General features: G+C 40.3%; 3 protein-coding genes and 1 long non-coding RNA gene across 9 annotated transcripts in view; 2 read left to right on the top strand and 2 right to left on the bottom strand.

The window, feature by feature from the left end:
• Nucleotides 1-43,968: 43,968 nt before the first annotated feature.
• Nucleotides 43,969-67,884, bottom strand: LOC123517434 (uncharacterized protein C8orf76 homolog). 5 transcript variants are annotated; one of them, XM_045277479.1, is made up of 3 exons: nt 67,619-67,884; nt 44,874-45,058; nt 43,969-44,426 (listed from the first exon to the last, which is right to left on the bottom strand). In XM_045277479.1, the coding sequence occupies exons 1-3, from the start codon at nt 67,648-67,650 to the stop codon at nt 44,017-44,019; spliced, it is 627 nt and encodes a 208-aa protein (XP_045133414.1). In that variant the 5' UTR covers nt 67,651-67,884; the 3' UTR covers nt 43,969-44,016. The 5 variants fall into 5 exon arrangements, with proteins under 5 accessions (XP_045133414.1, XP_045133410.1, XP_045133412.1 ...); XM_045277475.1 differs by having other exon boundaries at nt 43,969-45,058; nt 67,619-67,856; XM_045277477.1 differs by lacking the exon at nt 67,619-67,884 and adding an exon at nt 66,685-66,837 and having other exon boundaries at nt 43,969-45,058.
• On the top strand, nt 67,390-73,901 carry LOC123517435. The gene is made up of 3 exons (XR_006678466.1): nt 67,390-67,502; nt 67,881-68,074; nt 73,266-73,901. It is a non-coding gene; the product is annotated as an uncharacterized LOC123517435 (long non-coding RNA).
• Nucleotides 73,902-80,924: 7,023 nt separating this feature from the next.
• LOC123517399 lies at nt 80,925-109,338 on the top strand. Its single transcript, XM_045277411.1, has 9 exons — nt 80,925-80,973; nt 83,160-83,279; nt 84,754-84,873; nt 86,347-86,466; nt 89,835-89,954; nt 91,432-91,551; nt 105,703-105,823; nt 107,988-108,108; nt 108,934-109,338. Exons 1-8 carry the CDS (start codon nt 80,925-80,927, stop codon nt 107,998-108,000), a joined length of 783 nt encoding a protein of 260 aa, XP_045133346.1. The 3' UTR covers nt 108,001-108,108; nt 108,934-109,338.
• A 6,230-nt stretch (nt 109,339-115,568) lies between these two features.
• The window catches only part of LOC123517489 (transcription termination factor 2-like), a 239,429-nt gene continuing 210,818 nt past the window's right edge, over nt 115,569-144,179 (bottom strand). For both annotated transcript variants that reach the window (XM_045277595.1, XM_045277596.1), the window contains exons 21-23: nt 135,952-136,109; nt 123,514-123,678; nt 115,569-115,923 (exon numbers count right to left, since the gene is read on the bottom strand). In XM_045277595.1, coding sequence (XP_045133530.1) covers nt 123,528-123,678; nt 135,952-136,109 — 309 coding nt within the window. In that variant the 3' untranslated portion in view covers nt 115,569-115,923; nt 123,514-123,527. The remainder of the gene's footprint in view (nt 115,924-123,513; nt 123,679-135,951; nt 136,110-144,179) is intronic.

The raw sequence follows: 144,179 nt of genomic DNA, 5'->3' as shown, positions 1-144,179 counted from the left end.
GAGACCAGAGACCGTTGCAGTCAGATTGTCCACTTTGGCGACTAGTGCACTCACCACCGCCATTAGCTGCTGGGTAGCGTCGGTGCCAGACAGTTCCTGAGTGATGCCTGCCTGGGACACTGTGTTTAGAAGCACAGGGGGCACTGTAGCAGTGCGCTGCGGAAAAGGTGGTAACACAGCAGGTGTGGTTGAAGTGCCAGGGGTGGGGCAGGAAGGCTGGGACAGGTGAGGGGCAGTGGCCGTGAAGGAGGGCTTTGTCGCCCATGCGTTGGTCTGAGGAGGTGGAGCCTGGCGGAAAACAAGCCTGGGCCGACTCACCTCATCCGTGGCAGGCTCCCTTTGGGGCCGAGGCCTGACAGTGCAGAGGGTGGAGTGGGCGTTGTGGTCACCCCCACAATTGCAGCAGAGAGGAGGAATTTTGGTGCCCTCCTAGATCTTATCCAGGCACTGTGTTGACTTATGGGGCCCAGCATAATACCTGCAACGAGGGGCAGACTGGCAGCGCCACTCCTTGTGTCCCCAGCGACTGCAGTGGCGGCACAGGTCAGGTTCAGGTGTATACCGCTCCACACGCCGACGTCCAAGGCCCAGGAGATTCACCTCAGTGGGCACCTTGCCTGTCACCACTCCCAACAGTTGGGGCCTTGCCATCTGCCCCACCATTCTCCTCTTCAGCCCATGGAATCCAGCTGGTACCTCTATCAGGTTGACATTGATGTGGGTCGCCACTCCATGGATAATAACAGGGTGAGTGCCATCCATAACCTCCATAACCAGGCCCAGAAAGCCCTCACTCACCAGGGTGGCATAAAAGGAGGAGTCAGTACTGACCGTTATATAGGGCTGGTTCCGTCCCTCCTTGTACAGTGGCTGCTGGTCTGGATGTTGTTTCAGCAGGGCAGCAAAGCAGCTGAAAACCTCACTGGCTGTCTTCCCATGGCCAGCAGGGAAGAACAGACGACGCCTTTGTTTACGTTCCGAGGTGTCCGGGGCAGGTTCATCTCGACAGGGAATCTTGTCAGCAGCAGCATTTCCCTGGTGTTTTTCCTTGCCAGATGGTGCAGGACGAGGCTCCTCAACAATCTCCATGTCCTCTAGGGCTGCTACGCCTACCTCCACCTCAACAGTGCCTGCGACGAGCATAGTCCTTTGTGCTGGGCCCACGTGGGAAGTAGCAGGCTTTGTGGCGGGAGACACCACCAAACCCAGGCACGGACGCTTATTTTCTGTCTTCTTCTGGCTTATTTCTGGCTGGCAAAACGGGCCTAGACCTCCCTCAGAAGCCACTGAGTAGGCGTGTTCACTCCAAATCACTTCTGATTTTCTCTTGTAGGGGCTGCAACTCATGTAAACACGGAGTAATAATTTTGACGTCCTTCCGACTCAGCGGGGAGGACGCAACTGCTGTTGTATTCTCTGAGAGCTGCTCAGATGCGTATGTCGTGCATGGTGTCTGCACAGTGTGTGTGTGTGTGTGTGTGTGTGTGTGTGTGTGTGTGTGTGTGTGTGTGTGTGTGTATTTACCTAGTTGTATTTACCTAGTTGTAGTTTTACAGGGCCTGGGCTTTATGCTCGTGTGGTCCCGTCTCCATATCTACACTTATCCAATTTTTCTTTAAAACTATGTACACTCTTTGCTGATACCACTTCCTCACTCAAACTGTTCCAAGTCTCAACACATCTTTGCGGAAACTAAATTTTTAACATCTCTCAGACATCGTCCCTTCCTTAGTTTCTTACTATGCGATCTTGTGCTTCTAAAGTCATATTCTTCTCTCAGGATCAGTTTCTCATTATCCACTTCATCCATTCCGTTAATCAATTTATAAACTTGTATCAGATCCCTCTCTCTTCTCTGCTCCAAGGTTGGTAGATCCATTGCCTTTAGTCTCTCCTCATATGCCATCCCTTTAAATTCTGGAACCATTCTTGTAGCCATTTTTGTAGTCTCTCTAATTTTCTTATGTGTTTCTTTTATGGGAGTCCACACAACTCCTGCATATTCCAATCTAGGTCTTATTTTAGTACTTATCAATTTCTTCATCATTTCCTTGTCCATATAGTGAAATGCTACTCCAATATTCCTTAGCAAATTATACGTCTCTCTGAAAATTCTATCAATATGGCTAACCGGTTGATTATTTTCTTCCATTGTCACTCCCAAGTCCTTTTCCTTTTTTACTTTTTCTAGTTCTACTCCATCTCCCATCTTATAGATTCCCACTGGTCGTCTTTCACTTTTCCCATTTCCATGACATGGCTTTTGTCCACATTGAATTCCATCTCCCATTTTTTGCTCCATTTCCAGATCTTGTTTAAGTCTTCCTGTAGTATTTCACAATCCTCTTTTTGTTTAATGACTCTGCACAGTTTCGCATCGTCCGCAAACAGATTTATGTAGCTGTTCACTCCCTCTGGCATGTCATTTATATATACGAGAAAAAGTATTGGTGCCAATACTGACCCCTGTGGCACTCCGCTGTCTACTGTTCTCCACTTGGACTTCATATCTTTAACTATCGTCCTTATTTCTCTCCCCCTTAAGTAATTCTTCATCCATCTCAATGTGCTTCCTTTTAAGCCACCTCTCTCCTCTAACTTCCATAGTAATCTTTCATGTGGCACTTTATCAAAAGCCTTTTTTTAGATCTAAATAAATACAGTCAACCCATCCCTCTCTCTCTTGTACTTTATCAACTATTCTAGAGTAGAAACTCAATAAATTTGTCACACATGACCGACCTTTTCTAAAACCAAATTGGCTATTTGATAATATTTTGTTGTCTTCAAGAAACTCGATCCATTGCTTCTTTATTACTTTTTCACACATCTTGCATATTACACTAGTTAGTGATACCGGCCTGTAATTTAAAGGTTCTTCCTTCCTTCCGCTCTTATATATGGGAACCACCTCAGCTCTTTTCCACTCCACTGGCACTGTTCCATTTTCTATTGAGCATTTTATGATGTTGTATATTGGACTTGCTAGTTCTTCCCTACATTCTTTCAGTATTCTGCCTGAGACTTCATCCGGTCCCATTGCCTTTTCCTCATCCAATTCCGTCATCAACTTTTTATTTCAAGCTTGGTTACTTTAATCTCTTTCATATAGACAGTCTCTATTACCCTGTGGTCTTTCAAATTTGGATTCCTTAGTAAAGACCTCATGAAATTTACTATTTAACAGTTCTGCCATACTTTTGGGTCTTCCACCATTCCGTTTTCTCCTTTTAACCTTTCTATTGTTTCTTTTTGTCTTATTTTTCCATTTATGAATCTGTAGAACAATTTTGGTTGTTCCTTACATTTTCGACAATGTGTGTGTGTGTGTGTTTCCTTTTGTATTTACCTAATTGTAACATACGGGAAAAGAGCTATGCTCGTGTTGTCCCGTCTCCATATCTATTAATGTCCAGCTTTTTCTTAAAATCATGAATATTCCTTGCGTTGACCACTTCCACGTCTAAACTATTCCATGCTTCCACCCTTCTATGAGGGAAGCTATATTTTTCACATCTCTCCTATAAGTGGCCATTTTAGTTTTTTCCCATGCCCTCTCGACATTCTTTCATTCCACATACACAGATCTTCCCTATCCATTTTTCCATGCCAATCATCACTCTGTATATTGCTATCAGGTCTCCTCTCTTCTGTTTTCCAGGGTCGGAAGTTGCATTCTTTTCAGTCTGTCTTCATAAGTCAAATCTCTTAAGTCAGGCACCATTTTCGTTGCAGCCCTCTGTACTTTCTCTAGTTTCTTATGTGTTTCTTTAAGTTCGGAGCCCACTGTATTGTTGCATATTCAAGCCTCGGTCTTATCATTGCAGTAATTATTTTCTTCATCATTTCTTCATCTAAATATACGAACGCCACTCTTATGTTCCTCAATAAGTTCAATACTTCTCCAATTATTTTGTTTATATGTCTCTCTGGCGATAGGTCATTGGTAATTGTCACCCCAAGGTCTTTTTCTTCATGACTGGTTTTATGTCTTCATTTCCTATCTTGTACATACTCCTGATTCTTCTTTCACTCTTGCCAAACTCTATTTTCTTGCATTTTGTCGTGTTGAACTCCATTTGCCATTTACAGCTCCATTTCCATATTCTGTCCAAGTCTTCCTGGAGTAGTTCGCAATCTTTGTCACATCTCACTTTTCTTAACAATTTTGCATCGTCTGCAAATAGGCTCACATAACTGGACACCCCATCCACCATGTCATTTATGTAGACCGAACATTACTGGTGCCAACACTGATCCCTGTGGAACTCCACTCTCCACCAATCCCCATTCTGATGGTCTGTCCTTAATTATTGTTCTCATTTCTCTTCCTACCAAAAGTCTTCCATCCATTTTAGTAAACTGCCATGCACTCCTCCTACCATTTCAAGTTTCCAGATCAGTCTCCGGTGTGGTACCTTATCAAAGGCCTTTTTTAAATCCAGATATATTCCATCAGCCCAACCATCTCTTTCCTGTATTACATCTATCACCCTCGAATAGTAACATATCAGGTTTGTCGTGCATGAACGCCCTTTTCTAAAACCAAATTGACACTCACAAAGTATGTCATTTTTCTCCAAGAAGTCTGTCCATCTATTCTTCACCACCCTCTCACACATCTTAGCTACCACACTTGTAAGTGACACTGGTCTATAGTTCAATGGGTCTCTCTTGTTACCTGATTTATAGATTGGGACAATGTTAGCTCTTTTCCAGTCTTGGGGCACTACACCTTCCCTTAATGAGGCATCAATTACTTCACAAACTTTTTCTGCCAGTTGCTCCTGCATTCTCTTAAAATCCATCCTGATACCCCATCAGGTCCCACAGCTTTTCTCACTTCTAAACTCCCATCATGTTCTTGATCTCCTCCACAGTTACTTGAAACTCCTTCATAATCCCTTTCTGTTCCATTACCAGTGGTTTGTCAAAAGCAGTCTCCTTTGTGAATACCTTCCGAAAGCATCCATTCATAGCCTCTGCCATTTCCTGGGATCTTCACTGCATACTCCATTTACTTCTAAACTTTCAATACTTTCTCTATTTTTGATGTTGTTGTTCACATGTCTGTAAAAAGCCTTGGTTGGTCTTTACATTTATCAATTATATCCTTTTCTTGTTTCTTTCTTTCTTCTCTTCTAATCAACACATATTCATTTCTTGCTCTTTTGTAACTTTCCCACTGCTTAATCCGTCTTTTCCTTCTCCACCTCTTCCATGCATCCTCTTTTCTTGTTCTAGCCTTTTCACATCTATCGTTAAACCAGTCCTGCTTTCCAACTTCTCTATGTTGTCTTATTGGTACAAATTTTTCTCACCTTCTTTGTATATTTTATAAATTCCTTCCACTTTTCATTTGCTCCTTAGCACTCTTGAATTTCATCCAATTTGTCTCTTGAAAGAATTTCTTTAGGTTTCCAAAATCTGTCTTGGCATAATTCCATCTTCCCACTTTATATTCTTCATTTCTTCTAGATTTCTCTTCGTCTATCACCTTGAACTCCAAAACTGCATGATCACTCTTTGCTAAAGGGCACTCCACCCTCATCTCCTCAATGACCATTGGCTCTGTACTAAAGACCAAGTCCAGTCTTGACGATGCTCCCTCTCCTCCAAACCTAGTATCTTCTTTGACCCACTGAGTTAACACATTTTCCATTGCCAGTGTCAATAGTGTATTTCCCATGTTGTCTCTGATCCTTCCATTGACCAGTCCTCCCAACACACCTCTTTACAATTAAAATCTCCCATCATTATAGTTCGTTCACAGCCATCAACATTTCTTCCAGACATGTTCCTGTATCACTTATCATTTCTTCATATTCCTGTACTGACCATGCATTTGTCTTAGGTGGTACGTACACCACTATGTAGTGCCTCTTTTTCCTTCATTAGTTTCTGCTCTGATCTTTAGCACTTCTGCCTTTCCCATACCTTCTTTCACTTGATCCACCTTTATATCTTTTTAACCAGCAACATCACTCCTCCTCCCATCTTACCTACTCTATTTCTTTTCCAAACATTATATTTCCTTCTCCAACCATCATCAGGTCTTCTCCCTCTCTCAGTTTTGTTTCAGTAAGACCCACAATATCTGGGTTCTTGTCCTCAAGTAATCGTTGAGTTCTAAAATCCCGATATCACTCCATTTATGTTGGAATACATTACATTCGCTCATACGTAAGTTTCTTTAGTCCTTTCTTGCTGTACTTTTCTGGGTTATGAACCACTTCCTCAGTCTCATATCCAAGATTCTCCAGAAAACTCTTTCTTCTCCTCTTCTGTCCTCTCTTCATTTTTTTCAAAGCCTCCTTTCTCAACTCATTTAACATTTCTCTTTCCTTTTCACCGAGATCTCTTCTCAACCAAATCTTCCTTGTTGTTTCCTGCTGGGCTAGCCTCCATGACTTCTCCACCAATTCATCTACATCCTTTTGTGACTTAAGTTTGATTCTTATTGGCCTCATACCTTCTCTTGTGAACTTTCCAATTCTATGAAGTCCTCTATTTCTTGTACTAGGTCTTTTCCTCCTCCTGCACCACATTAATGATATTATTTATCACCTTTTTTATGTTTTTCTCTCTCTCCATTTTACTCGGTGTCTTATCCTCCTCCACACCAAATATCACCACACATCTCTTTTGTTTCCCTCACCAATGTCTCATTTGATTTAATAACCTTCACCACTTTCTCAGCAATCTTCTCTTCTATGATCTGTTGATCTATAATTTCAGTGTGTGTGTGTGTGTGTGTGCGCGCGTGTATTTATCTAGTTGTATTGTACAGGGTTCGAGCAGAGCTCATAGTGTCCTGTCTCCATATCTCCATTTATCTAGTTTTTCTTTATAGTTATGCTCACTATGTGCTGTAACAATTCCATTATCCAATGCATTCCACTTTTCCACCGTTCTGTGTGGAAAACTGTATTTTCCAATATCCTTCACACACTGTCTCATCCTGATCTTCTTTTCATATTCTCTTGTCCTTCCATCTTCTTTCGTCAACAGCACCAGGTCTTCTTTGTCTATCTTTTCAATATCATTTACTATCTTATACATTGTTATTTGGTCCCCACGTTCTCTTCTATATTGTAAGGTTGGCAGTCCCATTTCCTTCAGTCGTTCTTCATATGTGAGGTCCTTTAATTCCGGCACCATCTTTGTAGCAATCTTCTGTATCTTTTCCAATTTTCTTATATCTTTTTTAAAGCTCAGAGACCATACCACTGCTGCATATTCCAGCCTTGGGCGTATCATGCTTGTGATGATTCTTTTCATCATATCTTTAACCATGTAATGAAATGCCACTCTTATACTAGTCAACATCTTATATTATGATAGTCCAAATATCTTACTTATGTGTTTATCAGGGCTCAGGTTTTCTTGTATGATCAGTCCAAGATCTTTTTCCTCTTTATTCTTTATTATTTGCTCCTCTCCCATCAAATAGTTCCATACTGGTCTTCTCTTACTCTTTCCTAGTTCCATTATGTGGCATTTCTTGGCATTAAACTCCAATTTCCACTTTTTCCTCCATTCATAGATCTTGTTTAAATCTTCCTTCAACAGCAGACAGTCCTCTCTGGTTTTGATGACTCTTAACAACTTTGCATCATCAGCGAATAAATTTATATAACTGTTTATCCCAACGTGAATGTCGTTTACATAAACTTGAAACATAATGATGGCTAACACTGACCCTTGTGGCACTCCGCTAGTTACTTTATCCCAGGATGAGTATGTATCTCTAATCACAGTTCTCATTTCCCTATCCTTTAAATAATCTCTTCCATTCAAGGTTCCACATCCTCCTATGTACTCTAGTTTCCAAAGAAGTCTTCCATGCAGGACTTTATCAAAAGCCTTTTTAATGTTCAGGTATACTGTGTCTACCTATCCATGTGTATTTACCTATTTGTGTATTACAGGGCCCGAGCTAAGCTCTCTGTGACCTGTCTCCTTGTCCATTCCTATCATATCTCTCTTTCATCTGATTGTCACACACCGCATCAACGACATCACTGCTCAGTTTATTCCACTTATCAATGCTACGATGCGGGAAACTGTATTTTCTCACATCATATAGACAGATGTCCTTTACTAGCTTTTTTTTCCATCTCCTCGGAGATGATTACTTGTGGTCACCTTTATCAACTCTCTGTCCAGTATGTCAATCTTGTTCACCAATTTATACATAGTTATCATGTCTCCTCTTGTTCTTCTCTCTTCTAATGTGGTCAGCCCCAGCTTCCTCAGTCTTTCCTCATAGTCTAACTCCCTGAGTCCTGGTATCATCCTTGTTGCCAGCCTCTGTACCCTTTCTACCTTCTTCACATTTTTCTTCATATGCGGTGACCAGACACATGCTGCATATTCTAACTGGGGTCTTATTAAGGTACATAATATCTTCTTCATCATTCCTTCATCTAGGTAGTGGAATGCAAGGCCAATATTTTGAAGCATGTTGTATGTTTTCCAAAAATCTTGTTAATGTGTTTCTCCGGTGACAAAGTGTTTTGCACGTTACTCCTAAGTCTTTCTCCTCATTGGTCTCTTTAATTTTCTCATCACCCAGCCTGTAATCCCTGTTTGGTCTGTATCTACTTCTTCCCATTTTCATAACATGGGTCTTGTCTATATTAAATTCCATCTGCCACTCCTTACTCCACTCATATATTTTATCAAGATCTTCCTGTAACTTGTTACAATCTTCCACATTCTTTACTCTCCTCATAATTTTAGTATCGTCCGAACATGTTCATGTAACTGTCAATTCCTACTGGCATATCATTAACATAAATAAAAACATGATGGGACCCAGCACTGACCCTTGTGGAACTCCACTGGTTACCTTCTTCCACTTGGACTTCCTTCCTCTCACCACTGTTCTCATTTCTCTTCCCATTAAGTAATTTTCCATCCATTTTGCTAGTTTATCATTTACTCCTCCAATCATCTTTAGTTTCCACATCAGTCTATTGTGTGGTACTTTATCAAAGGCCTTTCTCAAGTCCAGGTAGATAGCATCCACCCATCCCTCTCTATGTTGTAGTATGTCAGTCACTCTTGAATAAAAACATAATAAATTGGATACGCGCACGATCTTCCTTTTCTGAAACCAAACTGCCTTTCACTCAGAATGTTTTCACTTTCTAGATACTCATTCCACATAGCTTTAATTACTTCTTCACATACCTTGCACAATATACTAGTCAACGATACTGGTCTATAATTTAGCGGTTCCATTCTACTACCATTCTTATATATAGACACAATGTCAGCTCTATTCCACTCTTTCAGGACTATTCCTGTTCTTATGGAGGTTTCCACAATATCAAATACGGGGTTCAACAATTGATCCTTACATTCTTTTAGCAACCTCCCAGATATGCCATCAGGCCCCATTGATTTACTAATATCCAGATTGCTTATAATTTTCCTTACATCTTCCTTAGTAACCATGATGTCCTGCATTTGCTTTATTTCCGTAGGCCTTCCTCCCATAAAATGCTCCTCCTTTGTAAACACTTTGCAAAAGCTGTCGTTCAAAATTTCAGCTATATCTCCAGCATCTTCATATACTTCTTCCCCGTTTTTTACCTTTTCTATTGCCTCCCTTTTATTTAGTTTTCCATTTATGAATTTGTAAAACATTTTGGGTCACTATCACAGTTTTCCACCACCCTCTGTTCATATTCCTTCTGTGCTGTTCTCCTTACTTCAACATATCTATTCCTTGCTGTTTTGTAGACTTCCCTTGATAATACATCACTGTTTTTCTTAAGTTTCTTCCATGCCTTTTCTTTGTTCTTTTTTGCTTCTTCACAATTTCTATTAAACCACTGTTTATTATTTAAAGTCCTCTTTCTGTGATATGGCACAAACTTTTTCACAGCAGAGTTATACAAATCCATAAATTTATCGTATTTCAATTGCATATCCCTTTCCTGGTATACCACGGACCAGTCAATTTCATTAAAGAACTCCCTTATATGGTTATAATTTGCCCTAGTATAATTTAATTTTTCCTCCCTGTGTTCCACAATCTTATTCGTGCTTAATTCCGTATCCAGCTCAAAGCTTAGGACATCATGATCGCTTTTCCCAAGGGACATTCATGTTCAATTTCCTCTTTTAGAGATTCCCTGGTAAATACCAAATCCAACCTTGCTGCAACATCTTGTCCCCTGCACCTTGTTGGTGATCTCACCCACTGTGTCATCAAGTTATTTGTTGCTACCTTTAACAATTCTTCTGCCCACTCACCACCATTCACCACTTCGTAGTCTTCCCACACTATTTCTTTGCAATTAAAGTCTCCAACTATCATCACTCTATCCTTTCTGATGAGTTCTTGCTTCATTCTGTCTAGAGTATTTCTCATCACCATTTGGTACTGTTCATATTCCCAAGCACTGGTTCTGGGTGGTATGTATACTGTTATAATATTAATGTCCCTCTTGCCATCTGTTATAAGCATACTTATCACTTCCTCATTTCTCTTACTATAGTTCACCTCCTTCACTATCAGATCTTCCTTAGTAAGAACCATTATACCACCACCTCCTTTATTTTTTCTATCATTTCTCCATACTTTGTAGTGTTTTACAACAAACCAGTCTAGCTTTATTTCGGGCCTTAGCTTTGTTTCCACTACACACATTATGTCCGGTTCGTTATTTCTTAGGTAATCCATACATTCTAGCCTCTTAGACAGAAATCCATCTATGTTCGTGTAAGTCACTTTTATTCCATTCCTAGTCTCATTCTTCCATGTAATGTCTATTCCGTCTGTTTTATCCACCACTTCTTTAGCCTCCCATTTCTCATCCTCCAAAAAAACTTGGTCTTTTCCTCCTCTGTTCTTTCGTCATTCCTCTCCTTCACTTCAGTTACAAGCTCCTTCATTTTCATTCTCTCATCCTGTGACATATTTCTTCTTATGTAAATTGTTTTGGTTTCCTCAGAGTCCTTAAGTTTCCAAGCCCTCCTCAACAAGGCCTCCGCTGCCACCTGAGACTTTAATTTAAATTTTAATGGTCTATTCTTGCCTTCCTCAAAAGCTCCCAATCTCACACTTTCTTCTACCTCAGCATATAGGTCCTCTTCTTCCACAGAGATCTTGTTCAGTAAAGACTTAATCCTGTCATTTTCCTTATCCCTCCTGTCCTGCCAGTTCCTGTTAGTTTCTTCCCTCAATCCTATTATGATCACACATTTTTTCTTTTCAGCAATATCTCTCACCACATACTCATTTTCCTTTAGTGCCTTTACCATTTCCCTCTGTGTAATCCCTTTATTTTCCTCTTCCTGCTTTTTTACTATCTCCCTAAACGACCTTTGTACCTCCTGATGTTCATGGTTCACTTCTTTCATCCTGGTATCAATTAGATTAAGGCATTCCTCCTTCCTCAAGTCCCCTTCGGATATTTTCATCTCCATTTCCATGAGTTTAGCCTTCATCTCTTCACATTGTTTCCTTAGTTGTTGGTTTTCTTTCTCCATCTCTACTTTTTCCTTCAATAGCTCTTTATTCGCTAACGTTAACAAATAGATCTCTTTTTTGAACGAATCATTCTCGGCTAGAACTCTATCCAGTTTTTCTTCTATGGACAAAATGTTTAGGAACTTACTTTCCAGTGCCTGGATTCTTGCATCCATATCTAATTTCTCCAGTCCTCTTGGTGTACTTATAAAACCTTCAAAGTCTCTGGTTTGTCTAGACGCCATTTTTATCGTCAGCTGATTACGGCCAAAACAATCACCGCCCACACTCTCCTCTCAGGGATCACTCTCCATATCCCTCACTTTCAACACTAAGCGACAGTAGGACATTAACAGGACACTAACTTAGAGTTACCGGACTCTTCAACACCATAGTATTTTCCTTCTTCCCGTCCGCACTCCGCGGCACCATAGGTTGTTTCATTTTCTGCTTCTTGAAGAGACAGCCAGTTCCCCTCAGCTCAGAGCTCATTATTTCCGATCTTGGATAGGCCTGAGACCAGGCACACACCACACACGAGATTTACATCCGTCCTACTCACTGCTGTCACACCCAAATATCTCCACCGGCTCGAACCTCGGTCCTCTGGCTTATGAAGCCAGTGTGTGTGTGTGTGTGTGTGTGTGTGTGTGTGTGTGTGTGTACCTAGTTGTAGTTTTACCTAGTTGTAGCCTGGGCTTTATGCTCGTGTGGTCCCGTCTCCATATCTACACTTATCCAATTTTTCTTTAAAACTATGTACACTCTTTGCTGACACCACTTCCTCACTCAAACTGTTCCAAGTCTCAACACATCTTTGCGGAAACTAAATTTTTAACATCTCTCAGACATCGTCCCTTCCTTAGTTTCTTACTATGCGATCTTGTGCTTCTAAAGTCATATTCTTCTCTCAGGATCAGTTTCTCATTATCCACTTCATCCATTCCGTTAATCAATTTATAAACTTGTATCAGATCCTCTCTCTCTTCTCTGCTCCAAGGTTGGTAGATCCATTGCCTTTAGTCTCTCCTCATATGCCATCCCTTTAAATTCTGGAACCATTCTTGTAGCCATTTTTGTAGTCTCTCTAATTTTCTTATGTGTTTCTTTTTTATGGGAGTCCACACAACTCCTGCATATTCCAATCTAGGTCTTATTTTAGTACTTATCAATTTCTTCATCATTTCCTTGTCCATATAGTGAAATGCTACTCCAATATTCCTTAGCAAATTATATGTCTCTCTGAAAATTCTATCAATATGGCTAACCGGTTGATTATTTTCTTCCATTGTCACTCCCAAGTCCTTTTCCTTTTTACTTTTCTAGTTCTACTCCATCTCCCATCTTATAGATTCCCACTGGTCGTCTTTCACTTTTCCCATTTCCATGACATGGCTTTTGTCCACATTGAATTCCATCTCCCATTTTTTGCTCCATTTCCAGATCTTGTTTAAGTCTTCCTGTAGTATTTCACAATCCTCTTTTGTTTAATGACTCTGCACAGTTTCGCATCGTCCATAAACAGATTTATGTAGCTGTTCACTCCTCTGGCATGTCATTTATATATACGAGAAAAAGTATTGGTGCCAATACTGACCCCTGTGGCACTCCGCTGTCTACTGTTCTCCACTTGGACTTCATATCTTTAACTATCGTCCTTATTTCTCTCCCCCTTAAGTAATTCTTCATCCATCTCAATGTGCTTCCTTTTAAGCCACCCTTCTCCTCTAACTTCCATAGTAATCTTTCATGTGGCACTTTATCAAAAGCCTTTTTTAGATCTAAATAAATACAGTCAACCCATCCTCTCTCTCTTGTACTTTATCAACTATTCTAGAGTAGAAACTCAATAAATTTGTCACACATGACCGACCTTTTCTAAAACCAAATTGGCTATTTGATAATATTTTGTTGTCTTCAAGAAACTCGATCCATTGCTTCTTTATTACTTTTCACACATCTTGCATATTACACTAGTTAGTGATACCGGTCTGTAATTTAAAGGTTCTTCCTTCCTTCCGCTCTTATATATGGGAACCACCTCAGCTCTTTTCCACTCCACTGGCACTGTTCCATTTTCTATTGAGCATTTTATGATGTTGTATATTGGACTTGCTAGTTCTTCCCTACATTCTTTCAGTATTCTGCCTGAGACTTCATCCGGTCCCATTGCCTTTTCCTCATCCAATTCCGTCATCAACTTTTTATTTCAAGCTTGGTTACTTTAATCTCTTTCATATAGACAGTCTCTCTATTACCCTGTGGTCTTTCAAATTTGGATTCCTTAGTAAAGACCTCATGAAATTTACTATTTAACAGTTCTGCCATACTTTTGGGTCTTCCACCATTCCGTTTTCTCCTTTTAACCTTTCTATTGTTTCTTTTTGTCTTATTTTTCCATTTATGAATCTGTAGAACAATTTTGGTTGTTCCTTACATTTTTCGACAATGTCCTTTTCATAGTTCTTTTCTTCTTCCTTTCTCACCTTAGCATATTCATTTCTTGCTGTTTTGAAGTTTTCCTTATTTTCTGGATTTCTGTTTCTTCTCCACCTTTTCCATGCTCCATCTCGTTTCTCCTTTGCCCTAGCACATCTTGCATTAAACCAATCTTTCTTTCCTTCTTCTTTAGGTCTATATTTCGGAACATATTCCTGACCCCAGTTTTGTATATTTCCAAAAATAAGTTATATTTCTCTTGAACCGTTAATGAGTTTTCCATCTCCTCCCAGTTTACGTTTTAAAATAGTTCTTGAGATTCTCAATATCAGCCTTTCTGTAATTTAATCGGTCTCCTTTGTATGATTCATCTCTATCTTCCTTTCCTTCTTCTATATCCATCTCTAATATTACATGGTCACTCTTTCCCAATGGGCACTTGTATCTTATATCATCGTTAATTGGTATATCCCTTGTAAAAACTAGGTCTAATCTTGCCGGCTCATCGTTTCCTCTGAATCTTGTGTTTTCCTTTACTCTTTGGACCATCAAATTATCTATCATTAGGTTCAGGAATCTATCTCCCCAGGCATCTTCCCCCATACCACTTTCATAATTTTCCCAGTCTACCTCCTTACAGTTGAAATCTCCTACCAATATCACTTTTCTCCTTTCCTTAATGATTCTTGTAAGACTCCTTATTGTGTCATCTATCATGTCTCTATATTCTTGGTTAGTCCATGAGTTTGTTTTGGTGGCACATATGTTCCAATGATTGTTAACTCCTTTTGTTAATATGCATCTTAACATACAGTATTTCTGATTTTCCTTCCCCAAACTCCACTTGATTTACCACTATCTCCTTCCTTAACATCATCATGACTCCTCCTCCTCCTTTACCCACTCTGTCTCTCCTCCATATATTATACCTTTTATCTATGTCTATTTTATTGCCTCATTTAACTTTGTTTCCACCAGGCATACAATATCTGGTTCTTCTTTCTTTATGTAATCTCTTAATTCTAATTTACTAGATAAAATCCCATCTATGTTTGTATACATCATTTTAATCTCTTGTTCTTATCATTTTAGTTAAACTTGCTCCATTCTTTTCTCTTCTTTCTCTTTTATATACCATTTCCTTATCCTGTCTCCTATAATTCTCCAAAAATGCCTTCTTCTCCTCCTCTGACCTTTCATTATTTTTTCTCTTGCTTCTGCCACCAGTTCATTGTGTCTCTTCCTTTCCTCCTCGTTTCTATTTTTCTTATATATATATATCTTTGCAACCTTCTGTTTCTCTGAGTTTCGTTTTTCTATATAGTACTTCTTCTGCTGCTGCTTGTGATTTTAGTAATATCTTAATTGGTCTCACTGTTCCTTCTTGATATGGTCCCATTCTATGGATTTCTTCTACTTCCTCTTCTAAGTTCTGTCTATCCTCGTCATTCAGATGTTTTAGTAGGTCTTTTACTGATTTCATTTCGTCTTTTCCTTCTTGGTCTATATTTAACATTTTTTCTTTCAGTCCAAAAATAATTACACTCTTCTTTTTCCGCAATTTCTCTTACTAAATTTTCTTTTTCTTGAGGACTCCTATCATTTTGCTTGTCATATTTTCATCTCTTTCTTTTAACTGTTCTTGAAATACTTCTTGAAATGATTCCTTGTCTTTCTTATCTTGGATTCTCCATGCTTGTACTTCTTTTTTAATCACGTCTTGTACTCTTTCTTCTTCTTTGTTAACTAGATCTTTTAGCTTTTCTTTTCTTTCTCGGCTTTACCGAGTCCTTCTTCCATCAATTTCTTATAGTTCGCTATTTGGACTTTTAATTCTTCATTTTCGGTTCTTAGCCTAGTTTCGTTTTCTTCCACTCTTTTTATCCTTTCTTTCAATTTCTGGAGCTCTTTATCCTGTTCTTCATTCTCTTTCATTCCCATACTCTCCTTTATCAATTTATCTAATTTACGTTCGATAGTCAAGACTCTATCAAATAGTGAAGTTTGCGCCGTATCAAAGCCTTCAAATTCTCTTTCTCCCTCACCAACATTGTCATCATCAGCTTTCATTCTTTCCCTTGTCACATACCTGCATTTAGATGGAATATCTTTCTCACTCATTATTATTTAACACTGTATTCATGAAAAAAAAAAATGAGTCCACACTTATTGCCCAGGCCACTGTAAACCCAAACAAAGGTAGTGAAGATCAGCTGATTCTCGGGAGCGACGGTATTGCGTCCTTCCTCTACCGCGTCTCGTTTGTGTGTGTGTGTGTGTGTGTGTGTGTGTATTTACCTAGTTGTACAGTATTTACCTAGTTGTAGTTTTACAGGGCCTGGGCTTTATGCTCGTCTCCATATCCACACTTATCCAATTTTTCTTTAAAACTATGCACACTCGTTGTTGACACCACTTCTTCACTCAAACTGTTCCACATCTCAATACATCTTTGTGGGAAACTATATTTTTTAACATCTCTCAGACATCTTCCCTTTCTCAACTTTTTACTATGCGATTTTGTGCTTCGAACGTCATTTTCTTCTCTCAGGATCAGTTTTTCATTATCCACTTGGTCCATTCCGTTGATCAATTTATAGACTTGTATCAGATCCCCTCTCTCCCTTCTCTGTTCCAGGATTGGTAGATCCATAGTCTTTAGTCTCTCCTCATATGTCATCCTTTCAAATTCTGGAACCATTCTTGTAGCCATTTTTGTAGTCTCTCCAACTTCCTTACGTGTTTCTTTTTATGAGGGGTCCACACTACTCCTGCATATTCCAATCTGGGTCTTATTTAATACTTATCAATTTCTTCATCATTTCTTTGTCCATGTAGTGAAATGCTACTCCAATATTCCTCAGCAAATTATGTCTCTCTGAAAATTCTATCAATATGGCTTACCAGTTGATTATTTTCTTTCATTGTCACTCCTAAGTCCTTTTCCTTTTTTACTTTCTCCACTTCTACTCCATCTCCCATTTTTTATAGATTCCCACAGGTCGTCTTTCACTCTTTCCCATTTCCATGACATGGCTTTTGTCCACATTGAATTCTATTTCCCACTTTTTACTCCATTCCCAGATCTTATTTAGGTCTTCTGCAGTATTTCACAATCCTCTTTTTAATCTATAACTCTGCACAGTTTTGTATCGTCCGCAAACAGAATTATGTAGCTGTTCACTCTTTCTGGCATGTCGTTTATATATATGAGGAAAAGTATTGGCGCTAATACTGACCCCTGCGGCACTCCACTTTCTACTGCTTTCCACTTGGACTTCATATCTTTAACTACCATCCTTATTTCTCTCCCCCTCAAATAATTTTCCATCCATCTCAATGTGTTTCCTTTTAAGCCACCCCTCTCCTCTAACTTCCACAGTAATCTTGCATGTGGCACTTTATCAAACACTTTTTTAAATCCAAATAAATACAGTCAACTCATCCCTCTCTCTCTTGTACTCTATCAACTATTCTAGAGTAGAAATTAAGTAAATTTGTTACACACGATCGTCTTTTTCTAAAACCAAATTGATTATTTGATATTAATTTGTTGTCTTCAAAGAACTCGATCCATTGTTTTTTTCATTATTCTTTCACACATCTTGCATATTACACAAGTTAGTGATACCGGTCTGTAATTTAAAGGTTCTTCCTTCCTTCCACTCTTATATATGGGAACTACCTCAGCTCTTTTCCATTCTACTGGTATGTACTGTTCCATTTTCTATTGAACATTTAGTTCTTCCCTACATTCTTTCAGTATTCTGCTTGAGACTTCATCCAGTCCCATTGCCTTCTCTTCATCCAATTCCTTCATTAACTCTTTTATTTCAAGCTTGGTTACTTTAACCTCTTTCATATTGACGGTCTCTCTATTACCCTGTGGCTTTTCATATTTAGATTCCTTAGTAAAGGCCTCCTGGAATTTATTATTTAAAAGTTCTGCCATACTTTTTGGGTCTCCCACCATTCTGTGTATTTCTTCTACTTCCTCTTCTCAGTTCTGCCTATCTTCGTCGTTTAGATTTTTTAGTAGGTCTTTGACTGATTTCATTTCTTTTTCTCTTATTGGTCTATATATTTTTTTTTTTTTTCTTTTAGCCCAAATACGATTACACTTTTTTTTTCTTCAATTTTCCTAACTAGATTTTCTTTTTTCTTGAGGACTCCTATCATTTTGTTTGTCATATTTTTATCTCTTTCTTTTAGTTGTTCTTGAATCACCTCCTGAAAATCATCCTCATCTTTCTTATCTTGGACTCTCCATGCTTGTACTTCTTTTTTCTGTTTTGTACTTCTTTTTTCTGTTCTGTACTCTTTTCTCTTCTTTGTTTACTAGATCTTTCAGCTTCTCTTTTTCTTTCTCGGCTCTACTGAGTCCTTCTTCCATCTGTTTCTTGTGTTGAGTTAGCTACTTCCTTTTTCAGTTCTTCGTTTTCTGCTCTTAGTCTAGCTTCATTTTCTTCCACTTTTTTTTATCCTTTCCTTCAGTTTTTGAAACTCTTTTCCCTGTTCTTAATTCTCTTTCATTCCCATACTTTCCTTTATCTAATTTACGTTCAATAGTCAACACTCTCAAAACCTTCGAATGCGCTCACTCCCTCTTATTCATCTTCTTTCATTTTTTCCCTAGTCTCATACCTGCATTTAGATGGAATCTCTTGCTTACTCATGATTCTCTAACACTGTACATATTCATGAAAATGATTGTACACTACTCGCCCAGGCCACTGCAGGTAGTAAAGATCAGCTGATTCTCGGAGCGACGTCTCGGAGCAATGGCACTGCGTCCTTCCTCGACCATGTCTCAGAGCTGTGTGTGTGTGTGTGTGTGTGTTTTATTCACCACGGTCATCTGTTGTTCACCCAGTCAGCCTTTCCCCTACGGAAAGAGCTCAGAGCTCGTAATGACCGATCTTCGGGTAGGACTGAGACCACATCACACACAACACACACTGGGAAAGCGAGACCACAACCCCTCGAGTTACATCCTGTACCTATTTACTGCTAGGTGAACAGGGGCTACACATTAAGAGGCTTGCTCATTTGCCTCGCTGCTTCTCAGGACTCGAACTGCCCTCTTGATTGTGAGTTGAGCATGCTAACCACTACACTAAGCGGTGTAGTGAACCACACTGACACTACTGCTGCTACTACTACTACTACTACTACTACTACTACTACTACTACTACTACTACTACTACTACCACTACTACTACCACCACGCTAATCCGGTCCAGGTGTGGAACTACCTGAGAACAGCTGGGCTAGGTGGGGCACGGCCCAGGGATTCCATGCACTACGCCGTTCCCCTTCTAAACCAGACCAGGTGCAGCGACCTGACTCCAGCTGGACGGTGTAAGGTCACGGGCGGATGTTCACCTGAGGACTCTCCAGTCGGCATTGAAACTCCGTGACATACACACTGCTCGACTCATCTCCGCTTGCTTGTGTGTACAATAATAAATAGCAGTAACAAACATCTCTGGTTTACCTCTCCATCCGTGTCTTGGCTAGTCAGAGAACACTACATTTGGTGACCCCGAAGTGTAGCCTTGACACGTGATGGAGCAGTGCAGTGCATTCAGTGACATATTGTGTGTGCTGCCCTTCACCTATGATGTTGAGGCCTGGTTCCTGCACCTTGAAGCTGTGTGGGCCAGTGCAGACCTCCCTGACCTCCAGCGATACCAGGCGGTTGTCCGGGCACTCCCCTCAGAAGTGGTCGCTCGTCTGTACAGTATCCTCTCCAACCTACCGGAGGCAGACAGGTATGGCGCCCTTAAGTCGGCCATCATGGGGGCCTTTGGGTGGTCCCGCGAAGTCTGTTTCGCCGCACTTGACTCAACTCAGTATGACGGCAGCTGCCCGTCGGCACTCCTGGTGAGGTTGTCCGCCCTGAACAGGGCGGTAGGGTTCCCGTGGTCGGAAGAGATAGTGCGCCACAAACTCTCCTCTCTTCTGCCCCAGCCTGTCCGTCTTCAGCTGGCAGCTGCCCCACAGGCCCTCTCCTTGGAGGAATTCTCGGCCCTTGTGAACAGAGTGCACGAGGCCCACGTGGTGTCGACCCCCCAGCAGACCCCTGCCCCGGCCTGCCTGTGCGCCGTCAGTGCTGGAGCCCTGACGGACCAGCCAACCACACCAGCAGAATTTCTCTCTCTCCACGTCCTCCAGCAACAGGCGGCGGTGACCGCGGGGGCTCGCCGTAACCCACCCCTGGCTGCAGTGCCCAGCTCCACTGAGACCCGCCTTGCTTCGGTGGAGGCTTCCCTGCAGCGCCTGGAAGCTCTACTCGTCTGCTCTCCTACCCAGACGGGCGCTGGGGTTTGTTTCTATCACAGGCGTTTTGGGGAGGAGGCACACAGCTGCCGACTGCCATGTGCTTGGCCTCGCCAGGGAAACGGGGCGGGCAGGGGCCACTAACCCCATTGCCCGCCCCGACCTCTCTTCCTCGTCTTTGCCCCGACCCGTTGCCCTGCTGTCCTGTCTCTGCCTTGTCTCCGCCAGCTGTACAGCCTGCACCGGGCCCCACGGAACCTGCAACGCCTCAGCCGCTGGCCCCGCAGTGTTCAATGGGCGGCCATGACGCGCCCACATCCCCTGGACGGCCCACTGTTGCCCACACGTCGTCCCCGCTGGCGAAGCAGCGGTCCCGGGATGGCCAGGCCCTGTCTCCTCCACCATCACGTCTGCAGCCTACTGGTGGCCGGGCTTCTGTGCCGCCCACCCATCTACAAGTCTCAGCTGGGCGCGCCCCTTTGCAGCCTTCGGTCGGCGCCAGGCACCCCTACTGGCCGCCCGCTCCTCTGCAGCCCGCGGAGGGCTTTGCCTCGGTCCTGCTGCCGGGGCCCCGTCAGCCCACTCAAATCTCTTCTGATTCCCCTGCGCTGTCACCTCCGCCGCAGCACCCAGTGTGGTTTCCCGCCAGCTAGTGCCCACTTCTCTGGGTGAGAGACATTTGCTCCGGGGCCCGTTTTCTGGTGGATTCCGGGGCAGAAGTGAGTGTGGTCCCGGCAGCGGACACTGACCGCCGCGCCCAACCCTGTACGGCGTACGACCTCCTGGCTGCCAACCGCACCCTGATCACGATGTATGGGATCCAGACGCGTCGCGTGGCCCTCCTGCTCAGCAGCCGTTTCCTGTGGGCCTTTGTGGTGGTGGACGTGAAGCAGGCAATCCTGGGGATGGATTTTCTCTCTGCTCACGACCTCCTGGTGGATTCACACCGCAGATGCCTCCTGCACCAGCCCTCGGTTACTATTATCCACGCGGAGCCCTGTGCAGCCGACGCCGTCCCTCACCACCCTCCGCCAAGCGACGCAGTTCGAGGCCCTCCTCCAGGAGTTTCCCCTCTTTACATCCCCACAGTCCGCCCCGCCTCGGGTCCAACACAGGGTACAGCACTCCATCATGACAACTGGTCCTCTGTGCTTCACTTGGCCCCGGCAGCTGCCCCCGGAACATCTTCACGCTGCGCGCAAGGAGTTTGACCTCATGCTGGAGGAAGGCATTGTGTGCCTGTCTGACAGCAACTGGGTGTCGCCACTTCACATGGTGCCCAAGGCCCAGGATGGAGAATGGCGGGCGTGCGGGGATTACAGGGCCCTTAACGCCATGACCCGCCCTGACAGATACCCCATCCCCGACGTGCTGGACTTCCACACCAAGCTCCATGGCAAGTCTATCTTCTTGAAGATCGACCTCCTGCAGGTGTTCCACCAGATTCCTGTGGCAGAGGACGATGTTCTGAAGACCGCGGTGATTACGCCCATTGGATTGTTCAAATACCCCTTTATGAACTTCGGTCTTCGCAACGCCGCCCAGACCTTCCAGCGGTTCATGGACATGGTCCTGAGAAGGTTGGACTTCATCGTCGTTTACATCGATGACATTCTCATCGCGTCCTCCTCGCCTCAGCAGCATGCAGTACACCTGCGGCAGGTGCTTAGTCGCCTTCAGGACCACGGCCTCAAACTCCACCCTCAGAAGTGCGTGTTGGGTGTCCCGTTCGTGGACTTTCTGGGCCACAAGGTGAGTGTGGAGGGTCTGGAGCCCCTCCCCCATAAGGTGGCAGCCATTGAGGATTTCCTGCACCCCATGACTGTCAGGAAACTCAGGGAATTCCTGGGGATGATTAACTACTACCACCGGTTCATCCCCCAGGCCGCCGCTCTTCTGGCTCCCCTCAATGACCTCCTGAAGGGCGTTAAGAAGAACTCACCTAAGCCCCTGGACTGGGGGCAAGAGGCATAGCGTGCTTTTCAAGCCATCAAGCGCCGGCTCATCTCCCTGACCTGCCTCACCTACCTAGTCCCCCACGGCCCAACGGTGCTCTCCACGGACGCGTCGGCGGAAGCTGTGGGCGCGGTGCTACAGCAGGAAGTAGCTGGAGAGCTCAGGCCAGTTGCCTTCTTTAGCAAGTGGTTGGAACCGGCTCAGCGCTCCTACAGCGCCTTTGATAGGGAGCTCTTGGCAGTGTACGAGGCCGTGCGTCACTTTCGCCACTTCCTGGAGGGCCGTGAGTTCCACGTGCTCACAGACCACAAACCGTTAACTCACGCCATGGCCCAGACAGGCGACAACTTCATCCCCCCGAGTGTATAGGCAGCTCGCCTTCATCTCTGAGTTCACCACGGACCTCAGGCACATTCGGGGGGAGGAAAACACAGTGGCTGATGCTCTCTCCCGTGGCGACGCTCCCTCCCGCACGGTCGCCGCCCTGTCTTGTCCTCCACCTTTGGACTACGAAGCAGTGGCGGCAGCGCAAGAGGACAACCCGGAGCTACAGGCACTGCTAGAAGGAGCCACATCACTGCAGCTCGTTCAGCAACAGCTCCCTGACTCTCCACGGCAACTCTGGTGCGACGTGCCATGCGGGCAGGCACGCCCATATGTGACGCGGCCGTTCCGCCAGCAGATCTTCCGCCACTACCACTCTCTCAACCATCCTGGCATCTTGGGGATGCACCGCATCATCAGCAGGCGGGCGGTCTGGCCAGGAATGAGGAAGGAAGTTAGAGAGTGGGTCCGTACCTGCCTTCCTTGCAGGCCGCCAAGACTCACCGCCACACCCGCACGCCACTGCAGACCATCCCCACACCCACGGAATGCTTCCACACAGTCCACATAGATCTGGTTGGCTCCCTTCCACCTTGCTGCAGCCACCGGTACCTCCTCACCTGTGTAGACCGGACCACATGCTGGGGTACCGCGATTCCGATGCCTGACAGCACAGCAGAGTGTACAGCCGCCCACTTCCTCTCGGGGTGGGTGTCAAACTTCGGGGCGCTGGTCACCATCATCACCGACCAGGGGGTGCAGTTCGAGTCTCACGCCTGGGATGAGCTCATGGGCTTCCTCGGCACGTTGCGGCAACGCACCACAGCCTATCATCCCCAGACCAACGGGATGGTGGAGCGCTTTCACCGGCGTCTCAAGGAGGCAATTCGCACCCTCCCCCATCCTGGTGGCTGGGTTGACGCTCTCCCGATCATCCTGCTGACCTGGAGGGCCACAGAGAAGGAGGACTTGCATCACACGCTGGCAGAGCTGGTCTACGAGGAGGACTTGAGGCTTCCTGGCCAATTCGTGGCACCTGGGCCACCCACGGGGCACGCTTTGGCCTTCCTTTCGGTGTTGTGGCAGGCTATGGCGAACCTCCGGCCCACTCCTCCTCGTCCACCCCCCTCCCGCCTGCCCACTTCCCGGTGGACATCCGTGACGCGGCAGCTGTCTTCTTGAGGACTGGCGCTACCACAGGGCCTCTCCAGCTGCTGTATATGGGCCCATATCATGTGCTGCACAGGGGCGAGAAATACATCACCCTCGAGATTAAGGGCCGTCCGTACATCCCTTCGTGGGACCGGGTGAAGGCGGCTCACCTGTCTCCTGCTCCGCCCATGGCGCCGCCCCTGCTCCCACAGCAGCACCTTCCTCCTATGGCGGAGCCCTTGCACCTTCCTCACCCCAGGGAGGTGGCACCGTGCTGCCTGCCGCCGCGGGGTGCCACCACGGGGATTCCCTCCTCGTCAGGGCCGGTGTCCTCACCTCGCCCCTGGCAGACCAGGAGCCGCCGGCAAGCCCCCAACCACCGCCACCCACTACGCCTGTCTCCCAGCCCCCATCTCTTCCTCCTGTCACTTTTCCCAGCGTCTTCACCCGCTTTGGTAGGTTAAGCCAACCCCCTAATTTTTTCCAGGCCTCTTAGAGGCTCCTTGCTACTCCCCTTATGCCTCGTTTTTTTCCTTCTTTGGGGGAGGGGGGGTACTGTAGTGAACCACACTGACACTACTGCTACTACTACTACTACTACTACTACTACTACTACTACTACTACTACTACTACTACTACTACTACTACTACTACTATTATTACTACTACTACTACTACTACTACTACTCTACTACCACCACGCTAATCCAGCCCAGGTGTGGAACTACCTGAGAACAGCTGGGCTGGGTGGGCACGCCCGGGATTCCACGCACTACGCCGATCCCCTTCTAAGCTGGGCCAGGTGCAGTGACCTGACTCCAGCTGGACGGTGTGAGGTCACGGGCCGGATGTAGCTGTTTACTCCATCTGGCATGTCGTTTATATATATGAGAAAATGTATTGGCGCCAATACTGACCCCTGTGGCACTCAGCTGTCTACTGCTCTCCATTTGGACTTCATATCTTTAACTACCGTCCTTATTTCTCTCCCCTTCAAGTGATTTTCCATCCAGCTCAATGTGTTTCCTTTTAAGCCAACCTTCTCTTCTAACTTCCACAGTAATCTTTCATGTGGCACTTTATCAAACGCCTTTTTTAAATCTTAATAAATACAGTCAACTAATCCTTCTCTCTCTTGTACTCTATCGACTATTCTATTGAGCCGGCGAGATTGGACCTAGTTTTTACAAGGGATATACAAATGAACGATGATATAAGATATAAGTACCCATTGGGAAAGAGTGACCATGTAATATTAGAAATGGATATAGAAGAGGGAAAGGAAGATAGAGACGAATCATACAAAGGAGACCGATTAAATTACAGAAAGGCTGATATTGAGAACCTCAAGAACTACTTCAGATACGTTAACTGGAAGGAGATGGAAAACTCAGAGACGGTGCAAGAGAAGTATAACTTAATTTTGGAAATACACAAAACAGGAGTCAGCGAATATGTCTCGAAATATAGACCTAAAGGAGAAGGAAAGAAAGATTGGTTTAATGCAAGGTGCACTAGGGCAAAGGAGAAAAGAGATAGAGCATGGAAAGGGTGGAGAAGAAATAGAAATCAAGAAAATAAAGAAAACTTCAAAACAGCCAGAAATGATTATGCTAAGGTGAGAAAGGAAGAAGAAAGGAACTATGAAAAGGACATTGTCGAAAAATGTAAGGAACAACCGAAATTGTTCTACAGATTCATAAATGGAAAAATAAGGCAAAAAGAAACAATAGAAAGGTTAAAAGGAGAGAACGGGATGATGGAAGACCCAAAAAGTATGGGAGAACTGTTAAATAGTAAATTTCAGGTCTTTACTAAGGAATCCAATTTCGGAAGACCACAGGGTAATAGAGACTGTCCATATGAAAGAGATTAAAGTAACCAAGCTTGAAATAAAAGAGTTGATGATGGAATTAGATGAAGAGAAGGCAATGGGACCGGATGAAGTCTCAGGCAGAATATTAAAAGAATGTAGAGAAGAACTAGCAAGTCCTATATACATCATAAAATGCTCAATAGAAAATGGAACAGTACCAGTAGAATGGAAAAGAGCTGAGGTGGTTCCCATATATAATAGCAGAAGAAAGGAAGAACCTTTAAATCACAGACTGGTATCACTAACTAGTGTAATATGCAAGATTCTCACTGGTTGTCTTTCACTCTTTCCCATTTCCATGACATGGCTTTTGTCCACATTGAATTCCATCTCTCACTTTTTACTCCATTCTCAGATCTTATTTAGGTCTTCTTGCAGTATTTCACAATCCTCTTTTTGCTTTATAACTCTGCACAGTTTCGCATCGTCCGCAAACAGATTTGTGTAGCTCTTCACTCCTTCTGGCCAGTCATTTATATAAATGATAAAAAGTATTGTCGCCAATACTGACCCCTGTGGCACTCCGCTTTCTACTGCTCTCCACTTGGACTTCATATCTTTGACTGCTGTCCTTATTTCTCTCCCCCTCAAATAATTTTCCATCCATCTCAATGTGTTTTTTTTTAAACCACCCTTCTCCTCTAGTTTCCACAGTAACCTTGCATGTGGCACTTTATCAAATGCCTTTTTTAAATTCAAGTAAATACAATCAACCCATCCCTCTCTCTCTTGTACCCTATCAACTATTCTAGAGTAGAAACTCAGTAAAATTGTTACACACGACCGACCTTTTCTAAAGCCAAATTGGCTATTTGATAGTAATTTGTTGTCTTCAAGGAACTCGATCCATTGTTTCTTTATTACTCTTTCACACATCTTACATATTACACTAGTTAGTGTTACTGATCTTTAATTTAGAGGTTCTTCCTCCCTTGCGCTCTTATATATGGGAACCACCTCAGCTCTTTTCCATTCCACTGGTACTGTTCCATTTTCTATTGAGCATTTTATGATGTTGTATATAGGACATGCTAGTTCTTCCCTACATTCTTTCAGTATTCTGCCTGAGACTTCATTCGGTCCCATTGCCTTTTCTTCATCCAATTCCTTCATTAATTCTTTTATTTCAAGCTTGGTTACTTTAATCTCTTCCATATAGATGGTCTCTCTATTACCCTGTAGTCTTTCAAATTTGGATTCCTTAGTAAAGACCTCCTGGAACTTATTATTTAACAGTTCTGCCATATTTTTGGGTCTTCCACCATCCCATTTTCTCCTTTTAACCTTTCTATTGTTTCTTTTTGTCTTATTTTTCCGTTTATGAATCTGTAGAACAATTTCGGTTGCTCCTTGCATTTTTCGATTGTCCTTTTCATAGATCCTCTCCTCTTCCTTCTTCACTTTAACATATTCATTTCTTGCTATTTATTTACTGCATTTCTATTTCTCCTCCACCTTTTCCATGCTCCATCCCTTTTCTCCTTTGCCCTGGCACACTTTGTGTTAAACCAATCTTTCATTCCTTCTTCCTTAGGTCTATATTTCAGGACATATTCCCTGAGTCCTGTTTTGTATATTTCCAAAAATAAGTTATATTTCTCTTGCACTCCTCAGAGTTTTCCATTTCCTCCCAGTTAGTGTATTTGAAATAGTTCTTGAGATTCTCAATATCAGCCTTTCTATAATTTAATCGATCCCCTTTGTATGATTCATCTCTATCTTTTTTTCCCTCTTCTATATCCATTTCTAATATTACATGATCACTCTTTCCCAATGGGCACTTATATCTTATATCATCATTCATTTGTAGCTATACCCCCTGTAAAAACCAGATCTAATCTTGCCGGCTCATCTTTTCCTCTGAATCTTGTGTTTTCCTTTACTCTGGTCCATCATGTTATCTATCATTAGGTTCAGGAATCTTCCTCCCCAGGCTTCTTCCCCCATACCACTTTCATAATTTTCCCAGTCCACTTCTTTACAGTTGAAATCTCCTAGTAATATCACTTTTCTCCTTTCTTTAATGATTCTCGTTAGACTCCTTATTGTGTCATCTGTCATGTCTTTATATTCTTGATTGGTCCATGAATTTGTTTTTGGTGGCACACATGTTACAATGATTGTTAGCTCTTTTTTTTATTAATATGCATCTTAATATACAGTACTTCTGCTTTTCCTTCCCACATTCTACTTGGTTTACCACCATCTTCTTCCTTGACATTATCATGACTCCTCCTTCTCCTTTATCCACTCTGTCTCTCCTCCATACATTATACCTATTATCCAAGTTTATTTTGATTACCTCATTTAGTTTTGTTTCAGCCAGGCATACAATATCTGGTTCTTCTTTCTTTATGTAATGTACAGCCAGAGAGAGAGAGAGAGAGAGAGAGAGAGAGAGAGAGAGAGAGAGAGAGAGAGAGAGAGAGAGAGAGAGAGAGAGATACATATGAACACAATCCTTTCCATTGTAATAATAATAATGATAATATTAATAATGATAATGGTGATGATAATAATAATAGTAATAATAATAATAATTATAATAATAATAATAATAATAATAATAATAATAATAATAATAACAATAATGACAATAATGTTGACAATAATAACAAAGGAAATACCATTGTAAAGTGTGACTTGTGAGTATTATTTTCCAAGTCCTATTCGACAGTAAAGTCGAAATTAACATTGTTGGCAGACAGGTAAAATTTAGCATCAACATCTTCCTTCCTTCCTCCTTCTCTTCCATTTTCTTATCTCCTCCTTCCTTATTTCCTTCTGTTCTTTTTTCTTCTCCCCATTCTTTTACTTTCCATCAGTACTTTCCTCCCACTTCTCCTCTTCCTTATTTCAGAATATTGTACTGCATAAGTAATGTATTAAGTGTTGTGATACATAGAGAGTGACAGCTAACCTAACCTAATCTGAGTAATCTAATCTAACCCTAACCCAATCTAACCTAACCCAGAGTGAGTGTGTGAGCATCCACTACCACGAGGTGCCATGAGTAGTAGCTTGTGTGGTGGTGACTGTGGTGATGTAGTGTGTGGTGCCTCTTTGAGTGGTGGTCAGTGTAGCGTGGTGTGGTGGTGCTCAGTGACTGTGTATGTGGCCATCCTTCCTTAACAGACTAACCATTCCCTAAAACAAAACTTTAAGATGCATTTTTTTCCTTAAAAAAATTATTCTACTAATCATATATTCACTGAGGTACAATTGATAATGTTTTCGTGTATTCATAAATATTTTATGTTATTGCTAATCTTCAAAAATCCTAAACAAAACATGGTAGGGGAAGGTGGGGTAAGACCAAGGAATATACAGAGAGGAAGTTTTGGTGTGGGTTAAAGTTTGGAGGACAGTGATGGTGCTGCCATCTGTTGAAATTGAGTACTTTCATAGAAAACGTTGTTAGGAGTAACTTAAAATTTCTCCCATGCTTCCTCCCCCACCCACTATTTTTCCCTGCATTCTCTCATGGTTATGAACTTATAAGGCAAATAAAACATGTTTATATATATATATATATATATATATATATATATATATATATATATATATATATATATATGCGCGTTTCCTGCTCGCCTCCACCTGGGCTACACCATACTCCTTACTTGCATCGCATACATCGACTGTCTTGTGACCACTTCTGCCCTTGGTGTAGGACTACCCCTGAGGCCATGGAACATTTCCTTCTTCAATGCCCACACCTCCTCTCTCAACATACTGCATTACGCTCCCGGCTCTCCGCCCTGGCCATCACAACACTTGACCTGCCCACCCTCTTGGCAGCCTCAGGCGTCCACCCTTCCTGGCAACCTGCTGTCCTTCGCCTTACTTGTGCCTTTTTTAGGAAGACCGGGCAGCTACCATGCCTGTGATACCCACACAGGACTACCCCAGGGCTCGTAAGGATTCAAAAGAGGCCACGAAAATCTATGGATCCTTATGAGCCCTGGGATAGTCCTGTGTGGGTATCACAGGCGTGGTAGCTGGCCGGTCTTCCTCAAGAAGGCACAAGGCGAAGGACAGCAGATTGCCAGGAGAGGTGGACGCCTGAAGCCGCCAGGAGGGTGGGCAGGTTGAGTGTTGTGATGACCAGGGCGGAGAGCCGGGAGCGTTATGCAGTATGTTGAGAGAGGAGGCGTGGGCATTGAAGCAGGAAATGTTCCATGGCCACAGGGGTAGTCCTACACCAAGGGCAGAAGGTGTCACAAGACAGACGTAGGCGATGCAAGTGAACACTGAGCGTGGTGTGGCCCAGGCGGAGGCGGGCAATGGTTGATGTGCCTTGTGCTCCTTCCCGTGACTGACTGACTGTTTGAATCTTGTAACGGCACTCATCCTTCCCCACTGATGGACCCCCCCCATCCCTAAACCCCTTACTACCTGCGACCCGCGCGCCATCTGTTAGAAGCGAGGTTCCCTAATCAATTCCTCCAGCCCGCCCATTGAACCCGTATATCCTCCCTAGAATCCTTGGGTAAGACAGACCACTTAACAAAGCATTGAGTCTAGGGACCACATTTATATGATTTTTGGTAGTTTGTGGGTTTGTGGTGGTGCTTTGGGATGTTACCTTTGAAGTCCTCACCCAGATCATGGTTTTTAAAAGAAAACAATGAAGCACAAGAATTTTCAAAATAATAATTTTACTGGGCCCAAAATAAAATGATGGGGTAAGACGGAGTCAATCTTACCCCGCAAACTAAATATGAAGAAACAAATCCTAATTGGCATAAAGCACAAATGAAAAACTCTTCCTCGTCATCATTGTATCCTTTCACATTGCCCATTAGCCAAATTTATTGGTACAAATCAAACCAACAAACCAACAAAAACAAAATAAAAAACTCTCCCTCAGCATCATCTATCCCTGCACAACTTAATGACATAAATTCCACACAAAAACCTCTGCCTCAGCATCATCACCATTTATCCATGCATATTGCTCATGAGCCCAGCTTTTGCAATTAGCACAACAAACCCACCCTTCCCTTCTGATAGGGTCCATCTTACCCCATTAGTAAATATTCAAATGTTGAAATGTTTACCAAAATATCTATGTTTACTATAGCAATTTATGGCATCTATATATCATGTATACACTCATGGGCATGTATAACATAAATACTAAATCATTATAATAACTATTTCAATATAAAACAAGCAGTGCCTTACCTTGTGCATATAACATCAGCACTGCATAAAATGACATTTTTTTCCCTGTGAAGCGCAAGGGAAACTTATCGTTCCTACTTGCAGTGATGACATCATTGTTGGGCGACGTGAAGGACATCTATGAGTCAAATTTTGAAACTCGCCCTTTATGCTTGGATTTAGAAGGGGGGGTTCCGTCTTACCCCATGGGTCCATCTTACCCCACCCTCCCCTGTTCAAGTTAACTGACAATGTTGCAAACACTAGAAATAATAATATTAATCTAATTTGTCCAGTTTTGAACTACGTACACTACTCAAAAACATCATCATTAGTTCAGGGCCTAAACTCTTCATTAGTTTGCATCTTGACAAAAAAAAGAAAAAAAAAGAAAAACTAATACTTTTGAAATATTAAAGAAGGATATTAAAGCCTATTTGATTTCACAACAGAATGCATATTATTATATTTGTGTAACTTTCCATTTTGTTCTACAATCATATGTCTTTGCTTTCTATCTTTTTTCTTATATATTTTTATTTTGTTTGTATTGTTGTTAAGATGCTAAGTGGTTCTTTCCCCTGAGGGCCAAGGGAACAGTATAATAACTTCTTCATTTTATTCAGTATGTACAGCTCAGTCTATATTATGGGTATGGTAGGTGGCCTGGTGAGAACTGACTCCCCGCCACTGCAAAACTAGGTTCACATGTGCCAATTTGCGACGGAAATTTTACGTATTTAGAATTTCCTACTCAAAATCGGCGTCTAGCAACAGGAGACAGCAGTTGCAAAACAAGATTTGTCGTAAATTGACACGTGTGAACCCGCCTTAGCAAGACCAACATGTTGGTCTTGTTTTGTGACTGCTTTCTCCAATTGCTAAGCACTAATTTTGAGTTGGAAACTCTACGTACGTAAAATTTCCGTTGCAAATTGGCACATGTGAACCTGCCTTTACCCAATATATTTTCATAATAGACATTGGATTGATTATGGATTACAAACATTGAAAAAATATTATAAAACAATGTCACAGCAGTAAGTAAAAACATATTAGTTTTGAATCAGCCAATCAAATGAAGGCCCGAATAAGCCTGGATAAAGGTCCGAATAAGCCAGTAAATGGTCTGAATCAGCCTTTTCTGAATCAGTCTGTTACCCTTGTTGCACCTAATATTTTCTACCTACGTTATTTTCTGTCCTTTGTAATTTCTTTACTTTTTCATATCCATAGTAAAATCTATTATGTTGGTACTGTATAGGATGGATGGCAGAGCCTACTTTTCCAGTGTTTTTTCCTGTAGGCTCCTGGAACGTCCTGAGCCATTCAGAGGATCACCGACTGCCTCATCTATCGGATGAGCTCAGTAGGTTGAGGGTGGATATGGTGGGACTCTCTGAGACGAGGAGACCTGGCAGTGGCAAGACCAGTCGCAAGGGTTTTACTTACTATTGGTCCGGCATGAGCAATGGTCACCATGTCAAGGGGGTAGTCATAGGCATCTCCAGCAGACTGCAGCTGTCTATTGTAGAGGTTACTCCAGTTGATGAGCGTATAATGTGACTAAGGCTGAAGCACAGTCTAGGCTTCATGTCTGTTGTTGCAGAATACACTCCTACCAAGGTGTGTGAAACTTAAGAGAAGGAAACGTTCTATGCTAAACTCAACTCTGTACTGGACCAGTGTCCCTGTTGTGATGCACTTATTGTCTTGGGTGACTTTAATGCTGTCAATGGCACTGAGAGAGCCGGCTATGAGTTATTTGTTGGTCCCCATGGCTCTGGTACCAGCAACGACAACAGCTCTTTCCTTCTGAATCTTGAAAGATCCAGAAGGTTGAGAATTGCATGTTCTTGGTATCTGAGACCAGCGCTGCACCGCTGGATTTTGTATAGCAATGCCGGAGGGACAGGAAATCGACCATATCCTTGTTAGTACTCGTTGAAGGATCCTTCAGAACTGCAGGGTGTTTTGGAGTGCCGAGTTCTTTGCGACTGATCACAGGCTTGTTGATGCTACACTGAAGTTGCATTTCAAATCCAGAAAGTCTCCAAGATGTGACCACATTGTGTTTTTATCTTGAGAAACTAAAGTACTTGACATGTGCCCAGGAGTATGCAGTGACAGTCTCCAATCAGTTTGGAGTGCTCTACACCATCAAGGACCTGGTAGGGCTATGGGATACCTTCAAATGTGAGACTCTTGAGGCTGCCAAGGAATGCGTTGGGGAGCGCCCAAAAGTCACAGAGTGGCTTCGCCTCGGTAGAGACGCTGGACAGCATTGAGGAGAGTCGCACTGCCAGATTTGCTGGGAACCGCGACCAGTACAGGGCTCTGTCACATAGGACTAGAGCTATCCTGAGGAGAGACAAGGAGAGGTATGTCAAGGGTCTCGCTGAGGATGTAGATTGTCATTTAAATGCTAATGACCTCCGACCTGCCTATCAAGCCCTTAAGAAACTCCGCTCCATGTCTACATCTCAGGCGGGCGCTACCTGAACAGCAGATGGGCAGATGGCTCGTTGGGCTGAGTACTTTGAGCGGCTGTTTACAGTGGATCCTCCAAGCCGACAGCTCCAAACTGCAGGGTTACAGATGCTGGATGCTGATCCAGCCATTGACAAAACTGCACCCTCCATTGATGATGTCAAAGAGGCTGTAACAAAGTTGAGGAGTGGATAGGCAGCTGGCATCTGCAACATCAGTGCAGAGCTGCTCAAAGTAGGAGGTGAGGCCATGATGCGTGGGTTGCATGCTGTCTTGACTGCAGTGTGGCATTCAGGTACCATTCCCCCTGATTGGAAAAAGGGATTGATCATCCTTATCTAGAAGGGGAAAGGGGACTATCAGGACTGCAACAACTACCGCGGTATAACACTGCTCAGCATACCAGGCAAGGTGCTTGCCCATTTGTTGTTGATGAGTATCCGCAGTCACCTGCTGAAACACCAGAGACCTGAACATTCTGGGTTCATGTCCGGTAAGTCAACAACTGACCGGATCATAGCGTTTCACATACTGGTAGAGTACCAACGTAAGTTTCGACAGGGGATACTTGCAACCTATGCCAATCTCAAGAAGATGTTTGATTCAGCGTATCGAGACACTCTGGGATCTTCTGCGTCTCCATGGGATTCCCGCAAGGATTATTAGTCTATTAACTGGCCTCTACTCCGAGACTGTGAGTGCTGTGAAGTATGAAGGGGGCGTGTCCAGCTTCTTGCCTGTGAATACGGGAGTGAGGCAGGGATGCATGCTTGCTCCATCACTTTTCAACATTTGCATGGACTGGGTACTAGGCAGAGTTGTAGACCAAAGTCATTGTGGAGCATCTTTCAGTTATACTGAGATTACAGATCTTGTTTTTGCCAATGATGCAATAATCTTTGCTGAGTCACTGAAGGTTCTGGTAATAGCTCTAGAGGCACTGCACGAGGAGACAAAGCCCCTGGGACTCCAGGTTACCTGGCCAAAGACCAAGGTTCAGGTGTATGGAGGCTTACTGGATGAAACAGTACAGTCTATCCATGCGTGCGGTGAGGATGTTGAGATCTCAGAAAGTTTCACATACCTTGGTAGTGTAGGCAGGTTGGTCTAGCCCATGGCGTTATGGACTCACTCAACACGAGTATTTGGCGTTGTCGGTACCTGTGCAGACAGACAAAGATTCGGATCTTCAAGTCACTGGTGATCCCTGTCTTACTCTATGGTTGTGAGACATGGACAATGAACACCGATCTGAAGAGGCGAATTGATATCTTTGATACTAGATGCCTTTGCAAGATCATGGGGTATCACTGGCATGACTTTGTGTCAAATCAACGATTGCTCCGTGAGACTGATTCAAGGTCGATTACCAGCATAGTCCGTCAATGCCAACTGCAACTACATGGGCATGTGACACGCTACCTGGAAGCTGATCCTCCATATCGGGTTGCCTCTGAAAGGGATAACCCAGCATGGAGGAGGCCATGGGGACGTCCACAGAACTCATGGCTGTGGCAAGTCGATACCTCCTGCTGGGAGCTACTTGGCATGGGAAGGGAGACTGCATAGAGATTCACGAGGCATGACTGCCTGGAGTGGTGCCATAGGGTAGGCGAGGCGACGTGCCCCTCATGATTGACTGATTGAATCTAAAACAACAGTTCACAATGACTGAATACGTTAAATTGGTCATTCTTACAACTTTTTCCATCATGTTCTGTGTATGTACTTTAAAGAGGTTTTTGGTGTCATTTATTGTCATTCCTAAATATTTTGCTTTCTTCTACCTGTATCTCTGCTATTTCCTGTGGTTTGTCTTTCATATGAAAGATGATAATATTACTCTTTTGTTTGTTAATTTCTAAGCCACATTCTCTCCTTGTCTCCACTACTCGTCCAACCACTATCTCTGCATCTTCTATACTACTTGCTAAAAACATTCCATCATTTGTAAAAATTAAAGATGTTATATTTAAAATGTCATCTTTGAAGCCCAAATTTAAGTTTTATAATTTCTGTATTATTTTAAAACTTATTAATTCGAAAAGTGTTGGGGAGCCAGTACATCCTAGTCTGTCAGTTGTTACTGATATTGTTATATTTTTTGTTTCATCAAGCTTTACTCTAGTTTTGTTTCATGAATAAAGTTTAGTTATTGGGTCTAGTACGGTGGGAATCTCACATTATGTAAGATAAATTTTCCCTGCCTGCTGCATGGGTAAACAAAAGGACGCTGGCACTAGACTGTTCTCACTTAGGCATCACCACACTGAGGTGCTATCACTCTGGCCCTTGAATAAAGGTGGTCAAATCAGCCGTACATCTGGTATCTCCTGCAATCTCAACATGGCACACTACAGTACCTACCTGATAAAGACACAAGACCATGGCAATAGCTCTCTCAGCTTCACAGAAGTAAAGCAAGAGGAACTTGCAACCAGTGCCTCAGTCGGCAGCCATGTGCTATTGTGCTTCCAGTATGGCCAACCTCACCACAGCAGGTGCACCCAACCCTTGGGTTCATGGTGCTCTCCTCACAACATGACAACCTTTCAGCCACATGGGTCCAAAATATAGCTTTGGGGACAGCCACCCAAAGCACACTCTGCAGATCCCTGGATAGCACTGCAGCCCAGCCATCTGTAACGCCTCCCTCTGGCCAAGGAACCGCTGCCACTGACATGGCCCCAATAGCAATCGAGGCATGGGCTGTGAGTGTGGAGGAATATGGGCTTATCTGCTGCTGGCTCCTGTCATTCATTGCATTGTATGTCAGATTCCTGTACAGTGGGGATCTACAACAACGCATCTAAATGTGCCTCAACAAACAAGCCTTCACGCAGTTCTCTACTTCCACTACTTTGGACACGGTAAAGAGTGCAATGCTTGATCCCCAGTACAAGGTTAGGGCAAGGTCTGACTTTTTCTCTTAAGGCCACATCACACGATGCGACACAGCGTGCGTGTTTGTCCCCGGCTGTCCCTGCAACACACAAGAACACGGTGCATGGGTTAAAAGTCACGTGCCATGACCCTTCCCGGCAGTGTTGGGTTCATGCAGCGAGTGTCAGAAGGTGACGCGACATCAACACCTCATCATGACAGTGACAGTGCTTTCTACCTACCCTACCTAGTAACACTAAATTTTTCTGTTTTCATACTACTCTTATCTGCAATGCATCAGATTATTATAAACTACTGTTGTACCGGAAAGAGAAAAAAAAAAAGATAAAAAAATATAAATAGTGTACATTGTCATCTTAATGTAGTCATCCTTTAGTACATGGTAGATAGCTTGACAGGTCTCTAGTATTATGACGCTGAGGGATGTTCTTGATATTCTGGTGTGGTAGTGTAGCCTGTTGAATGAACAGCCTGTAGCTAGAAGCAGAAGTGTTGCTTCAAGTCTGGCTCCTGCTGAAACACTTTCCCGCATTGTTGTGTCCTGTCTTTCTATTAGGGGCCTTATTTTTTTTTTCAGTAAAGTGTGAAAAAACAGTCACAGGCAGCCTCGAATAATTTTTTAAAGCTCCATCGCCTTCTATTGCTAGTGCTCTGAATATCTGCTGATAGCTGCCTAAAGTTTGTTTTCAAAGATGCCATTGTCTCGCCCATATTATTCTATTCTTCTTTTTCTTCTTGATAGCACAAGCCAGCACAATAGCCCAAAGAGCAGTTGTGCGTGGGCGTGGCATTGTCTCAGGTGAGTGGTGAGCGGATGTCAGGTGTCACCCATCCCACACTGGCCGGCTGTGGCGCGTATCGGGACAATGAGTCGTCATGTAACCGCATGATGGGGCAAAGGCGCGCGAATTTGAATTACCCGCCAAGACCCGCCCAGACACCATGCGACAAAAGACGCATCGTGTGACGTGGCCTTTACCTGCAGATGCCCAGAGACAGTGTGGAAGTGTATGTGTCGAGATGCCATGCCTTGGCAGCCGAGTGTTGTTTCCAATACCCAGACTGTGATAAGCCTCTCATTGAGTACATGCTGAACAGGAAAGTGGTGATGGGGTTAAGTGACTGCCGCATGAAGGGGGAAGTGCTACAGTGTTTCCCCCATTTGGACTCAATGGGCAACATTGTGGGCCAGTGCAAGGTCATAGAGGCAGTGGAGAAAACAGCTATGTGTGGCTTAGAGGGCCCTGTGGTAGCACTGGTGGGCATAGAAATAGTCCCCTCTACCCTGTCAAGAGTCCCACCGAGGTGGTGGCAGGAGCCACCTACTGACACTGCAACACACCCAGTCACATGAGCAAGAACTTCAAGCAGGGAGGACACTTCTGGTTCCTCAGCCATTCCCTCAAACCAGGCAGCTAGCAACCCACCTCCAGCCAATTGTTGGGGGGGGGGGGGGAAGCAGCAGCAAACCGCTCAGTAAGCATAGCCTGCCTTCACCCCCCCAGTCACAGTTTGCTGTTTCAGACATTAGCAGACACTGATTCTCATGTTTGCATCATGGCAACTCAGCACTCAACCAGGTCCATCAACCATGTCGTGGGAGGAGGCATGAAGCTTCTAGAGAGCCTAACATGTGAAATAATGGAGGGCACACCCACCATCTCCAAGCTTATGTACATAGTGGAGGGGGTGCAATGCGTGTACCTGTCACTCAAGACTTGCAAGGCATTGGAGTTAGTTCCCCTGGGCTTCCTGTGCCTGACAGCACGAGTAAGCTCTCTGGTAGTCAGCAACATCCCTGAAAGCACCCCTACCCGCCCAGCACTGCCGCCCTACAAGTTAGTGATGGAAAACGTAGAGCCCCTTGAGAAATGGTTCCTGGAGCAGTTTTGGTTAGCCATGAAGCACACACCACTAATCGAGATGAAAGGGCCCCCTCACCACATCCACCTATGGCCCAGAGTGCACCCCTATGCCATGCATGTCCCTGCCACCATCCCCTTCCACTTCTATGACTAGGTACAGCACTAACTTAACAATGATGTCACCAAGGGCATTATCAAGGAGATGCCTACCAGGGAACCAACAGAATGGTGTGTGCGCATGATTGTGGTGCCCAAGAACAGTTTACTTCCAGAAATCTGCTTGTGCAAAACTCACCACTCCAGGCCCTCCCCCTTCAACCCCATCACCAGCATCCCCAAGCATACTTACATGACAGTGGCAGACACCTTCTTTGGCTACCATCAGATCCCACTTGATGAGAGCCGCAAGTTGACAATGTTCACTACACCATGAGTGTGCTTTCGGTATTGCATGACACCCATGGGACAATGCACAGCATAGGACACCTTCACGAAGTAGTTCAACAATATCATTGCTGACATCCCCAGGAAGTTAAAGTATGCTAATGACATGCTTCTGCATGATGATAGTCAAGCAAGCCTTCTAGCACACATATGACCTACTGTAGAGGTGCTTGGACAATGGAGTAATTATTAGACCTGACAAGTTTAGCTTCTGCAGAAGGAGTATTACATTCACCAGCTACCTCCTGGGCTGGGAGGCATATCAACCCAACAACTTTGTTAGGAGCATCACTGAGTCCTCCATGCCCACCAGTCCATCCCTGATGGGCATTTGCTCGTGGTTTGGCTTGGTTAATCAAGTGGACCCTTTTTGGCAGTCACCCCCCTTATAGAAAGAACCCTTTAGGCAGCTCCTACAAAAGCCCACCAGGAAGACTGTTTATTGGGACAGCATACTCAACAGGATCTTCCAGTCGGCTAAGAAAACCATCAGGAAACTAGTGGTAGAAAAGCTCAGATACTACACCTCGCGCCCAACCGCCGCATTCACGCACTACAGTCAGCAGGGAATTGGTTTCATTGTCATGCAGCAATACTGCCAATGTGTGTCCTGCAAGGCCCCCATGTGCTACCCTAACAAATGGAAACTACTGTATTTGATAGCTCATAAGACACACCTTTTTCTTAAAAAAAAAAAAAAAAAGGAGCCTACGTCCAATGAGGCCAAGCTTCAGCATTGAGACAATGATTGATGGTAACAAAGGCTTTAAAATCAAACCCCAGACATCTTCACACATGTAAACAATCTGATGATTGGTACTGCACCACAAAACAGCTCTTTCTTTCAAGATAACAATATAGGTTATACTTACCAGTAATTCACATAGAATGACACCAGTCATAAAGAAATTGCCTTAGTGACCATGCACCACACATTGCATATACCAAAACAAAACAAGTGGTTGATGATCTTGATATTGACACGGGCAAGCTTAACTGCATTCTTTACATTGTGATGATGTTCCTCCTTGAGATAAGACACACTTTCATATAATCAAAATTACATCTATATTTTAACATTCTTACTTGCATACCAGTAAAAAAAGTTCATGATAATTTTTTTTTTCTTTAAGATAGTAGCTTACTACATAAAAAAAAAAAAAAAAAAAATTTCCATAAATGAGTGTCATGGGTTATGCTGGCTTGTGGTGATGGTCTGCATAAAGGCCGTTTCACACCGGAGACGACACACAAGACACACGAGGCACAAAGCTGCATGGCTTAAAATCACCTCAGTGTATTTTCAATAGGAGTGTTCACACTGGATGTGAAACTTTGGGACAGATTCCAGCCACACTGCACGCACCAATTCCAAGATAGCTGGGCAGGCAATTTTTCTGGCCATAGCATCAATGGGTCATGCCCCTTGGGACTCCCACCTTTGTGGTTTCATCTCCAGACGCATACCTTTTTTTCATCACACTGACCTGATTCCTGACTCTCCCTCACTCACTCACTGTCCTTCACCATGAACTGATGGATGTCCTATAGTTGGTGCTTTCCTTCTTAATATCTTGTTCATTGAATAATAGAACTTTGGAGAACTGAGCTGAAGTCAGTTTGAAATACTGTCCAGATTTCCCCCATCCATTTCTAGCTCTTAAACGAGATGATGATATCCACCACATTAGCTGTTTCATATTTGCTTGATAGTATACCCAATTCCTTTTCCTCTTATTATTCAAGTCTAAAGATAACATTAATAACTCCTCTTCCTCCACGTCAAGAACTTTCAAGTCAACCAGCCTCCACCACAGTGAATGTCTCGCCTAACATTGCACTCAGTGTGAACATACCCACGGCAACCAAAGTCAGCCCGACTCGTGCATCGTGTACCTCGTCTCAGGTGCAAAACGGCCTTTATATTCATGTAATAGGTTATGCAATTTTTAAAATAAAATACGTTTTAGAAAAAGGTTGGTATATCTGCTTTCAAAAATCTTTTGGCCTTGAAAATGTACTAAAATACTACATTAGAATTACGTGTAGAATGACAGTAAAAAGAAAATATTATGATTATTACATCTGTAGTTTCTCATAGTCACTGCTAACACCATATGCCAGCCTTCATGTTTACGTCTCACAATAGGATTAGTACATAGGCTACTAGCAAATATTAGTTTTTAAATGCTGCTGCCACCCAGACAACTGACAGGACAACAGATGGATATGTTGTCTGTTTCTCACTGTTGCTCTGCCTCTATCATCTAGTCAAAGCAAGTATTCCCTGCCGTTGATTCCACTACAGTTCCCAGACTGTCCCAGCATCCACTTATGAGGTTTTGAATGTGGGGTCGTTTGCCAGGGATTAGGGGTGTTTGCCCGCTGATCGTGTCAGAGCGAAGCACCGGTGGCTGTGCAATTTATGGCCCACTCCCAGTCACACAGCTTCCTATCCCATCGTTTGTTGATGAGGTAGCAAGACCCTTCAGTTGCCTGCCAGTTGTTAGTTGGGCAGGGGATGCCTCACAGCCCTGCAGGGCGAGGGCATGCTTAGGTACTAGAGGAGCTGTCTGGCCATGCCGTCCATTTCCAGGGAGCCTCCCTGTGTTACATTGCCTCAGAGCAGTCCCTTGCCAGACTTGACGCCTACCTCTGCCCGACCATTCGACTGGACATAGTGAACAAAGGAGATGCACAGTCTGATGCACCAGTCACTAAAGAATTTTCTGGCCTTGTGGCTGGTGAGGTTGGTGCCTCCATTGTAGAACAGGTCCTTTGGGATCTTGAATGTCAAGCACACATGCCAGAAGAACGTTAGGAGGCGGGAGGTGGTGGCACCACCAGGCAGGTGGTCCACCTTGAGCCAGCCCATCAGCCTATTGATGTACACTATGTAGGTGTTCCCCTCAAGGTGGAACAGGTCCAAAGCAACTTGTTGGAATGGGAATAGGGATGCAAGCATGGGCAGGAATGGCTCTGCTGGTTGGGAGGGGAGGGGCAATTGTCTCGCACACCTGGCAATGATGACACTTCTGCTCAACTTCTGCGTCTATGCTGGACTAGTACACGGACTTCCTGGCTCTGCAGAGCATGGAGTCTCTACCCTGGTGTCCAGCGAAAAGGTTACTGAGTACAGTGTGGTGAAGGGAGGATAGTATAACAAGGCATGGGAAGTGTTTGTCACTTGTGTACTTGTGTAGGGCCCCCTGGCAAGACGCTGCATCCTGAAGTACAGCTGGAGGAAGGCTGGCTTGAGTCCTTCCATTCAGTCCAACCATTGTTAGCAATGCATTCATGCAGCAGGCAGTACTCCTCATCCTTGAACACTTCTTTTTCCAACTCATGTAGCTCCACCACACATCCATTGTCATCTGTTGTTTCTGCTGCTGCGTCCACCATAGCAGCACAAACTGTTTCATCGTCAGTTTCATCAGACTCTTCTGGAGGAAGGGTAGTGGGAGAAGGGATCTGTGGCACAATTAGTTTTGTCCTTTATGTACCTAATGGTTAAGTTGTACATTAGCATCCTCTCCTTCAGGTTGAGGATGTGGGGCTTGTTAATGTCCTTCAACTCCTTGTCCCTGAAGATCCTCGAGAGGGTTTTTTTGTCCATGATGAAGATCACATTCTTGCAGCCCAGGAGGAACAGCAGACTTTCTTGAGACACCACGCAATGGCAAGGGCTTCTCCCTCTAGGGTGCTGTAATTTCTCTCTGCAGCAGTGAGGTGCTGACTGCCACAAAGAACTACTGTATTTCACGGCTTATAAGACACATGGGCTAATAAGACGCATCCAGTTTTGGTAGACATTGAAAAAAAAAAAAAAAAAAAAAAAAAAAGGATAAATGAGTGAATTTAAGCTCTGAATATGAAGTGAAGGATTTCACTTGACATTTGAAGACTCTCACATGCATTTAGATTATTATTAGATCACAATATTTTGCTTTAAAAACTAATATTTGCTAGTAGCTTATGTACTAATCCTATTATGAGATGTAAACATGAAGGATGGCATATGGTGTCAGCAGTGACTATGAGACACTACAGAGGTAATCATAATTTTTCTTTTTTATCATCATTCTATACGTAATTCTAATGTAGTATATGCAGCAGTGGTGTAGTCATCATACAGGCAGAAGGACATCAGGAAACTAGAAAGAATTCAAAGAACCGCTACAAAGATGGTGTCAGAAATAAAGGATCTTTCCTATGAAGAAAGACTGAAGGAAAAAGATAAATATACAAGACCTGGTATCACTGATAGAGGATGGAGATAGACGAACAAGAGAACACTGCAAGAAGATCACAAAAAGTCAGGGACATTAAAAAGTTTTATTTTCAACATAGGTTGGTGGACATGAACAGATTGAGTGAAGAGATTGTAGCTGTAGAAAGTGTGCACAAATTTAAGGTGGCATCACATTTTTTTCTGAGAATTTAGGATTTTTCTCTCTCTCTAAAATATAAATATATATGGTGTTGGCAACACTCTCTTAAAGTTTGTGGTGAATTTTTTTTTTCTAAATTGGTTTTTATTAGTAAAATAAATAAAAATATTGTGACCATTGGCAACCTGGTTACACAAATAATGCTTCCTTATCTGTCATTAAACTACAATCCATGTCTTTTTTTGATAATGGAACTGAATCATTATATTTCTGGTAGCATTTAGCAGCCTAACTCAGTGGCTTTGAGTGTCAGAATGTTGGTCATCTGCTCTCCAGTGGTCCGTGGACCTCACTGGGGAGAGAGTGGGTGTGATGCTTATTAGCAATATACTACATTCTCCAAGATTATAAGTCTGATGTGTGTTTAAATGATGGCCTTGGGACATTTAAACTTTTAAAGTCCTCTCCTGATTTTTTTTTTTTATTCAGAAGGCTATACCTTTGCTAGTTTTTAACCAAACTGAGTGATCTTTGCTTTGATCTGAAGAAGAATTTTGTCTCAATTTTTTTCTTGAACGATAAAATAAACATTTAGTTTCAAATATTTTTTGCATTTTTTTTTCTCACTAAATCACTGGGTTGTCAGAGAACTTGTAAGAAATATTTATGCTGATTTGAAGAGCACAAAGGGAAAATATTATTCAATAAATTGTTCTACAATAGTTACTCCTTTTTAAAACACAGAGAACAAAGCATTTAAAGAAAGTTACTTAATAGAGTAGGGAAACAAAAGTATTGTATAAAATTTGCATAAATATTTGTTGTTCTCAAAGCAATTTGCATAATTTACTTGCGCATAACAAGAAAGATATTTCATTAGATAATGGATTTATCAATATGCTAACCAAAGCAGTAGATCACATTCTTATGTTCCACACAAGTAAATTTTGAGACGCAACCGTGACACACCCTTAAGGAAAAATTGGATAAAAGTAGATGTGGAGATGGGTCACTATGACCCACAGTCAAACCCATAATATACAACTAGGTAAATACATGTAAATATATATTCATAACAAAGAGTTTAACACAACAGAAATATGGCCCAATCTCATACTTATCATAACAAGTAGATTCAAGACACTGAATTCCATAACCTTTTTGTTGATTAAAGAAAAAACCTGTATAAATTTATGTTCTCATTATATTTAGAAATTGAAACAAACAATACAACTTATAGTATCCACCCGAACCACTTTTCTTCAAAGCTTTCTTGAGAAACACTTACTTCCTGTTCTTCATCATCAGTTCTACTCTTTGTATTTTCCTGAACTGAAGCTGACTCTGATGAGCAGAGGTTTATTTCCACTTTATCATTCTGATGCACATTTTTTCTCAGTTCTTTCAATGAACAATCATCCAACAACAACTCTAAGTCACCCAATAACTTTTCTTTAAGTGTTCTGGTCTGTGTCACAGCAAAGCCTACAGCAGTACCTTCTGTCTTGACTAAGATATAAAATGCCCTTTGAAGACATGCAGCTACAATCATAATATCTCTTCTGGTATTTTTCTTTTCTTCAACTTCATAAAACTCAGGCACTTCAGTCTTACAAAAATTGTGTGAGTATTCAGGTACATTTTCTGAAAGTTGAGGTGGCTTTGATAGTGCGAGTGAATCAATACTATGGGTGGTCTTTTTTGATTCAGGAAGGTGAGCAGAAATCAACACTTTAACATTAGGAAGAATGATATTTTTCAAAGAAGCATAAGTTAAAGCAAGTTTCATCCATAAGTGACTGTTATCAGGATGAAGTGATACTACATTATGGGCTGCTGTCAGTGCATTGTCATATTTGCCTACTGCAAGGTACACATCCAGAAGTAGAGAATAACTCACAGTAAATTGATCAGGAGTCCTAGATGTTGAATGTAACCTTTCTGCATGCACTATTGCCTTGTCTGGACTGCCTGCCTTTATATGGCACCTAGCCAAGTTCTCTTGACATTCCCTTTTAATGGTAGTACTGCTCTCGGGCAAAATCTTTAGTATGTCTTCATATTTAGCTATAGCAGCATGATATGACTTGCCTAAGAAGAGATATTCTGCTGAAAACTTCTGAACACCCAGTTCATCTTCCTGGGAGACTAGCTGGCCAGGTTCCACCTGCATGAACCATCCTGCTTCACACATCCGAGCTTGGTAATCCTTGGCCACAATGTCCCGGGCTGGCTTCTCCTCAAAGAGGTCATCATCAAAGTCAGCAAATTCCATCCTAGAATTTATAGAAATTAATCTGGATGTAGTTTAAAACTAGATAATCAATAACTCTTTAAAGTACTCTATCTAAAATATGAAATTGAAATGTAATGGAATGATCAACTCTCCAGAAACTATGAAGTTTGTCCAGAAAGTATCCAAATATTTGATATTCAAAATAATTCCTTAGGCTTTTATATGCTTATGTTAACATCCCATTTATACTGGCCCATCTGTATATAATTAATCATTCATGAATTAACAGTCATGAGTGTTTTCCCAATGAATAAATGCACTTAGCTGCTTACTTTCAAGTTCAGCTTTTAATTGTGCAATATTCAATGCTTACATCTTAATTGTTTCCATTTCTTCATTTTAATGAGTTCACTTGCAGACTCACTACCATTTCCACTCCTCTTACTTTACTCACTATTATGAGCAGAGCAAGATTGTGTTCACATGTGTAGGTATTGCACTTTAGAAGCCAACCCCAGCCCAGCCCAGCCCAGTCTGACCCAACTATGTATTATTACTATCATCATTATTATTATTTTATTTATTTTCTTTTATGTAAGAGTTGAAAACTAACCAAGGGCAACAAAAATAATAAAACAAAAAGACCCACTAAGATGCTAGTTCCCAAAAAGGGTCAAGAAAGTTAGCCCAAAGAATGGTCTCAAAAGACTTTGATATTTTCTGTGAATGAAGGAGCTTTTGGCAAGCTGGAGAACAGACATGACATGATTTTGGGCAGAAAAATAAAGTGCATGAGATTCAGGTGATGAAAGGTTCAAGTACCCCCTTTGTGTGCTACCTCCCTATCATGCAAAGCATGAGAATAGGCTGTCTTAAACCAAGGTCTGGAAAGTTAAGGTTGATAGAGTGATGAATGTGTGCTTCTATCCTTCTTTAGGCAACTTCATCTCAAGCTTTCTCTCCAACCATTCTATTGCTGTTGTAGAAGAAAGCCGCTGTTCTTATCTATTAAGTGGTGTTCCTCAGGATTCTGTCCTGTCATCCACTCTCTTCCTATTATTCATCAATGATCTTCTAAACAAAACTTCTTGCCATATCCATTCCTATGCTGATGATTCCACTCTACACTTTTTCATGTCTTTTCCGAGACAACCAACCATTCAGGAAGTATGTAAATAGATCACAAAGGGATGCCACAGAAAGCCTACCTTCAGATCTTTCTAAAATTTCTGATTGATGCAGAGAAAAGTTAGCAGAGAAAAGTTAGTAGTGTTCAATACCTCAAAAACTCAATTTCACCATTTGTCAATTTGATACAACCTTCCAGACAATTATCTCCTCTTCTTCAATGACTCAACTGTTTCCCTCTTCTACACTGAATGTCTTGGTTTGTTCTTTACTTATAATCTAAACTGGAAACTTTGACATTTCATCTCTGGCTGAAAAGTTTTATGAAGTTTGACGTTTTGAGTCATCTCTGCCAATTTATCACACCTCCCCAACTACTAACTCTCTGCAGAGGCCTTATTTGCCCATATATGGAGTATTTTTCATGTATTTGGAGGAGTTCCACTCATACTGCTCTCTTGAATAGAGTGGAATCAAAAACTTTTTGTCTTATCAACTCCTCTCCTCTGACTGACCGTCTTCAGCCTCTTAATCACCGTCATAATGTTGGATCTCTTGCTATCTTCTACCACTATTTGGATGTTAACTGCTCTCCTGATCTTACTAACAGCATGCCTTCCCTCCACCTGCAACCTTGCTGTACAAGACTCTTCTTTCTATTAACCCCTATTCTGTCCACCTCCTTAATACAAGAGTACCAGTACTCTGGAAATTTTTACTTGTTCTGTATTTCCATAAACCTATGACTTGAACTCATTTAAGTGAAAGATCTCAAGACATTTATCCCATTCTTTCGGTTACCTATCTGGACTCTGTTTGGGGACTAGCATCTCAGTGGATAATTTTGTTCTGGTGGGACAGATAAAATTGTTTAAATGACCTTCCTCTCTTGGGCCATGACTTCCAACACATCATTGTGTTCTGGTACAGTGTTATAATGCAGTGAGATCATGCCTGATACAATCAATTCACACTAAAATACTTTATAAAGTAAGTGACTTTTATTTGCACAGGTGATGAAGTAGGACAGGTGTGAAAAACCTATACACAGGATAAAATGTAACCTTAATGTGACAGATTCTGAGTAGTGAGGTAAGGCACCTTGCTCCTCCCTTTGTGAGAGACCTATGACCTTGGCACCTGAAATATGTGTTCACTGCAGTTTTTTTATATTTTTTTTTATTTATACCATGTGGACTTTTCACGGAAATTTATGGGCTAAAATGGATACTTTTTGGAGTACCTCTCAAAGCCCACCTGCTAGGAAACCGTTGCCCCAAGTGAGGAAGCCCAACCAACACTCGGACCGTGGACAGGATTTGAACCCTTGCGCTTGGAGACCCCTCAGACCCCAAAGCACACATGGTTCCACTGTACCACAATCACTAATAATGGAAAATACTTTGTTATATCATAATATCTTAACCATCTATGTGAATGTCTACTCACAGACAATAATCTGGACATTATTTTGGTATGACACCTACACTTTATTGGGTGCTGAAACAGTATTGAAAAGGTTTTCACATCATTATCATGAAAAATTAATTATTAAATTACAGTAACCCCTGCATGAGTCAGACCAATTGAGAGGAAGGCCAATCTGAATTATACATAAAATCTGAGTTACCCAAAGAATTTTTTTTCACAATTTGCACACCTGTTGCCACTTAGGGAGGCGGTGGTGTAGTGAATAAGGTGGAGATTGTGGGATCAGGCAGACGTCCACACGTAGGTTCGAATTCCACCACATACTGCTTTCAAGCTATACCATTTATCGAGTGGTTTAAAGTTACCTACACGTCACCATGACACCCAGGTTCTAGGTGGTTAGACCAAAGATGCACTTGGGTGGTGATGTGGGCCCTAATATGGGTACTACTACAAGCTTAACAGCACTTTCCACATATACTTTTCAAGTATGCCTACAGGTGCTATATGCCATTAAATGATATGGTCTGTGTAATGTATCATGTAAATAGGTACTACATACAGTGGTGACTCGTGGTAACAGACACTTTGGGGGTGAGGGATTGTCCGTAACCACGAATTGTCCATTACTGAGAGCGGTTTGTCGGTGAGACCCTTAAACACCCTCTTTTCCTTTTTTATAGTTTATTTTCTTTTAATAACGCAAAAAAAATATTTTGATAATTCAATGTCTTGTTCTACACTCAATGTTGAAATAAAAGAATTCATTATTGTTTAAGATGATGAACAGATGAATTAAAGATATAGTGGAGACTCAATACTTGAACTTAATTAATTTGAAATGGCTGTTTGAGTATTAAAAAGTTCAACCATTGATACCTATAAATCAGGTAATTTGTTCTAATCTTACCAAAACCTCAAGTTCATAAAAATTCCAATATATTTTTTTATTTTCATAATTTTGATTTACACATACCATAAATGATGGTGATGGATAACTTAGAAGAGGAGTGGAGAAGGGAGGGAGAAGGAGGGAGGTTGTCAGAGGACGAGTAAAAACGTCTTTGTAAGTTTTCCCCTCGTGTGATTCCTTTGAATCCACTAATGGAATGCTGTGGCTCACTAATGCTTGCACTCTCACCAGATTCCTTATTTTCACCAGTAATAAGCCTTCCTAAGTTTCTAAATGAAAAATTACCAACAGAATGCAGAAGAATGTTGTTTTTCTCAATACTGTGGCAGGACTAAGGATGCACACCTGCATCGGTATACCGGTACTACTGGTATTACCAGTAATAAGGTATCAGAAGGGTACAGTGGCGGCTGTGAGAAGGGAGATGATACAGCTTTTTATACGACCAAATGTCTGGCCGTTTGATTACCAGATATTTTCACCACTAATAGGCCTTTGGTGTTAATGTAAGTTTATAAATGAAAAACTACAGATAGAATGCAGGAGAATATTATCCTGATGACCGCGGCAGCATAAGTCACAACTGACAGAAGGGGAATGGGGACACCAGGGAGCCTTTGTTTACAATCAGGACGTTCGACTATAAGGTATTTTTTCGAGTATTAAATAGAACTTTTGCATTCGAATATTGAAAAGTTCAAGTATTTAGACATTCAAGTATTGAGTCTCCACTGTATAGCTTCCCGTTTGTTCAAATGGCCAATTCCCATTGTGGTCTAGTGGCACCTTTAACAAGCATTTAATGACTGCCTGAAGGACATTGCTAAGGTGACAAAGGAGGGGAGGAAGACAAGGGATTGTTAGAGTCAGAGTAGACTACCTCCGCACTATTACCAACTCTACATAGATTAAGGGCTTGCTTTCTTTCTCTAATGCTGCTCCACCTCCTTACTCTGTCTCTCTCTCTCTCTCAACATGGAAGTTTCATTATCCTCGCTTGCTCAACAATATTTTCAAACAGAATGTATATCAAGCAATCAGAGCTGGAGCAATCAGAGTGAATTTTCATTAAGCAAATCAATTGTAACAAGTTTGACCCCTTACTGGAACTTCCATTGAGAGTAAACAAAGTGAGAGTGCATCATAGTACAGTAAAAGGTTTAATGAAAGTAAAAATTATGAAGTTAAACATTTAAGCAGTTTAATTTAAGACAAAGTCATTATAATGTACACTAATGTATGTATGTATGTAACTTTATGTTGATGATCTTAAATTTATGAAGGAGGAGAGTGGAGATGGAAAGATACTAGCCAGCAACCTGTGAAATATAAACAAAGGGCACATCATTGTACTGCATACAAAACTTATGTACCACATTTCCACAAGGCTTTCCATTTTATCCATTGCAGAGTCATGAGTGGTTCTTTTAGCTTGCAAGGAAGATACAGTCTCACCAGCCTTCTTAATAGAGTCTGCTGACTTGAAAATAGTAGACAGTACATGGAGTCAAGCCATGGTGGCGAGCAATGCTATTAGATTTCTCGCCTCTCGTGTCTGTGAATAATATCCATCTTCACTTCGAGAGTAAGAGACTTCCTGGTCTTCTTAGCAACGCTAGGCGACATTACAGGGTGTTTTGGTGGCATGTTGAGTGAGGGAAGATGAGCTGCAGCTGACACTGTTATTGTTTTGAACTAGGGGGAGTGAGTGGTGTGCATTTTGTCCACAAGAGGTGTTGGTGTATTCAAAAGCCTGTCGGCTTGCGTGATACAGCGGGGTTTTCAAAATTGGAAAAAATTACCTGGATAAAATTTTGTTAAAGTGAGTTTGGTGTTCGTTATATGAGCAGATGGTAGTAAAAGAAAATGTTCGTTGTAGCGATATTTTGTTGTGTGAACGTTCGCTAAGCGGGAGTTGTCTGTACTTTACATTTTCTTTATATGACTATTTTCATGTACAGCAATACTCCATTTAACGAACAGGATAGGGGGTGTCACAGCTGCTCGTAGAGCGAAAATTCGTTAAGCGGATGTAATTTTCCCATAGGAAATAATGGAAATAGGGGGGATGCGTTCTGGGCTGGTCCCCAACATACCCCATGGGTTAAAAAAAAAATATATATATATATATATTTCTATTAGCTTTTTACAAACCTTGCCCCCAAGAAAGGATTGTTTTGTAGTGCATAAAGTGAAATCTTACATGGAATACCAAAAAATAAAGGAGAGATGAGATTGCCCACAGATGAGACAAAGACTCATGGCGACTCGGCCGCTTCTTCTTCTTCTTGTGACCCTTTTAGCTTGGTGTGTTGTCTTTCACCACGATATTAAATTTATGTTTCCACTTCTCTATTGCCTGCTATAATGGAAATCATATCTTAGTATTCATATACGCTCATGCCATGAGGATAACCTGGACTCCGTGGCACTGAGTGATAGTGAATTACTAATGAAATACCACGGTATTTCATTAGTAATTCACTATCACTCAGTGCCACGGAGTTGAGGTTATCCTCATGGCATGAGCGTATATGAATACTAAGAAATACCATTTTTAGACATAAAATGTATTTTTTCACTTACCTGCTTCTTATATACATACCCACCCATCCTCCCCACTACATGCCAATGCTTCAAGAAAGAATGACGTGGCTGGCTGAGGGAGACGGTGTTGCCGTAAGTTACCAGGGGTTACCAGGATGGAATACGACGAAAGTTTTGAATGTGGAATAGACGGCTGAGTAATAGGGAGCATTGTAAATGCTAATATATAAGAAGCAGGTAAGTGAAAAAATACATTTTATGTCTAAAAATGGTATTTGTTTCACATACAACCTGCTTCTTATATATTAGCAGATTTCCACATTATAGGAGGTGGGTCATGCCATAAGGGTGGAATACGCCGATGGGTGAAAGGGTCCACAAAAAGACACTCTGGTCTCACCTATGAGGGTGAGAGAGAAGAGACCATGACCAGGCAGTGGTTGGACTTCTGGTCTCCTTTCTAAGTCTTGGAAGAGTCCATTAGTGAGGTAGTGGTCCCACCAAATCCCCAGCAGTGATTACCGGGCCAAGGGCAGAGACATCTCCTTCCTGCCGTTGGATGTCACGGAGATAGTAGTCCACAAAGACTGAGTGGGTCTTCCAACAGGCTGCTTCCAAGATAGATGCCACAGAACTGTTCTTCCAGAGAAGCATGGATGTGGCAATTCCTCTTATATCGTGTGCCCGTACCTTGAACAAGGGGCTGAGTTCCTCGGGAAAAGACTCATGAGCCGTCTTGATTGTATCCCGTAGGAAGAAAGAGATAGCTGCTTTAGACATTCGCCTCGCAGGGTCTCACAAAGACACGAAGAGACTCCGAGGCCGGGAAGCGGAAGCTGTTGCAGCAAGGTAGCGTTGTACAGCTCGCACTGGACATAGGAGACGTTCCTCATCCTCTCTTCCCACCACTGAAGAGAGACTTCGAAGAGGGAACTCTCTAGGAACGGGATTTAGAGGGGTTTCTGTCTTAGCTATGAATTCAGGAAGATATGACAGGATAAGATCCTCTCCTCTTGAGGCTATGACCTGAGAAAGGGCATGAAGCTCTCCAACCCTCTTAGCCGTAGCCAGGGCCACCAAAAAGAGGGTCTTCTTAGTCAGATCCCGTAATGAGGCTTGGTGAAGTGGCTCAAATGGAGGACATGTCAGAGCCTTAAGGACCACGTCTACATTCCATGAAGGAGCCCTACAAGGTGGGCGTTGGACTTGCCTTGAACAAGTCTTTATGACCTCGCGGAGAACTGGGTCGGTAGAAAGATCAAAGCCTTTAAGGGCAAACACCCCATTGAGCATGGCCTTGTAGCCTTTAATGGCAGTGACTGACATTCTGCAATCCTGTCTAAGAAAGACCAAAAAATCTGCAATCTTCTGGCTGGTGGGATTAGAGACTGTGTGACCTTCTCTCTTGCACCACTCTCGAAACCTTTTCCACTTGTATTGGTAATTCATAATAGTGGAAGGTCTTTTAGATTTTGCCAGGAATTCCGTAACTCGGGAGGAATAGCCTCTGTGACGAAGGATTCGCTTGACAGTTTCCACGCGTTAGCTGTAGCATGGGGAGAGCTTGATGGAATTTGCGAACATGAGGCTGGCGAAGTAGATCTCTGCGCTGCGGAGGCGCCTGGGAGTGTCTACTGAGGCCTGTATGAGGTCTGGGAACCATTCCTCTGTGGCCAAAACGGAGCAATCAGAATAAGGTTTGTTTGACGTGCCATTCTCAGCTTGTTGAGCACCTTCCTGATCAACGGGAAAGGTGGGAAGGCATAAAGATCTTGATGATCCCAATTGTACAGAAAGGCGTCTGTGGCTACTGCCATTGGATCCCGAAACGGGAGATGAAGTTTGGTAGCCTGAAGTTGAGCCTCGTTGCAAACAGGTCCACCGTGGGATAATTCCAAAGCCTCCACAGGAGATTGCAAACCTCCTGGTGGAGAGTCCACTCTGTGGAGATGATCTGATCCTGTCTGCTGAGGCAATCCGCTAAGACGTTTGCCGAGCCCTTCACGAATTGGGTGAGGATCCGGACGGCATGATCCTCCGCCCACTGTAGGATTGCTTGAGCCTCGGCATTGAGGCTTCCTGAATGAGTCCCGCCTTCTTTTGCCAGATACGACAGGGCCGTGGCATTGTCGGAGAACACTGCCACCGTCTGTCCTCGGACATGTTCCTTGAAGTGCAGAAGGCCGAGACGTATAGCTTTGAGTTCTAGAAGGTTGATGTGTAAGGAGAGCTCTTGAGTGGCCCACACCGCTCACTGAATCGTGTAGAATCGACGCTCCCCAGCCGACGGTGGAAGCATCTGTGTACAGACAAACATCCGGGGAAGCTAACTGAAGGGACTGTCCCAACCAAAGATTGTGGTCCAGTGTCCACCACTGAAGATCGTCCAGGATTTCAAATCCCAAGGAACTGGAAGGTTGTCTCCGTCGGACTGGCGATCCCAGAATTGGGAAAGGCGAAATTGAAGGCTGCGCATCCTCCGTCTTGCCCCAGGAATTAGATGCAGCAGAGAGGACATGTGGCCTAGGAGGGCTAACCAAGCCTTTGCTGGAGGGACTGAACACTTAGAAAAGTCTTGATTTGATGTTGTAGATTCTCTAGGCGTTTCTGTGTCGGGAAAACCTTCAAAAGAGGAGAGCGAATCTCCATCCCCAAATAAATCCTTGTCTGGGAGGGTGAAAGCGATGACTTTTCCCAGTTTACCTGGATTCCCAGTGATGCACACAGACGGAGGAGGTAACTGGTTGCCTCGAGTGCCGTCTGTTCGAGTGAGCTAACAGCAGCCAGTCGTCTAAGTAACGGAGGAGGCGAACTCCTGTTGATGTGAAGCCGCTGAAACTGGACCCATCATCCTGGTAAAAACTTGAGGGGCCGTGGAGAGGCCAAAGCAAAGAACCCTGAACTGGAAGTGACGCCCTCTCCATATAAAGCGGAGAAACTTTCGGCTGTCTGGATGGACTGGGATCTGAAAATAAGCATCCCGGAGATCGATGGCAGTCATCCAGTCGTGTCTGTGGATGGCGGACATAACCGTCCTCACTGTTTCCATCCTGAAGGGAGTGGTAGTCACATAACGATTCAGCGTGGATAAATCGAGGATTGGGCGAAAGCCTCCTGTATTCTTGGGCACCACAAATAGGTGACTGTAAAACCTGGTTTTGCAGACGTCTCCTCTATTGCTCCCTTTGTCAAGAGACGTTGGACCTCGGATTCTAGTGCCTTGCCCTTCTCGGAACCTGGAGTGTAAGAACGAAACTCCAAAGGTGCCGAGGTGACTGGGGAAGAGATGTGAAGGGATCTTGTAACCTTCGAAGGATGGAGAGAACCCATGCCTCTGCACCAATTGCCATCCAACTGTCTAGATTCTTGGCCAGACAACCTCCTACTGGAACTTGGGAAGGCGGCCAATCTACTTCGAAAAACTTTCCCATTTTCTTAGGACGAGAAGCAGAAGGAAGACTAGAGGAAGACCTCTGATGTTTCGGCGCTCTTGAACGAGAGGCCGGGTCTATGCGCCATGTGGAAAGCGAAATCCGGTGAGAAGTATCACCAGTGGGCGCCGGGCGGGAACCACAATCCACTAGTGGTGTGCCAGTAGCTGGCCTTGGCTTAACCAGTGCCCGAGCTGCAGTTTGCTGGAAAGAAATGGAAGCAGCCTTATCTGCCACCCGAAGAGCTTCCTTAACCTTGTCCTCATCGAAGAGGAAGGCCGAGTCAATAGCTGACTTCCTGAGATCAACCTTGGTAGCAGTCTTAAAAACAGGGGAAGGTGAGAGAGAATCGCCTCCTGTCTCATGGCCTTGACATTAGTTAGAGTGAAAGCCGAATCTTGAGCTGTATCCACCATGGCAAACTGAATGGTGCGGAACAGTTGGTCAGCTAAGAGCTTCTCCTCCTGATCTGGTTGTAAAGAGGAAACCAGTCTGTAAAAGGCGCCAATAGCCCAAAACAGAAAATTCTGTGCCTCACGTTGGCGTGCTAAGATACCTTCCAGGCGAGACATATCTGCATGCTGTACCACCACCTGTGGTCTTTACCCTTAGTGGTGAGGGCGAGGCTAAGTCTGTGTTGAGTTTGGCTGCTTTCCCAGCAAACTCGTGTCCACTGACCCCATAGATCCTCCTGTACCGGCCGGAAGGGTAGCGAGCAAGTGATGGCCGGGAGCCTTCATTAGCACAACGAAGAGCTTTGGTGGCGGCCTGTAGAGAAAAGTCCATTGGCTGTGCCCTAGTGAAGCGGATGCGTTTATCCTCCACCATCCTGACTTCCCTGGGGCACTGGGCGATGAGATCCTTCCGCATATCCAAGAGCCTCCGGAAAACACTGGGCAATATATTCCATCATGGATTGAAAGATCGGAGGGGAAACAGGCTCTCTGTTAACCCTTGTGTCAGCTTCCTCCTCAGAAGAATCTAGGCCGCGATCTTCAAAGTATCCAGAAGAGGGAACTCCTGGCAACCCTGGATCTCCTGATGGACCTCGGGTTCTAGTATGCAGAGAAGATACTGGATCCTGAAGTGATCCTAGAACAGATCCTGTTGCCTCAGGGTGAGGGGCAACAGGGTGAAACTGTTCATGGTGGAAAGAGGCATAGGAGGTGGCATCTGTACCTGGCGCTCCTGTGTGCCTTGTGGACCGAGAAGGGGCGGGAAGCATGGCATGGATCACACCCTTCTCAAGCTGTGTGGGCTTGACCGAGTCCTCAGTCAAAGCGCCCTGGTGTTGCACAGCTGGACCCTCACCCAGGGTCTGTGGGCGGAGGCGTTGTACTGGACACACACGCCTGTTCCTGCCCTGACCCCGTCCTGAAGGAGATCCTACATGTGAAGGATCCAAATCTCCCCCACCTCAGGACGGGATCGCTTGATCCTCCATGGATGATCCTTAGGGGTCCTAGAGCGTTTCCCCCATGGATCCAGCGGAGGGACAGCCTGATCTAATCCTAACTCATCCTCGGGCCTCTCCTGCTCCCGGTTACCCCCGCCGGCACGTCAGCTAGGAGTGACTTCACACTCTGCCTTGCGCTGAGGCCGGGAGGGGGGTTGGTAGCGGACTGCACCGCACCTTGAACCGAGAGCGAGGGGGCAGCTGTAAGAGAGGCGGTATTAGGAGCTAACCTGCCCTCTACTTCCTTAGACACCATAGCTGAAACCATATCAGGGAAGGAAACATATTTACTGCCTTCCTGAAACCCGAGGAAAGCAGCCAACTCCTTGAAAAAACTTGACTTATCCCAAGGAGACACTTTGGATCCCGGAATCTGAGAAATCGAATCCTCAGGCCCCACTGATCCAGGTACCGAATCCCTGTCTGATCCTGAAGCCGTGGGAGACAGGACCGCGCCACGAGAATCAGAACATTTGGCAAAAGCTCCTGACACTGGCCTGAAGGGTTAGAGACTTTCTTCCTAGCTTTATAGTCTCACCTCTTCTGTAAAGTCTGTTGGTACTTACGGGAACTGAGCATCCGCCTGGGACTCCACTCAGCACACTCCCGACATCTGTTGTTTACATCACAGAAACCCTCACGGCAGACAATATATACAGAGTGTGGATTGTTGTGGGCACTCCCAAGCACTCTCCTGCATCCAGATGAAGCACAGACTCTCCTGACAACATGTGAGGCCGAGGAAAAAGGTGAAGAGCCCAGCGGTGAGCCGGTGGCATGGCGGGTTGAGTCCTGGCCGCCGCCAACACTGCAGTCACCGCCACGAACAAACTTGTCGTCGCCTTAAGAAGGAGAAGGCGACGACAAGCCCTCCTGAACTTCCTGATGGCCAGCCATAATGCAAACAGGTCCTCGTAGAGGAAACAGCTGGGCAAAAAGTGTTCCAGAGCACTGTAACTGAGTCCGCACGCAAGTGCGTCTCAAGAAAGAATGACGTGGCTGGCTGAGGGAGACGGTGTTGCCGTAAGTTACCAGGGGTTACCAGGGTGGAATAAGACGAAAGCTTTGAATGTGGAATAGACGGCTGGGTAATAGGGAGCATTGTAAATGCTAATATATAAGAAGCAGTTTGTATGTGAAACAAATGATATCCATTATAGCAGGCAATAGAGGAGTGGAAACATAAATTTAATATCGTGGTGATAGACAACACGCAAGCTAAAAGGGTCACAAGAAGAAGAAGCAGCAGCCTAGTCGCTGTGAGTCTCTGCCTCATCTGTGGCCGATCTCATCTCTGCTTTATTTTTTAGTATTCCATGTAAGATTTCACTTTATGCATTACAAAACAATCCTTTCTTGGGGGCAAGGTTTGTAAAAAGCTGATAGAAATGTCGTTTTGTGAACATAAATGCATATATAAGACAGTAACACCACCTCTAGAGGTGGTGTTCCCAGCAACCTCAGAGCAAAATGATAACAACCTCGTTCGTCACTGTCCCTCCAAGCGTTCATGGATGCCATTTCGTGGCAGGAGGTTGCTCTGATGTTAAAGAATCTTGGATCCAGCTCCAGGAACGCTAGAGACATAGGAGGGGAGCCAGCCAATCACAGCGAAGCTGCCGAGTTCGGTCCCTCACCTGGCAAATTCAAACCCAGAAAATTCGCTAAAACAGATGTGGTTGTACGTTATGCGGACTTTTTGGTCTAACTTTATATAGTACGTTAAACTGGAAATTCATTAGACGAACGTTCGTTAAGCGGAGTATTACTGTATTTTCATGTCTGTAGTGGTGACTTTCAATGTGCTGGAACACATCTATTAATACAATGATATAATGGGTTCGGTATATGGTAATTTCGATTTGCGGTAAGGTTTTCAGGAACGCATATGTACAGGCAACCCCCACTTAACGAATGTTCACACGGTGAAATTTCGCTACAATGAACGTTTCCTTTTACTACCATCTGCTTGTATAATGAACCCCAAACTCGCTTTAACAAAATTTTATCCAGGTAATTTTCTTCTAAGTTTGAAAGCCCTGGTGTATCACCCATGCCGACAGGCTTTTGAATACACCAGCACCTCTCGTGGACAAAACGCGCACCACTCACTCCCCTACCCTTCCCCACTCTTAGTTCAAAAAGAAAAACAGGGTCCAGCACCAGCTCGTCATCTCATGCTCAACATGCTACCAAAATGCCCTGCAACCAGTCCTGCAATGTCGCTTAGTGTTGCTAAGAAGAAAAGGAAGTCTCTTACTCTCGAAGTGAAGCTAGATATTATTCACAGACACGAGAGGTGAGAAAACTAATGTATTGCTCGCGACCATCTTGACTCCATCTACTGTCTCTACTATTTTCAAGTCAGCAGACTCTATTAATTAAGAAGGCTGGTGAGGCCGTATCTTCCTTGCAAGCTAAACAAACCACCTGAATTCGTGACTCTGCAATGGATAAAATGGAAAGCCTTTTGGAAATGTCGTACATAAGTTTTGTATGCGGTACAATGATGCGCCCTTTATTTACATTCCACAGGTTGCCAGCTAGCGTCTTTCTTGCTCCATTCTCCCTCCCTTAATAAATGTAAAATCATCAACATTATAAAGTTACTTACATACATACATTAGTGTACATTATAATGACTTAGTCTTAAATTAAACTGCTTAACCCCTTCGCGCTGGATGTTAAAAAAGCCCGCCTGTATGATATACGGGTGGTAGTGCCACCAGCGGGAAACTCATGCAAGCTTGTCATACTTGTCGTCTTTGTGTATTATGCTGCTATTTTTTAGTAACTATATCGCCTTCGAAGAGGAAAGTGGACGCTTCTCTCTTAGAAAAAGAGAGAGAGAGAGAGAGAGAGAGAGAGAGAGAGAGAGAGAGAGAGAGACATTTGCTAATATTTTAGACACAAGTGGGACGCATGTAGCTTATCTTTCGAGAGGAAGAGGGGAGGAGGAAGGAAAGGGAAACAAAGGGAGAGAGAGAGAGAGAGAGAGAGAGAGAGAGAGAGAGAGAGAGAGAGAGAGAGAGATTAGAAAATTTGTTGTGTTGTGTGTGTGTGTGTGTGTGTGTGTGTGTGTGTGTGTGTGTGTGTGTGTGTGTGTGTGTGTGTGTGTGTGTGTGTGTGTTTTCATGAATGTTACAAGGCGGGACGCATGTAACTTATCTTTCAAGAGGGAGAGGGGAGGAGGAAGGGAGATGGGAGGGAGGAAAGGAGATGGGGAGGGAGAGAGAGAGAGAGAGAGAGAGAGAGAGAGAGAGAGAGAGAGAGAGAGAGAGAGAGAGAGAGAGAGAGAGAGAGAGAGAGAGAGAGAGAGAGAGAGAGAACAGTCTATGCCATTGGATAATTTTAGACACAAGATTGGTGGAGGAGCACTAGGATTTCAAGGACAGCATACGGTGTGTGTAGTTGGTATCCAACACACTATACGGGACAACTGAACTGAAGAAAGCTCGGAAAAGAAATATGACGTCTACGTAGGCGTCACCGTATATGCTACTGGGGCTTCATGATGCCCACATAGGCATCACCGTATTGAAGGGGTTAAATGTTTAACTTCATAATTTTTACTTTCATCAAACCTTTTACTGTACTGTGAGGCACTCTCGCTTTGTTTACTCTCAATGGAAGTTCAAGTCAGGGGTCAAACTTGTTATAATTGATTCGCTTAACGAACATTCGCACAACAAACGTTTTTTTTAAGAACGTAACCTGTTCGTTAAGTGGGGATTGCCTGTACCGTATAACAAGGACTTACTGTATTCTGTTTTCCTTGAAGTAATGAGAGATACGGCAACGTAGCACAGATTTATCAGCCTCACTCTGTGGGTCTGTATAATTTATTCACTATAGCTTAGTAATGCCCTACCATGGTTGGCACACTACACACTAAGGGCATTTTACGGCAGTTTTATGTTCTATCCACACAATTCCTTATCTGTTGAGACTAGACATGTTTATCCTCAACAATATGATTAGGACTATACAAGGTGTAGTATTCATGAAAGAACCAGAGCCTTGTCCATCTATTAAATATCATAGCCCAATGGGGAAAAATGATCATGTGGTTTTGGAAGATGAATCAGAGGATTGAGAAATATCACAAACAAGAAAGATTAAATCATGCCAAGACAAATTTTGAAGGAATAAGTACTTAGGTAGCATTAATTAGAAAGAAACCATGCAGGACAAAAAAGTACTAGAGAAGTATAAATTATTCCTAAATAAGTAAAATGAGGAGGTAAAGAGGTGTGTTCCCGTATATTAAGTTAAAGGGAGCAAATACACGTGGTATAATGCTATGTGTACAAAACCTAAGAGCAAAGATGTAGCTTGGAAGAAATCAAGGAAGCAGCAAAATGAAGAAAATAGGAAGCAATATAAAGGGATATGAAATGAAAATATTAGAATAAGAGGAAAAAAGGAGAGCAAATTTGAAAGGGATATAATAAAGAAATGTGAAAAGGAACCCAAGCTTTTTTACAAGTAGCTATATAAATAGAAAGATAACAAACAGAGAGACCATCACTAATTTACTTAAGAGAAATAGGATATATGAAACTGGAAAAAATTAGTGAAATCATGACTAAGCTTCAGATCTGTATTTGATTAATATAGAAAGAGATTTCATAGAACCAAGCAACAAAGTGACGCAAGAAGGGTTAAGAGACATTATGGTGCATAAACAGAAAATTAGCAAATTATTAGAAAAGGTGGATGTTAGAAAAGCAATGGGGCCAAATGGAGAGTCAAGATGGACACTGAGAGAATGTAGAGGACAGCTGGTGGAACCAGTTTGGGATGTGATCAACAGCTCTTTGATGGAAGGGCAAGTACTGAGGGAATGGAAAAGAGTAAATATAGTCCCTATTTACAAAGGAGGAAAAAGGCAATCCCTCAATTATAGACCAGTGTCACTGACTAGTGTTGTGGGAAAGATCTGTGAAACTAATTAAAGAAAAATGGTTAGAATATCTGGTGGGAAATGAAAAAATAAATACCTCCTAATTTGGTTTTAGAAAAGGAAGATCATGCATAACAAATTTAATAAGCTTTTATACAAAAATGATAAATGAAGTACAAGGCAGAGATGGATAGGTTGACACTGTGTATTTAGATATTAAAGTGGCTTTTGACAGTACTGGCCACATAGAAGACTATGGAAAATAGAACACATTGGAAGAATACAGGGAAGTATCTTAAACTGGATGACAGACTACTTAACAGAAAGGGCCATGAGGACAATGATAAGAGACACCCCAGCAAGTTGGAGCACAGGTAGTGGTGTACTACAGGGTTCAATGCTGACACCCATTATGCTCCAAGTATACATCAATTATATACAAAAGCGCATGAGTTGCTACATATAAATTTCCTTACAGACAACGCAAAACTTTTGGGAGTAACAAGGAACAACGATAACTGTATGGAATTGCATAAAGATATTGATAAGATCTGGGAATGGAGCCAAAAGTGAAAATTAGAATTTAATACCAGGAAACTGTTCCAGAACTAAAACGTCTCAATTATGAAGAAAGACTCAGGAAGCTGAAGCTACCAACACTAGCTTACAGAAGGGCATGCGGGGATATGATTGAAACTTTCAAGATTCTTACCAGAAAATATGATGAAATATGTTGCAAAGGATTACTGAAATGTAATGAAGTTAGAACAAGTAGAAGAAATTCACTGAAGTTTTTCAAGCCAAGATCCAGATTAAATGTAAGGGAATATCCATGTAGGGTAGTAAATTCTTGGAATCTTTTGCCTGAATGAGTAGTTTCAGTAACTTCAGTAAAGAAATTTGAGGCAAAATTAGATAAATTCTGGGTGAATCAAAATTTATATTATGACTTTAAAGCACATGAGATCCACCACACACTACCAAAATACAGAAATAAAGAATAGGAGCTACAGGCGTAAGCCTCTTCCAGGAGGTCAACTGTAAAAAATTATAAGAAAATGCCATGTGATGGAAATGGATAAAAGTAATGGAATGCCTACATAAGAATAAAATGGGAGTAGACGTTAACTATAATAAAAAGGAGGGAAAAGAAAGACTTGGGAGAGATTATACAAGACACCCTGACTCCAGAAACACACTTAAATGGGTTATTTGCTTCAACATACAAGACACTAACAAATATCAGGGTGGCATTCAATTATATGGATAAGAGTACGATGAAAAAGATCATAACCACTATGATAGGACCTAGACTAGAATATGCAGCAGTGGTGTGATCATCATACAGGCTGAAAGACATTAGGAAACTAAAAAGAATCCAAAGGACTGCTACAAAGATGGTGCCCAAAATAAAAGATCTTCCTTAAGAAGAAAGACTGAAGGAAATGGAACTACCAATTTTGAAGGATAGACGGGAGAGAGGAGATTTAAAAACTATGTATAAGTTAGTAAAACATATGGAAAAGATAGATAGACAAGACTTGGTATCACTGATAAAGGATGGAGATAGATGAACAAGAGGGCACATGCTGACCTTCATGAAGGCATTTATCATGTATCACCAGCTGTCCTGAAGGTGATTCCCAAGATTTGCCATACCAGTAAAGCATCTTAACATCATGATATTCTAAATCATTTTGCATAATTTGAAAGAAATTACTAGGTTTTTTATCTCGTACTAATTCAAAATCACATAATCTAAACACGCATAAATCAAGAAGTCTCTGTGTGTGTATATATATATATATATATATATATATATATATATATATATATATATATATATATATATATATATATTTTTTTTTTTTTTTTTTTTTTTTTTTTTTACGTAGGGAAGAGGGCCAGCCAAGGGCAAAAATAGAAAGTTAGAAAAAGCCCACTTGAGTGCTGGCTCTCCAAAGAGTACAAAAGTGCCAAAACCGTCAGCCAGAATTAGGGGAGCAAATGCCTCGATACCTCCCTCTTAAAAGAAGACAAGTTGTAGGAATTTGGAAATACAGATGCAGGGAGGAGTTCCAGAGTTTACCAGTGAAAGGGATGAATGATTGAGCGTACTGGTTAACTCTTGCATTAGAGAGTTGGACAGAATAGGGATGAGAGGAAGAAGAAAGCCTTGTGCAGCGTGGCCGCAGGAGGAGGGAGGCATGCAGTTAGCAAGATCAGTAGAACAGTTACCATGAAAATAGCGATAAAATATAGAAAGGGATGCAACATTTCGGCGGTGAGAAAGAGACTGAAGACAGTTAGTCAGAGGAGGGAGTTGATGAGACGAAGAGCTTTCGATTCCACCCTATCAAGCAAAGCTGTGTGACTGGAACCCCCAAACATGCGAAGAGTACTCCATACAGGGACGGATAAGGCCCTTATACAGAGTAAGCAGTTGGAGGGCGAGAAAAACTGGCGGAGACGCCTCAGAACACCTAACTTCATAGAAGCTGTTTTAGCAAGAGATGAGATGTGAAGTTTCCAGTTAAGATTATGAGCAAAGGACAGACCGAGGATATTCATTGTGGAAGAGGAAGACAGTTGAGTGTCATTGAAGAAGAGGGGATAGTTGTCTGGAAGGTTGTGTCGAGTTGATAGATGGAGGAATTGAGTTTTTGAGGCATTGAAAACTACTAGATTTTCTCTGCACCAATCGGAAATTTTAGAAAGATCGGAAGTCAGGCGTTCCGTGGCGTCCCCGCGTGATCTGTTAATTTCCTGAAGGGTTGGACGTCTCTGAAAGAACGTGGAAAGATGTAGGATGGTATCATCAGCGTAGGAGTGGATAGGGCAAGAAGTTTGGTTAAGAAGGTCATTAATGAATAATAGAAAGAGAGTGGGTGACAGGACAGAACCCTGAGGAACACCACTATTAATAGGTTTAGGAGAAGAACAGTAGCCGTCTACCACAGCAGCAATAGAGCGGTCGGAAAGGAAACTTGAGATAAAGTTGCAGAGAGAAGGATAGAAGCCGTAAGAGGGCAGTTTTGAAATCAAAGCTTTATGCCAGACTCTATCAAAAGCTTTTGATATGTCTAACGCAACAGCAAAAGTTTCACCGAAATCTCTAAAAGAGGATGACCAAGACTCAGTAAGGAAAGCCAGAAGATCACCAGTAGAGCGACCTTGACGGAAGCCATATTGACGATCAGACAAAAGATTGTGAAGTGACAAATGTTTGAGAATCTTCCTATTCAGGATAGATTCAAAAACTTTAGACAAGCAAGAGATTAAAGCTATAGGACGGTAGTTTGAGGTGTTAGAACGGTCACCCTTTTTAGGAACAGGCTGAATGTAGGCGAACTTCCAGCAGGAAGGAAAGGTAGAAGTCGATAGACAAAGTTGGAAGAGTTTGGCCAGGCAAGGTGCAAGCACAGAAGCACAGTTTTTGAGAACAATAGGAGGGTTTAGGCCAGCAAGGGCATGGAAAACATCATTATGAAGAATTTTGATTGTAGACATGAAATAGTCAGAGGGAGGAGGAGAGGGAGGGACAAGCCCAGAATCATCCAAGGTGGAGTTGTGAGCAAAGGTTTGAGAAAAGAGTTCAGCTTTAGAGACAGAAGAGATGGCAGTGGTGCAATCAGGATGAAATAAAGAAGGGAAAGATGAAGAAGAAGTTATTTGAGATGTTTTTGGCTAGATGCCAGAAGTCACGAGGAGAGTTTGAGTTTGAAAGATTTTGACATTTCCTATTTATGAAAGAGTGTTTGGCAAGTTGAAGAACAGACTTGGCATGATTCCGGGCAGAGATATAAAGTGCATGAGATTCAGGAGATGGAAAGCTCAAGTATCTTTTGTGGGCAACCTCTCTATCATGTATAGCACGAGAACAGGATGAGTTAAACCAAGGTTTAGAAGGTTTAGGTTGAGAAAAAGAATGAGGAATGTACGCCTCCATGCCAGATACTAACACCTCTGTTATATATATATATATATATATATATATATATATATATATATATATATATATATATATATATATACACAATGGAACCTCTAACAGTATCCAATTTAGATCAATAATCATACTTACTTTAGGTGATTTTCACATGCGATCCCTTCAAGAACATATCCTTTGTATAAAGCGAGAAATTGCTATACTTTTTAAATAACAATTAACTTTTATTTCAGCATTGAGTGTTTAAAAAAAAAACTGGTTTAAATATTTATTTATTTTTATTTATTTATTTATTTTTTTTGCATTATTAAAAGAGAATGTTACCCAAAAGGAGAAAGGGGGGATAGAGGGGTGTTAAGGATCTCACAGACAAACCGCTCTCAGTAACAGACACCACCTCATCCCCCATGTGTTCATTATCGTGAGGCACCACTGTACTTTTGAAAATCAACACAATGTGCCAGGAACAGAGTTAGGTTAGTGTAGGGTAGGATAGATTAGGTTTGAGTAAGTTTGGTTTGGTTTTGTAGGTGGGGAAAACCAAACTAGCACAAAGTTTGCATTTCTTTAAAAAGACTGGTAATTATTTATGACACGTCAGTGTATCCCCCCAACCCCTCACTTAATATTCTGAAATCTTCTAAAATAACCTATCCTAGCCAGGGGGTGCACCTCCCCAGACCTCCAGTAGGACATTAACCTAACCAAACATACTTAACCTAACCTAACGAAACACCTAAAAAATAACACAGCTGGACTTAGAAAATTTTTAATTTCTGCCACACTCCCAAGTGCTATTACAGACATATATACTATTCGCTTGCCACATAATCTCTCGATAAATCTTACCAATAACACAGGTCTCTTGAAGTATTTTCAAATACCCCCTTCTCCCTCAGCAAGCTTGGGGGGTACATAAGGAATTTGGGGTTTTGGGCAGGATGGAGACAAATTTAGCAAAATTTGCCCCGTAAAAAAGTCTATTGATCCCCTAAGCTTAAACTATCTGGGGACTGTGTCCCCCAGATCTTCCTACAGTCTTTATCTTAACCTAAATGTCTTTTAGCATGGGGGCTGCACCCATCCCCAGACTACCTGGGGGCACAGCCATCCAGCTCCCCAACCTACAGTCTTTACCCTAACCTAACCTAAACGTCTTCTAGTAGCTTTGTTAGAAGGTGCTATTGGTAAGAATTAGGCAGCTGTATTATAAAGATCTACCAGTAAATGTCTATAATACAGCCTCATCAGATACAAGCACGTAACTCACATATCATGTGAAAACGGTCGTTGGTCTTGCTGGATAGGTTATTAAAGAAGAATTCGGAACATTAAGTGGTGCGTGGTGGGAGGGGATAAAAGGAAAGCGGTCGTATTAGCCTATAAGAAATTACCATTGATCAAGTCTTAGGATATAAACAACCACGTTTGGGTGTATAGAAGATAAATGACATATTCAAACTTTCCTTTGATGCATTTTTTTTTTTTTTTTTTTGATAGTAAGGGTTTGTCTCCAGTAATGCCGTAAATTTTTATCCAAATCACAATTAGCGGTTTCAGCTCTCCGAAAATGTATACAGACTTTAGAGTTGAATGATCTCCCCTACAAAGAACAAATAACTGGAGCAGTTCACTGTTCAAGTGATAAGGTTGTCAGTGTAACAAAGTATTCTGGCAAGAGCTTGAACACAGACAAAAATTACGTGTCACAAATCACCCCTAACACATCCACCAAGCTGTTGAGATTTCCTGGGAGACACCAACTCATATTGCTCCGTCAGTAATTATAAAAGGTACAGTGAGGAAAGGAAGGCTAGTTAGTTTTGGCGCGTTATCTAATTGTCAACAACGAATAGTTTTCCCTGGGCCAATGCAGTGGCCTTTCTGACGCTTTGACAGACTTACCTATAAAAACATTTGAATATCGCTAGCAATCCACAACTGTAGGACTACGAAGTTCTGCCTCAAATAAGCGAATGATCCCCTTTTTTTTCGGCGCCCTTTAGCCGCTAGACTGTACACGGCGGCGTACACCGCTAATACTACTCTCGGCGTTGTTCTTGGAAAAAGAGACGAAATGCAAATTGGGATTTGAGTTTGAGTTCAAGTGGTGCTCGGTTTATTTGGTTCTCGGGTTTAAGTCAGCAATACTAGGTTTACTCAGTTTAAATCTTCTTTTAATCTATTTCGCTTTGTATCGCTTGTAGGCTATCACGTCTTATATGCTCTATCACCTTATGGATATATTATATTCTACTTTTTGTTTTGTGTGCTCTGTTATTCTGTCTATGCTAACATTAACTATTAGTAGTATATTTCATAACTGAAAAGATTGTGAATGGTAAGACAACCTATCACGAGTTGTCTCTCTCCATCCACATGTTAACTGTTAAAGTTAAACCCTCAACCCAACCTTTTCTAGTTAGCAAGCATTTCTCTTATCTACCCTATCATATGCCTTCTCTATGTCTAGAAAACCTAAGTATAATATATAACCATCCTTTTTTCTCTCAATCACTTAATTCACTTCCGATTCTTTGAGTGTCTGGAGCATCATGTCTAAAGAGGTTGTCTTTGATCATGTCTCAAGATCAAGAGACGTCCCTTGGGGAGGGATGGGGGGGGGGCAAACAGGAACGTGCCGCCGCCGCCACAAACTACATGCCGTCCTGCGGTGTTCTTTCTGTTCCAGCAGTCGCGAGGGCTTGATGTGCGCAAAAGTGGTGAGTAGTTTTTGTATTGAGTAGATCTTATGTTTAGGAAATATGTTAATGTGTCTAATATCTAACGGTGTATCCCATGAAGCTGTTATGTTATAGAGAGGGATGATTGTACTCACTCGTTTGTGATACCGATCCGGGGCGATCCCATACACCCTCACATGCTCGAGTCTAAATATAGTAGAGATGTGGAGCATATGCTTTTGCACATGGCATTGATCCTCATCTTCCTGACGTCGCCCGTTGGGTTTTATGTTGAATGTGTTCAGTGAGCACAGAGCTGGGTGCAAGACTCTAGCTAGCTAGCCAGCGTACTGACCAGACAGACGTCGGTTCCGAGCAGCTCCGTGCCGACTAGCAATAACATTCCCTCACCCACAGAACTCAAACATCACCACCACCAGAGCAGACAGTAACAACTACAGACAAGCTGGATGACGCTGTGGAGGTGATGCCTATGGTAAAAACAGCGGTCCAGCCGGGCTCCAACCCCGTATGCGCCGGCTCCACCTCCTCAGGTGACCACATGGACGACTCCACCACGGTCATCAAGCGTACCAGAACACCATCACCTGGTAAGACACACAAATCTGTCAAATCCACAAAGCCTGCTATGGATTGTGCAACCCGCTCCTACGCTTGTGTGACCACCGCTACCCCTCCTTTAGACTTTTACCTACTATATATTTTTTGGGTTTGTAATTACGTGTGTAACTGTTTTTTAGCACCTGTGTGTTCTGTTTCATACCATGGCGCCAGCAGGCGATAGAAGATAACAGACCTCTAAGGGTTCTAAGGTAAGCGGTGCTGGTAACACTTATCCATGTGGTACTTATAACAAGTCAGTGGTGGGAGTTGATAGTTCCGTGGCTTGTGATGTTTGTGACCGTTGGTTCCATGCAACGGAATCCTGCACTGGCCTGACTAATGTCCTTATTGGAGAAATTATCAAGGTTAGTGGAAGCAGGATAAGGTATTTTTGTCAAACTTTCAAAGGTAAAAAAATTCCTCCTGCATCTCGTATTGAAAATACCGGAGAAGTACAAGCCCTTAGTGATACAGTAAATAGGTTACTTGGCACAGTTGCTGACTTGAGCAGTCAGATAACTGCTATTGTAATGGAGCTTAAGGAAGTCAGGGATTACCTTACTACTAGCCGAGGAGCCTCTTCCTCACCTCTTGATCCTGCCCAGGTGCATGAAATGGTGTGTGTTGAAACAAGAGAATTACATGAAAGAGAAAAGATGAAGGATAGCATCATTATTCGTGGTATGTCTCTTGACACAGTCCAAGCTGAATTTAACAACAATGTCAAATTTCTTTGTCCGAACTTGGAGTCGATCATTTTGTCTGATATTGTTCCTATTAAACATAATTTAATCTGCGCTAAAATTTTCAATCATCAACATAGGCTCGAGTTGTTATCCCAGAGTAAGAAACTGGCTGGATCCCGTTTTTCCTCTATCTTTATATCTCGAGACCTGACGTTAAAGCAGAGATCTCAACTTAGGGCCAAGAGAATTGGTGGAGGAGTTGGTGATGGTGTGCCTGTGGTCACTAGTGATCCTGGAGCTGCCCAGCCTAATCCTGGGGTTACGGACAGTGTTCCTGTTGGTACTACTGGGAATCCTGGTGCGTCTCAGGGGGCTGTGGCCTCAGGTAGCTGGGCTGTTACTAACAGTCTTCCAGTGGATGGCGGTTCTCCTTCCGCTACCTCTTCTTTCGCTGCTAGCGATGCTACTCCCGGTTTGTCTTTGCCCCCTTCTGTCGATTACACACCGGGGGGGTCAGTCTGACAAAGAGTTGCGAACTACCAGTCGGGAAACTGAAATCCAGTAGTAAGAGGTCTTTTCGTTCTAAATTTTCATTTGTAGTCACTGTCTTCCACTTTTATGTTAGTGAATCTAAATTGTTTGGTGAATAAGGTTAATTGTGTTTGATTTGGGAAGTAGTTTAAGAATTGGTTTGTTTTGTTTGTGTGAAACTTGGTTGAATTCAGATATTTCTAATGCAGTAGTTAGTTTACCTGGATACAAATTTTTTAGGAATGATTCTCCATCTAATGAGAATACATGGTGTTGGGTTATATGTTAGGGAAGACATTAAGGTTGGTCGGTCCTTCTGTGAGCATCCTAATACGGTTGGGGTATTTTTTCCAGATTTTGGGGTAACAGTTTTAGTTGTATATAGGCCTCCAAGTTATTCAAGGTATCTGTCGATTGAGTATGGTAACACTGTTAAGCAGTGTGTTATAGATTATGAAAAGTCATTGGTATCTAGTGATAATTCTAATGGCAAACGCTTTCATTCTTATCTCCGTAGTAAGAAGGTGCAGAGGCCAATCTGTGGGACCATTCTTATCTCCGTAGTTTGAAGGTGCAGAGGCCAACTGCCATTGCGTGAAGATGGGTGGGTTGTAGAACCAGTTGATATGGCAAACCATTTTGTTACCGCATTCTCTGCTGTTTTTAGTGATTCTATCTTGCCAAACCCATTTCCTTTACAACAATATGATAATAAATTCGTTTTCACAGCTGATAGTTTTAACTTTTTAGATATTCAAAATTCTCTTTCTAAGCTTCCATGAACAACTAGTTCAGGTTCTGATGGTATTCCTTCCATATTTCTAAAGAAATGCGCCCTTACGCTTAGCTATCCGCTCCTACTCTTGTTCCAGAAATCACTCATCTATGTCTGTTCCTTCCCGCTGGAAGGATGCTAACGTAATGCCCTTGTTCAAAGGTGTTCACTCAGAACCTTTGAATTATAGGCCTATAAGTTTGACCTCTGCGTGCTGCAAAACTTTTGAAAGAATAGTTGTGTCCCAACTTACTGTGTACTTGGAGGAAAATGACTTGCTTTCTCAGTACCAATTTGGTTTCTGTTCTGGGCGTTCAGTGTCTGATCAACTATTATACACTTATGATTATATAACCCGAGCTTATGATGATGGTTTGTTGGTTGATGCAATATTTTTTTTACTTCCGGAAGGCGTTTGATGTAGTGAACCATACATTATTACTCAGAAAGCTGTCATGTATTGGTGTTGAAGGGCACTTGCTGGGTTGGTTGAGGGACTACTTATTTAATAGAAAGATGAAGGTGGTTGTTCATGGTAGTCAAAGTCAACAAAGGAATGTCTGCAGTGGTGTTCCCCAAGGGTCAGTGATTGGGCCTCTGCTTTTTCTTGTTTATATTAATCATGTGGTTTCTCAATTAAGTTGTAAGTTTTGTCTTTTGCCGATGACTTAAAGTTATACTTAGCTACTGCTCGCTCCAAGTCGGATTACCTGTTATCGCATATGCATCTGCAGAATGACATAAATGTTCTTCACCAAACAAGTGTATCATGGGGTGTTAATGAATTTTTGTCGAAATTTTCTTGATGCCCCAGTTCCTCTACCATATTTTATTGTTGATCAACCTATCAAGAATGTTGACAATTATAAAGATCTTGGAGTTAGAGTAGATATCACTCTCAAGTTTCATCTACATGTTAGGGAGATTACAGGGAAGGCTGGAGGCATTTGTTTCAGTATTCTGAAAGGTACACAGTGTAGATCCCCAGATTTCATGAAGACAGTTTTTATCTCTAACATTCGTCCTATCTTGGATTTTGCTTCTGTGGCTTGGTTTACTGGCTACTCTGATGATATTAAGTTACTGGAAAATGTTCAGAGACGGACCAAGAGAATCACTGGGTTTCATGATTTGTCCTATAATAAATTCCTTACTCAACTCAGTTTATTCCATCAAAGACAGATTGATTAGATCAGACCTGATTATGGTATTTAAAATTCTAAAGGGTTATTGCCCCCATCTAGAACACCTGTTTGTTGTAAATATAGTAAGGAATACTGGGGGTCATTCTCTTAAACAGTTTGTTCCGCGTTACAATACGGACATCTGAGGACATTTCTTTTCTGTGAGAGTAATTGATATTTGGAATTGTTTACCAGAGTATGCAGTGTCTGCCGAATCTGTTGCTGCATTTAAATACATTCTCCACACTGCCTTAGGCCAGATTTTGTTTGATGATTAGTAATCGATCATTTTTCCCTCTATTTCTGGGATCACTAATAGTTGGTTGTGTCGTTGCCTGGGTGTGTCCTTTCGGCGTTGCTTGCTAGTCACCAGCCAAGTAGATAATACTACTGCCACATTTCTAGAGTTTTGATGGTAGATGTACATGCCATTTTAGTGATGCCACATTAGCCAACCAAACTGAAGTCTGCATCAAGAACATCTCCGGAAGTCGTGGTTGGAGGCATCACTTGATTCTAGATGGGGGAAACCCCATCTAGGTAAGATGACTCAGATAACCATCCTAGACGGCAGCCCCACTCAGATTGTTGATGTTTTACGCCTCCCAGACCATGACAAGGACGGACAGACAGTTCTGAACCTGGCCATTCGCCTGAAATTCTGTGGGCTCCTCCCTGAAAGGGTGGCCCTAGGAAACATGGTCTACCATGTTGGGCCCCAAACCCTCCCAGTCCTGCACTGCAACCATTTGGTCTTGTGCATTTTCATTATTAATTTTATTGACGATATTTTGGCGATCAAAAATATTTTAAAAATTATTAAAATTGTAAAACAGACACAAAATATTAGCAAAAGAAACTCATTTTGTTGTGTATGTTTCTCTTTAATTAAATCTGACATCCTTTGATATTAATTCATTAGACATTAGTGGACGAATTCAGAAAAATGAGCTTTCACCTAATCATTTCAATTTAATAGAAAAAAGTTTAGTTTATTCTAAATTTCTAGTGTATTATTATGATCTTGAATAATTAATATGCAACAAATTATACACAATGCACATGATTACAAAACAGAATCGTTACTTTCTTAGTTATGGAAGTTTTACATCCTTAGGTTAACACTAGTAACTCAAAAATTAAACTTGCATTAGAATTAATATACATATATAATTCGAGCTTCCACCTATTCCAGTATGATATCTTGGAAAAGGCTAGCACTAGCACTGTTAATTATAACTCAAATAAGAATATGCTGTTATTTACAATAATGTAAAATGCCTATAAAAAAATATATATATATATATATATATATATATATATATATATATATATATATATATATATATATATATATATATATATATATATATATATATATATATATATATATATATATATATATATATATATATATATATATATATATATATATATATATATATATATATATATATATATATATGTACCAAATCATTTTGCTGGATTCTCAATATCTGAAGTTTGACTTTCTTAGATTATAGTTAAAAAACAAGCTTTTCACCTGTGTGAACTTTGTGTGGGTGGAGGAGCAGCGTCTGACTGAGAGACAGTGAGAATGCGTGGTGACTCATGAAAGACCGTGTGACAGGATGCCGGAGTTCAGCCTATACGCGTTTCATACATGTCCAATTTAGAGGTTGTAGCTTATTACCACAGAAATCAGTACTCTATGACATACGGTAATCACCACGGAAACTTAATACGCCATATTATATTAATTTGGTATCATCAATATCTTATATGGAATATATCACTAAGTAGTAAATTCCTTTTAGGTATCGGAAGTATTAGCATAAAATAAGCCGATACCGATATCACTGATTCCGATACTGATGCATCGGTACATCTCTACTTGCCACCCACATTCACACAACACTTGGCTCTCCAGATCCTATACCCCCACCTGTGCTACCTGTGCTTACACTCCAGCCATGAAATTAGCACCGCTATAACTTCCCAGGAACTCACCTCAACCTTACTTTCACTGTCTGCTGCTAAGAAGGCCACGGGACCAGATGATGTGCCAAACGAGTTTCTTTGATGCCTCCCAGATGCTCTGCTGCAGCTCCTTCTGGATGTCCTCAACAACAGCTGGTTGTTGGGGACGTTCCCTTCAGCGTGGCGTCTTGCCACCACTATTCCTATTCCTAAGCCTGGCAAGGACCCGACAGCGGCCTCCTCTTATAGACCTATTAGCCTCCTGTCTAACATTAGCAAGGTTTTCGAGCATGTCATTCAAAATAGACTAACCTGGTGGTTGGAACCAATTGTATACATATAATTGTAAAAAATGGTGAAAGAATGTCACCACCTTTTTGACATTACAGGTGACTTGGGATTTCTTCAGAACCATGTTTTTGTAATAGTAAAAAAATAAGGTGCTGGAGTTATACTGGACCATAATCTTTTCACTCTATTTTATATTTATGATTTTTTCTTATGGCTTGCTATTATGGACTCGGACCTCAAAATTGTCCTTAATTCATGTAATGTCTGTCTCATTTAATATGAAGAATTTGATTTATTACCAAAAAGAAAGGTAAGATAAATTTATACAGAGATACCAGCAGCTCATTTTCCAGATGAAACTATTTTTCTGGTCTCTCTCTCTCTCTCTCTCTCTCTCTCTCTCTCTCTCTCTCTCTCTCTCTCTCTCTCTCTCTCTCTCTCTCTCTCTCTCATTACACAAACTGTAGAAACATTTTAAATAAGATAGATTTGCTTAGAGGAGCAGCTTGTGTTGAAACTTTTGATATAATTGCATTAACAGAAACTTTGTTAGACATGCTGAGGAAAGTATTTGATCCGGAGGTTAAAATTGATGGTTATACACTTTTTCATAAGGACAGGGAAAACAGAAGAGGGGGAGGAGTGGCTTTGTACGTTAAAGACACATTGCAGTGTTGCATAAACAGGAAAAATAAGACAGATCACAAAGCAGAGTCTCTATAGGTAGATATTAATGATAGGTCACAATCAGTAGTAATGTGTTTAGTGTGCAGGCCACCTAATGTTTCCAACCAAATTAACTATAGGAGGAAATTAATATAAAGCAGCCAGGTACAGTAAGGTATTTATGGTAGGGGATGGTGGGCAACAGGGAATCAGGAATTTCAAATTTTAGAACCCACATGAGGAAATAATATTCTAGATTTGATTCTGACAAATAGGGAAGGGATGGTTTGCAGGTGGATGTTTGTGGCCAGCTAGGTAACAGTGACCATAATGAAATGTGATATTTATGGAAATGGCACTAAGCTTCTAGAAACAAGAGCACTGGGTACCTGACTTCAGAAAGGCTAATTTTGAAGGCTTAAAAGGGTATTTACAGGGAGCCCACTGGCAAGGGAAGGTCAGGTAAGGTCCAGTATGCAGATGAGAGAAGGAAGGCAGGGTCAAAAAGGTGGGGTGAGGTGTGAAGTGCAAGAAGGAGAGAATGCGAGGGGTGAGGTTGGTGGGACCAGGGCAGGTGAAAGTTGGTGAGATGTATACTTACTTTCTTGAGAAATTACATAGAGGTCAAATAGCTAACATTCCATGTAAAACAATAAAATCACAAAGGAACAACCCTTAAGTGGATGACAGATAGATTAAAACAATGCATAGGACAGAAGAGGAATATACATGAGACTAAAGGGAGAAGATGAGGTTTTAAGGCTACTATACAATGAATTAGTAAAGACAGTTAAAAAGGTTAATTAAGAAAGCTAAAATTGAATATGAGTTGAGGGTAGCCAGCAAAGCAAAGACGGATCCCAAGGAATTTTTCAAGTTAAATAAGACGAAGAGCAGAGAAGAAATAGGTCCTTTAAAGACAGCTAATGGGGAGATGGTTAGTTCTAGGGAAGAGATTAGTAAAAGAATGAATGAATATTTTTTAACTGTCTCCATCCAAGAGAACACACAGGAAATCCCAGATAGCAAACAGATTTTTAGGGCAGAGGACAGCGAGAAGCTGACAGCTATCAATATAACTAAGAAGATGGTAGAACAGGAGATAGATAAACTAAAGAAATTCAAGTCAACAGGACCCAACATAACTTAAAGAGTGCAAGGAGGTTGTCAGTGAGTCATGAGCAGTGCATTTTAGGATGTCATTGGAATCAGATGAGGTATCAATAATGTGGAGAGAAGCTAATATAGTACTAATATTTAAGAAGGGAGATAAAAACCCTAGTGTCTAATTACATGCCTTTCAGCTTAACTTAAGTTATAGGTAAATTAATGGGGTCAAGAATAGCGAAAAACATTTGGGAATCCCTAGACAAACACGGCTTGATAAATTACTCACAACATGGTTTTATGAAGGGAAAGTTGCACCTTGGTAACTTGTTGAATTTTTATTGTAGGATTTTTGAGACAGGAGATAATGGTAATGATTATGACATCCTGTACAGTAAGCCCCCACACTTCATGAATCTCAGCTTGGCAAAATTAACTTTTGGCGGTAGGGTGGCCACGGACCACTGTGTGCACGCTTGGCGATTTGAATTCAAACTTGGCGGCCACATGGCAAACCACGCAGCTCTCCAGTGATGTCAGACCTCTCTCTAAACTTATCAGAACACCATTTTGTTTGTGCTACCCTCTGTTCTGCTAGTGTGGGAACGAATTCCGGAGATTTATGGCCAGCATGGCTTCTACCAGCGCAACATTTGGTACCGGTGCGTGTAACGAAAATGGTGGTGGTGGCAAGGACAAAAGTGAGCAAGGGAAACGGTTGGAAAAACGGGAGTTACAGCCTTTATATCATGTCTATTTATTGTTTATTGGTCTGTTTTGTACATGTTTTCTAATATGTGAAGGCAAAATATTTTATTTCAGCTTGAAAGATGGTATTTTAGGGGTCAAAACAAGGAGTTTGGCAATGACCAAAGACTGATTGAGGTATTTTTAGGCAATTTATATGGTATAAAGAACTAGTGCTTGGCGAAATTCGCATTTGGTTGTAATTTTGCCAGACATTAATTTGCCAAGGGGGGGCGCTTTCTGTACTTAGATTTCAGTAAAGCCTTTGACAAGGTATCACACCAGAGGCTCTTGAGAAAGGTTAGAGCACACGGGATAAAGGATAAGATATTAGGCTGGATTAAAGCGTGGTTAGGCGATAGGCGACAGAGGGTAGTAGTTAATGGTTCTAATTCTGAATGGGGTCAAGCAAGTAGTGGGGTTCCACAGGGTGTAGTTTTAGGGCCATTATTTTTTATATACATTAATGCCTTGGATAGTGGAATTCATAGTGATATTAGTATATTTGCAGACGACACGAAGATAGGTAGATTAATTAGGTCAGATTTGGATGCTGTTACCTTGCTGGCAGATTTGGATAAGATGAATGAATGGATAGATTAAATGGTAAATGCAGTTCAATATTAACAAATGCAGGGTATTGAGCATAGGTAGAGATAATCCATGAAATAGGTACACAATAAATAACAAGGCACTAGGATGTTCCAAGTATGAAAAAGGTTTAGGAGTCATAGTCAGCTCTGATCTCATTCAAAGGAAGGAAAGCATAGAGGCTAGAAATAAGGTGAATAGGATACTAGGTTTGATTTTTAGGAAAGTTAAAAGCAGTAGTCACGTTTTATGTAATACTAAAATTATACTTGGCGCTAGTCAAACCATATCTTGATTATGTGGTACAATTCTGGTTGCCACATTATGGAAAGGATATAGCTCTGTTGGAGTTAATGAAAAGGAGGATGACTAAAAAGATACAAGGGATGAAGGATATTCCCTATGAAGAGAGATTGAAGAAACAATTTGCATTCCTTAGAGAGATGTAGGTTAAGGGGACACCTGATAGAAGTATTTCAGTAGTATAAAGGTTTTAACAAAGGGGACATGAGCAAAGTTCTTAGGATCAGTAGAAGGGACAAGGCCAGAAATAATGTATTTGAGCTTGAAAAATTCAAGTTTAGGAAAGAAATGGGAAGAAATTAGTTTCCAAACAGAATGGTTGATGAGTGGAATAGACTCAGTGGTTTTGTAGTTATTGCTGAGTCAATAGGGAGCTTTAAAAGAAAGTTAGGTAAATTTATGGACAGTTATGATACATGGTATTAGGTAGCTTTAATCATATAGGGACTGCCATGTGTAGGCCTGGGAGCCTCTTGCAGCATCCCTCTTTTCTTATGTTCTCTCTCTCTCTCTCTCTCTCTCTCTCTCTCTCTCTCTCTCTCTCTCTCTCTCTCTCTCAATAAAAATATAGATAAATGAATGAATGGCAAACTTATATTGGTCTCAAAATGTTGAAAATTCAATATTGCAGTGAAAATGACAATAAGAAGTAAAACAATTTTGTGTTTATTTATAGCACGACCAGATGACGAAGTTGTAGCAGCAAGGTTTATGTGTCCTACAAATGAAGTGGTGCCTGCACTCTGCCCCAAATTTCTCCATAGAGACTCCTGGTTGATGCTTTGTCAACTATGCAAGTGAGTGTCATATATTACTGAGTTACTTATGCCAATTATACCTAGAAATAAAACATCATAAAGGTAATAGAAATTAAACATGAGGGGAGGGAGGGGTGGGGGACTGTGCTTTCTTCATTCTCCCTCCCTCCCTGTCTTACTTCCTTCATGTTGTGTTTTCCTCCCATCTCTCCTTTGTCTTAAGGTATTAGCCTCTTAGGGCCAAAACTGGGCAAGAGGTAAGGACATGCTTTTTCCTCATTCTCTAATCAGATTTGGAAGAACAAACAAAAGCCTGAATAATCGCTGAATGTGACTCGGCTTGTCCAGTCAGTTTCATACCATGGCTACATGTTATGTATTAACACCTTTTATACCCCAACCTATGTCGTCACTTCCCTGCAGCCATAACAATATTATATATTGTTTTTCCTTTAAATTCAAAACATTTATTTTAGGGGCGGATTTTTTCATCAGGAGATTGAAATGGAATAAATCCCAATTCTTAAAGGTTTAATTATATGGGGTTAATTTTTTATGCATTTTTTCCTTAGAACATAACCCTTTCTATGTCCAAAAACTCTGTAGCAATAGATAAAGAACGTGAAAGGTTGCTAAATTCTAAGAAAAAGTTACACAGCCTTGCTGTTATTGCGATGAATTCAGCATTCTTTGTACCTCTAGCATTCTTACGCAACTAACCATTCTTATTTAATGCCTCTTGTCTGGTTAGATTACGATAAGTTGTTTAGTTAGGTTAGATAAAGTTAGGTTTAGGTGGATTGGCATACTAGTGTCAAAATCAAAAAGTATACTGCTGTCATAACAACAATAGCAGTGCAGTCTGCTTCTTAATATGAACTAGTCTTTTGTTTTGCTTCAAAAAGTTTCTGGAAGTTGTTATAAGTAAATCTACTGGTTATTGTCATAGAGTTCTTAGTTCTTTATCTAGACATCCTCCTCCCTTCCACAAAAGCTGTCTGTTCATCAGCTCCCTCATCATCACAACAACATCACTGAAACACTTCCTTGCCAGTCACTGCTTACTATCTACAGTAATGAACTAATATCATGTTTCCCTCTACTTTTCATGCAAACTTTCAGTTTATAAGCAAAAAGAAAAAAAAAATACAGTAAACCCGTTTCCTTTTGGGGCTATTTTCCAAAGGCAGATTTCTCTTTACAATGATGATTGAGCACCTCAGGTATGACAGCTGGAACACCATTGCTTAGTTTGCGGGTTAATATAAGCGATAGATTGGCATTTTAGCAGTATTGTCAGTACAATGCAGATTTTTGTACAGCCCTTTGGTGGTGCCTTTTTGACGTAGCCCTGCAATGAATCGGGGATTTACTGTATTATGAATTATCTTATGTAAAAGAATGAGAAATTATTGTATTAGTGAAAATGGCTTTATTTATTTTTATATTGAGCCAAAGAGGAGATATAAAAAAGGAATAGTCAACACTAAAGTAAATATTGATTATAAAATGTTTGAAATTTGATTATTCCAATAATAAGGAAATACTAATAAGAATTTTATATTTATTTGTAGCACGACTGGATGAAGAAGTTGTAGCAATGAGGTTTATGTGTCCTACAAATGAAGTGGTGCCTGCCATCTGCCCCAAATTTCTCCATTGAGACTCCCGGTTGATGCTTCATCAACTATGCATGTGAGTGTCATAATTACTGAGCTACTTATGCCAATTATCCCCAGAGATGAAACATCATAAAGGTAATAGAAATTAAACATGAGGGGAGGGAGGGGTGGGGGACTATGCTTTCCTCGTTCTCCCTCCCTTCATGGCATACTTTCTTCATGTTGTGTTTTCCTCTCATCTCTCCAGGTATTAGCCTCTTAGGTCCAAATCTGGGCAAGAGGTGAGGACATGTTCTTTCCTCATTCTCTAATCAGATTTGGAAGAACAAACAAAAGCCTGAATAATCGCTGACTGTGACTTGACTTGTCCACTCAGTTTCATACCTTGGCTACATGTTATGTGTTACGTTTTACATGCCAACCTATGTCATCACTTCCCTGCAGCTATAACAATATTATATATTGTTTTTCACTTAAATCCAAAACGTTAATTTTGGGGATAGATTTCTTCATCAAGAGATTGAAATGGAGTAAATCTCAGTTCTTAAAGATTTAGTTTTATGGGGCTTCATTTTTTATGCATATTTTCATTAGAACATATTATTTCTATGTCCAAAAAGTCTTTGTAGCAATTGACAAAGAAGATGAAAGGTTGTTAAATACCAAGAAAACTGTGACAGCCTTGCTGTTCTTGTGATGAATTCAGCGTTCTTTGTGCCTGTAGCATTCTTACTTATTGCCTCTTGTCTGATTAGATTAGGATAAGTTGTTTAGGTTAGATTATGTTAGGTTTAGGTGGATTGGCATGCTAGTGTCAAAATCAAAGCGCATACTGCTGTCACAATGAGAACAGCAGTGCAGTGTGCTTCTTAATGTGAACTGATCTTTTGTTTTGGTTCAAAAAGTTTCTGGAAGTTGATGTTATAAGTAAATTACTGGTTATTGCCATGGCATAGAGTGCTTAGTTCTTTATCTAGACATCCTCCTCCCTTCCACAAAAGCTGTCTGTTCATCAGCTCCATCATCATCACAACAACATCTACCACCTCACCACCTTGCCAGTCACCACTTACTATCTACAGTAATGAACTAATATCACATTTTCCTCTACTTTTCATGCAAACTTTCAGTTTATAAGAAAACAAAAAAATACAGTAAATTCCTGTTTCCTTTTTGGGCTATGTTCCAACGGCAGTTTTCTCTTTACAATGATGATTGAGCACTTCAGGTATAACAGCTGGAACACCATTGCTTATTTTGCGGATTAATATATGCAATAGATTGGCATTTTTTTGCTGCATTGTCAGAGAAAGCAGATTTATGTACAGTAAGCCCCTGCACTTGACGAATCTCAGCTTGGTGAAATTCAGTTTTGGCGTTAGGGTGGCCACGGGCCACTGAGTGGACACTTGGCGATTTGAATTCAAACTTGGCTGTCCCCTGGCAGCTGCACAGCGAATCTTGCATCTCTCCGGTGATGTTAGACCTCTCTCTAAACCTATCAGAATGCACTGTGAGAGTCCCCTTCAGCCATTTTGTTTGTACTATCCTCTGTTCTGCTAGCATGGGAAGAAATTCTGGCAATTTACTGCCAACATGACCTCTGCCAACACAACAGGTGGTACTGGTGTGGCTAAGGACAATGGTGGTGGCAGCAAGGACGAAAGTGGACGAGGGAAACGGGTGGAAAAACAGGAGTTAAAACCTTTATATCATGGTTTATTAGCTTTATTAATTGTTTGTCTGTTTTGCACAAGTGGTCTGATATGTGAAGGCAAAAGCTTTTATTTCAGCTCGAAAGATGGTATTTTAGGGGTCAAAATATGGACTTTGGCAATGATCAAGGACTGATTGAGGTATTTTTAGGCAATTTATATGTTATAAAGAACATGTACATGGCGAAATATGCATTTGGTGGTAGTTTCGCCAGACTAATTAATTCACCAAGTGGGCGTTTACTGCACAGTACTTTGGCGGTGCCTTTGGAACGTAGCCCCACAATGAATCAGGGGTTTACTGTATTATGAATTATCTTATGTAAAATTACTGTATTGGTGAAAAGGCTTTATTTTATTTTTATTTTGAGCCAAAGATAAAATATAGATAAGGAATACTCGACACTAGAAATTTATTGGTTATAAAATGTTAGAAATTTGATTATTCCAATAATAATGGAAAATTTAATCAGAATTTTTTATTTTTAGTAGCACGACCCGATGACAAAGTTGTAGCAGCGAGGTTTATGTATCCTAGAAATAAAGTGGTGCCTGCCATCTTCCCCAAATTTTTCTATAGAGACTCCTGGTTGATGCTTCATCAACTATGCAGGTGAGTGTCATATATTACTGAGTTACTTATGCCAATTATACTCAGAGATAAAACATCATAAAGGTAATAGAAATTAAACATGAGGAGAGGGAGGGGTGGGGGACCATGCATTCCTTGTTCTCCCTCCCTCCCTGTCTTACTTCCTTCACGTTGTGTTTTCCTCCCATCTCTCCATTGTCTTTAGGTATTAGCCTCTTAGGGCCAAATCTGGGCAAGAGGTGAGGACATGTTCTTTCCTCATTCTCTAATCAGATTTGGAAGAACAAACAAAAGCCTGAATAATCGCTGACTGTGACTTGACTTGTCCACTCAGTTTCATACCATGGCTACATGTTATCCTGTATTAACACCTTTTACACCCCAACCTATGTCGTCACTTCCCTGCAGCCATAACAATATTATATATTTTCGCTTAAATCCAAAACATTAATTTTAGGGGCAGATTTCTTCATCAAGAGATTGAAATGGAGTAAATCCTAGTTGTTAAAGGTTTTGTTTTATGGGGTTCCTTTATTATTCATTTTCTTCATCAGAACATAACTATTTCCATGTCCAAAAAGTCTTTGTAACAATTGACAAAAGGTGAAAAGTTGTTAAATACCAAGAAAACTGTGACAGCCTTGCTATTCCTGCGATGAATTCAGCGTTCTTTGTGCCTGTAGCATTCTTACTTATTGTCTCTTGTCTGGTTAGATTAGGATAAGTTGTTTAGTTAGGTTAGGTTAAATTAGATTTAGCTGGATTGCCATGCTAGTGTTAAAATCAAAGAGCATACTGCTGTCACAATGAGAACAGCAGTGCAGTGTGCTTCTTAATATGAACTAATCTTTTGTTTTGGTTCAAAAAGTTTCTGGAAGTTGATGTTATAAGTAAATTACTGGTTATTGCCATGGCATAGAGTGCTTAGTTCTTTATCTAGACATCTTCCTTCCACAAAAGCTGTCTGTTCATCAGCTCCTCATCATAACAATATCTACCACCTCACTGAAACACTCCCTTGCCAGTCACCACTTACTATCTACAGTAATGAACTAATATCACATTTTCTTCTACTTTTCCATGCAATCTTTCAGTTTATAAGAAAACAAAAAAATACAGTAAAATTCCATTTCATTTTGAGGCTATGTTCCAAAGGCAATGATGATTGAGTACCTCAGGTATAACAGCTGCAACACCATTGCTTAGTTTGCGGGTTAATGTAATTGGCATTTTAGCAGTATTGTCAGTACAATGCAGATTTTTGTACATCACTTCGGTGGTGCCTTTGGAATGTAGCCCCGCAATGAATCGGGGATGTACTGTATGTATTATGAATTAACTTATGTAATAGAATGAGAAAATACGTTATTTGTCATAATGGCTTTATTTGTTTTCATATTGATCCAAAGATAAGATATAAAAAAGGGGTATTTGACACTAAAGAAAATATTGATTAGAAAATTTGAAATTTGATTATTCCAATAATAAGGGAAATACTAATAAGAATTTTGTATTTATTTGTAGCACTACCTGATGACGAAGTTGTAGCAACAAGATTTGTGTGTCCTACAAATGAAGTGGTGCCTGCCATCTGCCCCAAATTTCTCCATAGAGACTCCCAGTTGATACTTGTCAACTATGCATGTGAGTGTCTTATGTTACTGAGCTACTTACGCCAATTATACCCAGAGATAAAACATCATAAAGGTAATAGAATGGGACTGTGCTTTCCTTGTTCTCCTCTCTCCATGTCTTACTTCCTTCATGTTGTGTTTTCCTCCCATCTCTCCATTGTCATAAGGTATTAGCCTCATAGGGCCAAATCTGGGCAAGAGGTGAGGACATGTTCTTTCCTCATTCTCTAATCAGATTTGGAAGAACAAACAAAAGCCTGAATAATCGCTGACTGTGACTTGACTTGTCCAGTCAGTTTCATACCATGGCTACATGTTATCCTGTATTAACACCTTTTACACCCCAACCTATGTCGTCACTTCCCTGCAGCCATAACAATATTATATATTTTCGCTTAAATCCAAAACATTAATTTTAGGGGCAGATTTCTTCATCAAGAGATTGAAATGGAGTAAATCCTAGTTGTTAAAGGTTTTGTTTTATGGGGGTTCATTTATTATTCATTTTCTTCATCAGAACATAACTATTTCCATGTCCAAAAGTCTTTGTAACAATTGACAAAAGGTGAAAAGTTGTTAAATAACAAGAAAACTGTGACAGCCTTGCTATTCCTGCGATGAATTCAGTGTTCTTTGTGCCTGTAGCATTCTTACTTATTGCCTCTTGTTTGGTTAGATTAGGATAAGTTGTTTAGTTAGGTTAGGTTAAGTTAGATTTAGCTGGATTGCCATGCTAGTGTTAAAATCAAGAGCATACTGCTGTCACAATGAGAACAGCAGTGCAGTGTGCTTCTTAATATGAACTAATCTTTTGTTTTGGTTCAAAAAGTTTCTGGAAGTTGATGTTATGAGTAAATTACTGGTTATTGCCATGGCATAGAGTGCTTAGTTCTTTATCTAGACATCTTCCTTCCACAAAAGCTGTCTGTTCATCAGCTCCCTCATCATAACAATATCTACCACCTCACTGAAACACTCCCTTGCCAGTCACCACTTACTATCTACAGTAATGAACTAATATCACATTTTCTTCTACTTTTCCATGCAATCTTTCAGTTTATAAGAAAACAAAAAAATACAGTAAAATTCCATTTCATTTTGAGGCTATGTTCCAAAGGCAATGATGATTGAGCACCTCAGGTATAACAGCTGCAACACCATTGCTTAGTTTGCGGGTTAATGTAATTGGCATTTTAGCAGTATTGTCAGTACAATGCAGATTTTTGTACAGCACTTCGGTGGTGCCTTTGGAATGTAGCCCCGCAATGAATCGGGGATGTACTGTATGTATTATGAATTAACTTATGTAATAGAATGAGAAAATCGTTATTTGTGAAAATGGCTTTATTTGTTTTCATATTGATCCAAAGATAAGATATAAAAAAGGGGTATTTGACACTAAAGAAAATATTGATTAGAAAATTTGAAATTTGATTATTCCAATAATAAGGAAATACTAATAAGAATTTTGTATTTATTTGTAGCACTACCTGATGACGAAGTTGTAGCAACAAGATTTGTGTGTCCTACAAATGAAGTGGTGCCTGCCATCTGCCCCAAATTTCTCCATAGAGACTCCCAGTTGATACTTATCAACTATGCATGTGAGTGTCTTATGTTACTGAGCTACTTACGCCAATTATACCCAGAGATAAAACATCATAAAGGTAATAGAATGGGACTGTGCTTTCCTTGTTCTCCCTCTCTCCATGTCTTACTTCCTTCATGTTGTGTTTTCCTCCCATCTCTCCATTGTCATAAGGTATTAGCCTCATAGGGCCAAATCTGGGCAAGAGGTGAGGACATGTTCTTTCCTCATTCTCTAATCAGATTTGGAAGAACAAACAAAAGCCTGAATAATCGCTGACTGTGACTTGACTTGTCCAGTCAGTTTCATACCATGGCTACATGTTATCCTGTATTAACACCTTTTACACCCCAACCTATGTCGTCACTTCCCTGCAGCCATAACAATATTATATATTTTCGCTTAAATCCAAAACATTAATTTTAGGGGCAGATTTCTTCATCAAGAGATTGAAATGGAGTAAATCCTAGTTGTTAAAGGTTTTGTTTTATGGGGGTTCATTTATTATTCATTTTCTTCATCAGAACATAACTATTTCCATGTCCAAAAGTCTTTGTAACAATTGACAAAAGGTGAAAAGTTGTTAAATAACAAGAAAACTGTGACAGCCTTGCTATTCCTGCGATGAATTCAGTGTTCTTTGTGCCTGTAGCATTCTTACTTATTGCCTCTTGTTTGGTTAGATTAGGATAAGTTGTTTAGTTAGGTTAGGTTAAGTTAGATTTAGCTGGATTGCCATGCTAGTGTTAAAATCAAAGAGCATACTGCTGTCACAATGAGAACAGCAGTGCAGTGTGCTTCTTAATATGAACTAATCTTTTGTTTTGGTTCAAAAAGTTTCTGGAAGTTGATGTTATAAGTAAATTACTGGTTATTGCCATGGCATAGAGTGCTTAGTTCTTTATCTAGACATCTTCCTTCCACAAAAGCTGTCTGTTCATCAGCTCCTCATCATAACAATATCTACCACCTCACTGAAACACTCCTTGCCAGTCACCACTTACTATCTACAGTAATGAACTAATATCACATTTTCTTCTACTTTTCCATGCAATCTTTCAGTTTATAAGAAAACAAAAATACAGTAAAATTCCATTTCATTTTGAGGCTATGTTCCAAAGGCAATGATGATTGAGCACCTCAGGTATAACAGCTGCAACACCATTGCTTAGTTTGCGGTTAATGTAATTGGCATTTTAGCAGTATTGTCAGTACAATGCAGATTTTTGTACAGCACTTCGGTGGTGCCTTTGGAATGTAGCCCCGCAATGAATCGGGGATGTGCTGTATGTATTATGAATTAACTTATGTAATAGAATGAGAAAATACGTTATTTGTGAAAATGTCTTTATTTGTTTTCATATTGATCCAAAGATAAGATATAAAAAAGGGGTATTTGACACTAAAGAAAATATTGATTAGAAAATTTGAAATTTGATTATTCCAATAATAAGGGAAATACTAATAAGAATTTTGTATTTATTTGTAGCACTACCTGATGACGAAGTTGTAGCAACAAGATTTGTGTGTCCTACAAATGAAGTGGTGCCTGCCATCTGCCCCAAATTTCTCCATAGAGACTCCCAGTTGATACTTATCAACTATGCATGTGAGTGTCTTATGTTACTGAGCTACTTACGCCAATTATACCCAGAGATAAAACATCATAAAGGTAATAGAATGGGACTGTGCTTTCCTTGTTCTCCCTCTCTCCATGTCTTACTTCCTTCATGTTGTGTTTTCCTCCCATCTCTCCATTGTCATAAGGTATTAGCAGGGTTGCCAGGTCCGCGGTTTTCCCGCCCAATTGGGCTATTTTTCATTGGAATTGGCGGGAAGAAAATGGTATTCGCGGGTTGGCGGTTTCTTGGGCTGTTTTTATTGTAGTACGCGGTATTTTGGGCTTTTTATATTGGAAAAATTATTTTATATCGTTTTTTCACAAGCTCAGGCACAGCGCCACGCCAGGTGTGTTGTCAGGTGACGATACCTGACGCGCCTGGCCATCTGCCTGGGTGTGACCTCTTTCCCCCTCTCCCCAGGGGGATTATCAGTATTTATCATGAGGGCACGACCTCGTTAACACCGTCGCATGACCTATCCCCGTGACCTGGACACTGATGAAGCCAGCAGTCTCTCTTCAACCACCACACAGTCACAACCAGCACCTTGGCTATCAGAAACAGTTTACTCTCTGTCGTGCAGTGAAAATGGGCAAGTGGGCTAAGTACAGCAAGAAATACAAGAAAGAATGGGAAAAAGAAGATGGTCTCAGAGAATGGATTTCTGGTGTGCCTGGTGATGACTCTGTTGCAGCGTGCAAGTTCTGCAAAACAACAGTTAGAGCCCATCACAGTGACCTTGTCAGTCATAGCTCAACTGAAAAGCACAGAAAAAATGCAGCCCCATTTTCAAACATGAGAACATTATTTCAATCCGGCATTAGAAAAACAAATGCCAATAACAGCATGAAAATTTGTGAACTGATATTAGCAGCTCACATTGCTTGCCATTCAAGCATTAACACTATTGATCACCTGGCTGAAGTTGTGGGAAAAATTTCAAATAAGGAAATCTCACTACATAGAACGAAGTGCACAGCACTTATAAACAAAGTACTGGGACCCTCTATGCTGAAGGAACTATGCAGTGATATCGGTGATAATGATTACTCATTGATAATTGATGAAAGCACAGACATCACCACAAAAAAGAAACTGTGTGTTGTTGTTCGCTATCCCAGCTACTCAAAGAAGAGAATTATCACTTCGTTCTTGGGTTTGGTGGAATTGGAAAGGGGCACAGCTGAGGTGGTCACAACATCTTTACTTGACTTCATAGAAAATCATGCCAAACTGAACGTCAAAAAAATGCAATGGTTTGGCAACTGATGGATGCAACACTATGTGCGGGACACACAACTCTGTTATGTCAAGATTTCGTGCATTAAACCCACACGTGACACACATCAAATGCATATGTCATTCATTGCATTTATGTACGTCATATGCAATGCGAAAGTTGCCCTCTCACCTTGAATTCATGGTGTCACAGACATATAGATATTTTTCACACAGCACGCTTCGTCAACAAAAGTATGCAGAACTCTATTCTACAATCAACGTGGGAGAACAACCACTGAAGTTGCTGAAGTTGTCAGGGACGCGATGGCTGGCTATTGCACCATGTATAACAAGGATTCTGGAGCAGTATGATGAGCTGAAACTCCATTTTGAGGTAAGTTAATTATCGTTCATGTAACCCACTTGAATTACTTGTATATACGCATTTGCCCATCCCCTTAACCTCTGATTGTTTAGTGTGTGTGTGTGTGGACATCTATACCAATGTTGATGAGCATGAGTATGTTGAGGTGCCTGATGTATAAATGTACTGAAAATAAACATATAGCATGTATGTTAATATACTCTAGCATGTAAAGTATAATTAGGTAGGCATTAATGTTAATAAAGGTACATAATTTGTCAAATATTTTTTTTCCTGTTATGATATAGCTATACGTCTCAGTCGTCTTGAGCATCATACTACTGATAATTCTAATTTTGGGCTGCTTTTGGGCTGTTTTTTGTGACCGAGGTCGTGGGTTTTGGGATGGAATGGCGCGGGATATCAGTCCACGACCTGGCAACTCTGGGTATTAGCCTCATAGGGCCAAATCTGGGCAAGAGGTGAGGACATGTTCTTTCCTCATTCTCTAATCAGATTTGGAAGAACAAACAAAAGCCTGAATAATCGCTGACTGTGACTTGACTTGTCCAGTCAGTTTCATACCATGGCTACATGTTATCCTGTATTAACACCTTTTACACCCCAACCTATGTCGTCACTTCCCTGCAGCCATAACAATATTATATATTTTCGCTTAAATCCAAAACATTAATTTTAGGGGCAGATTTCTTCATCAAGAGATTGAAATGGAGTAAATCCTAGTTGTTAAAGGTTTTGTTTTATGGGGGTTCATTTATTATTCATTTTCTTCATCAGAACATAACTATTTCCATGTCCAAAAAGTCTTTGTAACAATTGACAAAAGGTGAAAAGTTGTTAAATAACAAGAAAACTGTGACAGCCTTGCTATTCCTGCGATGAATTCAGCGTTCTTTGTGCCTGTAGCATTCTTACTTATTGCCTCTTGTTTGGTTAGATTAGGATAAGTTGTTTAGTTAGGTTAGGTTAAGTTAGATTTAGCTGGATTGCCATGCTAGTGTTAAAATCAAAGAGCATACTGCTGTCACAATGAGAACAGCAGTGCAGTGTGCTTCTTAATATGAACTAATCTTTTGTTTTGGTTCAAAAAGTTTCTGGAAGTTGATGTTATAAGTAAATTACTGGTTATTGCCATGGCATAGAGTGCTTAGTTCTTTATCTAGACATCTTCCTTCCACAAAAGCTGTCTGTTCATCAGCTCCCTCATCATAACAATATCTACCACCTCACTGAAACACTCCCTTGCCAGTCACCACTTACTATCTACAGTAATGAACTAATATCACATTTTCTTCTACTTTTCCATGCAATCTTTCAGTTTATAAGAAAACAAAAAAAATACAGTAAAATTCCATTTCATTTTGAGGCTATGTTCCAAAGGCAATGATGATTGAGCACCTCAGGTATAACAGCTGCAACACCATTGCTTAGTTTGCGGGTTAATGTAATTGGCATTTTAGCAGTATTGTCAGTACAATGCAGATTTTTGTACAGCACTTCGGTGGTGCCTTTGGAATGTAGCCCCGCAATGAATCGGGGATGTACTGTATGTATTATGAATTAACTTATGTAATAGAATGAGAAAATACGTTATTTGTGAAAATGGCTTTATTTGTTTTCATATTGATCCAAAGATAAGATATAAAAAAGGGGTATTTGACACTAAAGAAAATATTGATTAGAAAATTTGAAATTTGATTATTCCAATAATAAGGGAAATACTAATAAGAATTTTGTATTTATTTGTAGCACTACCTGATGACGAAGTTGTAGCAACAAGATTTGTGTGTCCTACAAATGAAGTGGTGCCTGCCATCTGCCCCAAATTTCTCCATAGAGACTCCCAGTTGATACTTATCAACTATGCATGTGAGTGTCTTATATTACTGAGCTACTTACGCCAATTATACCCAGAGATAAAACATCATAAAGGTAATAGAATGGGACTGTGCTTTCCTTGTTCTCCCTCTCTCCATGTCTTACTTCCTTCATGTTGTGTTTTCCTCCCATCTCTCCATTGTCATAAGGTATTAGCCTCATAGGGCCAAATCTGGGCAAGAGGTGAGGACATGTTCTTTCCTCATTCTCTAATCAGATTTGGAAGAACAAACAAAAGCCTGAATAATCGCTGACTGTGACTTGACTTGTCCAGTCAGTTTCATACCATGGCTACATGTTATCCTGTATTAACACCTTTTACACCCCAACCTATGTCGTCACTTCCCCTGCAGCCATAACAATATTATATATTTTCGCTTAAATCCAAAACATTAATTTTAGGGGCAGATTTCTTCATCAAGAGATTGAAATGGAGTAAATCCTAGTTGTTAAAGGTTTTGTTTTATGGGGGTTCATTTATTATTCATTTTCTTCATCAGAACATAACTATTTCCATGTCCAAAAAGTCTTTGTAACAATTGACAAAAGGTGAAAAGTTGTTAAATAACAAGAAAACTGTGACAGCCTTGCTATTCCTGCGATGAATTCAGCGTTCTTTGTGCCTGTAGCATTCTTACTTATTGCCTCTTGTTTGGTTAGATTAGGATAAGTTGTTTAGTTAGGTTAGGTTAAGTTAGATTTAGCTGGATTGCCATGCTAGTGTTAAAATCAAAGAGCATACTGCTGTCACAATGAGAACAGCAGTGCAGTGTGCTTCTTAATATGAACTAATCTTTTGTTTTGGTTCAAAAAGTTTCTGGAAGTTGATGTTATAAGTAAATTACTGGTTATTGCCATGGCATAGAGTGCTTAGTTCTTTATCTAGACATCTTCCTTCCACAAAAGCTGTCTGTTCATCAGCTCCCTCATCATAACAATATCTACCACCTCACTGAAACACTCCCTTGCCAGTCACCACTTACTATCTACAGTAATGAACTAATATCACATTTTCTTCTACTTTTCCATGCAATCTTTCAGTTTATAAGAAAACAAAAAAATACAGTAAAATTCCATTTCATTTTGAGGCTATGTTCCAAAGGCAATGATGATTGAGCACCTCAGGTATAACAGCTGCAACACCATTGCTTAGTTTGCGGTTAATGTAATTGGCATTTTAGCAGTATTGTCAGTACAATGCAGATTTTGTACAGCACTTCGGTGGTGCCTTTGGAATGTAGCCCCGCAATGAATCGGGGATGTACTGTATGTATTATGAATTAACTTATGTAATAGAATGAGAAAATACGTTATTTGTGAAAATGGCTTTATTTGTTTTCATATTGATCCAAAGATAAGATATAAAAAAGGGGTATTTGACACTAAAGAAAATATTGATTAGAAAATTTGAAATTTGATTATTCCAATAATAAGGAAATACTAATAAGAATTTTGTATTTATTTGTAGCACTACCTGATGACGAAGTTGTAGCAACAAGATTTGTGTGTCCTACAAATGAAGTGGTGCCTGCCATCTGCCCCAAATTTCTCCATAGAGACTCCCAGTTGATACTTATCAACTATGCATGTGAGTGTCTTATGTTACTGAGCTACTTACGCCAATTATACCCAGAGATAAAACATCATAAAGGTAATAGAATGGGACTGTGCTTTCCTTGTTCTCCTCTCTCCATGTCTTACTTCCTTCATGTTGTGTTTTCTCCCATCTCTCCATTGTCATAAGGTATTAGCCTCATAGGGCCAAATCTGGGCAAGAGGTGAGGACCTGTTCTTTCCTCATTCTCTAATCAGATTTGGAAGAACAAACAAAAGCCTGAATAATCGCTGACTGTGACTTGACTTGTCCAGTCAGTTTCATACCATGGCTACATGTTATCCTGTATTAACACCTTTTACACCCCAACCTATGTCGTCACTTCCCTGCAGCCATAACAATATTATATATTTTCGCTTAAATCCAAAACATTAATTTTAGGGCAGATTTCTTCATCAAGAGATTGAAATGGAGTAAATCCTAGTTGTTAAAGGTTTTGTTTTATGGGGGTTCATTTATTATTCATTTTCTTCATCAGAACATAACTATTTCCATGTCCAAAAAGTCTTTGTAACAATTGACAAAAGGTGAAAAGTTGTTAAATAACAAGAAAACTGTGACAGCCTTGCTATTCCTGCGATGAATTCAGCGTTCTTTGTGCCTGTAGCATTCTTACTTATTGCCTCTTGTCTGGTTAGATTAGGATAAGTTGTTTAGTTAGGTTAGGTTAAGTTAGATTTAGCTGGATTGCCATGCTACTGTTAAAATCAATAACATAACAATATTATATATTTTCGCTTAAATCCAAAACATTAATTTTAGGGGCAGATTTCTTCATCAAGAGATTGAAATGGAGTAAATCCTAGTTGTTAAAGGTTTTGTTTTATGGGGTTCCTTTATTATTCATTTTCTTCATCAGAACATAACTATGCTGTCCTTGATATCCTATTGCTCCTCCCACCAGACTTGTTCCCACCAACCACAAAAAATGAGCTACAGTATAATTTCTCGACGTTTTTCTTCCTCTACACAATCATCTGCTTTCTCTATTTCTTTTCCCTTTGCCCCTTTCTTTATTTCCCTTTTTTTTGTGTGTGTTGACGCAATTTATGTTATGCATAACAGGTATATTTTGGCTCGTGTATGCTGCTTTGCAAATATGGAATACATGTAATGAGGGCTTTCAGCTCATGAATCTCCTTATCCATTGCTGTAAAACAATCAGAAAGAGAGAGAGAAACCGTGATATGTTGACTGAAAATTATGAACATAAGATACAGAGGCGAGAAGGAGATACATGCCGGCTCAGGTTTTCCGCATGCTACGTTTTTTTATCAATAGTTTTTTTTACCCTTGAAGGCTGCATTTATCCTCATGGATATTATATCAGTAGCCTCATTATTAGTTGTAGTAACCTAACAAATAAAAAAAACAAGCAAAACAAGTTATAATTAGATTCTGGACAACGAATAAAGTGTGTATATAGAAAATTTCAAGTTGCCTTCTCTTCACCAGTCAGTAACTAAAAACTTTGAGAGTCAACATTCTATGATAAATGCATTGATAACACCAGAATTTACGAGCATTCTCACGGCACTAACAGATTTTCAATCAGATAATTAGCTCCTGACGTATTAAAGAAAACACTAAAACTTCTCCCAAAACTCATTCAAAGCTCCTGCGCACAGCCGAGCACCCCATATATCAGCCAGGTGGGCTTTTTGAACATCCGGCACGTATGGGTTAAATCCAAAGCATTAATTTTAGGGGCAGATCTCTTCATCAAGAGATGGAAATGCAGTAAATCCCAATTCTTAAAAAGTTTAGGTTTATGGGATTCATTTTTTATGTATTTTTCATTAGAACCTAAGTATTTCTACGTCCGAAATCACTTTCTAGCAATAGACAAAGAAGGTGAAAGGTTGATAAATACCAAGAAAAACTGTCAGAGCCTTGCTTTTCTTGTGATGAATTTGACATTCTTTGTATCTAGCATTCTTACTTATTGCCTCTAGTCTGGTTAACTAACCATTCTTACATACTGCTGCCTCTAGTCTGGTTAATTAACTAATAAGTTGTTTAGGTTTAGGTGGGTTGGCATGCTAGTGTCAAAATCAAAATGCATACTGCTGTCACAATGAGAACAGCAGTGCAGTCTGCTTCTTAATATGAACTAATATCTTTTTCTTTTTTCATGCAAACTTTCTTCAAAAGTTTCTGGAAGAAATTTTTTATTTATTTTTACGAAGAGGGCCAGCCAAGGGCAAAAGTTAGTAAAAAGCCCACTTGAGCTGGCTCAAAAGTACAAAAGTGCCAAAACCGTCAGCCAGAATTAGGGGAGCAAATGCTTGATACCTCCCTCTTAAAAGAAGACAAGTTGTAGGAATTCGGAAATACAGATGCAGGGAGGGAGTTCCAGAGTTTACCAGTGAAAGGGATGAATGATTGAGCATACTGGTTAACTCTTGCATTAGAGAGTTGGACAGAATAGGGATGAGAGGAAGAAGAAAGCCTTGTGCAGCGTGGCCGCAGGAGGATGGGAGGCATGCAGTTAGCAAGATCAGTAGAACAGTTACTGTGAAAATAGCGATAAAATATAGAAAGGGATGCAACATTCCGGCGGTGAGAAAGAGACTGAAGACAGTTAGTCAAAGGAGGGGAGTTGATGAGACGAAGAGCTTTCGATTCCATCCTATCAAGCAAAGCTGTGTGACTGGAACCCCCCTAAACATGCGAAGAGTACTCCATACAGGGACGGATAAGGCCCTTATACAGAGTAAGCAGTTGGAGGGGCGAGAAAAACTGGCGGAGACGCCTCAGAACACCTAATTTCATAGAAGCTGTTTTAGCAAGAGATGAGATATGAAGTTTCCAGTTAAGATTATGAGCAAAGGACAGACCGAGGATATTCATTGTGGAAGAGGAGACAGTTGAGTGTCATTGAAGAAGAGGGGATAGTTGTCTGGAAGGTTGTGTCGAGTTGATAGATGGAGGAATTGAGTTTTTGAGGCATTGAAAACTACTAGATTTTCTCTGCCCCAATCGGAAATTTTAGAAAGATCGGAAGTCAGGCGTTCCGTGGCGTCCCCGCATGATCTGTTAATTTCCTGAAGGGTTGGACGTCTCTGAAAGAACGTGGAAAGATGTAGGGTGGTATCATCAGCGTAGGAGTGGATAGGGCAAGAAGTTTGGTTAAGGTCATTAATGAATAATAGAAAGAGAGTGGGTGACAGGACAGAACTCTGAGGAACACCACTATTAATAGGTTTAGGAGAAGAACAGTAGCCATCTACCACAACAGCAATAGAGCGGTCGGAAAGGAAACATGAGATAAAGTTGCAGAGAGAAGGATAGAAACCGTAAGAGGGCAGTTTTGAAATCAAAGCTTTATGCCAGACTCTATCAAAAGCTTTTGATATGTCTAACGCAACAGCAAAAGTTTCACCGAAATCTCTAAAAGAGGATGACCAAGACTCAGTAAGGAAAGCCAGAAGATCACCAGTAGAGCGACCTTGATGGAAGCCATACTGGCGATCAGACAGAAGATTGTGAAGTGACAGATGTTTGAGAATCTTCCTATTCAGGATAGATTCAAAATCTTTAGACAAGCAGGAGATTAATGCTATAGGACGGTAGTTTGAGGGGTTAGAACGGTCACCTTTTTAGGAACAGGCTGAATGTAGGCGAACTTCCAGCAGGAAGGAAAGATAGAAGTCGATAGATAAAGTTGGAAGAGTTTGGCCAGGCAAGGTGCAAGCACAGAAGCACAGTTTTTGAGAACAATAGGAGGGACCCCATTAGGTCCATAAGCCTTCCGAGGGTTTAGGCCAGCAAGGGCATGGAAAACATCATTACGAAGAATTTTGATTGTAGACATGAAATAGTCAGAGGGAGGAGGTGAGGAAGGGACAACCCCAGAATCGTCCAAGGTGGAGTTGTGAGCAAAGGTTTGAGAAAAGAGTTCAGCTTTAGAGACAGAAGAGATGGCAGTGGTGCCATCAGGATGAAATAAAGGAGGAAAGATGAAGAAGTGAAGTTATTTGAGATGTTTTTGGCTAGATGCCAGAAGTCACGAGGAGAGTTTGAGTTTGAAAGATTTTGACATTTCCTATTTATGAAAGAGTGTTTGGCAAGTTGAAGAATAGACTTGGCATGATTCTGGGCAGAGATATAAAGTGCATGAGATTCAGGAGATGGAAGGCTCAAGTACCTTTTGTGGGCAACCTCTCTATCATGTATAGCACGAGAACTGGCTGAGTTAAACTAAGGTTTAGAAGGTTTAGGTTGAGAAAAAGAATGAGGAATGTACGCCTCCATGCCAGATACTAACACCTCTGTTATGCGTTAAGCACAAAGAGATGGGTCTCTGGCACGGAAGCAATAATCATTCCAGGGAAAATCAGCATAATACCTCCTCAGGTCCCCCCAACTGGCAGAGGCAAAACGCCAGAGGCACCTTTGCTTTGGGGGATTCTGTGGAGGGATTGGAAAAATAGGACAAGATACAGAAATGAGATTGTGATCGGAGGAGCCCAACAGAGATGAAAGGGTGACAGCATAAGCAGAAGGGTTAAAGGTGAGGAAGAGATCAAGAATGTTGGGTGTGTCTCCAAGACGGTCAGGAATACGAAGAGGGTGTTGCACCAGTTGCTCTAGGTCATGGAGGATAGCAAAGTTGAAGGCTAGTTCACCAGGGTGGTCAGTGAAGGGAGAGGAAAGCCAAAGCTGGTGGTGAACATTGAAATCTCCAAGAATGGAAATCTCAGCAAAAGGGTAGAGGGACAGAATGTGCTCCAGTTTAGAAGTTAAGTAGTCGAAGCAATTACTATAGTCAGAAGAGTTAGGGGAGAGATAAAGAGCACAGATGAATTTAGTTTGAGAGTGACTGTTAAGTCGTAGCCAGATGGTGAAAAATTCGGAAGACTCAAGAGCGTGGGCACTAGAGCAAGTTAAGTCGTTGCGTACATAGATGCAACATCCAGCTTTGGAATGAAAATGAGAATAGAGAAAGTAGGAGGGAACAGAGAAGGGGCTACTGTCAGTTGCCTCAGATAGCTGTGTTTCGGTGAGGAAAAGAAGATGAGGTTTAGTAGAGGAGAGGTGGTGTTCCACAGATTGAAAATTAGATCCAAGACTGCGAATGTTGCAGAAGTTAATGTAGAAAAAGTTGAGGGAGGTGTCAAGGCATTTGTGGTCTTCAACAGGAGAGGTGTCTGACCTGGGGGCATTTTTGGTCCCCTCACCAGAGTAAACCCCTGTTTCCTTTTCGGGCTATGTTCCAAAGGCAGTTTTCTCTTTACATTGATGATTGAGCACCTCAGGTATGACAGCTGGAACACCATTGCTTAGTTTGCGGGTTAATATAAGCGATAGATTGGCATTTTAGCAGTATTGTCAGTACAATGCAGATTTTTGTACAGCACTTTGGTGGTGCCTTTTTGACGTAGCCCTGCAATGAATCGGGGATTTACTGTATTATGAATTATCTTATATAAAAGAACGAGAAATTATTGTATTAGTGAAAATGTCTTTATTTATTTTTATATTGAGCCAAAGAGGAGATATAAAAAAGGAATAGTCAACACTAAAGAAAATATTGATTATAAAATGTTTGAAATTTGATTATTCCAATAATAAGGGAAATACTAATAAGAATTTTGTGTTTATTTGTAGCATGACTCGATGAAGAAGTTGTAGCAACGAGGTTTATGTGTCCTACAAATGAAGTGGTGCCTGCCATCTGCCCCAAATTTCTCCATAGAGACTCCTGGTTGATGCTTCATCAACTATGCATGTGAGTGTCATATATTACTGAGCTACTTACGCCAATTATACCCAGAGATGAAACATCATAAAGGTAATAGAAATTAAACATGAGGGGAGGGAGGGATGGGGGACTGTACTTTGCTCGTTCTCCCTCCCTCCCAGTCTTTCTTTCTTCATGTTGTGTTTTCCTCCCATCTCTCCATTGTCTTAAGGTATTTGCCTCTTGGGGCCAAATCTGGGCAAGAGGTGAGGAGATCTTCTTTCCTCATTCTCTAATCAGATTTGGAAGAACAAACAAAAGCCTGAATAATCGCTGACTGTGACTTCACTTGTCCAGTCAGTTTCATACCATGGCTACATGTTATCATGTATTAATACCTTTTACATGCCAACCTATGTTGTCACTTCCCTGCAGCCATAACAATATTATATATTGTTTTTAACTTAAATCCAAAAACGTTAATTTTGGGGTGATTTTTCATCAGGAGATTGAAATGGAGTAAATCTCAGTTCTTAAAGGTTTAGTTTTATGGGGCTTCATTTTTTATGCATATTTTCATTAGAACATAATTATTTCTATGTCCAAAAAGTCTTTGTAGCAATTGACAAAGAAGGTGAAAGGTTGTTAAATACCAAGAAAACTGTGACAGCCTTGCTGTTCGTGCGATGAATTCAGCGTTCTTTGTGCCTGTAGCATTCTTACTTATTGCCTCTTGTCTGGTTAGATTAGGATAAGTTGTTTAGTTAGGTTGGGTTAAGTTAGGTTTAGGTGGATTGGCATGCTAGTGTCAAAATCAAAGCGCATACTGCTGTCACAATGAAAACAGCAGTGCAGTGTGCTTCTTAATGTGAACTAATCTTTTGTTTTGCTTCAAAAAGTTTCTGGAAGTTGATGTTATAAGTAAATTACTGGTTATTGCTATGGCATAGAGTGCTTAGTTCTTTATCTAGACATCTTCCTTCCACAAAAGCTGTCTGTTCATCAGCTCCCTCATCATCACAACAACATCTACCACCTCACTGAAACTTTCCCTTACCAGTCACCACTTACTATCTACAGTAATGAACTAATATCACATTTTCCTCTACTTTTTATACAAACTTTCAGTTTATAAAATTAAAAAATACAGTAAACTCCTGTTTCCCTTTGAGGCTATGTTCCAACAGCAGTTTTCTCTTTACAATGATGATTGAGCACCTCAGGTATGACAGCTGGAACACCATTGCTTAGTTTGCAGGTTAATATATGCGATAGATTGGCGTTTAGGCGGTATTGTCGCTACATAGCAGATTTATGTACAGTAAGCCTTGGCTTACTGTACATACTTGGCGAATCTTAGCTTGGTGAAACTTAGTTTTGGCGGTAGGGTGGCCACGGACCACTGAGTGGACACTTGGCGATTTGAATTCAAACTTGGCAGTCCCCTGGCGGCCATACAGCAAATCTTGCAACTCTCCAGTGATGTCAGACCTCCCTCTAAACCTATCAGAATGCACAGCGAGTCCCCTTCAGCCATTTTGTTTGTACTACCCTCTGTTTTGCTTGCGTGGGAACGAATTCTGGCGATTTACCGCCAACATGGCCTCTACCAACTGGCGTGGGTAAGGACAATGGTGGTGGCAGCAAGGATGAAAGTGGGTGAGTGAAACGGGTGGAAAAACAGGAGTTACAACCTTTATATCATGTTTTATTAGCTTTATTTATTGTTTATTGGTCTGTTTTGTAGATGTGTTCTAATATGTGTAAGCAAAAGATTATATTTCATCTCGAAAGATGGTTTTTTAGGGGTCAAAAGAGGGAGTTTGGCAATAACCAAAGACTGATTGAGGCATTTTTTAGGCAATTTATATGGTATAAAGAACTTGTACATGGCAAAATTCGCATTTGGTGGTAATTTCGCCAGACTAATTAATTCGCCAAGTGGTTACAGTACAGTACAGGTAGTCCTCGATTTATAAGAATTTACTTTATACGAATTCAGAGTTATAGTGTCCAAAATTAGGGGTTATTCGTCATATTGTACGAGTTCCTGACAATTATGTGGTTTTAAGAAAGTTAAAATTCGCGCAGCGATTTAGTTCAGAATTGCATGCCAAGCAGCCTCATTGTTTACCTACACATGGTTGTGGCAACATCTCCCTCTCTCGTGCCCAGTGTTTACCATGGCTCCGTGACTTTTGCATCTTAAACAGGCGGTGATATGCCTAAGAGAGCAAGGAAGACATACACTGGAGTGAGTCCTCACAGCTGCCAGCTTGTCTGAGCGTATGGACTTGTTGGCATAGTCAATGAAAATTCTCAAAGAAAATTACCCAAATATTGAAAGAACACCGCCGTCATCAGAGGGGTCATGGAAAAAATGACGTGCTATGAGGTTCTTCTTAAAGAAAAACAACAAAAGAAAAAACAGCAATCGATAACAAGCTTCTTCAGACTGCACACACCAAGTCAAGTAACAGAATCGAAGACAGACGACGACAATGGTGACACATCAGAGGAGGAAGTAGCAAAATAGAGGAAGAAGGTACTAATGAAGTGATTTTGTGTTTAAACATTTCCCTTTTTCATAGTACAGTAAAAGTCCTTAAATCCAGAAAATTTGAAAGGCTGAGTTAAATATGTAAAAAGTAAGAAATAATAGTAATAAATATATAATAGTAATAGCCGAAATCGAACATGTCATCACCGACATTGAGTTTAACACAAACTCGAGAGAGTAATATTTGGAGGTATTATAAGTGGTGTTTTATGTTTCTGTAGGTGATGTGCGTGTGTGTGTGTGTGTGTGTTGCGGAGTCCTGTTATTTGCTTGGGTAGTCCAGCTGGTGTACGCTCGACACCGGTGACGTGATTGGCTGGCGTATGATGTTGGAAGCCTTCCTTTCTTTTTGTTTCCCTTTATCAGACATCAGTAAATGTTTTATGTTATGAAATGTGTTTTGTATTATACTTAAAGTTATTTTATAAAGTGTGACATAAGTATTGTGGACTGTATACATATTATGTGGGGTACAGTACAGTACAATCATTCAAACTTCTCAGTATATGTGGATGGTGGAATAGCCTATTTAAAATAGTGAAATCACCTACACAAATACAAGTTGACAAGTAGGAAAAGAGCAATCATCACATATGGGCCACCATAATGGCTGGAAAGGCCCATGCCACTCCCCCCATAGTCTGGCAAATCTTCAAGAAAAAAAAAAAAGCCTAGGTAAATCATGTGTGGTGTGATGAGGAAGTACACAGTGGACTGGTGGTAGTAGCAATCCCTGTAAGATGTTATGACAGTACTACAAAGAGATATAGCAAGTTGGGGTTAGTTTAGTGGGGTTTACATAGTACCCTCAAGATTTTAATCTTACTTTCAGCCTTACTATCTTACAATCTGGAAAATCCTAGAATCCGTCATGCCTTAACCCCCATGACTTCCGGATTTCAGGACTTTTACTGTAATTTTTATGTCTTTGTAAGTTTATTAATAAAAGCATTAATAAGCATAATAGAAATGTGTTTAATGTAAAATGTATACGTACAGTGAAAGATTATTTTATTTTGAACACATCCTTCAAAGTCTGGTGCTGGGGGTGGTAGTGGTGTGAGAACGTCCCTGAAGCCTCGCCCTCCAGGGCGAGGTTGTTCAACCAAGGGATGAAGTGGATGGGAGTCACGCTCATGAGGATTGCATGGCTGCTTGATGGAAGGGGGCTGGAAATACTGTACAAAGCTCAGATCTGCTCTTTTATACTAAAAAGTCTAGGGAGTTTAATATTCATTCCTTACTTAATGCGATTTTTACTGTATACAGTACCTTCTGGAATGCATCTACCATATAAATCAAGGACTACCTATACTTCGGCGATACTTTGGAACATAGCCCCGCAATGAATCGGGAGTTTACCGTATTATGAATTATCTTGTGTAAAAGAATGAGAAATTACTATATTAGTGAAAAGGCTTTATTTCATTTTTATATTGAGCCAAAAATAAAATATAAATAAGGAATACTCGATACTAGAAAGATATTGGTTATAAAATGTTAGAAATTTGATTATTCCAATAATTATGGAAATACTAATGAGAACTTTTTTTCCAGCACGACCCTATGACAAAGTTGTAGCAGCAAGGTTTATGTGTCCTATAAATGGAGTGATGCCTGTCATCTGCCCCAAATTTCTCTAAAGAGACTCCTGGTTGATGCTTCATCAACTATGCATGTGAGTGTCATATATTACTGAGGTACTTATGCCAATTATACCCAGAGATAAAACATCATAAAGGTAATATAAATTAAACATGAGGGGAGGGAGGGGTGGGGGACTGCTTTCCTCGTTCTCCCTCCCTCCCTGTCTTACTTCCTTCATGTTGTGTTTTCCTCCCATCTCTCCATTGTCTTAAGGTATTAGCCTCTTAGGGCCAAAACTGGGCAAGAGGTGAGGACATGTTCTTTCCTTATTCTCTAATCAGATTTGGAAGAACAAACTAAAGCCTGAATAATCGCTGACTGACTTGACTTGTCCACTCAGTTTCATACCTTGGCTACATGTTATCCTGTATTAACACCTTTTACACCCCAACCTATGTCATCACTTCCCTGCAGCCATAACAATATTATGTATTGTTTTTCTCTTAAATCCAAAACATTAATTTTAAGGGTGGATTTCTTCATCAGGAGATTGAAATGTAGTAAATCCCAGTTCTTAAAGGTTTTGTTTTGTGGGGTTCATTTATGCATTTTTTTCATTAGAACATAACTATTTCTATGTCCAAAATCTCTGTAGCAATAGACAAAGATGAAAGGTTGTTAACCCCTTTGCGCCGGATGTTAAAAAAGCCCGCCTGTATGATATGCGGGTGATAGTGCCGCGCACCTGAGCGTGGAAAACTCATGCAAGCTTGTCATACTTGTCTTTGTGTATTATGCTGCTATTTTTTAGTTACTATATCGCCTTCGAAGAGGAAAGTGGACGCTTCTCTCTTCGGAGAGAGAGAGAGAGAGAGAGATTTGCTAATATTTTAGACACAAGCGGGATGCATGTAGCTTATCTTTCGAGAGGAAGAGGGGGAGGGAGGGAAGGGAGAGGGAAATGAAGGGAGGAGAGAGAGAGAGAGAGAGATTAGAAAATTTGTTGTTTTTGTGTGTGTGTGTGTGTGTGTTTTCAACGAATGTTACAAGGCGGGACGCATGTAATTTATCTTTCGAGAGGGAGAGGGGAAGGGAGATGGGGAGGGAGGGAATGGAGAGAGAGAGAGATGGGAACAGTCTATGCCATTGGGTAATTTTAGACACAAGGCAGGACGCATGTAGCTTATCTTTAGTGATTGGTGGAGACAAGGATGGTGGGAGGAGCACTAGGATTTCAAGGACAGCATACGGCGTGTGTGGTGGTATCCAACACACTATACGGGACAACTGAACTGAAGAAAGCTCAGAAAAGAAATATGACGCCTACGTAGGCGTCACCGTATATGCTACTGGGGCTTCATGACGCCTACATAGGCGTCACCGTATTGAAGGGGTTAAATACCAAGAAAACTGTGACAGCCTTGCTGTTCTTGCGATGAATTCAACGTTCTTTGTGCTTCTATCATTCTTACTTATTCCTTCTTGTCTGGTTAGATTAGGATAAGTTGTTTAGTTAGGTTAAGTTATGTTAGGTTTAAGTGGATTGGCATGCTGGTGTCAAAATCAAAGAGCATACTGCTGTCACAATGAGAACAGCAGTGCAGTGTGCTTCTTAGTATAAACTGATCTTTTGTTTTGGTTCAAAAAGTTTCTGCAAGTTGATTTTATAGGGAGGCGGTGGCATAGTGGATAGGGTGGTGAGCGTGGGATCGGGCAAATGTCCACGCGTAGGTTCGAATCCCACCACGTACAACCTTAAACACTTTGCTATTTTGTTGAGTGGTTTAAAGTTATCTACATGTAACCATGATACCCAGGTTCTAGGTGGTTACACCCAAGATGAGCTTCACGGGTGATATGGGCCCTAAATGAAATTGCCTGCGCCACTAATGGGCGGAAGCTGAACAGCGCTTCCCATGCATTCTTCAAGTGTGCCTACAGGTGCTATGGGCCTTAACCCCTTTCTTGGCAGAAACGAGTATACTTATTTTCACTAAGTGTTCCGTTTTTAGTCATCGATGAGTATACTTGTCTAAAATTTTACCTTCAAAAACCAGCTACAGACGTATATATTCGTTTTCACTAAATGTTCCGTTTTCAGTCGTCGACGAGTATACAGGCAACCCCCGTTTAACGAAGGTTCACACAATGAAGTTTCGCTACAACGAAGGTTTCATTTTACTACCATCGGCTCGTTTAACGAACACCAAACTCATTTTAACGAAGTTTTATCCAGGAAAATTTTTCAAAGTTTGAAAGCCCCGCTGTATCACGCAAGCCGACAAGCTTTTGAATACACCAGGAACTGCAAATATTAAGGCCTGCCTCAGGAGAAATCCTGGGACACCTGTAGAATCAAGATCAAGGTCAAGATCAAGCCTCTTGTGGACAGCACACGCACCACTCACTCCCATAACAGCGTCAGCAGCAGCTCGTCTTCACTCGCTCAACTTACCACCAAATCGACCTGCAATGTGGTCTAGCGTTCCTAAGAAGACCAAGAAGTCTCTTACTCTCGAAGTGAAGCTGGATATTATTCAGACACGAGAGAGGCGAGAAAACTATAGCATTGCTGGCCCCCATCTTGACTCCATGTACTGTCTCTACTATTTTCAAGTCAGCAGACTCTATTAAGAAGGCTGGTGAGACTGTATCTTCCTTGCAAGCTAAAAGAACCACCTGAACTCGTGACTCTACAATGGATAAAATGTAAAGCCTTGTGGAAATGTGGTACATAAGTTTTGTATGCAGTACCATGATGCGCCCTTTGTTTACATTCCACAGATTGCCGGTTAGTGTCTTTCCCATTTCACTCTCCCTCCCTTCATAAATTTAAGATCATCAACATTATAAAATTACGTACATACATACATTAGTGTACATTATAATGACTTAAATTAAATTTAACTGTCTAAATGTTAAACTTCATAATTTTTACTTTCGTTAAACCTTTCACTGTATTATGATTCACTCTTGCTTTGCTTACTCTCAATGGAAGTTCAAGTCAGGGGTTAAACTTGTTGTAATCGGTTCGGTTAACGAAGTTTCGTTTAACGAAGTGTTTTTTAGGAACGTAACCTCTTCGTTAAGCGGGGGTTACCTGTACTCGTCTGAAACTTGACCTTCAAAAACCAGCCACAGATGTATATACTTGTCGATTCTGAGCCTTTCTAAGCCATTCTACGTGTGAATCAAATATTCTCGTCAAATCGCCTGGCAGAGGCGAGAGGGAGGAGCGGTGGGATTTCAAGGACGCTCTTACTAGACTTGCTCCGGCAACCACTGTCGTCGCATGGGTGTTGTTTTCATTCACATTACCAATTATTTTTTGCATTTTCAAATAATTTACACCCCAAATGTCTAGTTCTGAGGAAGATAGCGAATGTGAACCTTCCCTCAGAAGCTTGAATACTTCTGATGACCCTGCCAGTTCATCAGACAATGAATATTTCTCGACAAGTGAGGAGGAGGAGGAGGGGGGAGGTGAGGGGAGAGCTTGGAGTTTATAGGAAGACGAGTTAACTCGTATATGTCTAGAAAGGTATCTTCAAAATAAAAAATTAACCACAAAAATGGAGGAAAACAGTAATTACAAGCTGTTTTCATAATCAGCATGAAAAATACTATACAGAACCAAAATTTAAAAATTAGTCTAAAAAAGAAACTTTTTTAACAAAAAAATTGAAGGGGCTAAAAAAAAAAAAAAAAAAAAAATCTATTGGTTATTGTCATAGAGTGATTAGTTCTTTATCTAGACATCCTCCTTCCTTCCACAAAAACTGTCTGTTCATCAGCTCCCTCATCATCACAACATCTATCAGCTCACTGAAACTTTCCCTTGCCAGTCACCACTTACTATCTACAGTAATGAACTAATATCATGTTTCCCTCTACTTTTCATGCAAACTTTCAGTTTATAAGCAAAATGAAAAAAAAAAATACAGTAAACCACTGTTTCCTTTCGGGGATATGTTCCAAAGGCAGTTTTCTCTTTACAATGATGATTGAGCATCTCAGGTATGACAGCTGGGACACCATTGCTTAGTTTGCGGGTTAATATAAGCGATAGATTGGCATTTTAGCAGTATTGTCAGTACAATGCAGATTTTTGTACAGCACTTCAGTGGTGCCTTTTTAACGTAGCCCTGCAATGAATCGGGATTTACTGTACTATGAATTATATATAAGAAAGGAATAGTCAACACTAAAGAAAATATTGATTATAAAATGTTTGAAATTTGATTATTCCAATAATAAGTGGGAAATACTAATAATTTGTATTTATTTGTAGCACGACCGGATGAAGAAGTTGTAGCAACGAGGTTTATGTGTTCTACAAATGAAGTGGTGCCTGCCATCTGCCCCAAATTTCTCCATAGAGACTCCTGGTTGATGCTTCATCAACTATGCATGTGAGTGTCATATATTACTGAGCTACTTACGCCAATTATACCCAGAGATGAAACATCATAAAGGTAATAGAAATTAAACATGAGGGGAGGGAGGGATGGGGGACTGTACTTTGCTCGTTCTCCCTCCCTCCCAGTCTTTCTTCCTTCATGTTGTGTTTTCCTCCAATCTCTCCATTGTCTTAGGTATTTGCCTCTTGGGGCCAAATCTGGGCAAGAGGTGAGGATATGTTCTTTCCTCATTCTCTAATCAGATTTGGAAGAACAAACAAAAGCCTGAATAATCGCTGACTGTGACTTGACTTGTCCAGTCAGTTTCATACCATGGCTACATGTTATCATGTGTTAATACCTTTTACACGCCAACCTATGTCGTCACTTCCCTGCAGCCATAACAATATTATATATTGTTTTTCACTTAAATCCAACACGTTAATTTGGGGGCAGATTTCTTCATCAAGAGATTGAAATGGAGTAAATCTCAGTTCTTAAAGGTTTAGTTTTATGGGGGTTCATTTTTTTATGCATATTTTCATTAGAACATAATTATTTCTTTGTCCAAAAACTCTTTGTAGCAATTGACAAAGAAGATGAAAGGTTGTTAAATACCAAGAAAACTGTGACAGCCTTGCTGTTCCTGCGATGAATTCAGCGTTCTTTGTGCCTGTAGCATTCTTACTTATTGCCTCTTGTCTGGTTAGATTAGGATAAGTTGTTTAGTTAGGTTAGGTTAAGTTAGGTTTAGGTGGATTGGCATGCTAGTGTCAAAATCAAAGCGCATACTGCTGTCACAATGAGAACAGCAGTGCAGTGTGATTCTTAATTATGAACTAATCTTTTGTTTTGGTTCAAAAAGTTTCTGGAAGTTGATGTTACTCGTATAAGGAAATTACTGTTTATTGCCATGGCATAGAGTGCTTAGTTCTTTATCTAGACATCCTCCTCCCTTCCACAAAAGCTGTCTGTCCATCAGCTCCCTCATCATCACAACAACATCTACCACCTCACTGAAACACTCCCTTGCCAGTCACCGCTTACTATTTACAGTAATGAACTAATATCACGTCACATTTTCCTTTACTTTTCCATGCAATCTTTCAGTTTATAAGAAAAGAAAAAAATACAGTAAACTCCTGTTTCCTTTTGGGGCTATGTTCCAAAGGCAGTTTTCTCTTTACAATGATGATTGAGCACCTCAGGTATGACAGCTGGAACATTATTGCTTAGTTTGCAGGTTAATATATGCGATAGATTGGTGTTTTAGCGGTATTATCTGTATAAAGTGGGTTTATGTACAGTAAGCCCTCGCACTTGGTGAAATTCAGTTTTGGTGGTATGGTGGCCATGGACCACTGAGTGGACGCTTGATGATTTAAATTCAAACTTGGCGGCCACACAGCGAATCTTGCAACTTCCCGGTGACGTCAAACCTCTCTCTAAACTTATCAGAATGCATAGTGAGAGTGCCCTTCAGCCATTTTGTTTTGTACTACCCTCTGTTCTGCTAGTGTGGGAACGAATTCTGGCGATTTACCGCCAACATGACCTCTACCAGAGCAACAGGTGGTACTGGTGGTGGTAAGGACAATGGTGGTGGCGGCAAGGACGAAAGTGGGTGAGTGAAACGGGTGGAAAATCAGGAGTTAAAACCTTTATATCATGTTTTATTAGCTTTATTTATTGTTTATTGGTCTGTTTTGTAGATGTGTTCTAATATGTGAAAGCAAAAGATTATATTTCATCTCGAAAGATGGTATTTTAGGGGTCAAAAGAGGGACCTTGGCAAAAACCAAAGACTGATTGAGGCATTTTTTAGGTATTTATATGGTATAAAGAACTTGTGCATGGTAAAATTCGCATTTGGTGGTAGTTTCGCTAGACTAATTAATTCGTGAAATGCGGCTGGTTACTGTACGGTACTTCGTTGGTGCCTTTGGAACGTAGCCCCACAATGAATCAGGTTTTACTGTATTATGAATTATCTTATGTAAAAGAATAAGAAATTACTGTATTAGTGAAAAGGCTTTATTTTATCTTTATATTGAGCCAAAAATAAGATATAAATAAGGAATACTCGACACTAGAAAGATATTGGTTATAAAATGTTAGGAATTTGATTATTCCAATAATAATGGAAAATTTAATCAGAATTTTTTATTTTTTTTAGCACGACCCTATGACGAAGTTGTAGCCACGAGGTTTATGTGTCCTGCAAATGAAGTGGTGCCTGCCATCTTCCCCAAATTTCTCTATAGAGATTCCTGGTTGATGCTTCATCGACTATGCAGGTGAGTGTCATATATTACTGAGTTACTTATGCCAATTATACCCAGAGATAAAACATCATAAAGGTAATAGAAATTAAACATGAGGGGAGGGAGGGGTGGGGGACTGTGCTTTCCTCGTTCTCCCTCCCTCCCTGTCTTACTTTCTTCATGTTGTGTTTTCCTCCCATCTCTCCATTGTCTTAAGGTATTAGCCTCTTAGGGCCAAATCTGGGCAAGAGGTGAGGACATGTTCTTTCCTCATTCTCTAATCAGATTTGGAAGAACAAACAAAAGCCTGAATAATCGCTGACTGTGACTTGACTTGTCAGTCAGTTTCATACCATGGCTACATGTTATCATGTTTTAACACCTTTTACATCCCAACCTATGTCATCACTTCCCTGCAGCCATAACAATATTATGTATTGTTTTTTTTTTGCTTAAATCCAAAGCATTAATTTTAGGGGTGGATTTTTTCATCAGGAGATTGAAATGCAGTAAATCCTAATTCATAAAGGTTTAGGTTTATGTGGGTAATTTTTTATGCATTTTTCATTAGAACCTAACTATTTCTATGTCCAAAAAACTCTTCGTAGCAATAGACAAAGGTGAAAGTTTGCTAAATACTAAGAAAACTGACACGGCCTTGCTGCTCCAAGTAAATCAACTGGTTATTACCATGGAATGTTTTGTTCTTTATCCAGACATCCTCCTCCCTTCCACAAAAGCTGTCTGTTCATCAGCTCCCTCCTCATCACAAGAACATCTACCAGCTCACTGAAACACTCCCTTGCCAGTCACCGCTTACTATTTACAGTAATTAACTAATATCATGTTTTTTTTCAGGCAGGAGTACTCTTAGCTTGGGTGCTACCATTGCGCCTCACTTAGTTCCTTCCTCGACACCAGCAGCTTTGTGAGAGACCCCTGGACTGTGTCTTCTTCTCTCCTTCATATCTGCCCGCTTTGACCCAGTCACTCTGGCGGTCTCCCATCATCCTGACTGGATGACTTCTCTACATCTTCTGGCTCGATGCTTCCCTGTAACAAGGAACAAAAGTTCCGGTGTTCTCCAGGGCACCCATTGTACATCCTGATGAGGGTACCCTCCCTGTTTTCCTTCACCTATGGTGCTGTCTCCTGCCTGGTTGGGCCTGGGGCTCTTGTCATCCCATCATTGTGCTCCTCATCCTTCTGAAAGAGACAGCAAATCTGCTTCTCCTGGGAGATATTAAATATCCTTTATTCCAAGTGTGTTTTGCCATGCCACATGCTACCACCACCATTGCTCCTGTCTCCTTGCCTCCTTGGTTTGCATCTTTGGGCCATTGGATGCAACAACAATTGGCTTGAAAACTTTTGTATTATGTTTGTGGGTGTAAATGTAGGATTCTATAAATTTCATTAAGTTTGGGTGAATGGTATTGGAGATGCAAACTTTTTTTTTTTTTCCTCAAAATTAATTTTTCAGTTAATTGCTTTAAAGAAATTACCATAGAAACTTTGTACATATACACAACTTTTGTTGGAAATAGTTTTTTGTTTTTTAAGGAAAAGGAATTTTTTTTTTTTTCAATTATTTTTTTTTCAATTTCCTGTATCTCGTTTTCTATTGACATTATAAGAAATCTAAATAAAAAAAATGGCCATTTGAGTTGTTCTTCAAAATACCAAACAAAAGTGGATCAGAGTTTATACTGATTTAGAGAAATTTTTTTAAAGTTAAAAAAAACAGATTCGCTCCTGAAGATTTTTTCTCACTTTGTCCTTGTTTTGCTATTTGTATTCATCTGATTGACATTAAGTTTTCACACATGATTGTTTATTCAGTAGTGACTTTCTGGAGCATGATACGATGATAATGCATCAGGCCCCCGCCTCTCTAAAAAATATTATTCACTCGTATCTGAGGGTTTCAGAAGGAGCCATCAGCAGCATTGTGGCAATATGCTATTTTATGACTGAACTGGACCCTCTCTTGATTCTTTATTCTCTTGAGTTATACGTTACACAAACAGTTCTTAAGTGAAAGAATATTGAAAATATTGAAATGTTACATGATGCATGGTAAAGCATTCTTAATACAGGCAACCCGCACTTAACGAAGGTTCACACAAATTTTGCTACAATGAAGGTTTCATTTTACTACCATCTGCTTGTCTAACAAACACCAAACTCGCTTTAATGAAGTTTTATCCAGGTTATTTTTTACAAGGTTGAAAGCACTGCCATATCACGCAAGCCGATAGGCTTTTGAATACACCAGCGCCTCATGGACAACACGCGCACCACCCACTCCCCCTGTTCAAAACAATAACAGCGTCAGCAGCAGTTTGTCTTCCTTCGCTCAACTTACCACCAAAATGCCCTGCAATGTCGCCCAGCGTTGCTAAGAAGACCAGGAAGTCTCTTACTCTCGAAGTGAAGCTGGATATTATTCAGACATGAGAGACGAGAAAACTAATAGCATTGCTCGCCACCATCTTGACTCCATCTACTGTCTCTACTATTTTCAAGTCAGCAGACTCTATTAACCCCTTCAATACGGTGACGCCTATGTAGGCGTCATGAAGCCCCAGTAGCAAATACGGTGACGCCTACGTAGACATCATATTTCTTTTCTGAGCTTTCTTCAGTTCAGTTGTCCCGTATAGTGTGTTGGATACCAACTACACACGCCGTATGCTGTCCTTGAAATCCTAGTGCTGCTCCCACCATCCTTGTCTCCACCAATCACTAAAGATAAGCTATATGCGTCCCGCCTTGTGTCTAAAATTACCCAATGGCATAGACTGTTCCCATCTCTCTCTCTCTCTCTCTCTCTCTCTCTCTCTCTCTCTCTCTCTCTCTCTCTCTCTCTCTCTCTCTCTCTCTCTCTCTCCTCCTCTCCCCTTCCTCCCTTCCCCTCTTCCTCTCGAAAGATAAGCTACATGCGTCCCGCTTGTGTCTTAAAATATTAGCAAATGTCTCTCTCTCTCTCTGAAGAGAGAAGCATCCACTTTCCTCTTCGAAGGCGATATAGTGCCTAAAAAATAGCAGCATAATACACAAAGACAACAAGTATGACAAGCTTGCACGAGTTTCCCGTGCTCGGGCGCGCGGCACCCGTATATCATACAGGCGGGCTTTTTTAACATCCGACGTGAAGGGGTTAAGAAGGCTGGTGAGACCATATCTTCCTTGCAAGCTAAAAGAACCACCTGAACTTGTGACTCTATAATGGATAAAATGGAAAGCCTTGTGGAAAGGTGGTACGTAAGTTTTGTATGTGATACAATGATGCGCCCTTTCTTTACATTCCACAGGTTGCCGGTTAGTGTCTTTCCCGTTTCACTCTCCCTCCCTTCATTATAAAGTTGCGTACATACATACATTAATGTACATTATAATGACTTAAATTAAACTGCCTAAATGTTTAACTTTACAATTTTTACTTTCATTGAACCTTTCACTGTACAGTAGAATCTCAAATCTCGATCAATCTCATCTTGATATTTCACATCTTGATTGCACCATCAAAAACCCACGATTCACATATCTCAATCAAATTACACGAATCTCAATCGCTATTTTTTATTTTGTTGTTGTTGTTGTTAGGGTTGTGACAATCTATTACGATCCTATTAGCCCTGGTGAGATGCCTGTGGTGTTCTCTCAAGCGTTGCAGTTGGTTAGTCTTGTTGAGGAAGGCACAGGTGAGGTGAAGCACTGCTGATTGCCGTGACAAGTCGATGCCTGTCGCCCCAAGCAGGGTGGACAAGTCAAATGTGGTTACTCCCAGGGCACGGAATTGTTCTTGCAGCACCACACAATGTGAGTGGAAGCGTGGACACTCCAGCATGAAGTGGTTGATAGTTTCAGGGATGCTGATGCACCAAAGGCAGTACGGGTCTAGGGCAAGGCTCATGCGGTGGAGGTGAGCGATGAGTCGTGTGTGGCCAAGGCGGAGATGCGTGAGGGCGATGTCCAGCTTGCGGGATGTTTTTCTAACCCATGGTTGCAGGGAAGAATCACTGCGGTACTGGCCCATTGAGGTGGTTTGTAAGACATGGGTGGTGAGGGATTCATTCCATATGGACTGACATGAGGCGTTTGGAGGTGGAGAGTGGCAGGGTGAGCAGGGTAATGTTATGGTCTGTCAGGGCCATCTTGGCGGCAGCATTGACAACCTCGTTGCCTCGTATGCCTGAGTGGGAGGGCACCCACTGGAATGTTATGCCCCACATTTTTAATTTTATTGTATCAAAACAAACATGGTGCATGGCGATGCAATTGTTTCGATTGCTCTCCCACTAGCGGCAACTTGTGGAGTGTAGTGTGTACCAGTCACCCATGGCCTCCCCCAGACATTCAAACCCCGGGCATTAAAAAGCAAGAAGGATGAAGTGAAGAAATCAGTGACATTGGCAAAAAAAATTATTCACAGATTCAAGGTTAACGTAGTTAATATAGGTTAGTTGCCAAAGCTTTGGTACCAATTACATTTTTCTCTATAAGAAGTTAACTTCGCATCTCGATATTTTGAATCTCGATCAGTATTTTTGGTCCCAATTATGATCGAGATTCAAGATTCTACTGTACTATATGATGCACTCTCGCTTTGTTTACTCTCAATGGAAGTTCAAGTCATGGGTTAAACTTGTTATAATTAGTTTGCTTAAGCGGGGGTTGCCTGTATGCTTTTCTCTTGAGAATCTGAGGATTGTAATTTTCAAATGAAATCATGAACCACAAAGAAGTATTATTAACTTTGTATACACCTTAGTTAATTGTTTAGTTGAGTTCCTTACATTTTAAGTTTAGCACAAACAAAGAGGATCATTAGACTTAAACTTTGACTCCTGAGTAATCATCTAATGGATCAGGACTTGATTACTCGGTCTTCGTAATTGGATTCGTGGAATTTAGGTTGAATAATTTGATCCCACCCAGCCCTGCTAACTGTGAAAGAAATCAACAGGTAGAATGTTGACTACAGTAAACATTGTGTAATGTGGCATTGGCAGGTAAGGAACATGAGATACAATGAGAGTATAGTTGCCAGACATTGATTACCACTGGTACACATGTACTAATGATGATTAATGCCTGATAACTCATACTTATCATTGGTATATATAGGTATATATGTACCAACAATAATGTCAGACAACTTTACTCATCTTCCCTTCCCCTTTCAATGCTATATTACACAATACTTTTTTTTTTTTTTTTTTTTCTTCATGCCTAGATCTAAACCCTCTTTGTTTATTTTTCATATACTTCAGTTACCAATGCCATAAAACTGCACCAGAAGTTGGAGCCCCCACATAAAATGTTAATATTTTTATAATTTCTTTAATCTTTTTCTTTTTTAATAAAAGTACGTTTACCATTGTTTTGTCTTGCATTATTCACTGGAATTGTAACACTACCATCAATTTAAAGGTGTGTATTTTGAGATAAGGGAGCTGGGTTGAGGGACAGGGGAGGAGTCAGAACAAATAAGCATTTTTTTTTTTTTTATTTAATTATTTTTCCTCCCAGCCTTTTCAATACCGCAAGTTTCATAATCCTTAAGTTTAATGCTATACCTAGGGAACCAAGCAAGCACGAAACTCAAGTGGATGTAGTCTCTAAATCGTTCATCTCATATCATCAGTTCCTTATTTAATAGGATCTTCCTGTACCTCACAAAACCTGAAAATATTTCACACCACCTTTTTATTTTTAGAATATTCATACTTACTGTGGTTTGCATACACATTTCTATTTTTTGGAAAAAGAACAAGGTGACCAAGGAACATTCTTTTAATGATATGACAAGTAAATAGATTTACATAAATATATGTACTTTATTCATCTTTTAGTAATTCTATTCAGCTTGTGTGAAACATTTACAAAAGGTTTAATCCAAATAATGATCTACTTAAGTAGAGTGGAGACTCAATACTTTAACTTAATTTGTTCCACATGCCGGTTTGACTATTAATACCTATGAATCATTGCCAAACCTAACTTTGAAATTTAAAAAAAAAATTTCAATAAATATTTTTATGATATTGATTTGTACTTACCATAACTGAAGGCTGGTAATGGATAATGCAGAGGAGAGAATGGTGAGGAAAAAATCCTCACCGAGTCAGAGGTAGTATCAGAAATAAGATGATAATGCAGCAGCCTAGCCCTCCCACAAACTATGTACTCTGACAAAGACTATTTAAATGTTTGAGTATTGAGTCCACTGTATTTTTTAATTTTAAGAATTCATTCATGGAAATATACATATTTACATTTTGTTTTTATCTTAGATCTATTCAAAAGTCTCCTCCAATTTTTTGGTGTATGGATGAGCCAAGTACATTAAATCAGGTTCTGGAAATAATGTTAAAAGTAAAAATATTACAATACAAGTTCAAGATCATCTAGTATGAATTGGCTTTAATTTTTAAAGTTCTAATCTTACCCTCACAACATCATTCTGATTCTTCCTATCCACCCTCCCAATGTTCACCTGATTCTCAATCTTCATTATTACTATTCCAGTTGTCATTTAATTTTGCATTACATAATATATGCAACTGATTTGAATAAGAAGGTATTGGCTAGGTTGACAAATTTAATCAGTGTTATACAATTATATTGCCACTGCCTAGAACACAGACCTTGGACCACCATTAAGTGCTGGAGATCCTATCTCCAGCAAATGTATTTTTCATCCCTTTCCTGTAACTTCCCTCTTAGAAAGGATGTAAGAAATGTAATCTACATAGGTTTGATAAGTGTCTGTGCTCATTAAAAAGAATATACGGACAAAAATAAGGTGCTGAAATCCTTTATAAAAACTGAGTGGTAAAACAGTATACAAAATAGTGAATGTGCATACTTTGGGACTGGATAGTTCAAATAATTCTAAGTTGAAAATGCTCTATTTGCTTTATTTTATAAGAAATTAATGTAGAAGTTGTGTGTATGTAAATAAATTGTAAGTCCACACCATTTGTGATTTTAACATGTGAGATGTAGGTCCTTGACATTTAATCTATACAGCAGTTTACCTCATGTTGTTTGTTCGTATGGCTAAAAAAGGAGTAAGAGAGGAAACTTATAAACTCAGGATAGAATAAGGAAGAACTATATTTGATAATCTGACCATTAAATAAATCCATTTCACTGGAAAGAGAAGAATAATAAGAAGCGAAACTTAAAAACTAAAAACAAACTGATTATTTAACCCTTAGATTACAAAGAATTTCATAGAAAATACCAAGGAACTATGCTTCATGACATTCCACAGATACCTCCTGTTCCTGTAACAAAAAAATTAATCAAATAAAAATTGGTGAAAATTTCCACACACACACACACACACACAAAAAAAAAAAAAAAAATAAATAAAATAATAAAATAAAAACAAATAAATAAAAAAAATAAAAATATATATATATATATATATATATATATATATATATATATATATATATATATATATATATATATATATATATATATATATAACAATTACTTTTCAGTGTGCATGCCTGAGAGAAAACCTGCTGTGGCAGTGATACTTGGATTAAAGGCACATCTGTTTCAATATTCTCAGTGAGAGAAATGGAGGTTAAAAGGACAGAACAGCAGAATACTGCCACCCAATAATCCAAATACTATTTCAAATTTAAAAGATTTGTTTTTCCAATGAGATGGCAGAATGATTACAGAGTTGTTTCCCTCAGTTCTTGTTCTAGATGCTGGTGTGTATCATTCAAAAGAAATTCTGTCTTCAAGTTCCAGCAGATGCAGGAACACCTATGTCGCTTACTCCATCTTCCACATACAATCAATCATACACATCACCTGCAAGATAGAATTGTACATTACAGATGATTCACATGAAATATTTCCTTATGATAATAAAGCAGTAGAAAGTTATTTTTCAGTTATACAGATTATATTTATACAGCCACCATAATGGAAAAGTTACCATTGTTTTTTTTGGATAAAAATACACAAGTACAACTTGCATTTGCTTTACTGCATCCTTATGTGTACATCTATTTAGTTATATTCCCATTGGTTTTCAGCATCCTTTTAAGCCTCTCGGGAATGGATGTGGATAGTTTCTCAAAATAAGATGTGTCCATAGTAACCCACAACTTTTTAGGTCATCTTTTAGTTTTAGGATAGAGGTGGGCCAACACTTCTCCACTTCCTTGTCAAGTTTCAGGCATTTTCTATCCGGTTTAAGGTCTGGGGCCACTCAAACAGGAATATTATTATTTGCAGGAAATTTTTCACACTTTTGGGCCTGTGGAATGGGACACCATCTTCTATATATATATATATATATATATATATATATATATATATATATATATATATATATATATATATATATATATATATATATATATATATATAAAATCACACCCATGAATATCCAACATAACAAAGCAAATGTTCCCTTAGCATCTAAATGTATTTATTTGCCTTCATTGTAACATTCTTAGGGAAGAAATAGTCCACTCCTGCCCTTTGCACCACTAAAGCACCCCCACACCATAATGCTATCCGGGTGTTTACTGGTCTTAACTGTGTACCGTGAATTGTACTGGGACGCATCACTAGGCCTCCTCACCACTTTGGAGTTATCCAGACGAGTTGGAAGGTGCTCTCATCACTCAACATCACCTTTTCCCACTGCTTTGGCATTCATTCCTTATATTTCTTTGCAAATACAATCCCTTTCTTTTTCATCCTTTCTGTGACCAGAGGCTTCTTGGCAGCATGGCAACAGGACAGTTTGAGATCCTTTTTGAGGCAATGTTAGATGGTGTGAATTGTGACATTTTTTAACAGGTTAGGGTGGCTATCTTTTAATTCTGTTGCTGTTATGGATGGATTCTTCTCTACTTCATGCTTTGGGATGCAGTCAGTCTTTGGAGCAGACTTCCTCTTGCTCCCACAGTTTGGTTTCGGTGTTGGTGTGGTGCTGGGTGGAGATTGGCTGCCTCCATTTTCAGCCTCTACATGGACCATCTGTTTGCACTCAGTTCCTCCCCAAATATTTTACAGGCATTGTTGAGTTTCTTATGCCCCATTGTGATCAGCTGGAGTCATTTGGTAGGGCTCTAAAGTTAATGTAAGTTTTGTATGTTGTGGCACAAAAGACCAACGCAACACACACTCTCACCAGGCTCTGGGAGCACACTGGTGCATGAGGTGTTGATGGGTAGTGGAAGGAAGAGGGCTAGTGTAAGTCACACCATCACAAGCTCTGCTCCCAGATCGTATGGCTGGAATCGCAAAAATAAAGTACGTACACCTCTAATCATGTGCGAACATTTCATTTGCGTTTTTTATGGGAACTTTTCTTTGTAGGCACTGTGTATATATATATATATATATATATATATATATATATATATATATATATATATATATATATATATATATATATATGTGTGTGTGTGTGTGTGTGTGAAAATTAAAAATCTATTGCTGTACTTACCAGATTGACATACCCTATGAAAGTGAGGGAAGTAGCCACCTACATGTACACATGAAAACAACAATAAAAATTCCTTCACATTATGGTTTCAATTAGGAAAGGTCTGATCCTCACTGATTACAACAGTAAAACATCAGATCCAACACTGATGGTTCTTCTCATCTATACCATGTATTTCCGTAGTTGTGTTTTACAGGAAAAGAGTTATGCTCGTGCTGTCCTGTCTCCATACCTATAGTCATCCAGTTTAGTCTTAAAGTAAAGAAAATTTCTTGCTTGAACTACTGCTTCATCCAACTTCTTTCATATTTCTATGCTTCTGTTTGGAAAACTATATTTCTTAATGTCTCTTCTACACATGGTCTTTTTCAATTTCATGCCATGCCCCCTCGTATTTCTTGAGTCTCACACCAATAGATCTCCTTCGTCAATGTCCATCCCCTTCCATGCCCCGTATATAGCAATTAGGTCTCCTCTTTCTCTCCTCTGTTGCAATGTTTGAAGTTTTAATATCTTTAATCTGTCCTCATACAGTAGGTCTCTCAAACTTGGAACCATTTTGGTTGCAGCTCTTTGAATCCTTTCTATCTTCCTTACATCTTTCTGATTATGTGGTTACCATAAAAGTGCAGTATATTCTGATTTAGGTCGAATAATGTATTCTATTAGGTTTTACAACATCTCTTTCTCTGTACAGGTAAATGGCCATTTAATTTTTCTTAGTAACATATGTTTCCCCAACTATGTTGTTGATGTGTTTTTCCGGTGATAAACTGTCATTTATTGTAATACCCAGGTCTTTCTCGTCTTTTGTTTTCTGAATTTCTACCCCTATCATAGTGTAAGATCTCTTCTGTCTTCTTTTGCTTTTATCTAATTCCAATACTTTTCACCTTTTTTCACCAAATTCCATTTCCCATTTCTTGCTCCACTTGTGTATCTTATTCAAGTCTTCTATAGCATTTCACAATCCATGTCATTTTCCACTTGTTTCAGTAACTTTGTGTCATCTCCAAAGAAGCTTATATTAACTGTCCACTTCATCTACCATATCACTGATATACACTATGAATATTACAGGGGCCTAAACTGTTCCCTGTGGAACACCACTTATAACTGTGCACCATTTTGATTATTCACCTTTTATCACTGTTCTCATTTCTCTGTCCTTTAAGAAGTCTGTTATCCAATCCAGTACCTTTCCCTGTAAATCAACATGTTTTTAATTTTCCATAGCAATCTTTGAAGTGGTACTTTACCAAAAGCTTTTTTTAGATCCAGGTAGACACAGTCTGCCCATGCGTCCCTCTCCTGAATTACATCTATTGCTCTACTGTATGAACTCAATAAGTTTATGACACAAGGCCTTCCACTTCTGAAGCCAAATTGTCTTCGGCTTATTGTATGTGACTCTTCTAGCTGTTGCATCCATCTGTCTTTAACTATTTTTTTTTGTTATTTTTTGCAATCACGCTTGTTAGGGACACTGGTCTGTAGTTCAATGGTTCTTCTTTGTTACCTCCCTTAAAAATTGGTACAATGTTTGCCCTTTTCCAGTCTAGAGGGATTTTTCCTTTAAAAGAACATACTATGATGTTATGTAATATCTCTGCCAGCTGGTCATGACATTCCCTGGATGGGGTTTGACACCCCATCCAATTCTTGAGCCTTATTCAGATCCAAGGTTTTCATAATCTTCTTGATTTCTCCGACTTCTACATGAATCTTTCTCATTTCCTTGTCCCTGTTACCTGTTTGTGACTCTTCAAACTTGTTTTCTTTGGTGAATACTGACTGAGAGCACTTATTCACTATTTCTGCCTGTGATCTTGCATCCTTGTATGTGATATCTACCAATTTTATTATTATTATTTTTTTTTTTTCATTTTGCCATTAACATACATACTTATAAAAGAGTTTTGGCTCATTTTAGCATTTTTCAACTTTTTCATAGTGTTTGGACATATTCTTTTTCTTACTACCATAAATTCTTCCCAATTATTAAGTCCTCTTTTCTCCATCTATTCCATGCTGCTTCCTTTTTCACTTTTGCTAATTTCCATCTTATGCTATACCAGTCTTCCTTTCTCTCCCCCTCACTGATTCAGATTTTGGGAACATATCTTTTAATCCCTTCATTATAAATATTCAAATGTATCCCACTTTCCTTGTACTTTATTTGCTGTATAAAGCTGATTTCACTCACCTTCTGCAAAGTATTCTCTTAACTTTGTGAAGTCTGCCTTCCCATGATTATACCTTCCATTTTTGTGGAGTATGTTCTTATTTACTGTTGAGCCTTTATCTAGGCTCAATTCAATTAACAGATGTATTTACCTAGTTGTAGTTTTACAGGGCCTGGCCTTTATGCTCGTGTGGCCCCGTCTCCATATCTACACTTATCCAATTTTTCTTTAAAACTATGTACACTCGTTGCTGACACCACTTCTTCACTCAAACTGTTCCATGTCTCAACACATCTTTGTTGGAAACTATATTTTTTTAACATCTCTCAGACATCTTCCCTTTCTCATCTTTTTACTATGCCATCTTGTGCTTCGAATGTCATATTCTTCTCTCAGGATCAGTTTCTCATTATCCACTCGGTCCATTCCGTTGATCGATTTATAAACTTGTATCAGATCCCCTCTCTCCCTTCTCTGTTCCAGGGTTGGTAGATTCATAGCCTTTAGTCTCTCTTCATATGTCATCCCTTCAAATTCTGGAATCATTCTTGTAGCCATTTTTTTGTAGTCTCTCCAATTTCCTTATGTGTTTCTTTTTATGAGGGGTCCACACTACTCCTGCATATTCCAATCTGGGTCTTATTATAGTACTTATCAATTTCTTCATCATTTCTTTGTCCATGTAGTGAAATGCTATTCCAATATTCCTTAGCAAATTATATGTTTCTCTAAAAATTCCATCAATATGGCTTACTGGTTGATTGTTTTCTTCCATCATCACTCCTAAGTCCTTTTCCTTTTTAACTTTCTCCAGTTCTACTCCATCTCCCATCTTAGAGATTCCCACTGGTTGTCTTTCACTCTTTCCCATTTCCATGACATGGCTTTTGTTCACATTAGATTCCATTTCCCACTTTTTACTCCATTTCCAGATCTTATTTAGGTCTTCTTGCAGTATTTCACAATCCTCTTTTTGCTTTATAACTCTGCACAGTTTCATATCATCTGCAAACAGATTTATGTAGCTGTTCACTCCTTCTGGCATGTCGTTAATATAAATGAGGAAAAGTATTGGTGCCAATACTGACCCCTGTGGCAGCTTGGTTACTTTAATCTCTTTCATATAGATTGTCTCTCTATTACCCTGTGGCCTTTCAAATTTGGATTCCTTAGTAAAGACCTCCTGGAATTTACTATTTAATAGTTCTGCCATACTTTTTGGGTCTTCCACCATCCCGTTCTCTCCTTTTAAAAACCTTTCTATTGTTTCTCTTTGCCTAATTTTTCCATTTATGAATCTATAGAACAATTTTGGTTGCTCCTTATATTTTTCGACCATGTCCTTTTCGAAGTTATTTTCCTCTTCCTTCCTCACCTTAACATATTCATTTCTCGCAGCCTTGAAGTTTTCCTTATTTGCTGGATTTCTATTTCTCCTCCACATTTTCCATGCTCCATCTCTTTTCTCCTTTGCCCTAGCACACCTTGCATTAAACCAATCTTTCTTTCCTTCTTCTTTAAGTCTATATTTTGGGACATATTCCTTGATTCCTGTTTTGTATATTTCCAAAAATAAGTTATATTTCTCTTGCATCTTGTGTATTTACCTATTTGTGTATTACAGGGCCTGAGCTAAGCTCTCTGTGTCCTGTCTCCTTGTCCACTCCTGTCATATCTCTCTTTCATCTGATTGACACACCCCGTCAACGACATTACTGCTCAGCTTATTCCACTTATCAATACTACGATGCAGGAAACTGTACTTTCTCACGTCATTTACACAGATGTCCTTTATTAGTTTTTTTCCATGTCCTCAGAGGTAATTACTTGTGGTCACCTTTATCAATTCCCTGTCCAGTATGTCAATCTTCTTCACCAATTTATACATAGTTATCATGTCTCCTCTTGTTCTTATCTCTTCTAGTGTGGTCAGCCCCAGCTTCCTCAGTCTTTCCTCATAGTCTAACTCCCTGAGTCCTGGTACCATCCTTGTTGCCAGCCTCTGTACCCTTTCCACCTTCTTCACATTTTTCTTCATATGTGGTGAGCAGACACAAGCTGCATATTCTAACTGGGGTCTTATTAAGGTGCATAATATCTTCATCATTCCTTCATCTAGGTAGTGGAATGCAAGGCCAATATTTTGAAGCATGTTATATGTTTTCCAAAATATCTTGTTAATGTGTTTCTCCGGTGACAAAGTGTTTTGCAGTTACTCCTAAGTCTTTCTCCTCATTGGTCTCTTCAATTTTCTCATCACCCAGCCTGTAATCCCTGTTTGGTCTGTATCTACTTCTTCCCATTTTCATAACATGGCTCTTGTTTATATTAAATTCCATCTGCCACTCTTTACTCCACTCATATATTTTATCAAGATCTTCCTGTAACTTGTTACAATCTTCCACATTCTTTACTCTCCTCATAATTTTAGTATCGTCCATAAACATATTCATGTAACTGTCAATTCCTACTGGCATATCATTAACATAAATCAAAAACATGATGGGACCAAGCACTGACCCTTGTGGAACTCCACTGGTTACCTTCTTCCACTCAGACTTCCTTCCTCTCACCACTGTTCTCATTTCTCTTCCCACTAAGTAATTTTTCATCCATTTTGCTAGTTTATCACTTACTCCTCCAATTTTCTTTAGTTTCCACATCAGTCTATTGTGTGGCACTTTATCAAAGGCCTTTCTCAAGTCCAGGTAAATAGCATCCACCCATCCCTCTCTATGATGTAGTATGTCAGCCACTCTTGAATAAAAAACACAATAAATTGGATACGCACGATCTTCCTTTTCTGAAACCAAACTGCCTTTCACTCAGAATGCTTTCACTTTCTAGATACTCACTCCACTTAGCTTTAATTACTTCTTCACATAACTTGCACAATATACTAGTCAACGATACTGGTCTGTAATTTAACGGTTCCATTCTATTACCACTTTTATATATAGGCACAATGTCAATGTGTGTGTGTGTGTGTGTGTGTGTGTGTGTGTGTGTGTGTGTGTGTGTGTGTGTGTGTGTGTGTGTGTGTGCGTGCGTGCGTGTATGCGTGCAATGATTGTGTATGTATACACACACACCCATACATTTTGGTAATGTATTCTAAGACACCATTTATCAACCTCTTCCCAGTGGAGGATCTATATACAGATGTTTTGAAATTGGGACTTTTTGTAAGATTGTCTATATATAGATATTTGTTCTGATTTTACTGGACTAAATTGTGGCATGGTCTATATATAGACTATTCCATACAAGTAACAAAATTCATAAAACAAAACTATTTAGCATCTCAAATATCCAAACACTGGTGAACATGGCCTCTCAAGACCAGTCACTGTTTGTGCTTTGTTATAGGTGGATGTGTTATGCACATAAGCTAATATTTGAAATTTTTGCAATTTTTCCCACTTTCTTTTATTATTAGTCTATCATGTCAAAGAAAAGAACTGTACCACACGCCAGCAATGTTGCCTAAAAATGAATAGGTACAAAACAGGTATGTGAAAAATACAAAGAAAAGTAGAAGTAAATTACATCCAGGTCACAAGTCCTCAGTGTGAGTAACTCCAAACATTCATAAGTATTGACATACATTATTATCAATCAAACACAAATATCACCTATATGTAGACATTTTTTTATTTGGTAGTACACTCATCTGCCCTGCCACTGGGAAGGATTAATAATGAATGTGAGCTACAGTTTACTTTTACTTATAGACAGATTAAAATTTACCTGATAAAACCAGTTTAAGTCACGTTGAAAAGAGTCTTCATATCCTCCAGGGTCAGTTTATTGCTTGTCTTTTGTTTGGCACCAGACAGTATACCATCTGCAAGCTGGAGTTTTCTTTCTTGGAGCTCAACTATCTTTTTCTCAACAGTATTCTCAACAATAAATCTGAAATGCATAAAAAACACTACTTTAAGTTTAACTTACAAAGGTAGTATTTGGCAAGGTGATGCAAAAGTTCAAATTCCATGGCCATCCTTTTTGGGAAATTATTAATTCATGATTTTCTTAACATTAAGGTTGGTTAAATACTTATCTACATTATAAAATATTTTGAGATGTTCTGTTGTTGAAAGTTTATAAAATATTCAGATTGATGTCAAGCATCTACCTTATATTTTGGCACATACGATAACACATAAAACCATAAAAGACACTAAAAAGGGTTGTCCTATACACCAGGTACAAAAAACAATGGCCTTAAAATTTTGCATAAAATAACATTGTAAATATACAATTTCATATCAGAACTTTTTGGGAAGTCAGCCACAGTAAAAAAAAAAAAATAAATAAATAAATAAATAAATAAATAAATAAAATAAATAAAAAAAAAAAATAATAATAATAATAAAATAAATAAAAAAAAAAAAGGAATGTTTTGAGAAAATGTGCTGAAAAATATTCCAACTGAAAAGTGCAAGCAAAATTTAATGTATTACATACAACAACAGCCATCTGAGGCTTGATATTCCTGGCTATATTACAGCAAACAAATGATGCAAGAATAGTGAGAAGTGTGTATCTATGCCAGAGGTAGGCAATCTATGGCACGCTGAGACTTGGCACGCTGAGTGCTTGCCTAAGGCACAGCATGTGATTCACAGAAACAAAGAAAAAATATAAAATAAATTATGAGAGAGAGAGAGAGAGAGAGAGAGAGAGAGAGAGAGAGAGAGAGAGAGAGAGAGAGAGAGAGAATGTGTATTTGCATCCTTACTTTTGTCATGATTAAAATTTTCGAATGATCCTAAATAATTCTTTCCTATAATACACCGAATTAAAACGAAAATATATCGTACCTGCAATGAAGGGTACGGTACGTGAATACAACGAGATATAAACAAGTATGAGATCTGTTGGCCTCAGCCGTTCGCATCTGCCCACACAGCGCTGCAGCCGCTGTTGTTTCAGTGACTGTTTATCCACCGTATGTAAGTGACGTTCCTTCTATTCAACTGTCGCCATAACTACTGCGAAAAAAGTCAAGCTTGATGCCCGATCATTTCAGTCATCATGGACAAATGACTGGATTTATTCAGCAGAATGATCGTGCTGTGTGTGTTCTCTGCTGTGAGAATGTCATGTGCCGCACATCGAGTGTTAAAAGACACTTCGAAACAAAACACGAAAAGACTTTCAATGATAGTGCAGACAAGGCTGAAGCGATTAAGAAAGCAGTATCTCACTATGAGAAACAAAGTAATGTATTTAAAAACCTGAGTACAAGCAAAAACAATGCAACTGAGGCCAGCTACAATCTAGCTCTGTGTATTACTAAGCATGGTAAGCCTTTTACTGATGGAGATTTTATAAAAGCAGCTTTCCTAGAGTGTTCTGAGGTGTTATTTGATGGCATATCAAACAAACACATGATCATCTCGAGAATTAAAGACATGCCTGTCTCAGCTAGGACTGTGGAGAGATGTATTTCTGAAATGGCTGATAATGTAAGTGAGCAGCAAACTGCTGCTTTAACAACTTCACCTGTGTTCAGTGTGGCCCTGGATGAAAGCGTGGATATAAATGACATACCCCCGCTTGGCCGTTTTTGCCAGGTATAATGACACAGAGATACAGGAGGAGCTGTGCTGTCTCAAACCTATGTATGGCACAACCAAGGGAGAAGACATACTGAAGACTTTTACTGATCATTTTGAGGAAAGAGGGGTTGACATAAGAAAGATTTTTGCAATTACAACGGATGGTGCCCCTGCTATGGTAGGAAAAAATAAAGGTTTTACTAATATGGTTGAGGATAAAATTGGGCACCCCATTCTGAAGTTGCACTGGATACTTCATCAAGAAAATTTATGTGCCAAGATTTCGAGCTCTGATCTCAACAAGGAGGTGATTACTGTTACAAAAATAGTGAATTTTTTTGTTGCACACTCTTCTCTTACGCACAGGCAGTTTCACGCTTTCCTTGAAGAGGTGGACTGTGCTTACAAAGATATACCCTTGCATAGCAATGTTAGGTGGCTAAGCTGTGGAAAGGTATTGGAGAGATTTGTGGAATGCTTTGATGACATCAAGATTTTCCTATTAAAAAAAGACCAAGACTATCCTGAACTAGAGGACACAGATTGGATTGTGAAACTTATGTTTCTCTCAGACATCACGAAACATCTAAATGACCTTAATCTTCTCTTGCAAGGTGCAGCAAAAACAGTGATGGATTTGTATGATACTTGGAAGGCATTTGTTGCAAAGCTTGCAGTTTACTCAGCAGATATCAAAACTGGTTCTTTCCGTTATTTAAAAAACTTGAGGAACTACTCTCCAATTCATCCTGTCAACACTACTGATCTTCAAGTGTACAAGCAACAATTAAAGTCTGGATTCTCAATAAGATTCAAAGATTTCCAACATATGGGCCCATTGTTTTAATTTTTAATTAGACCAGACACCTTTAAATACAGTGAGTTGGACGCGCCTCTCTTTGAATGGATGGAAACTACGGAGTTGGGAATGCAGTTAATTGACTTTCAGGCCTCATCATTGTGGTCAGCTAAATTTAAAGATCTTTGAGAAATATTGGAAACTAGTACGAATGATCATGCAGCCTCCATTTTAAGTTCCTGGACATCACTGCCTGATAAATTCAATTGCATGAAGAAAGTAGCTTTGGCATTGCTATCAGCATTTGGATCCACGTATCAATGTGAGCAGATATTTTTGCACATGAAGCACATCCTCAACCCCATCGCAGCAGGCTTACAGCGGATCATTCTGAGGGTGAAGCTCAAGGTGTCCATATATTTACCAGAAATTACAACTTTGGCCAAAAGGAAACAAGGGCAAGGATCGCATTAACATGGTGAGTATAAATAATGCTACAAAAATGTTACATTTATGTTATGCATGTGAAGTACACTACATTATATTTTGATTACACTGGCACTACTTACTGTAAAGTTATAGTTTTAATTTTCAAAGGCTATGTCCGCTATATAGTGCTGAAAAATCACACCTGGCACGCAACGTAGCAAAAAGAAATTGTATTAATTATCAACTGGCACACTTTGTTCAAAAGGTTGCCGACCCCTGATCTATGCTATGTTAGTGGCAGATGGGGGAAGAAGTGTATCAAGATGGTAATAAAAAGTGGCTTGGAAACTAGTTGTATTTTTGAGTGGAGTGAGAGGATGAAGAAGTGACTGCAATATGACTCTTAGAAATTGAGTGGGTTTAGAATGAGATTTAATAAATAGAGAAGTGAGATAAAGAGAGTAGTTTAATGGAAGAATAAGGCATAACATAAAAGTACTTTGAGTGTTAAAATACTAGTACTTTGGAGTGGTACAGAATGAGCTCCCAAAGTAAGAAAAGTGGTATGAGGGAAGCCTGGATGGTGATCTCTTTTAAGTGAGTGCACAGTGTATGGATGTGAATGCAAGGAGTTACAGATGGTCTGAGTTAAACAGCAAAATGTGCCAGATGTGTGATATAGGAGAGGATGAGACAGTAGAGCATGTGATAATGGAGTGTGTGAAGTATGCCACAGATAGGAATGAGAGTGTTGCTGCTAGGACTGTGTGGAAAGACAAATGAAAGGATGACTGTAGCTGTGAAGGAGTTCCAGGAGAGAATGTGGCATGTTAGATGTAGAAGTTAGTAGGTTGGAATATAATGATTGCCTTCTGTTTGCCATTTTTCTTCTATCCTTACAGGAGTTGATGATACAAAACTTAACTCAGGAAGAATTTGAACCAACTGTAGTATCAAGATGATCACACAACTGTAATTATACATGAATGGATAAAGCAGGAAGCTGTGAAAATATTCTCCACTTTTCCAAAACCTGGAAGAGGAGGTACATACAGAGGTGATGTGCATAACGTTGTAAATATGTGCCTGAGCATGTTGCACAATGCAAATCTGCGCTATGTACTGCCCAAAAAATAAAGGGATTTTATGGAGAAAATTTCAATTGGTTCCAGAGCCTCCCAAAATTCATCCCTTTTTTAACCTAACCTATCTCCATGCATTCATGTCTGTGACGTCGACAATTCTTTTCCATTGTGCCAGTATATCAAGGACCTTCCCCTTCTGTTTAAGACTCAGCAGGCACCTCTTGTGATGAGGGTCACAGTCTGACAGTCTAAAGGGGCTATCACACTGGCCCATGATACACGGAACGAGGAACATCTGCTCCAGATAGCTGGAACTTGCCCGGGATTAGTGGAGCAAAGTTGGGATGGCTTCATATCCATCCCGGTTCTCCGTATGCTATCCCAATGAAAAAATAAACATAATATATGAAATAAAAACCTTTTATTTCAACTAAAAAGAACGTGCCAAAATTTTTCATATCGGAATATTAAATAGTATTTCATCAATTTAGAAAGATGAAATATATATATGTCATGTCGATAGTTTGGACTCATGGCAACCACCTCTGATTCCAAAGTTGCCGTCGCGCATGTCTCGGTTTTTCTCTAGTTTCTTTTAACTTACTTTTTTTCAATAAGAGGAAGTGCAAATGCAATTTCAGAACGAAGCACAGGTTGAAGTATAAGTGGCATGGTTTTGTTCTGGTTTATTTTGATTAGGCTTGGTCATGGTTGCTGGGCCGTTTGCCTAGCATAGCAAGAACGCGGGCAGCTTGTGTGTGATAATGTTCCTGGTTTCGTACCAAGAACCATGGCCCGCGTTCCGCGTATCATAGGCCAGCGTGATAGCCCCTTAACACGCATTGCTGTTTCGGCATAGCATAGCTGACATCCAAGCAGAATGGGTGGTAGAGTGAGACTGTGACTTTGAGCTACATAGTGTTATGTTTGAGCTGCTTGATAAAATGATAGGACTACTTCTGCAGATTTATACTAAATAATAACAATTGTGCATTACATACTACATTTACCATGCTATGTACTTACCGTATTTGATGGCTCATCAGACGCACCTTTCCTCCAAAAAAAAAAAACGTCTCAGAAGATCTGCCTGCGTCCTATGAGGCCAACGTTCAGCATTGAGACAGTGGTTCGTGGTAAGTGTATAGCAAAGAAGGCTCTAAAATCAAACCCCAGACATCTTCACATATGTAAACAAAGTGATGATTGGTACTACAACATGAAACAACTTTTCTTTCAAGTTAACAATATATAATAGCCATTAATAGGTCATATTACCAGTAATTCACATAGAATGACACCAGTCAGGAAGAATTTGCCTAAATGACCATACACCACATGAACCAAAATAAAATGTGCAATCACCAATTGGTGATCTTGATCATGACACAGGCAATCTTTACTGCAACCTTTAGTGTGATGCTGTTACTCCTTAAAGTGAGACTTCTATACAATTAAAATTGCACATATCTTTTTAACATTCTCATCTTGCATACATGTAAAGAAAATTAAAAAAAAAAAAAAAAAAAAAAAAAAAAAAAAAAAAAAATTATTAGGCCTTTAGTCCTTCAGTCAGTGCTAATGCCATATGCCAGGTACATGTTTACATCTCACAACAGGATAAGTACATGGGATACTACCAAATACTAAAGTTTTTGAATGCAAAATATTGAGATCTAATAATGATCTACATGAATGTGAGTCTTGAATGTCAGGTGAAATCAATCCTTCACTTCATATTGAGCCTAAATCCACACATTTAATTTTTTTTTTTTCAATGTCTGCCAAAATTGGGTGCGTCTTATGAGCAATCAAATATGGTAGTCTTTTTTTGGGTTTGGCCATGAATGGATGAATCACATAATGGATGTCCCCATAAAGGTTTTCAAGGCATGAAACCCCCCATACAAAGCAGCAAAGGAAAGCAAACTGGATAAAATATGAATCTCCAGCTTGCAATGTTGTATAGAGACATAGGTCATATATTGAGAAAATCTTGAAGAATGTTTATGTACCTAATGAAAAGAAATCTGATATTTAGGCAATTACAGCTGGTAGACTGACATACAAGGCAAGGGTTTATTTAGGTTTTGGAAAACTTATTGTATTGCACATAATTTTTCACCATTGTTATCCATCCATCCCTTTCATGACAATGTAAAAATATGATGGGAAATTCACTCTAGGTGGTTTTGCACTTGAAGATCATAGTATTTTATTACTGGTAATAAATTAAGGTATTTAATTCCTTGTTATGATATGTACATCACCCTCCTCCACCCATGTTTCTTTGTAGCAATATTGATAAAGTGACAACATTCCACTATTAGGTGTATAACTTTCTTGATATTAAAACTATGTAAAAAATTCTGTACTGCTATAATTTATTTAGCTCTGGCTGGTGCTGGCAATACTACTTGTCTGATGCATAACTCAAGAGTGATGCAGAGCTCTAACCTGTCATGCAGTGTTCAGTGGCATTGCAATGCTACTGAACACTGCACCAGAGGTTGCAGCCCTCCACAAAATGTTAATATTCTTATAATTTTTTTTCTTTTTTCTTTTCAATTAAGGGTTTCCCAAGTTTCTGTCATTGCAAAAGCATTATTCATTGAAATTGCAACACAACCATCAATTTAAAAGTGCGATGGTCCCTCTGCATCCGAGCTACTCTACTTACGAGAAATTTGAGACACGAGATGTCTTTCGAGCAAAAATCTTGAATGACATGCGAGAGAAAATCCAAGTTACAAGAATTTCCAGATGCTCCCGCTAGGTGGCTGCATGGTCAAGACCGCCCAACATCAGCCAGCAACGTGTGTTTCCCAGAATACAGATCTGATCCTGCACTCTTGTGTTGTGTTGTTTTTATCACATTTATCTCCTTTTTGTGGCTTTATTTGTGACCCTAACCATGAGTTCTAAGAAAGGAAATGGAAAAGTGTCCTTTGAGAGAGAGAGAAAAAAGAGGATGATGTCAATCAAAATGAAGCAGGAGATAAAAGACAAATATGAGCGTGGTGTTTAAGTGAGTGATCTCATAAAGCAGTACAATTCCCGACGTCGGATATTCTTGGGTTGCCATTGATTGCTGGCTGTTTTAATACGTGACTCGGTATACAGCCAGCCAGCTCGCAAGAGACACACATTCTAAAATTCATATCATAATAAATCTTGAGGTATTGAGTCTTTGTACTGCAAAACATTAATTCCAAGTGTTTATCTTAACATTATCCATATGATCTGGTAATACACACTCTACAAAACTGTTTTTATAAGCTTAATACTCACAGTCGCCGTTTCAATGCTCTCGCATTTTTTACTAGTCTCAACTACATATTTGGTTTGAAACATTTTTTCATATAGTTCAACAGAGAGCACTGTTTCTCCTCTAAATATTATAAAGGAATACATTCTGTAATAATCTTGGTAGAGCAACATTTTTGTGGCCGAAGGCATATCAAACCGAAAAGACTAACTGAACTCAAGAACACCGAGTCCTCTCAAAACACCAAAACAACCTTGTGGCCCGCAGTTGTTTGGAAGCTCGTGTGGAGTAAGGTGACAAGACGTCCCCGGTTTCCGGGGACAGTCCCCGGTTTTCTGTAACTGAAAGATCACTTGATGCGTTAAAAAAACTACTCCTTTTGATTATGATAATTATGTCCTTTTATCATTACTCTTTTAGAATGTCAAGAATAAGGAGAAGGCCTTAGTTACCGTGAAGACGGTGAAGTGTATAGCGGACACGTTTTAACAGCTAATGGGTGTTCATGATCTCAGATATTTCATCAGGTAGATTTTTTTTTTCTTTGCAACTTGGGTAAATAAGGCGAGAGAAACTTTTGATTGCTGGTTTAGAAATGGTACGGATAGTGTCCCCGTTTTAGTTTTTCCAGTGCAAAAACACTACATGATTTTACCTTCCTGAACTGAAATTGTCCCCAGAATTTGTCTCAGAAATCTGGTCACCCTAGTGTGGAGTGTTCTTAGAGCTGGAACAGAATGCCGGTTTATACATGTGCTGTAGCTGACTGCAATTCTATATCAAAAAAGAAAAACCAAGGCGTGAAAGGATGGACTGTGTTTCCCAGGAAGAAAGACGCGGCTCGAAGAAGATTATGGGAGACACGATGTAAACGAGGCCTGACGTGGAGAGCTACCAAGGACCATGCTATCTGCTCAAAGCACTTCATAGATTGGTGCAAAGGACCGTCAGCATCGCATCCAGACCCTGAACTGTTTGCCTATAACCGGTGGGGAGCAGGTAGAAACCTGCTTGATGTTGTTTACATATGGAACGGACAATCTTTCACTGAAGTCATACAAGGATTTTGCATCAAAACATCATGTTTATTTGATATTCGTCACATTTTCTGGATTTGATTGCTAATTAATTAACTTCAACCAATGAAATGTACTTGCTTACTGAAAATAATGTAATTCATTCAAGGTGATGAAGTGTCCCAAAACTGAGACCATGAACCAAGCATTTTTGGCTCGTTTTGCCATATTACGTTCTGTGTGCCTGGTGAAGCTGATTAAAGATGTTCCTAATAATTCATTACTTAGTTTGATAGCACATATATGATGTAAAATTTTTTTCCCAGCATACCAAGTTGAATGTGCTAAATTAAGTTATCTGGCGAATCTGGCAGCTTTTCAGCACTTTCCGACGTCGGGAATTGGTCATCATCGACGATCTGTACGATATTGAAACAGAAAGATGCCATAAAAGCTATAAAGTGTAAGTGCTTATGTATCGTCAACAGTTTCTCGCGCTCCCTCACTCCTCCCGCACGTATCTTCCTCACTCCTCCACCACCACGCATACACCTCCGATAAACGCCACCGACTTCCTTCATGGTAAGTGCTCATAATAAACTTGCATTTTATTTTGTTAATATCATCTTATTTATCTTAATACTGTATTTTTATGTTCAATTACTATTTGAATGTGTTTTTAGTAATCGGAAGATGTGTTTTATACAGGTAACTCTCGATTTACGAGTGTCTGATTTACACATTTTTGTTATAACGCGACCGAAAAAATATTATAATGAATTTAATTTGTGCAATCGGTTTGCTTATACGCAATTTGGCCCAACTACATTTTCAAACTGCTCGCCAGAGAGTTCCGCTCTTCTCGTGCCTCATTTGCAGTCTGCCAGAACTGAGTACAGACGGAATCTCTTCAATCTGCCTATAATTCACCAAGGTGGCCCCAAAATGTCCTTCATTTTCTTCTGCATGTGGGGTTATTCCTGATAAGTGGATTTTTGATAAAGTGGTAAAGCTCAGAGGAAGATGGTGACTGACTGTGGTGTGAGTGGTGAAGGCAGTGAGGCAGTGAGTGCTGTGTTTACGTATTCTTTGTTTTGCTGTTTTCTTTTATTATTTTTTGCTTTCTCATTATTTCTTGCTTTTCCCTTTACAGGCAACCCCTGCTTAACGAGGGTTCACACAACGAAATTTCGCTACAACGAAGGTTTAATTTTACTACCATCTGCTCATTTAACGAACACCAAACTCGCTTTAACAAAGTTTTATCCAGGTAATTTTTTCCAAGTTTGAAAGCCCCACTGTATCACGCAAGCCGACAGGCTTTTGAATACACCAGGAGCTGCTGATACTAAGGCCTGCCTCAGGAAAAATCCTGGGACACCTGTGGAATCAAGATCAAGATCAAGATCAAGCCTCTCGTGGACAACACACGCATCACTCACTCCCCTGTTCAAAACAATACCAGCATCAGCAACAGCTTGTCTTCCCTTGCTCAACTTACCACCAAAACGCCCTGCAATGTGGCCTAGTGTTGCTAAGAAGACCAGGAAGTCTTTTACTCTCAAAGTGAAGCTGGATATTATTCACAGACAAGAGAAAGGCAAGAAAACTATAGCATTGGTTGCCACCATTTTGCCTCCATTTACTGTTTCTACTATTTTCAAGTCAGCAGACTCTATCAAGAAGGCTGGTTAGACCGTATCTTCCTTGCAAGCTAAAAGAACCACCTGAACTCGTGACTCTACAATGGTTAAAATGGAAAGCCTTGTGGAAATGTGGTACATAAGTTTTGTATGTGATACAATGATGCGCCTTTGTTTACATTCCACAGGTTGCCGGTTAGTGTATTTCCATTTCACTCTCCTCCTTCATAAAGTTAAGATCATCAACATTATAAAGTTACGTACATACATACATTAGTGTACATTATAATGACTTAAATTAAACTGCCTAAATGTTTAACTTCATAATTTTTACTTTCATTAAACCTTTCACTGTACTATGATGCACTCTCGCTTTGTTTACTCTCAATGGAAGTTCAAGTCAGGGGTTAAACTTGTTATAATCGGTTCGCTTAACGAAGTGTTTTTAGGAACGTAACCCCTTCATTAAGTGGGGGTTGCCTGTACTTTAAATACATTTCTAGTATTTAGAATGGTAAAAACATGTTGATTTAGCCAAATAAAGAGTATTTTGTATGAGTTTTTTTGGACTACATCCCACATCCCCTCTATTATCTATTGTTTCTTATGAGAATTACATGTTTGTTTTACGCGAATTTTGATATATGCGATGCCTCTTGGAACGCAACTATCGCGTAAATCGAGTTACCTGTAGTTATTTAGGGTTAACTTTGATGATTTTGGGAGACTGGGAACAGATTAAGTGGTTTTCAGTTATTTCTTATGGGGAAAATTCGTTCGATACGAGAAATTCTAGATACAAGCTCAATCCAGGAATTAATTAATCTCGTATGTTGAGGGGCCACTGCATATATCTTAAGATAAGGAGCTAAAAGGTGAAGGGGAAGGACCCAGCTTCTCAACAGGCTAAATCAAATAAGCAATTTTTTAGTGATTTCATACCATAGGTTTCGTGATGTCAAGTTTACAGCTTTACTTAAGGAATCAAGCAATTACGAAACTTGAGAGGAAGATGTAGAAGAGATATGTATTTATATACAAACAATCATTCTGCCACATGAAAACCCTATTTCTTTATACACACTGATAAGACTAGACATGTTGCACCAAAACTGCACTCCATATTCCTGTTCAGAGATGTCACTTTTACTGATTCTATTGCCACAGATGTGGGAGAAATGACCAATTATACAAGACAAATATATAATCTCTACAGGTTCCAGTTTTGGCAGAGGCCTTATCCAAGTCTCTGTTAGTTGTTTTGAGCATACACCTTTGTGATTCTCTCTCTCTCTCTCTCTCTCTCTCTCTCTCTCTCTCTCTCTCTCTCTCTCTCTCTCTCTCTCTCTCTCTCTCTCTCTCTCTCTCTCTCTCTCTCTCTCTCTCTCTCTCTCTCTCTCTCTCTCTCTCTCTCTCTCTCTCTCTCTCTCTCTCTCTCTCTCTCTTTAGGGATGCTGATATTTGCATTAATTCTATGAGTTTTGTTTACAACAGAGAGAAGCCTATACACTGCCATTAACCTGTGCTAGTGGATAAATGCATGCCTTGGTTCAGCATTTGTAAGACTCCAACTCCATATATTTGAGTGACTCAGAAGCACGTCTGGTGGTGGTGGTGATGGTAAAGTTGCTAAGTGTGTCATCTTGCTTATGTTAGCATGTCCTTTGTTTTTACCATACTCCCTTTCTGTCTGACGTCACGTCCTTCTCCTCAGTCCTCGCTCGCCGCCGCCTCAGGCGACACGCTACGCCTCCTGCCTCTCGTTTCGCTTGGTTTACACTTGTTGTGTATTGTGCTACCGCAAATACACTTTCATAATGGACTCAGGTGTCTCCATGCTACCCCTGTTTTACGACAACTACCACATGCTTATGAGAATGTAGCCTGTGTGACATAAGTGATATATAACTTTGGTTGTGAGGTTGACTGACAGAGTAACCATATTGTGCACTCATTGCTAGTATCAATAATAAGTGCTGTATCTTGAAATCAGTGCCATGCTTGCAGTTTCTATCTCTTGGATCTCTTTCACCAATAATTTCTTTTTTGTGCAATGCTAAATAAATATCTTGCTACCAAGGGTGAGTTATACACAAAGTCAGAAGTATAAGTAAAAAGGGATCAGTATGCTTGCACTTAGATTTCTTATCACAATCCCTCTCTTTAAACAAAAATGATATATACTTTATCATCTATCTTTAGCAATCTCATCTAAATGATCATCTAAAAGATCATTCTAGGATACTTTGAAATTTTCTTCTTTCATTCTTTGCATTATCTGGGTAATTAATTGCCTGAAATTCATTAAAGCATTGTTATGGTGATAACTTTCTCCCAAGCAGAAACTGGTTGAATGCTATGTCAAGGCTTTATAAACCTACCTGTGAATTGTGACGGGCTTGGTTTGCCCAACTCGGTATATGCGATCACAAGCTTGAGCTTCCATCTGGGGATTCCAATGCATGTCCAGCATAAACAAGTGGTTGCCTCCTACTAGGTTCAGGCCAACACCTCCAGTAGCCAAAGACAGAAGCATCACCTTTAAAATGAGGAAATAAATTCTGTATTATCATCAAACTAATACCATTTTCATAAGACAAGGCAAAATTATGAACAATAATTATTCTAAGAGCAAGATGTTAAGTTATAGGATTTGTATTCATTCAGTTTCAATCAGTTTTTGTTTTCTCAAGGTACAGAATATAAGGAAAATCAGCGATTGGACTACTTTAGTGTGCGTGTGTGTGTGTGTGTGTAATTACCTAGTTGTATTGTACAGTGTTTGAGCAGGGCTCATAGTATCCTGTCTCCATGTCTCCATTTATCTAATTTTTCCTAAGTTATGGACATTTACCTAGTTGTATTGTACAGTGTTTGAGCAGGGCTCATAGTATCCTGTCTCCATGTCTCCATTTATCTAATTTTTCCTAAGTTATGGACATTTACCTAGTTGTATTGTACAGTGTTTGAGCAGGGCTCATAGTATCCTGTCTCCATGTCTCCATTTATCTAATTTTTCCTAAGTTATGGACATTATGTGCTGTAACAATTTAATTATTGAATGCATTCCACTTTTCCACTGTTATGTGTGGAAAACTATATTTTCCAATATCCTTCACACACTGCCTCATCCTGATCTTCTTTACATGTCCTCTTGTCCTTCCATCTTCTGTCACCAGCACCAGGTCTTTCTTGTCTATCTTTTCAATGCCATTGACTATCTTGTACATTGTTATTAGGTCCCCACATTCTCTTTTATCTTGTAAGGTTGGTAATCCCATTTCCTTCAGTTGTTCTTCATATGTTAGGTCCTTTAATTCCAGCACCATCTTTGTAGCAATCTTCTGTATTCTTTCCAATTTTCTTATATCCTTTTTAGAGCTCAGAGACCACATCACAGCTGCATATTCCAGCCTTGGATGTATCATGTTTGTGATAATTTTTTTCATCATATCTTTGTCCATGTATTGAAATGCCACTCTTATATTAGTCAACATTTTATATGATAATCCAGATATCTTGCTTAAGTGTTTTTTAGAGCTCAGATTTTCCTGTATGATCACTCCCATATCTTTTTCCTCTTTAGTCTTCATCATTTGTTCCTCTCCCATCAAATAGTTCCATACTGGTCTTCTTTTGCTCTCTCTTAGTTCCATTATGTGACATTTTTTGGCATTAAACTCCAATTTCCACTTCCTATTCCACTCATAGATCTTGTTTATACAGGCAACCTCCGCTTAACAAATGGGTTACATTTGTTGCATGAATTTTCGTTACACGAACCAATTATAATAAGTTTGATCCCTAATTTGAACTTCCATTGACAATAAACAAAGTGAGAGTGCATCATAGTACAGTAAATGAAAGTAATGAAGGTAAAAATTATGAAGTTAAACATTTAACCAGTTTAATTTAAGATTAAGTCATTATAATGTACACTAATGTATGGAAGTAACTTTATAATGTTGATGATCTTAAATTTATGAAGGGAGGGAGAGTGGAGCAGGAAAGACACTAGCTGGCAACCTGTGGAATATAAACAAATGGCGCATCATTGTACTGCATACAAAACTTATGTACCACATTTCCACAAGGCTTTTCATTTTATCCATTGCAGAGTCACGAGTTCAGGTGGTTCTTTTAGCTTGCAATGAAGATACAGTCTAACCAGCCTTCTTTATAGAGTCTGCTGACTTGAAAATAGTAGAGACAGTACATGGAGTCAAGATGGTGGCAAGCAATGCTATTAGTTTTCTCGCCTCTCGTGTCTGTGAATAATATCCACCTTCACTTCAAGAGTAAGAGACTTCCTGGTCTTCTTAGCAACACTGGGCGACATTGCAGGGCTGGTTGCAGGGCGTTTTGGTGGCATGTTGAGCGAGGGAAGACGAGCTGCTGCTGCACACTGTTATTGTTTTGAACTAAGAACGGGGAAGGGTAGGGGTGTGAGTTTGATGTTCATTATAGGAGAAGATGGTAGTAAAAGGAAACATTCGTTGTAGCGAAATTTCATTGTGAACATTCGTTAATCGGGGGTTGCCTGTATCTTCCTGTAACATCAGACAGTACTCTCTGGTTTTGATAACTTTAAGCAGCTTTGTATCATCAGCAAATAAAATAATATAACTGTTTACCCAATGTGAACGTCATTTACATAAATCTGAAACACCCTTGTGGCACTCCACTTGTTATTTTACCCCAAGATGAGTATGTACAGGCAACCCCTGCTTAATGAAGGTTCACACAACAAAATTTTGCTACAACGAATGTTTCCTTTTACTACCCATCTGCTCGTTTAACGAACACCAAACTTGCTTTAAAAAATTTTTATCCAGGTAATTTTTTCCAAGTTTGAAAGTCCCACTGTATAACACAAGCCAACAGGCTTTTGAATACACCAGCGCCTCTCATGGACAACACGCGCACCACTCACTCTCCTAGTTCAAAATAATAACAGCATCAGCAGCAGCTCGTCTTCCCTTGCTCTACATGCCACCAAAATGCCCTGCAATGTCGCCTAGCATTGCTAAGAAGACCAGGAAGTCTCTTACTCTCGAAGTGATGCTGGATATTATCCACAGACACGAGAGAAGTGAGAAAATTAATAGCATTGCTTACCACCATGGCTTGACTCCATCTACTGTCTGCCATTTTCAAGTCAGCAGACTCTATTAAGAAGGCTGGTGAGATCATATCTTCCTTGCAAGCTAAAAGAACCACCAGAACTCGTGACTCTGCAATGGATAAAATGGAAAGCCTTGTGGAAATGTGGCACATAAGTTTTGTATGCAGTACCATGATGCACACTTTGTTTACATTCCACAGGTTGCCAGTTAGTGTATTTCCCATTTCACTCTCCCTCCCTTCATAAAGTTAAGATCATCAACATTATAAAGTTACGTACATACATACATCAGTGTACATTATAATGACTTAAATTAAACTACCTAAATGTTTAACTTCATAATTTTGTGTTATTTTGAGTACAACAATGTAGTTTTTAACATGTTATGACCTCTCAGACCAAAGTTATTGCATATCAAAAACTTCATGGCGGAACCGGAGTACCGTTTCCTCCCTCTGGGTCACGGGGTTGCAGGATGTCGCCTCGAAATGAGAAAAGATGACCTATTGTGAGGGAACATATGTCTCAAGGCTCGAGCAGGTGAGCGAGAAAAGATGCCAGATACCTCCACTTGCCCCAAGACCAATAGTGAGGGGGAGAGATTCAAATGTTTAGCACGGAAAAATCATGATTACCGGTGTGATCCCCGCCTCTCTGCACGCAACGCTACAATCGTACTGATACAATCACCATACTTTAAGGGTTAACCATAGTCAACTATAACACTTCCTCACTCCACTGTCCAGCATTATCCATTACTTCCACCTCTCTCAAGTTTACTTTTTTACAGTTAAAGTTTCCAACTAAAAAGTATTCTTCCATCTCTTCTTATCATGTTATCTAGGCACTTAGTCATCTCTCTTTGTATATCTTTATGTTCTTCAGTTCCCCATGTATTTGTCTTAGGTGGCACATATGTAACTATAATATTTTTCTCTTCTTCAATTCCTCTATTTTTTATTGTTATTCCTATTACTTTCACTTTGTCCTCTCCATATTGCACATCCTCCACACATGTTATCATGAACCATTATTAGCACTCCTCCTCCCCTTTATCCTTCCTGTCTCTCCTCCAGCTATTATATCCCTCCTCTTTAAAGTTAACATGGATCTCATCTCTTAGTTTTGTTTCAACGATGCACATTACATCCAGCCTTTTGTCTTTCAATCCTGAATTTCCTGAATTTGTCTCTTTTATTACCTCTGAAAATTTAACTTTTTCCTCTTCCTGTTCTTGTTTCCATGCATTTCATAGTTCCTTCAGCTTGTTTTCACCCAATCCACCCTCCATTCTGTTCTCAATCCAATCCTGTACCTGTCTTGACATGTGGCTTTTAGAACATCATTTTGTTTCTTTTATTTCTTGTATCTTCTCTTTTAATCCCTGATTGATTACATTGACCTTCTCACATTTGACTAATCTCAATTTCAAATCGGTGTTTTACGTTGTCAGTCTGTCTTGCTTGTCCATTAAACTTGACATTGCTTCCTTCATGTACCATAACTCCCTTTCCACGTTGATCAACCTCCTCATATTACCTCTTTTGTCCTTAAATACAGAAAAATCCTTGTCCATAATATCCTCAGTCAGTTTCCTTAGTCCAACATGTTTCAATGTACCGCTGGTTTTGTTTCAACGATGCACATTACATTCGGCTTTTTCTCTTCCAAATAATCCCTAACCTCCAACATGATTGATAACAACCCATCTATATTAGTATAAGCCACTCTTAATTTCTTGCCTCCTCCAAAAACTCCTCTTTCTTTTGTAGGTACCATTCCATTAGTCTCATATCCAGAACCCTCCCGTAAAAATTCTTTTCTCAATTTTTTCCTTAGCTTCATTTCTTAGCACTTTCTCCTTTTGCCTCTCCTCTATGTTCATATCTCTTTTTATCCATATATACTTGTGTTCAATATTCAGTATTTCCTAGAAATAATTTCCTCTACTATCACTTGGGATCTCATTCTCACTTTCATTGGTCTCCTACTCCCTTCACTGTATCTGCCTAGCCTGATCACTTCCTCCACCTCCTGGTACAGCTCTTGCGTGCTGTCTTGAACTTGTTTGATAATAGTTCTGGCCAATTCTCTTTCTTCACATTCTCTCGTGAATTTGTTTGGATTTTTCTTTTCCTTCATGCCAAAAATCATGAAACTTTTACTCTTATCCACTGTATCTCGCACAAGATCTTCTTCCTCTTTAATTACTTGTATTACAGCAACTTATGTATTTTCCTGAATTTGTCTCTTTACAAACTCAAAAATTTTACTTTTTCCTCTTCTGGTTCCTGCTTCCATGCATTTTATAATCCCTTCAGCTTATTTTCACACAATCCACCTTCTACCCTGTCCACAATCCCATCCTGCACTTTAACCTGTAAGCTCCTTAAGGAGTTTTTTTAGTCTTGACATGTGGCTTTTAGTGTGTGTATTTTACCTATTTGTGTATTACAGGGCCCGAGCTAAGCTCTCTGTGTCCTGTCTCCTTGTCCATTCCTGTCATATCTCTCTTTCATCTGATTGACACACACCGCATCAACGACATGACTGCTCAGTTTATTCCACTTATCAATGCTACGATGCGGGAAACTGTATTTTCTCACGTCATTTAGACAGATGTCCTTTATTACCTTTTTTCCATGTCCTCGGAGATGATTACTTGTGGTCACCTTTATCAACTCTCTATCCAGTATGTCAATCTTGTTCACCAATTTATACATAGTTATCATGTCTCCTCTTGTTCTTCTCTCTTCTAACCTGGTCAGCCCCAGCTTCCTCAGTCTTTCCTCATAGTCTAACTCCCTGAGTCCTCGTACCATCCTTGTTGCCAGCCTTTGTACCCTTTCTACCTTCTTCACATTTTTCTTCATATGCGGTGACCAGACACATGCTGCATATTCTAGCTGGGGTCTTATTAAGGTACATAATATCTTCTTCATCATTCCTTCATCTAGGAAGTGGAATGCAAGGCCAATATTTTGAAGCATGTATATTTTCCAAAATATCTTGTTAATGTGTTTCTCTAGTGACAAAGTGTTTTGCACGGTTACTCCTAAGTCTTTCTCCTCATTGGTCTCTTTAATTTTCTCATCACCCAGCCTGCAATCCCAGTTTGGTCTGTATCTACTTCTTCCCATTTTCATAACATGGGTCTTGTCTATATTAAATTCCATCTGCCACTCTTTACTCCACTCATATATTTTATCAAGATCTTCCTGTAACTTGTTACAATCTTCCACATTCTTTACTCTCCTCATAATTTTAGTATCGTCCATAAACATGTTCATATAACTGTCAATTCCTACTGGCATATCATTAACATAAATCAAAAACATGATGGGACCCAGCACTGACCCTTGTGGAACTCCACTGGTTACCTTCTTCCACTCGGACTTCCTCTCACCACTGTTCTCATTTCTCTTCCCATTAAGTAATTTTCCATCCATTTTGCTAGTTTATCATTTACTCCTCCAGTCATCTTTAGTTTCCACATCAGTCTATTGTGTGGTACTTTATCAAAGGCCTTTCTCAAGTCCAGGTAGATAGCATCCACCCATCCCTCTCTATGTTGTAGTATGTCAGTCACTCTTGAATAAAAACATAACAAATTGGATACACACGATCTTCCTTTTCTGAAACCAAACTGCCTTTCACTCAGAATGTTTTCACTTTCTAGATACTCACTCCACTTAGCTTTAATTACTTCTTCACATACCTTGCACAATATACTAGTCAACGATACTGTGGTTTATAATTTAGCGATTCCATTCTACTACCATTCTTATATATAGGCACAATGTCAGCTCTTTTCCACTCTTTCGGGACTAATCCTGTTCGTATGGAGGTTTCCACAATATCAAATATGGGGTTCAACAATTGATCCTTACATTCTTTTAGCAACCTCCCAGATATGCCATCAGGCCCCATTGATTTATTAATATCCACATTGCTTATAATTTTCCTTACATCTTCCTTAGTAACCATGATGTCCTGCATTTGCTTTATTTCCGTAGGCCTTCCTCCCATAAAATGCTCCTCCTTTGTAAACACTTTGCAAAAGTTGTCATTCAAAATTTCAGCTATATCTCCAGCATCTTCATATACTTCTTCCCCATTTTTTACCTTTTCTATTGCCTCCCTTTTATTTAGTTTTCCATTTATGAATTTGTAAAACATTTTTGGATCACTATCACAGTTTTCCACCACCCTCTGTTCATATTCCTTCTGTGCTGTTCTCCTTACTTCAACATATCTATTCCTTGCTGTTTTGTAAACTTCTCTTGATAATACATCACTGTTTTTCTTAAGTTTCTTCCATGCCTTTTCTTTGTTCTTTTTTGCTTCTTCACAATTTCTATTAAACCACTGTTTATTATTTAAAGTCTTCTTTCTGTAATATGGCACAAACTTTTTCACAGCAGAGTTATACAAATCCATAAATTTATCGTACTTCAATTGCATATCTCTTTCCTGGTATACCACGGACCAGTCAATTTCATTAAAGAACTCCCTTATATGGTTATAATTTGCCCTAGTATAATTTAATTTTTCCTCCCTGCGTTCCACAATCTTATTCATACTTAATTCTGTATCCAGCTCAAAGCTTAGGACATCATGATCGTTTTTCCCAAGGGACTTTCATGTTCAATTTCCTCTTTTAGAGAGATTCCATGGTAAATACCAAATCCAACCTTGCTGCAACATCTTGTCCCCTGCACCTTGTTGGTGATCTCACCCACTGTGCCATCAAGTTATTTGTTGCTACCTTTAACAATTCTTCTGCCCACTCACCACCATTCACCACTTCGTAGTCTTCCCACACTATTTCTTTGCAATTAAAGTCTCCAACTATCATCACTCTATCCTTTCTGTTGAGTTCTTGCTTCATTCTGTCTAGAGTATTTCTCATCACCATTTGGTACTGTTCATATTCCCAAGCATTGGTTCTGGGTGGTATGTATACTGTTATAATATTAATGTCCCTCTTGCCATCTGTTATAAGCATACTTATCACTTCCTCATTTCTCTTACTATAGTTCACCTCCTTCATTATCAGATCTTCCTTAGTAAGAACCATTATACCACCACCTCCTTTATTTTTTTCTATCATTTCTCCATACTTTGTAGTGTTTTACAACAAACCAGTCTAGCTTTATTTCAGGCCTTAGCTTTGTTTCCACTACACACATTATGTCCGGTTCGTTATTTCTTAGGTAATCCATACATTCTAGCCTCTTAGACAGAAATCCATCTATGTTCGTGTAAGTCACTTTTATTCCATTCCTAGTCTCATTCTTCCATGTAATGCCTATTCCGTCTGTTTTATCCACCACTTCTTTAGCCTCCCATTTCTCATCCTCCAAAAAAACTTGATCTTTTCCTCCTCTGTTCTTTCGTCATTCCTCTCTTTCACTTCAGATACTAGCTCCTTCATTTTCATTCTCTCATCTTGTGACATATTTCTTCTTATGTAAATTGTTT

This window comes from Portunus trituberculatus, chromosome 42, assembly GCF_017591435.1.
Source record: "Portunus trituberculatus isolate SZX2019 chromosome 42, ASM1759143v1, whole genome shotgun sequence".
Lineage (NCBI taxonomy): Eukaryota > Metazoa > Arthropoda > Malacostraca > Decapoda > Portunidae > Portunus > Portunus trituberculatus.
The sequence above is the reverse complement of the archived record's forward strand: the minus strand, read 5'-3'. Positions and strand labels throughout refer to the sequence as shown.

Coding starts and splice junctions, on each gene's coding strand:
- LOC123517434 (XM_045277475.1), bottom strand. CDS start 67,650: ATGGGATCGCCCCGGATCGGTATCACAAACGA. Junction 45,059..67,618: donor CGGATCGGTATCACAAACGA/GTGAGTACAATC, acceptor TATAAATTCTAG/GATGGAATTTGCTGACTTTG.
- LOC123517399 (XM_045277411.1), top strand. CDS start 80,925: ATGACCTCTGCCAACACAACAGGTGGTACTGGTGTGGCTAAGGACAAT. Junction 83,280..84,753: donor GATACTTGTCAACTATGCAT/GTGAGTGTCTTA, acceptor ATTTATTTGTAG/CACTACCTGATGACGAAGTT. Junction 84,874..86,346: donor GATACTTATCAACTATGCAT/GTGAGTGTCTTA, acceptor ATTTATTTGTAG/CACTACCTGATGACGAAGTT.